The following is a 136,943-nucleotide window of genomic DNA, read 5'->3' on the forward strand; positions in this document are numbered from 1 at the left end:
ATGTCGAGACTCGAGAGGAGGTACATACAGGGTACACACCTTCGTCAATGATGCCGGCCGAGGAATCCCATACGGTGGCATTCGATGCTTGCAACTACCCCTACGCTTATTTGGAGTAACAGTCTGCTGACTCTGTATCTACGATCACTGATAAGGTCATCGGTACGTCCTCCATCATGACTCCCTTGTCAAGAGGTACCACACTTACATCTCTTGCCAGTGATGAATGACAAAGGAACAAGACGCAGCACGCCGTGCCAATACGTCGCTGCTGGTGCTTGCAGCGGCGGCTTGCTCCTCGCTCCGTTCCAAAATTATTAGTTTATTTTATTTTTTTTAGATGTATAATTTTTTTTATGAATCTAGACAGATACGTAATGTCCAGATACATAATAAAATCTATATATTAAAAAAGTCAAAACGATTAATAGTTTAAGATGGAGGGAGTACCGATTTGTCAATTCACCTCTGATCCTGTGATCCACCGTGGTTTATCCGAAGTACTAGGCCTTGGATTTGCAAGCGACCAGTGTGATCTCACACAGTAAGATGAATCATCACGCAGCTGGCTTGAAAGTTGAAAGACGACAACCAATGGTCCATGACCGCCTTTTCAGAGCAAGGTTTAGTGGCAGGGCTGCAAAAGCCGGACTCGGTCGGTCCATGCCCTAGGCACCCCTAGACTCGTTTAGCGCAACAGTGACCAGCCCGGGCGGATTAGGCGAAGCAAGAGCCGCAGGGGAGGGAGCGCAAGGCCGCCGTCGGGAACGCCACAACGCTCGCCCCCAGCCGCAGTCTAGCCAGGCAGGGGGCGTCCGTGATCATGATCGGCGGGCGCGGGGCGCCGGGAGGGAGGGGTGCGGGCGAGCAGGCAGCGGGTCGTGGAATACAACTGGCTCTGCGCCATGGATGGATGATGCCCCACCCCACTCCGCTCCCCGCTTGACCGGCCATTGGTTCGCCACCACCACCAGCAGCAGCAGAGGCGAGAAACCGAGCCGCGGTTCACATGCGCGAACGCATCTGCTACGACCGAGAAAAGTCGAAAACTGATGGGGGCCATATGGGCCCGGGTAACGGGTGACGTCGGCAGGCAGCAGGCTTCCCGTGTGGCGGCCTCGGGGTCCGAGCCGCGTGTTCCGGGGAGCCGGACCGGACCGGACCGTGCGTGGTGGTACTACGGCTGCTGTACCGCACTACTGCTCGCCTAGCGAGGACGACCATCGCCCCCGTCGGTGTACCCGCACGCGCCAATCTCCCCGTTTCCCGTGCCCAGTGCACCGCTGCTCGGGAGTGGACAATGAGGAAGTTCCAAAGTGGCAACGCATGTGGCGTGGGTTGAGCACGGCGGCCACGAGGCCACATCCAACTAGCGTCATGCCTCCATCCATACACGGGGGAGTGCAAGCGAGGTGGCTGGGTACCCTGCCCGTGCCGTGCGCGACCGACGCTCGCCAGAAACGGAACTTGTTCTCCCAACATCCCTTATCCGAGTCCGGGACATCCGTGATCGAGCACGAGGCCTAAAAGGACGAACAGTACTCGGGCCTGTACCTTTCCTTCTGCGTCGCAGAAAGCGGGTTCCCGCTGGATTATTACTACTTTCACTACGACTCTACCCCCATTCTCTATTTCTTTTACTGCCCTTTTTCAAACCCCAGACGAGATTCTCGAGCTGCAACGAGACAAACGAAGCCATGCCCACCCCAACGCCATGCCGCGCGGCCTTGCGAGGCAAGATTTTACAGCGGGGGTGCACGGGTGTGGGCGGGGCGGAGAGCTGGCTGCCGAGCCTCGCAGCGCGCCTGCACGCCCAGCCCACTGCTCGCTGCCTGTGTGCACGCAGCGAAATGATGGGGGCTCCGGCTCAGGCTGTCCGATACTCCGATGGGCCAAGTCCGTGCAGCGACGGGACGCCTTCCGTACGCCTCAAGCTTCTCAGGGTCAGCGCGCAGCAGCGGGCGCGGGGGCCACCGGCGTGTACCCTCACCCTGCGCTCGCCGCGCCCACACGCCGCACAGTGAAAGATGCGCGGCGCCGGGGCGGGCAGCCAGCCGGGACGCCTCCTGCTGCGATGCTTATCCTGGATTCCTGTCCTCGCCTTGGCCTTTTCCTCGCTCCCTTTCCCGTGCTCCGCACGCCGAGCAAATCATCAATGGAGCCCAGCGAGCGAAATGTTCACGGCAAGGCTCTCTGCTCGCTCTCGATTGGGTTCGGCGTCTGCTGCCGCACGATGGAACAGTGATGGGGGTTTTGGGGTGTTTGTACCGTCTGATGCGTCCAAACATCACGCAATCAAGCAAAAGACGCCACGAACAATGCCCATGGATGAACCCATCTTATCGCTGATCACCACTATATAGCTGCCTTTTTTTTCAACCTTTTTTGGGGGTTTCATTTCAAGTTCGAAGGCGAAGCACGGAATGTATCCACAAGAACAAGAACAATGACAGGACCAGACCACGAGAAACCACAAAGGCCGCCCACCGAGTCACCCAGCTCCACACCCTTCGGTCCTCACCATTTACACCAAGCGTTTCGTCCGGTCTCTGCCTCCGATCCTAGTGCAGTGTGACTAGTGTCTACTACACAAGGGTGGAGCACTGCGAGGTCTTGGGGTCCCACATGGCCGGGAGCAGGAAACGGCGCCCCGCGACGCCGACGGCGTTGTAGCTGGCGCCCGTCGCGGCGTCGACGGGGAGCTGGCCAGGGTACCCCGGGTAGGCGCCCGCGCCGAAGACGCCCGTGCACGCCGTCACGGCCTCCAGCGGCGCCTCGGCGGGGCCCTGGAAGAACCCGCCGCCGTACGGGTTCGTCACAGCGCCGGCCAGCAGCGTTGCGAGGTTGATCACCACGCCGTCCATCCCGACGTCCGCGTTCGGCGCCACCAGCGGCGGCGCCTGCGGGCCGTACGACGGCTGGTGGAACGGCCACGCGCACTCCCCTGGGCACTGGTCCGCCGAGTTCCCCACCCAAACGTACGCGAACCGGCCTCGACCGCGGGCGGCGGCGGCAGGCGGAGCGCCGGCGCCGTGGCCCGCCGCTGGCGCGGCGGCCGCGGCGGACGAGGTGGCGGACGCGTGGAGGCCGCAGCGGGAGAGGCAGAATCCGTCGACGAGGACGTCGGGCGCCGTGACCACGACGGCGACGGAGCCGCGGTGCGGGGAGAGGCGCGCGGCGAGGGCGGCCAGCGAGGCCTCCGAGAGCCGTCGGCCGAGGGAGAGCGACGGGTCGAGCACCTGGCGGCCGAGCGTGAGCCGCGCCGCGCCCGGGTGGTACCGCGCCGTGGTGGCCCACCACGCCGCCACGGAGGGCGCGGCCGCGGAGGCCGGGGCCGCGGGGGCCGCCGAGAGGGAGAGGAGGAAGTCGGCCACGACGGCGCGCTGCGCCGGGGTGAAGCGGCCGTACCAGAGCAGGTTCACGGAGTGGTTGCCGGTGAGCAGCTGGCCGTGGTGGTTGGTGAGCGTCACGGGCGCCTGGCTGACGAGGAACAGCTGCCTCGGCGTGGCCGCGCCGGCGCCGGCGGCCGCGGCAAGGAGGATGAGGAGGAGCGCGAGGCAGCGGTGGGGGAACTGGTGGGCCATTGCTGTCAGCGTGGGCGGGCGGGCTAGTGAGCTTCGATGAGGCGGTAGGGGCTGAGTGGCGCACGGGGCCAGTGGGCGAGGTTTTATAGGGGTTTTGCGGGCCGATGTGGCGGAGGGAAGGGGACGAGTGGGCATGGTCCACTGGGCCGGGCGCGACTTTTCAGGAGTTTTGTTTTTCATTTTCGCTTTATTTCAGAAGAAATCATGTTGGAAAGTGAGTGGGCTAGGGGTCCGGGAAAGTGGGCCCCGGCTAAGGGTGGTGGAGCCTGCGTCGTCAGAGGTAAGGCTGGGGAACTGTGGCGAGGGGTTCCTTCCGTGACAAGGGACGGCTCAGCTCATGATGGCCGAGCAAGCAGGAGGGGCGGCTTGCTCACTGGCGCGCCTACGAGGACGCACCAGAAGCCATCAATAATTGCGACACCGCTGACTGTGCACTTGTGCAGCTCATCGTGCTGCATGCTAATGGTCGATTTGGCATTCTTCTTTTTTTTACATGCCAACAGGTTCGCTGCACCATCTCGTCGATGCACCTCCAATTTGGCCGGAGCACCCCAATGATGCGCGAGGATGAAGGACCATACGCCACAACGTGTTGGTTCGAACAAGTGAACCAAAATGTGCTGTTCTCGCCAGCATTGTCTGCGACTGCACCCAGATTCGTGGCTTCAGAACTACAGATAAAAACCGATGTGGATTCGGACTCCTGTTCAAGTACCTGAAAACGTAGCAAAAGCCAGCAGAAAACACGAAATGCACCTTGCAGCACAAGCCGGAACGTTCGTTCGGACACATGCTTGTCAGAAAATGGTCAGCTTCTGCATCTTTGCTCCTGAGACGGGGTGAGCCGTGAGCGGAGGAACCGTCCTCGCAAGAACACGGCGGGCATGAATTGGCGACGCACGCTTGTCTCGCACAAGGATGGACAGTGTACATCACCGGAATTCATGAATGACCCGACGTCAGAAGCCTCCGCGGCCTCTTCAAATCGGTAGGGTCCGGAGCGTGGCCTGGCCTTCGCATTTTACTCCCAGCTCTGCATGCTGTTCCGTCCGTCCGTAAGACACAGTGCGTCAAAGTGGCGAGGGGACAATTGGCAATGAAAACAAAGCCCCGACAATCATTGCACGGTACCTGCTGTTGATGTCCGAGATGATGCTAATCCAGCCCGTTGCGAGGTGTGCTAATCGTGTTCGTGCTCCTACCTGCCGGGTCATGCGGTTCACGATGGAGCTGTGGAGGAGCACATCTCCCTGCCCTGAACGGCCGGTGTGAGTGGATGATGATGCCCGGCACATTCAGTTAACCTACTCGCTACATGGCTTGTTTCTTGTTTGGATTGGCGTAGAGTAGAACAGACCAAATGCCTTGACATTAAAAAGAAGATTTTAAATTCATCCAAAACAAATCTTCAGCACGGGTAGAACCAGAGCACACCAAAGCCGGTGGCAGCTTTGCAATTGCCGACATGGAAAGGCTGCAAGTGTGTTGGTGCACACTTTGGCAAAGATTACCGAGAGCTTCCCAAGGAAACCTCTGCGTCCGTCGAGGGCTCGAGGCCCCGTTTCCCTAGTTTCTCATGACGTGGGCGGTGCTCTCTCGTGCCCGCGGATCGCAGAGCAGCCGTTCCCTCACGGAGCCACGTGTCGTGTCCTCGCTTTAGAGCAGATCCAACCACTGACTACGTAGCCAGCTGACTCAGCTGTCTTCTGACGTGGAGGAAGGGAGCAGAAGAAAGAGAATGCTCACCAGCAACGATGGAGTCGCCAAGCTATTTCAGGCAGATCAAGAGGATGTGAGGGAGCAGTGGGTCCAGTGGCTCTTCTACCGATGAAAGAGTGTAGAATAATTTTTCTTCTTCTTCTCTTAGCTCCACCTCAGCCAGCTACGTCTCCGGTACTGTTGAGGGTGCCCTTACCCAAACAAGAGTGACACTCTGCAGCCGTGTTTGGAAAATTAGCACTAGTACTCCACCACACGAATTCGACCAAAGATCCGAGTTTTTGAAAGACTGCCATGTGTTTCAAAAGCTGGGAAGATGCTTGTCGCACACGCTGCAGTCGGCCTGCTGAAAGATGGCATCAAAGCCTCAAAGGCCGTGGCGTGTCGCTGTCATACTTTTGGTTTTTTTTTTCCATACACCGGTGAGCATGCAACTCGAAGGCGAGTTGTACCGTGACATACGAAGTCGACGGCCGTTATGCTTCCGATGTGCAGATGTGCCGACTAAAAATCGAGCACTGAAACTAGCGCGGCAAAACAAGGACGGACGGCAACACGAAACCGAATGATCACATAGGACCAGCAGCGGAGTCAGAGATTGGCTCGTGTTACCGGTGGACCAGTGGTCTAGACGTCTAGTGCCTGCCCATCCCGGCGACGGGCCAACGACGATGCTGCCATTTGATCGACGCCAGCCGAGCGAGATCGCGTGCTTGCTGGAGGCCGGAGGGAGAGTCCGGTGAGAAACTGACGGTGCGTTTGGTCGGAGAGTCAACTTAAATGGAATGGCTGCATTTCAATTTATGAGAATGGAGCCATTCTATATTTTACTTGGTTGGAGAGCGCGTTAGAGTAGAACCATTCCATTCCATGTTTGGTTGGAGAACCATCCCGTTCAATCTGGATCCGGCGGGGGGGGGGGGGTGCGGCGCGCCTGGGCATCCTCCAGCGCCTGGCGAGCTCCGGCGAGGGAGGGGGTCTGGATCCTTCCGGATCCTCCCTGCGTCCGGCGGGGGCCGGCGAGGCCTGCATCCTCCAGGGGGGGGGTGTGGGAGCGGCCGCCTGCGGCGGTGGCGAGGCAGGCGGGCGGCAGGGAACAGGAGCGCTCGCGTCTGGTCGATTTGAGCGAGCGGTCTCATTCCGTATCTTAGAGGAATACTCGCGTCTTTGAACTTTCGGAGCCACTTCGCTCTTACTCATTTGCATCCAAATAGGCGAAAAAAGGGAGCGGATGGGCTCCCCAACCAAACACACCCAGGGGGCAAGCATGAAGCACGCGGGGTGCGACAGCGTAGAGCCCAAGAGGCCACGGGCACCGCGGCGGAGGGCGCGCGCAGGCGCAGCCAGGGGACCCAACGGCAAGCTCCGCGTCTGCCAGAGGAGCACGCAGACGATTTGGATGCGTGGAGCGAGACACGAGGATGCTGCTGCCGGCCTGCTGCAACTGCAACCTCCGGGAAGCACACCACTGCATGTCCCGATCGAAAGGAATTTTGCTCGCGCCGGCTGGAGCAGGGGATGGGAATGAACATGTGTTTCACCTTTAAGAAATCCCCAGAAAAAAAATCGTTATCCAAAAGAAGAAATCCCGAAAAAAAATGTTAAAGGTCCCGGTCAAATGGAACATGCTAAATGCCCAAGTAGTCCACTGGGCACGCATGTGTAATCCCAACGGCAATCAACCTAGAAGCAACCACGCACACGCCGTGTCTTGAACATCCTTGCTGCTTTCCCTAAAAAAAACATCCTCGCTGCATATGGCGTCAGCGGTTTTTTCCTGTGTTCATCTGGTATGCGGTGCCCAGTGCACACCGGCAACAAAGCCAACTTTCGCAAAAAAACAAAAACAAAAAACAAAGCCAACTTCGCAGCGCTATATATGGTCAGATGGGCCTCACTATTGGCCCGAGATAAGGCCTGGCAGATTTCGGCCGGCCCAGGCACGGCATGGCCCGTCTAACTGTGCCCAAGGCAAAGGCAACCTCGGTGGCCCACCGCATACAAGGCCACCGCGGCTGCCGCTCCTCTCTGCCCCCCGCGGGGGGGTGACTTGAAGCGGACTATTCCTTACCATTGGGTGGAGCCTAGAAAACTGTTTCTGCGCATATTGCGAAGAGAATATATGCATGCATGTTGCCACTTTCCAATTAAATAGTAGATAAACAATGCTGAAGTAACCCACGTGCAAATCCTACGTAAAAAATTATAACTATTAAACTGAGCATCCATATTAAATTTGGATTGCACCATTATCTTTCCTATGATAAAATCTTCAAAATAAAATCACACTTTCCTATTTTTGCATCATATTTTTTAAAAATATTTTTTAATACTAAATAGTTAGTTTCGGCTACTGGAAATAAATATTTTAACAACACGAATCAATAAATATTTTTACGAAAAAAGTTAAACATAACGAACAACTAATAATGTACAACAAACAAAAATATTAAACATCACGATCATTTAATTGCGTAGGCTAAATAATGGAAATGAATATCGCGAGAAATGGGTCAACATCACCGAACAATTTAGTCTACAAAGAGAATAAATAATTTAGCATTGCGAACAAATTATTTACAAGTAGACAAATAATTTTACATGAAGAAAAAATAACTACGTTGCAGAAAAATATTCTTATATGTGTATATATATATGCATATATACACATGCTAAACAGATAGTATATAAAATAAATAAATTATTTCGCGCACCAACTAATAAATCTACAATACAAATAAATTACTACATGTTGACCATAACTCGTTCATAAATGTGAATAAATAATTTGATAGGTAAGTATAGATCTGTTAACATTCAAACTATTAAGTCTACATAGCAATTAAATTAGCCTAGTGAATAAATAATTGTACATTATGAACTAATAAACTCATATTGCGATAAATAAATTTTCACTATCAAGTATACGTTTGTTAAGAGCTGAATTAAAGAGATAAAGATGAATGCTACTAATAATTATGAAAAAAGAGGTACATAGCATATGGAAAAAAGTTTCTAATGCAGGGATTAACGAAAAGAAACGAACAAGGAACAAAATAAGAAAGAAAAAAAATAAAAAGTAAAAATAAGAAGGTGGACCTCCCATTGCCCTATACAGCACGTAGCAATCAGCTAGCAAGCAAAAGAAATCATCTTATTTACGAGCCAACGCGTCAGCGACAGGCAGCAGCATCGTGCATGCATGTATATAGGCCCAGTTACTTGATCGATGTCTGTCAATCCTTAAAAAATAAAATAAAAGAGAAATAATGAAAGAAAAATAAAAATATAAAATAAAAGAGAAAGACAATAATATTATCAAATAAGAAAAAATAAAAGAAGAGAAGAAAAAAGAAAGATAAAATACATGCCAACAATATTGTCCACACGAAGACTAAAAGTGCAAAACGAAAACAGAAAAGGGAAGAATAGAAAGAAAATTAAAATAAATGAGAAGAAAAAATATCCTACCTACTTGCATGTTGCAGTTTGCATGTTCCGAAGAAAAAAAACATGCAATGAGAATGAAAATAAATTCTGCATGTTCCATGCAAGCTGTGATAGTGCATGCACGTCATTCGGCGGGATACCAGTACAAAACCTCTCACACTGGATTCCGCATGCAAGAAAATAAATCTTGCATGGTGCATGCAAGTTGTGCATGGAAGCAGCGGGCAGACCAACTGCGGGGAGGGATTTAGGGCGAAACATACCAGCAGCGAGAAACAGAATGCGCTAACGGGCCACGCAGCGCTGTTGGGCCAAATACGTAAAAGAAAAAGCCAACGCCCCTCCCGCCTCTCGCTCGCTCTCTCCCCCCAAAACTCCACTCGCCTTCTCCCGATCTCAGCTACCCTCTAGCCCTCTTCATCTCTTGCCTCTCGCCCTCTCATGCCTAGCTGTCTCCTTTTCCGGCACTCGATCTGGCTGCTAGCCAGGCACACAAATTGAATTTGCTGCCTACAAACGGATACACATAAAAAAAATTTCGAAACGAGGCTCATCCACAATTCTATTTCAACGAAACGGAATTACATACTCACGTAGCACGGACACATAAACAATGTTGCAGTCTTGCAGATAGAGGGTCGTCTTCTGTTTCCGTAAGCTATGACGAGTGAGGACCCGAGATAGATCGAGCAAGAGAGAGGTTTAGAAGCCACACTAGCATTTACTTCTGCGGCGTACTAATATGTTTATGTACTTGTCCGTAGCGCGTTAGCTGGTTTTAAGTTCGAAGCGTTCCAAAATGTTTGAAAAAAATTATTTATATATATATATATATATGTGAATGTACTACACTACTAGAAAAATATCTTACAGTACCAGGTGATAAAGGCTAAAAGTCACGGTTTTCATCACCGGGTGAAAGAACCGGTGACTAAGACTCTCTTTAGTACTATATGAAGGTTCCATCCGGTAGCGAAGTATTTTTGGTCAAAAGAAATATATTAAACCGGTCATAAGTCACGTGATTTTTTTATGCGAAATACACGCGCGTGTGGTGGCCGGGATTCGAACCCACGACCTCTTGCCTCGCGTATACCTCGCTTATCATCTCACCTACACAACAGTTATGATTGAATGTGAGACATTTTCTTTGAAGTAACCCGTGGAGGATCCTTTGGTACCAGGTGGTAACACCATCCGGTAATAAAGGCTAGACATTGGTACTGGATGGTGTTACTATCCGGTTCTAATGTAGGTGGAAACTTTAGTACCCGGTAGTGTTACCACCCGGTACTAAACGTCCCTTGAACCTTTCTATCGACCTCAAAAGTACTGGCATGAAGATGACCCATACTAATACTAGAATTAGTACCAGGTCATCTTCATGCTGGTAATTAGTAATTAGTACCGGGCCATTTCACACCGGTACTTTTAGGATGGATATTTGGCGTGTTTTCCAGTAGCAAGAGGTTTAGACGCTACTCCCTCCATTCCAAATTGTAGGTTGTTTTGTCAAATATAGATACATAAATTTTGCTATGTATCTAGACGTAATTGTATATCTAGATGCATAGCAAAATCTATATATCTAGATTTGCCAAAACAACCTACAATTTGAACGGAGGGAGTACATTAGCATTTACTTCTGCAGCGTACTACAGTCCTATTTTGCAGCGTACTAGGTAATACTCCTTCTGTCCATTAAATTTGACCAAATTTATATAAAATAGTATTAATATTTATGTTAAAAAATAAACATCATTAGATTAACCATGTAATATATTTTTATACTAAATCTATTTGGAGATATAAATGCTCGTAGTTTCTTTATAAATTAGGTCAAATATAAAATTGTTTGACTTCTCGGGAAGCGAAAGATATATTGTTTAGATAGAGGGAGTAGTATGCAGTTTGTTTATGTACTTGTCTGCCGAAGAAGGAGCTTGCACTAAATATAATGTTATTTCTAGAATTAGGCAACAATGGGTTAGACGTCCACTAGTACAGAAATGATATTTGATCTTTAATATTAGTCCTGATTGCTGTTGGTCTCGGACTAATGAAGGCTTTAGTTCTAAGTCCAACGACTAGCTGAGTGGCCGGTGGAGGCAGGAACATTTAATCCCAGTTGGAACCATCAACCAGGAATAAAAGTCTATCTTTAGTCCCGTTTAGTAGCTCGAATCGGGACTAAAAGTCCAAACCTTTAGTCACAGTTGGTAATACCAACCTGACTAAAGTTGTTGGTGTTACCAACCGGGACTAAAGGATTCTCCACGTGTTAGTTTAAAATGATGGCGTCCTATGGAAAGTCATGTATGCTGTGTAGGTAGGGTGGAGATCTCAGGTTCCAATCATGTAACAATTATTTTTTTAAAAGAAAACTTGCACACCCTTTAGTCAAGATTGCTACAATCGGGATTAAAGTCTGCGACTTTTGGCTCCGAATTCGTGATCCCAGTTAGAAACCGGGACAAATAACGGTTCCCAGCAAGAAGCCTACTCGTACTAGCTCGTGGGGGCCCGGCCGGAATCCAAGGACCAACGCAATTGATGGTCTTGGTATCAGGGCATGTACGGTGTACCCACCAGAATACCAGATGCAGCGCATGCTCGAGTGGATCGACCACAATCCGCAACATATACGGCTCTTGATCGAAGACAGGAGAAGCCCGCCGTGTGCATGCATCACGCGTGTGCGTGATCGTCGTCTCCACCTTTTTTTTTGCGGGTATCGTCGTCTCTACCTTGTACGACGACGCCGCCGCTCTGCGACGCGGGCCGTACGTACTGTCCCCCTCCGTCTCCGTACCCGGCGGCGACCATGGATATGCATGCATGCATGCATGCGAGACAGCAACGCGGGTAGACGGCAGAGGATCGGAGCTTCAGCTTCCTGCGGCGTGTATCATGCGTACGTGCGTGCGCCCTCGCCGTCATAGGCCTCGGCCGTAGCGGCAAATTTGTTTGACGCGCGCGGCCAGCCTTTTGCTGACAAAAACAGTCCAACTCCGATGAGCCTCCCTGCTGCCACGATGTGCGGCTGTGCCCGCGCGGTTTGAATGCCTATAGAAAAAGTTGGATTTATATTTTCGAACTATTATAGAAATTCGATTTCAATCTTTAACTATAAAATTGGATAATAAAAATCATCCAACTATTGAAACGGTAAACCTTTTGGTGGTTTCAAAGATAATTTTTCATTTTGTAAAATTTAAAATATTTAAATTTAAACTAAAAAAATCATAAGTAATTTAATTTAACTAAAAAAATATGAGATGAGTATCAAAAGTTTTCCAAAAATACAACCTATCTATTGACACTCTACTTGCAAGTTATTTGGATTCAATTATTTCATATTCATAGTATTTGGTTGCATGTAATTATGCATATTATTTTCTAAATAAATAAGATTCAAGTAGAACAATAATAGATAAGTTACATATTTACAAAAAAAATTGGTATAGTTTCATATTTTACTGATTTAAAATGAATTAGTTTTGATTTTTAGATCTAATTAGTTTTTTATTTTTTTTAAAAAATATAAACCACCTTTGAAACAACCCAAAGGGCTAAACTTGTCCACTTTCGACAGTTGGATGACACTCTTTATCCGGTTTTATAGTTGAAGGCTGTGTTCGTACCAAAATTTGGTAATTTTATGGCCAATAGAGTATATGAAAATAAGTCGATAAGGAAACTTTATTAGCAAGGATTCTAGAAAACGGAAATAGAAATTGGAGTCCGTGCATCTTAATACTTCCTTTTAGTTTAATTTTCTTATTAGGAAAGTTTAGTCCAGGTTATAAATATGTACCCGGTCAATGTAAAAATCATCTCTCGATCAGTACAACTTTCGGCGCATCGCCACCCTCTTTTCCGGGGTTTCATCACCGGCAGAACTTCGCACCTGACGCGGGGCTGCATCGATTCGATCTCCGGCGAAGGGGTAAGTTATAAGTTCTGCCGGCCCTGACAATTGTATCGGCTATATTAATGTTGTTCAAGGCTGCATCTTTTCGATATCTTGGATTGCTCCAGTTCGGTTGGTATATTTGCCTACTAGTTATCGGTTCCTATTAAGTTTTGTAAAGCTGTATCGTTCGATCTCTAGATCTGATAGAATCACAATTATTTTGATCTTGCTTAGATCTATCGGCTTATATCTTTTAAATCTATTGTTTAGTTGCTGGTGAAAGATTGATTTATTTAATAAAAATATCAGATTAGTTCATATTAGCTGATAGTTCTTGTCTTGGTCTTATTTAAGCTTTTATCGTACTTTTATGCTGTCGTGACTAAATCCACTGGCTCGTAGCTTTTAATTTATCGCTCAGCTGTCAACGCTGTCTCAATTTGATCCGATTGATAGTGATGATATTTTAGTTGCTATTAGTTTGTTGGTTTTCTTTGTGATAAGTTAATTGTTCAGTAATTGCTTAATTATCATCGGCCAACTGGCCGATAGCTTATGCTTCATGATCATCCTTTGTGTTGATTCGGCTCATATAGCTAATGACCTGCACATGTATCAAGATGCTGGAATCGGCCTTATAGCCGATAACTTATTTATCATATTTTATTTTGCTGCACTACTACTGCTACCAGCATAAGGATCACATCAACCCGATCGACCGATCGCCTCATACTTCAAAAGGATTATTTTTACCTTAGCAGGATCAATCTGACTGGCACGCCATGAACCTCAAGATTCAAAAACTGCTCTAGAGATAAGTAGATCTTCCAGGTTAGAATGTTGCGCGCAAGGAATCATCACCGGCCGACCAACTTTTTTTTTGCATCAACACGTTGAAAGTCGGACTTTTAGGGCCGGTCTATTTACCTTGCAGCGAGCTTGTCAGAAAATGGCCAGCTTCTGCATCTTTTCTCCTGGAATGGGGATGAGCGGGGGAACCGTCCTCGCAGGAACACGGGCATGAATGGCGACGCACGCCTGTCTCGCAAAAGGATGGACATGTACATCACCGGAATTCATGAATGACCCGACGGCAGAAGTCTCCGCGGCATCTTCAAATCGGTAGGGTCCGGACTCCGGAGCGTGGCCGGGCCTTTTGTATTTTTCCTCCCAGCTCTGCATGCTTAAAGATGGCAACCAACAGGAAATATCCGCGTACCCATGGATTGCAAAACCGACAGGCATGGATACAGATCTAAATCTGTATCCGCGGGCACGGGCATGGGCATAACACCAAATCCAACAGATATTTACTAACGGGTACGAAAAGAATCCACGAACCCGCCAGACCTGCTTTAGAAACTGACATGTGGGCCCAAATGACCGGATATATAAGCAATCACTAGGGTTTCCTATCACATTTCTCCTTCCATCCCCAATCCACCTATCAGCCGCCACACCCCCCAGACCCGCGAGAGCCCCCGACCACTCGACGCCCGTCCGCTCCCAGCCTCCCTCCGCTTCCTTCCAGTCCGCCACCGCCGTGTAGTCACCGTTGCCCTCAACGGATCCGGCGCCCGGCAGTGGCCCTCCATTCCGCCACCCTCTTCCCTCCTCCCTCCCAGGATGGCAGGAGCCTTGGCGGCCACAAGTCAGGCAGCAGCAGGAGCGTGCGCCTGCGCCTGCTGCGGCGCTGCCTTGGTGCCCGGTTCTGCGCGACCGCGCGGGTTTGCCTCTCCACCTTCTCGCCGAGCGCGACGCCTCAGGGTCCTCCTCGCCACCCTTGAACCGACCGCCCTGCAAGAGCTGCTCGCCGTCACCCACGGGCACGCCCGCAGGCATGCAATATCTGCGTGTAGCGGGTTCAGGCATCGTTTTCTGCCCATGGTGGATAGCGGGCGTGGGTGCAGGTAGGGATTTTAGCTCGCGGATAGTATCTAGAGCAGGTATCCGGGTAACTAGGGCAGGTATTCCCGAGGATGTCATCCGTTGCCACCGTTACTATTTTTGTGGATGCTGTTCCATCCGTAGGACTCTGTATGCATCAAAATGGCGAGGTGACACAGGAAACAATAAAAACAAAGCCCCAACAATCATTGCACAGTACCTGCTGTTGATGTCCGGAATGATGCCAATCCTACCTGACGTGGCCATGCGGATCAGGAATGAAGCCGTGGAGGCCTGGAGGAGCACATACTCCCTGAACGACCGGTGGGAGTGGTTGATGATTTCCGGCGCATTCAGTTAAACCTATTCCATCCATGGCTGGTTTCTTTCTTTCTTTCTTTTTTGAGAACAAGCATGACTTGTTTCTTGTTTGGATTGGCGTAGATCAGAACCGACCAAATGTCTTGGCATTAACAAAGAAGATTTTAAATCCATCCAGAACAAATCTTCAGCACGGGTAGAACCAGAGCACACCAAAGCCGGTGGCAGCTTTGCAATTACCGGCATGGAAAGGCTGCATGCGTGTTGGTGCACGCTTTGGCAAAGATTACCGAGAGAGCTTCCCAAGGAAATCTCTGCGTCCTCGTTCCCCGGTTCGCATGCGTCCTCGTTCCCCGGTCCGCATGTCGTGGGCCGTGCTCTCTCGTGCCTATTTAGAAAAATTAGTACTCGTACTTAAATATGTAAGTTATATTTATCTTGAGTTACTGAATCGATTAAAAAATCTGATAAAATAAATTAGAATGATATTATACCTAATTAATTTAGAAGGAAAAATAAACTAAAATAATATACCATCGTAAACTAAAATGATATGCAAGTTATATATACCATCATAATTAATTATTTAGTTAATCTATAAAATATTATTGGACATCCACCTGCATCCACTGCACGGAATCGACCCAAGGTCTGAGTTTTTAAAAGACTGCCAAGTGTTTCAAAAGCTGCGAAGATGCTTGTCGCGCACGCTGCCGTCAGCATGCTGAAAGATGGCATCGCAGCCTCAAAGGCAGCGGCGTGTTCCTCCTCCGCTGTCAAACTTTTTGTTTTTTTATGCACTGGTGAGCGTGCAGTTCGAAGGCGAGTTGTACGGTGACATACGAAATATACGGCCGTTATTCTTCAACCAAGCATGTAAATTACTCTGTTCGGACTGAAACTAGCGCTGCAAAACAAGGACGGACAGCAACACGAAACGGAATGATCACACAGGACCAGCAGCGGAGTCAGAGATTGGCTCGTCTTACCGGTGGACCCGTGGTGGTCTAGTGCCTGCCCATCCCGGCGGCGAGTGGTTGCGGTTGCCGCCATTTGACGCCGATCGAGCGAGATCGCGTGCCTGCCGGAGGCCGGAGGGAGAGTCCGGTGAGAACCAAGGAGCAAGCGAGAAGCACCGGGGGGGGGGGGGGGGGGGTGGGGGCCGACGGCGTAGAGCCGCAAAGGCCACGGGCACCGCGGCGGAGGGCGCGCGCAGCCAGGGGACCCCGCGGGCGCGGCGCCGGCCGAAATCATTCGGTTTCTCGGCAAGCTCCGCGTCTGCGAGAGGAGCACGCGGACGATTTGGATGCGTGGAGCGAGACACGAGGATGCTCCGGGAGGCACACGGTTGCATCGCCAGGCAAAAATCCTCCCTGGTGATGGGCTGGCGCCAGACAAAGCACACGGTCCCGATCGAACGGAATTTTGCTCGCGCCGGCTGGTGCAGGGGATGGGAATGAACAAGTGTTTTGTTCGTGTTCATCTGGTACATGGTGCACAGTGCACACCGACAACAAGCCAATTTTGGCAGCGCTATATATATGGTCAGATGGGCCTCACTCATTGGGCCGGACAAGGCCTGGCAGATTTCGGCCGGCCCAAGAACGGCGGTTTTTTTTTTATAACAGCACGGCAGGGTTTAGTACCCCGTGTTGTGCTTGGGCCGCCACCTCGGCGCGTGAAGCGGCTGGGCGTAGCCTATCTAATTGTTGGCCCGACGCAGGCTCGGTGGCCCATCGTATACAAGGCCACTCCTCCATTCGAAACCTCTCTCTTGCACTTTCCAGATGACTGCATTCAAGCGTGACTCATTCTCATCGTGAATACGACTGCATTCAAGCGTGACTCATTCGGGTACCTTGCACTTTCCAGATGAGCTCACGCATCGGCGAACCAGCTTCAATCGGATCAGATCAGTGTGAGGACAAGGATGACGGAGACTGCAGGCTCTGGGCAGCGGCGCGGATTCGACCGGCGTGGCGGGCCCTGGCAGAGTTCGCACGGGTGACGGGGCAGCCGGCTTTGTTTTGGAGAATGGAGGCGAGGCTGCCATCGTCGTTCGGATGTGAGAGAGGGAGACGAGGTGGCACCTACGGGCTACGGCGCGGGAGAGGGAGGTGCGGCGAGGAAGGTCTGAGCAGGGAGACGAGAGAGGGTAAGCGGGAGGGAGAGATCGGCCTTGGAGAGCGGGATCGGAGCCCGTCGACGGCAGCCGCGATGAGAGAGATGGCGATGGGGAAGGGAGTGACGAGGAACAACGGGAAAGGGAGGAGCGAGCTGTTTGCGAAGGGTCGGGGAAATGCTAGAGCTGGACGACGCGCTGTATTGAGTACCGACCGTCCGATTTAAGCCAGCACGGTAACCAACGACCGAGATTTTCCCGTGACGTGGCCCAATAAAGTTACCCGGTTTGAATCCAGGATTCATGGGTAGAGATTTCTGCGGCGTTAGCAGGTTTTTGAGTTTCGAAGCGTTCCAAAACTTTTGAAAACAAATTATATATACGAATGCACTATGGATGTGCATCGATTTAGATTTTCTTTTTCAAAAACTACTAAGTATATATGCTTTTTGAATTTTGAATAATAGCAGGATTTTACGATTCCGCCGAAGAAGTGGCCGGCTTGCAGTACTGAACGTTATTTCTAGAACTACAGAACAGCCGACAGCGAGTTCAAGAGTCGTCCTAACTCCGAAGTCTTAGCACTGCAGTCCAGACAAGAAAGCCTAGCTCGTGGGGGCCGGGACACGAAGGACCAATGCGATGGAAAGTCTAGGCATGTACCCACTGATGCAGCGCATGCTCCAATGGATCGACCGCAATCCACAGCGTGTACAGCTCTTGATCGACGACAGGAGAAGCTCGCCGTGCATGCATCCTGCGTGTGCATCGCTGCCTCTACCTACGTACGACGACGACTCCGCGACGCGGGCCGTACGCCTTACGGCCCCCCTCCGCCGTTCCCGTACCCGGCGGCGACCATGGATGCGCATGCGAGACAGCAAGTCAGCAACGCGGGTAGACGGCAGAGGATCGGAGCGTCAGCTTCCTGCGGCGTGTATCATGCGTACGCGCGTGCGCCCTCGCCGTCCTCGATCGTCCTCGGCCGTAGCGGCAGGTTTGTTTGACGCGAGCGGCCGGCCTCTTGCTGAGTGCTGACGAAAAGAGTCCAACTCCGACAAGCGTCCCTGCTGCCATGCATGTGCGCCCCAGCACATATATATACCCCCACCCTGCTCGTCACAAACCACCCACCTAGCTCAACGGCCACAAAGAGCAGCATGGGTGCTCTAGCTCGCCGCCGCCACCTCCGCCACGCCGTCGGGGCGCTCCTCGCCGCCGCGTTCCTGCTCTCTGCCGCCGTCCCGGGCGCCAGGGCGCAGGAAGAAACAGGCCAGTACTGAGCTCGATCGATCGAACGCATGCGGTCATCTATGTCTTCTCCAATCAGTCGTGGCCCCACCACCATGCGTGCTTGTGCTTGTGCACCTGTCCATGTCCATTATGCATGCATAGTATCTGAAAAATCTGGTAGGTCGGTTGCAGAGGACGAGCGCGAGTTCAGCTACGTCCCGGGCGCGGCGAACGGCCCGGATCGCTGGGGCGAGATCAAGCCGTCGTGGGCCAACTGCAGCCACGGCCGGATGCAGTCCCCCATCGACCTCTCCCACGACCGCGCCACGCTGGTGCGCTCCCTCGGCTGCCTCGACTACTCCTACCGCCCCGCCGAGGCCACCATGGTCAACCGCGGCCACGACATCACGGTGCGCCGTCGTCGCCACCACTACTCCGGCGGGCAGCGCATGCACGATCAACTACGAACAATGCATGGCTAGCTCCAAGCAATATGACACTCTGTGTCACTCGCAGGTGAGGTTCAGCGGCGACGCCGGGAGGCTGGTGATCAACGGCACGGCGTACCGCCTGCGGCAGCTGCACTGGCACACGCCCAGCGAGCACACCGTCGACGGCCGCAGGTACGACATGGAGCTGCACCTGGTGCACGAGAGCGCCGAGAACAAGGCCGCCGTGATCGGCATGTTCTACGAGGTCGGCGCCGCCCCCGACCCATTCCTGAAGAAGCTGGAGCCCGCCATCAAGCGCGTCAGGGACACGCGGGACCGGGAGGAGCCCATCGGGTTGGTCGACCCCAGCGGGGCGCGCGCCACCGGCAGCGTGTACTACCGCTACATGGGCTCCCTCACCACGCCGCCCTGCACCGAGGGGGTCGTCTGGACCGTCTTCCACAAGGTACACGCTTTGCATGGATGGCTCTTGTGGTGTTCGCGTCCTCAAGCTTCCAAGTGCTCTATTTGTGCAGGTTCGCCCCGTGGACGGGTACCAGGTGGAGCTTCTCAGGGATGCGGTGGATGATGTAAGTCTCGATCTCGTTAACTTCGTCGTTCTTCTTTCCTCTAACTTCCACACGCCTGACCAAAAGATTCAGACTTGGCTAGAATCTGATAAAAGACGGTGATAAAAGACGGTGTAAGAGCATCTTCAGCACATTATTCATACCTCATGCCTAAAACACACACTCTCTCCCAATAATTACTTTTATATTTTTTGGGTAATCGTTGCTGCAGTAGACTACCAAAATCCAATCACTATTTAAATAGGGTAGAGGGAAAAATCCTCTTCATTTAGGTGATTAAAAAAAACTTTTAGGTAATAGGAATTGGATTGGTAATCTGCTGGAGCATCTCTAATAATTAAAATATTAATTTTTTAGTATTACGAAGAGAGATGAGTAATCTATTGAAGATGCTGTATGAAAGGACTCTGATTTTGGAGCTGGGGAGCTTGACTGACCAGGTGTCTTTTCTTGCGTGCGTTCTTATTACCTGCTGCAGGGCAATAGGAAGAACGCGAGGCCGCTTCAGGCCGTGAACAACAGAGACATCAGCATCTTCCGTCCGAATCCCTATGCACGGGGTAAACAGTACTACTAGATGGTGATGTATGAGCTGATCAACAGGGATACGTAGTGTGGTAGCTTATTATGCATGGCAGATGACGACACGTGTTGTGGTTCTCTCCTACTTATCTGCCTTAGTTATGTGACTAAATAAAACACTGGGTCATGTATGTTCTCATTGGTATTGAGCTTGCATGCATGCTCTGAAGAAATAATTTACGTGCCCACCATGTTGGCGTGGAGATTGATTTGATTAAGGGACGCAACTGGCTACCAAACGGTGTTTTGGTCGGAAACTTAATTAACAACCATTTTAGTTTCTCTCTTAAAAGGATTTTGTGCTCGTAGACTAAAAGGGAAGGGGATGAATTAGGCAAATTTAAATCCTTAAACTATGGTTCAAACTAAATTGTACAAAATATAATCTACAACATGCTATCTAGATACGCAAATACGGTTCATCTAGCATGTGTTTGGTTTCTGGGTCCAACTGGGTTGGATTGGGTTGGACCCGCATTTGGTTGTGAGTGTAGATGGGTTGGGTCTAACCCATATGGGAATATTCTCCTCAGATGCGGGTTGGAATGGTTCCTCCAAATCAAAGCGATCAATCCAACCCACTTCGACAGTCGCACCTCCGTCGCTTGGGCTAGCGTGAGAGCGAGCGGGGGGCCACCTCATTTGAAAATAAGTTTTGCAACCTGCCAAGATACTACACTAAGAAAGTAAAGACACACAAGTTGCAAGAGTAATGCGGAAACGTAAAGGAGGGATAAGAGAAAGCAAACTCTTAACGCAAGGATTCATCCCGTAGTATTGGTAGGCACTAAGCCACCCCCTAGTCCACGTTGTTGAAGCACTCACTAAGAGTATTGCTTTCCAGTCGCCAAGTCTATTCCGGAACTCCCCTTGACTTTCCACTAAGGTTCATGCCAAGTCCCCCGGTCACCTTGATACCGCCTTCACTATGGAGCTTCCCACGAAAGAGGGGTCTCCTCGTTCCCCGCACAAGCTGTCGTCGCCGCTCCACACCAAGCCGGAGGATCGAAGACTTGCCGACGAGCCACAAAGACTCCAATGGGCCGACACACCTGAAAGGTCCCTAGATGTCGCGTAGAGGGGGGGGGGTGAATAGCGTTCCTAAAAATTTCAATAAAAACAACAGCGGATAGTAGAAACCAGGCTTAGCATGTTCAAGTCGGCTCAGCCTCTTTGAACCGGTTCTGCTGGTTTGCAAACATAGATTTGAATACTAAGCGAATTTAACCAATGAAAGTTGGATCCAAGAGTTACCACAGCCTTGTAGAGGTATAAGCTTATAGATCCATGGACAACCTACACTCAAAACACTCATAACAAGTAGATCGGGCTAGGAACTCTAAAAGTCAACTAGAACAAGGATATGAACATGAAGAACACAAGAACAAGCAATCGAGAGTGGAGATGTGTCGATTTGTTTACCGAAGTTCGGCTACTTCCAATGAAGCACCTGCGTCTCCGTTGAGGAGCTCGTTGGGCTTGAGTCTTTTTCAACTCGATCCTTTAAGCTCGGTCTATTTCAACTGCTCCTAATTTCACTATCTTGATCTCTTCCCTTGTGGAGGCGAGATCGATGCCTTCACAAATTTCCTGCGGCTCACCACAATCTTGGGAGCTTGCCGGGCAACGCCTAGCCGTCTTGGAGGATTCACCTCCAAGAGTAACAAATGCTTCACGAATTGCTTGACCAAGTCCACAAGTGCTAAAGGATGGGAATAGCTCACTCTTGCTTTCAATCACCCAATCTTTCACCTTCTCAACCCAACTCCCAAAACTAGCAGTTGCAGTAGAAAGTAAGTTGAATCTCTCAAGATAGGTTAAGACAACTTGGGTCCTCGGGCAATTTCCAAAAACTCCCGAGCAGCCAAGTCGGCTGAGCTAGTATAACAAGGTTGAGCTGGGTGAACTAGGTTGAGCTGGGTTGGGTAGGCTGAGCCGGGTTTTAACTAAAACCCAAGGGCTCAACTAGGTTGAGCCGGGTTGGGCTAGTTGAGCTGGTTTTGAACTAAATCCCGAGCACACAACTCGGTTGAGCCTTTCAAACAAGTTGAGCCGAGTTGGCAGCATAATGCCAAATTAAAATGGTTATAACTTCTCACTTCGAAGTCCGATTTAGGTGATTTTGGACTATGAAAATCTTATTCAGAGGGCTATCCAACCCAACAAAAAACAAGCACCAAGACCCCCAAATGCATGTGTTATGCCATGTGTTTCTCTCAAGTTAGCACTTGGATTTTGTTAGTTTGAGCAGCGAGACTAGTCATACCATTCAATGTCGCATCCCTCTTGATAAAACGGCATATCTATACTCAAGATCAAAGATAAATTCTAATTCAACCACTTGAGCTTGAATAACTTGAACCTTGCCACTTTCCTTCAATTTTCACTTCATGTGGGTGCAATCTTTCTTGTCTCTTAAGCGCATCATCCTTCAATTAGTGACTTGTGATTCCTCAATAAATATGATTAACAAACAACTTCATATCCACAATCCACTTTGATTCATCATGACTCAACAATGATTTGATGCTTTCCAACATGACACTTCTCATGGTCTTGATCGGTTGCTTGGCATTTGACCAATACTTGCTACTTCACCCTAGCATCAGTTTCTTGGCACCAAGCCATTTGCTTGCCGTTCACCATTGCTTAGTTTCTCGTAACCATGATATTGCAAATCCTTCACCATCTTGCCATCTTGAGTACCTTGAGCAGAAGTTCCTTATGGATTAGGTCTTCCACGACCACGGGAGCGCAAAGGAACCTTAGCAATGACCTTTCTTTTGCCCGTGCGGTGAGCAATCGGTGAATCTTCAGTTGCCTCGGAATCAGATGATTGTGGTGACTCAATTTCTGGTGAAGCTGCCCTCTGTTTCCCTTTCTTTTTACGAGCCATCTGAAGCATATAAGATGGAAATTAGGATGGCATAGATAGGTAGGAACAGAAGCTTGAATTTGGCGGTTCAAGCACCTGTAGGAACTTCTGACAGGGCTCGAGCCGATCCAAAAATCCATGAATCGAGAGATTGAGCCCACCAAAAGTTACAAGATTCTAGGCCTGAGTTCTATGATGTATATGGAAGCCATCCTTTAAAGAAAATCATCTAACTCATTCTACATTGAGAGATCAGGCGACGTAATTTTTGAATTATTTACCTTGAAGATTTCCCACGCGAATCGGAAGAAAGATGGAGAGGATCGGATCTTCCGTGGAGCGGAGAATCCAAAGAATCCACGAGCAAAGAAATCCCACGGTTGAAACATGAAATCCCCACAAGAGTTTGAGAGAGGAGAGAAGGAGGTGTCGGTGCTTTTGAGAAAAAAGTTAGGGTTTGAGGGGCTGGCTAACGGGTATTTATAGGTTCAAGTATATTATTAGAAGTTCCGATGGGGGGCCGAAAGTTTCGACGAAAAAGAAATTTTGAACCCGAGGATCCTCGGTCGGAAGAATGGTGGAACATCCGATGGTCGTTGGAAGTTCCGGCATGGCGTCGGAAGTTTCGATGGTAGCTTATTTTCTCCAGAAGATAGATTTTGATATTGAATGAATTTTGAGATTTTGAAACATATGGCTTGTAGACATATGAGACAACTTGACACTTTGTGATCAGCCACAAACAACAATATATAATAATATATAAAAACCTTTGCGTCGGAAGTCAATTTTTGATACAAAGATCAAAATCCAAATATTTAAAAAATAACTCAACACACGTAAATTCATTTTTCCTATCTAGGTTGCAATAAAGTATGTGCAATAAGTCAAGCCAAATTACGAGAATCCAAAATATTTAGTTCACTCCTCAAAGCACAAAACCTTTGCTCATCTAGAGGCTTAGTGAAGATATCGGCAAGTTGCCATTCGATACTCACATGACGTAAAGCAATATCTCCCTCAGCCTCATGATCCTTTAAGAAATGATGTCTTATATCTACGCGCTCTATTCAGGAGTGTTGCATTGAATTGTTTGCTAGCTTGATAGCACTCTCAATTTCACACAAAAGCGGAATCTTGCTAAACATACAACCGAAGTCACTCAACGTTAGCTTCATCCATAAGAGTTGGGCACAACACGCACTCGTTGCAAGATATTCAGCTTTGGCGGTGGATAGAGCAAGGAATTTTGTTTCTTAGAGTTTCAAGAAACTAGGGACCTTCCAAGAAATTGGCAAGTCCCCGTGGTACTTTTTCTATCTATCTTACAACCGGCATAATCCGAATTGGAATAGCCAAGTAAATCGAAAGTGGCACCTTTGGGATACCACAAGCCAAGGTTGGGAGTGTGTGCCAAATATCTCAAAATTCTTTTAACAGCTATTAACGAACATTCCTTGGAATTGGCTTGAAATCTTACACACATGCATATAATATCGAGCCTAGTGCACAAAGGTAAAGAAGAGAGCCGATTAAGGAGAGATATACCTTTTGATCAACCGACTTCCCTTTTTCATTGAGATCAAGATAACCACTTAATGCCATGGGTGTCTTGATGGGCTTGGCATCGTCCATGTCAAACTTCTTAAGCATATCCTTCACATACTTGGTTTGACATATGAAAGTCCGTTCCTTCATTTGCTTGACTTGAAATCCAAGGAAGAACTTCAATTAACCCATCATGGACATCTCAAACCTCTTGGTCATGACCCTACTAAACTCCTCACAAAATTTCTTATCAGTAGAACCAAATATAATGTCATCGAGATATATTTGGCAAATAAAGATATCCTTATCAACTTTGTGAGTGAAGAGAGTAGAACAGCTTTGCCTATTATAAAGTCGATCTTGAGAAATAAATTCTTAAGTCATTCATACCATGCTCTAGGAGCTTGCTTAAGCCCATAAAGCGCCTTATGGAGCTTGTACATATGATTTGAAAATCTTGGATCTTCAAAGGCCGGCAGTTGTTCTACATACACCAACTCAGATAGGGGGCCATTCAAGAATGCACTTTTCACGTCCATTTGATAAAGCTTAAAATTATGGTGAGTAGCATACGCTAATTGAAAGGATCTCAAGATGCCTAGAGGGGGGGTGAATAGGCTTATCTGAAATTTAAAACACTTTACATACTGTCAGTAACACAGATGTCCGGATACTTCGGAAATGTGTCCGGATAATCCGGGTTTTGTGTCCGAAGTTTCCGGAAATATGATCCAGAGAGTCCGGGTATGAAATAATATTTGCACTAACAAGATATTAATGCTGCAATTTAGATCGAGTAAATTTAGGCAAGCTAGTGGTACCTTAGGAGTATTTCTAAACAGTTGTCTTGCTCTAGAGACTAATATAAATATAGATCGACCTTAAACCCTAGAAGACTAGTCTCACAAGCAAATATATAATAAAACTAGTAAAAAGCACAAGAAGTAGATAGAATTTGTTTCCCAAAGTTCACTCCCAAAGGAGCTACGTCTCCGTTGAGGAAGGATTCAAGAGACGATCCTCAAGAACCCCTAAATTCCTCTTCCAAGGGTGAGACCAACGCTCAAACTCGAGGATACTTACTATGAGTTCCGCCGCGAGGAATGAACATTACAACCTTCTTGTGGTGCTCACAACTTGCTTGAACACTCACAAGCGACGCCTAGCCGTCTAGGAGCTTGAAGCTCCAAGAGTAATAAACTTGAATCCATCGGCTAAGGGTTTTGTGCTTAAGAGATGGAATGGAAGCTTTCTAGCACGAATCTTTGCTCTTGCAACTATCTCACTTGATTCCCCTAAGAAAATCACTCAAGAATAGAAGAGGGGAAGTGAGAGAGCTCTCCTTTGCTTGCTGGCTTGTTCTGTTTTGAAATAGGCAAGAGAGAGGTAAATGAAAGGGTATGGGGGTATTTATACCTCCTCTCACAGAAACTAGCCGTTGGGAGAAGGATATCCGGATACTCCGGGTATATGTCCGGATACTCCGGGCATAGTGGTCTGGAGACTCTGGTCCCAGAGAAACTTCAGATGAGTAACAGTTACTCGGAGACTCCGAGCTACTGTCCGGATACTCCAGATCATAATGTCCGGATATTCCAGACATTGTACCGGACATTCCGGATAAACATGGATTTTCACAAGAAGACTATTTTTAGTGGTAGGTTTGATTCTAATGGCTTTTGTAGGTTCTATTTGAGCACAACTACCATGTCAATACATGTGGATCAAAGTCCCTCTTGATAGTACGGCGTTCCTATACTCAATTTCAAAATAAAATATAATTCTTCAAGTAAATTTGAAACACCGCTTTTCATTTCCTTTTTGAGGGGTCATGTTTTTGTAATACGCTTTGCTTCATCATTCTTAGCCCCTGCACACATGCTCGATAACATGATTAGATATACATGTGCTTTGTCATCTTTCACCAAAACCAACTAAGGGGTCTAGATATCTTTCACTAATAGAATACGAATTGACTCAAGCCTAGCTACGGGTGATAGGTTTCACCAAAATCCAAACCTTCAATTTGGGTGAAATTTTTTGCAACTAACCTTTCCTTGTTCCTTGTAGTGACACCATGCTCATCTTGATTATTTCTAAATACCCACTTACTGCCAATCACATTTTGCTTAAGTCATTCAACCAACTCCCATACATCATTTCTTGTGAATTTGTTCAACTCCTCTTGCATGGCAATTATTCAATTCAGATCATCAAGTTCTTCATCTATCTTGAGAGGTTTCCAAGAGGAAACAAACAAGTAATGTCCATAAAAAGTTACTAAACATGAACGAATAGTTATCCCTCTTTGAATACTTCCAAGGATATGGTTAACGGGATCATCCCATTGAACTCTTTGATGAACTCTTGGATGAGGCACTTGTGACTGAGGTTGAATAGGTCGCCATCATTATCATCAACTTGTGAAGCATCTTCTTGGGCATCCCCACCTTGTTCTCCCCTTGATTAATGCCATGAACTTGATCATCACCATGAACTTGACTTTGATCTTTAGTTTGTTGAGAACTTGGTGGTTCAACTCTTGTGGATGATGATGAATCATTATTTCTTTCTTCAACCGAGGTTTGAGCTTGAACTTCACGAGGCCTCACTTCTCCTAGGCCCATTCTCATAATTAATAGATTTGGGGGTTCCTCTTCATCTACAAGGTTTTTTGTCAACTTGCTCTATTTGAGAGCTGTTGGATTCATCAAAAGTTACGTGCACCGTGATCTCAACACTACAAGTAGTTTTGTTGAAGACACGATAGGTGTCGGAGGAATTCTCCAGCCGGGTGGCGGAAAGCACCCGCCTAATCCTAGTTAAGGATGGGTTTGGAGGAGACTTAGGAGCGCTCGATCGGTGGACAGATGAACACAGGAAGGACACGAAGATTTAGAGTGGTTCGGGCCGCCGGAGCGTAATACCCTACGTCCACTTTGGTGTTGTATTGGCTGTGTTTCTGATTGTTGAACCTTGGATGTTCGATGTGTTCTAACGAGTGCACTCTCCCTTTTATAGTCCAAGGGGAGTGCTTACACTGAGCGGGTCCCCGACATGTGGGTCCGGCTTACAGGAGCCTGTTCTACGAGAGATATAGAGGTCATCTCCTCGAGCTCCTCTCCGTAGTCCTCTCGATCGAGAAGTTAATGTGCGTATCTACAGCCAGGATATGGCCGTGTACAGCCTTGTCTTGTACAGTGTCCGGCGTCAGCGTTACCCAACAGTGAAGCCGTGCTGTTACTGTTGGGATGGGACCTTCGGTCAGAGGGCGAGACGGGGCTGTCCTGTGGCGCGCGCACTGTTACAGCGCACGCCTTGGCCCACCTATTACAGGCCATCATCACGCGCGCAGCGCCGTGACGGGACTGCACACAGTCCGCGTACTGTGCGCGGTGATACGACACGCCACCTTCAGAACGGGCGGGCTTACCGCGGTGTCAGCTTACCTGCCCCGTGTGTCAGTGGCAGGCCGCACCTTTTGACTTTGGCGCGCCCGACTCAGCTACCGCATTGAATGCGGGTAGGTGAGGAGGCGACCCGTAAGGGGCCTCCGGCCGCAGGCACGCGGCGGGGCCAGCCCCGCTCCTCCCGCTGGGCAGCACATGGCGGCACCGGACCCCTTCCCGGGGGAAAGGGGGGTCCGGGGCCCCCGTGGCTGGTCGGAGCGGGCCGGCCTGTGATGGTCTGGCCATCACACGTGGCGGCTCCGGACCTCCCAGGGGAGGCCGGGTCTGCAGGAGCTACCCGAGGGCTCTCCCGCCCGCCTGGGTGTGCAGAGGCCCCGGACCTTATGGAGCCCGGGGAGGGTCCGGAGACCGTGGTCCCAGCAGTCAGGCCCGGAGGCCGTATGCCACGTGACTCAGAGGTGAGGGGGTGTTCATGGATTATGAGAAGCCAAGGGCCTGGACACCCTAGCAGGAGGTACCCCTATCTGTGTGTACCGACAATAGGCGTGTTCATTAGTATCATAACCAAGTAGAAAGTCTTCATCAACCTTTTGTGCAAACTTTGAGCGTTTGATTTTGCTTGTTAAGTATGAAACACTTACTACCAAAAATTCTAAAGTAGTGCACCTGAGGTTTGTTACCGGCGATTATCTCGTAGGGTTTCTTGTCCAAGTATTTATGGAGGTAGAGACGGTTGATAGCATGACAAGCCGTATTGATTGCTTCGGCCCAACAGATATCTGGAGTCTTGTACTCATCAAGTATTATTCTTGCGGCTTCAATCAATATCCTATTCTTCCTCTCTATAATACCATATTGTTGAGGTGTGTATGGAATGGATAACTCATGCTTGATTCCTTCTTCATTAAAAAATTCTTCAACATTGGTGTTCCGAAATTCCAAACCATTATCACTTCTTATGTTCTTAATCTTCAACTCATATTTATCTTGAGCTCTTCTAATGAACTTCTTATTATTTTTTGAGTCTCACTTTTATCTTGCAAAAAGAATACCCAAGTAAATCGAGAAAAATCATCAACAATGACGCGACCATATTTGTTACCGCCAATGTTTTGCAATAGGTCCAAACAAACTCATGTGCAGAAGCTCCAATGATCTTGATGATGTCATCATATTCTTGGCGGGATGTGGAGCACCAACTTGCTTCCCAGCTTGGCATGCGCTACACAAACTATCTGTTAGTCCTATGATGTGCTCGCCTTTTTAAGTTTGGCCTAGCTTCTCATCCCAACATGGGCTAGTCGGCGATGCCAAAGCCAACCCATACCGTTAAACAAATCTTGAGCTCAACTTTCTCCGTAGAGAAATCAATAAGAAAAACTTTATCCTCCAAACGATCCGTAAAAGCAATAGAGGAATCCTCCGTTCTGAAGACGGTCACACCCTCATTAGTAAAGACACAATTGTAGCCTATTTCAAAAAGTTGCGAGACCGACAACAAATTATACCCTAGAGTTTCAACCAAATAAACATTTAAAATAGAGTTGTCATTTAAGATAGTAATTTTACCCAAATCAATCACATCTCCTTTGTTATTGTCTCCAAAGATAATAGTTTCTTTAGATATATCATGAAGCTCTAGGGATGTGAACAAATCATTCTCCCCGGTCATATGATTTGAGCATCCACTATCAAGCAACCATGCGGTGCCATTGGAAAAGTAGGCTTACAAAACAAGTTAAGCTTGAAATTTAGGTACCCAAAAAGATTTACCTTCTTAGTGTATGCTCCAACATATTTGACCACTATTTTACCATTATGGTCCATCATCATCATATAATATGTGGTGTAACTTGGTGACGGCTCATGCTTAGCCTTGATGGGAGCTTCATCTTTCTTCTTGGATTCAGAGTGAATGGTGGTCACACTATATGCAATGTTCATCAAATCTTTAAGGTTTGATCCTTGGTGAACATGACGTATTCCTTACCTTTGACCACCTTCCGGTCATTTAATTTGCCTCCCTTGTAATGTCCAAGTCCATTCTTTTTGTTTGGATATCTTCCATCCCTATAGTTTACCTTAGACTTGGATTTGGTATTACCTTCATATCCATTCTTTACTAACATGTTCAATCTCTCAAGTTGAGCATCCTTTGTTTCGACCAACTTTTCTAGCTTAGCCATATTAGTAACACAAGATTGCACATCAACTTTATAATATTTTGAGCACTCTTCACTTGTGGAGACATTGGAGTCAAGAGTCGCTTTAGAATTGATTTTGGTGCTTTCCCAAAGAGCATTATAGCTAACTTTAAGATCTTTGTACTTGGTCGTTAAGCACGAGAAGCTTCCTTAAAGTTCACTATGAGTGGCTTTTAGGGAAGTTAGAGATTCATTTATTAAAGTGGTCTCCTTTGACATCCTCTCTTTTGAATCATTAGTTAGAGATAAATCAATGACTAATTTTTCAATCTTCACCTTTTTTTAGGAAGTGCCTTCTCTAAGGCAAGGTTTCTCTCCTTCTCAAGGATAAGCAAGTCCTCATGCCTATCGAGACACTTCTTCTTTTTCTCCAATTTCTCCATAAGCTTTTTAATTTCTTTAAAAACTTTCTTTCCAAGTTCTTTGATCATAAACGTTTTATCTTGCTTTTTCTCATCATCAAAATTATTTTATGTACTATTAGATGTGGTGAAAGAATGAGAGGAAGAGGTGGATGATTCTTGTACTTTAGTCTCTTGCCATGAGACAAAAAAGAGTGTCATCTTCATCATCGAAGATGTTGTCGAAGAGTTTTCTTGAAGACTTGGCTATGCCTAGAGTTGACATACCTTCATAATCGGAGTATTCATAACTAGACTCTCACTCTTGATCAACATGAGCATAAATTTGATATTTCTTCTTATAATCCTTGCTGTTCTCCTTATACCTCTTCTCCTTCTTTTCTTCGTAGGATAAGGGATGGGACATGACCCACACCCTACACCACCAGTTGTAACTACTCGTATAAGAGTAAGATTAGTCGGAACATAAGAAAATTACACGATTATTACTAAGCTAATATCGGATTAGGATTTTCATATAACCCTATCCCCCAAACTATATAAGGACGGGCAGGGACACCTCCAAAATAATCATCTAGGGCAATATAAGTCACCACACAGGACGTAGGGTATTACACATACTGCGGTTCGAATCTATCTAAAGTTTTAGATCTCGGCGATAGCTTACCTCCAATGTACCGCCTCAAAGATATCCCTCGATAAACTTGAACCTTAAATAACGATACAAACCTCCGCGAAATTGGCCAAAGCTGCGTTGGTCGGACCTCAAAAAAGCTCTAGCGTTAGCGATAGCGTTTGGTTGGATTAAAGTTACCGCAAACGTAAAAGAAATGGAAAAACGGTGCTAACGCTTCCCGTGTAAGCCATTGCTTGATTTGTTTGATTGGTCTCGGTAATGGTAACAGATCAACAGTGCACGAAAGGAGATAGTAGAGAAAAGCAACTCGAAATCTGGGAAGTAGAGATGGGCAACACTTCCTGGCCTAGCACGCGGGGCCATTTTGAGAGAGTTGTGGTGCTTGGTTAACAATTAACGCTTGGAGGTGGGCGGTATCTGCTCTGCACTATCTGGTAACCGATCCCACCGTGATGCGATACCGGTACAGCTAAAACAAACACAAAGTAATAGTATTAGATATCGCTGTAAACGGACGACGACGTAAAACAGCCCAACCAAACGCCTTCAAATTACTTTTCAAATATCCAATATGATGAAAACTAAAATTTTCCGTGGAAACGAAATCCACTTTAAATTACTCTTTCCGTTATAAATTATTACTCAAGTGGTAATTTCGGACGGAAGGTAAGATAGCTTTTTCTCTCGGAAACAAAACCATGCTTCCTTTCCGGCTCGCCACGTAAACCCAGAGGCAGAGGGGCGGCGCGCGCCGTCCGCCGTGACGTCCTCCATGACGCCGGGCGGCGTGGACGGACTCCCCGTTCCCCCCTGCCGCAGCTTCCGTCGCCGCGCGGCGCGTCGTCTCACGGGGAGCTCCACAGCGACCTACCACCGGGCCCGACCGGGCCTACTTAAGCCTTCCCCCACCACCTGCCGCCGCCGCACCCATCAGGCAGCTTCGAACACGCGGCAGCGGGATCGACGGCTGCCAACTGTTGAAGTGCGCTCCGCGCTGCTAGAATGGCGTCCGGGTGGAGGGGCATCCTGGGCTTGGACTACGGCATCGTGCAGGCGCCGCTCGGCCCGGACATCTCGGGCCCCGAGCTCGCCGCCGCCGTCGCCAACGCTGGCGCCATCGGCCTCCTCCGCCTCCCCGACTGGGTACCCGCCGCCTCCTCTCCGTGCTCTTCATCTAGCTTTGTTATCTGTGTTGTCTCGGCAGACCAATTTCTTACTTTCGTGACTGCAGCCGGCGCCGGATCGCGTCAGAGAGCTGATTCGGAGGACGAGGAGCCTGACGTCGAGGCCATTCGGGGCGGCCATTGTGCTGGCGTTCCCGCACGAGGAGAACCTGAGGGTCGTGCTGGAGGAGAAGCTCGCCGTGCTGCAGGTGTACTGGGGGGAGTTCCCGAGAGAGCGGGTCGAAGAGGCGCACCGCGCCGGCGTCAAGGTCTTGCATCAGGTGCGCGGCATTGCTTGTAGCAGTACGGTTACAAGCGCCACTTTCCTTATTTAAATGCTGTTATGCAAGTGCTTGTTAGAATTCCATCCATGGGATACATCCACACTTAATATTCTGACATTGTAATTCCAATTTCCTTAACTCGTATACTTGTGGCGCTATTGTAGCCAATTTACTGTTTAGAAATTCTTAGGGTGATAGAGGAAATGCAAGATGGATACATGGATTGGTTGTGTAATAAATAGGATTTTGCTTATCTGCGGTTAGGCTGTCCCACGGCCCACGGCACACGGCAGAGCCTTGATTCATGGAATGGGGTTCGGAGTTAGCATTGGATTGTCTAATGAAAATGTTCAATGCACACTGTAGTCAGCAGCAAAAGTTTAATGCACCAAACTGCAAATAATGACATAGTAGACGAATCCACCTTAACATATTAGTTTGTCTTGCCTTCATGCTTGGTAAACGAGTTATCATGCCATCATCGCTAATTTGTATTGAAAGTTCCAATTTCTCAAATCATCAAGAACTACCTTATTTGAAATGCATACAAGATTTAAAATCATAAGTCTTCTAAGAGATGGGCATCAGTTAACCTTAGGAAATTTAAAAAAAATCAGATACTACGTTTTATTTAAGTTAGCTGATCAGACAGAAGTGAATGAAGCTTGGTGATGGTGACATGAGAACTCCAGTTCGTGTAATTTTTTGACACTGTTTTGATTGATTGCTTCATGAGCTTAGACTTTTGATCGATATGTGAACAGGTTGGCAGCCTTGAAGAGGCAGTGAAAGCTAAAGAAGCCGGTGTAGATGGAATCATTGTTCAGGGCCGTGAAGCAGGAGGTCATGTAATTGGTCAGGTAAACAAGTATTCCCTGCTGGTTCTAGTTTCAGCGTTGTCGCAATGCTGCTGGGAAATGTTTCAAGAAACACACATCCCGTCAACCTATGCAGTCATTTGTGCATATAGAATCTCCACCGTGCTACAGATTTCTTTCCTGAGCAATGCAGAGCAGCATTTTCTGCCACCATGCATATTTCAGTTAATGTGCTATATGCAAGGCTAGAATCAGCTTCGGGCCCTGTATGGTTTCATCTCTAGAAGCATAACATGCATTTATAGCTTGTGACCATTTAACTGTATTTTTCATGAATGATCTCTCAATAAGCTTCTATTTGGAAAATAAAAATAGGAAGGACTGTTTCCACTGTTGCCGAGAGTAGTAGATCTTGTTTCGGACTCTGGCATTCCAGTTATCGCTGCTGGGGGAATCGTAAATGGGCGTGGCTATGTTGCTGCATTGGCACTTGGTGCTCAAGGCGTTTGTTTAGGAACAAGGTATTCTCTCGGCCTGTTGTATCTTTTAGCTGCGGATATATGAAAACGAAGCCTTTTATTTGTACTTTCCATATTATTATGCTCACGTTACAACGGTACTTGAACATTCAGGTTCGTGGCTACTGCAGAAAGCTTTGCACATCCTATTTATAAGCAAAAGCTGATTGAGATGAGTCGCACAGACTATACAAATTTGTTCGGACGTGCTAGATGGCCTGATGCTCCACAGCGTGTCCTGGAAACACCCTTCTATGCTGGGTGGAAGAATAATCTGTCAGATCAGGAAACAGAGGAAAGCCAGCCCATCATAGGCCATTCTATCATCCATGGCATGGTATGTATTTGGATACTTGATTTTCCCTGAATTTGCTCACTCATTCTGAATTTTGTAAGTATCCATTTTTCATATATTTTCTTCTGCATTTGTTCTGCTCGGCTGTGCTATTTATTCCAATTATTTGCACACTTAAATAATCCCTCTGATTCAAAATATGTGTCGTTTGAAGAATCCTACTGGCCACATTTATTTTAACTTTGACCATCAATATATAAAGAATTACATAGACTGCGCATCATGAAAAGTGCATATTTAGTTATCTTTATTTGAATGTCATGTTTTCATAGAAATTGTTGGTCAAAACCCTGTAAATCATGTTGATGTCCCAAATGTCAAGTATTTTGAATCAGTGAGAGTAGTAAAAGAACTAACACTGAACACTAGAATCTGAGTACTCTATTGCAAATGAGAAACACGAGTTACGTAGTTGGAACTATGAAGTTTTTTTGACTGGTGCCTCTAGCTCGTCTTCCCCCTAGGATCATACAAAAAAGTATATGAAATTTGGTGCTCCAAAGGAAAAAAAAACACAGTGGAACACTTGGGGCGAAAAAGAGATTAGGTCCAATTCAAAGTGCAGAAGCCCAAAATAGAAGTGTAGAATTTCTCATTTGCATCCAATATAAAGAACCGGAACGCAACTATAGTTGAAATGGTTATCTACTTTGTGGAATCCAACTTAGTTTTTTTTTTCCTGAGGAACAAATCCTACTTTAATTTCAATTGATTAGTGCTAAATTCACCTCAGGACATGATGAAATGGCTATTACTTGTTTTGCTTTCAAATCAAAATGGTTATTATAGTGCTGTTTTCTGTGGACATGGTTTATGGAAGTAGTTGCAGACCTTTTCCATCCGGAATTCTAAATTCATAGTATCTCAGCTTGTATTATTTTCGTTCTTTCAACTAAACGTTGGCTCATAGTATTTAATCTATTTACCTTTCTTTGAACCATGAGTTTTCAAGTGGAAGACAAACACATATATTGTGAAATTCGTACATCTTGGATCTCTGTAGAGTAGTTCGCCCTACCACTTATTGCAGCTTCAATTGCACATTTTGTACCTTTTGGATCTGAAACTAGGAATGAAGAACTGACAAACAATTCCTGACTCCAGCGCAAAGATATTCGTCGGTTTGCCGGTACTGTTCCAAACGCCACAGCTACAGGTGATGTCGAGAGCATGGCCATGTATGCGGGTCAGGGTGTTGGGCTAATCACGGAGATCATACCAGCTGGTGAAGTTGTCAAAAGGCTGGTCGCTGAAGCAAAGGATGTCATCAGAGAAAAGCTTTATGATTTGGAGTAAGATCTTCCTGAACTGCAAGCTGTATCTACAAAGCATCAAGTATTTGCAAGTAGTCACCCACCAGAACAACTGGGATCACCATGTTTGCTTCTGTATGCTATTTGTAAATAATAACTGTTGAAAATAAATGAGACTACCAAAGGTATTCTGTCTGCCAAAATCTTTGTAACGAAATACTTCCTGAATTATTTTTGTATGTGCCTTCTCATAGACCTGAAGGGTCTCCTTGATTGTTCCTATGCTTTTAGAGTTCCAGTGCGTTGTTGCTATGTGACTTAAACAAAAACCTATATCGCTTTCCTGTATGATTTTGATCATTCGACAAAGCTAAGAAGCGTCTAGGATTGTAAGATTGCCGCGTTGGGCTTATGCACAAGAAGTTAAAAGAGTCATCGTCATCTTCATCGCTGCAGTGCAATTGTACTCCGCCAAGCAGTGATCCATGATGCCGAGCGGCGTGGACGGGCTCGGGCAGTCGGGCGGCCGCAGCTGCCGTCGCCGTTGGGCTACACCGCTACAGCGACCTGTCTCCGCCGTGCGGGCCCCCCATGAGGCCGCGACCCGACCGCGCTTCGCCTAACTTTAACCCCAGCCACTCGCCGCAGCCGCCGCATCCAATCATCTCGCAGCTTTCGAACGAACCGGCACGCAGCCTGGTTCTATCGGCCGTCAGAGTTCGGCAGCTGTGCGCTGTGAACTCGCAACTAGATGGGGTCCGGGTGGAGGGGCGTCCTTGGCTTCGACTACGGCATCGTGCAGGCGCCGCTCGGCCCTGACATCTCGGGCCCCGAGCTCGCCGCCGCCGTCGCCAATGCCGGCGCCATCGGCCTTATCCGCCTCCCCGACTTTGTACGCACCTCTTCCTCTCCTTATCTTTAATTTGTTACGTTTCCTGTGTTGTCCCGGCTGATCCCTGGCGACGTCGCTGACTGCAGCCGGCGCCGGATTACGTGAGAGAGCTGATACGGAAGACCAGGAGCCTGACGTCGAAGCCGTTCGGGGCGGCCATTGTGCTGCCGTTCCCGTACGATGAGAACCTGACGGTCGTGCTGGAGGAGAAGCTCGCCGTGCTGCAGGTGTACTGGGGCGAGTTCCCGAGGGAGCGGGTCGAAGAGGCGCACCGCGCAGGCGTCAAGGTCATGCATCAGGTGAGCGCCAACAAACGCCAGATCTCTTATTTACTTGCTGTTATGCAAGTGTTTGTTCCAATGGAGGCACGTAGCACGGGGTTAGCATTGGATTGCCCACTTAAAATGTTCAAAGCACACAGTAGCAAAAGTTAATACCTCAAACTGCAAATAGTGATACAGTAGACCTAATATCATAGGAAATCTTTGCAAATGAAGCTGGCCTGTCTTCATCTTTTGGAAAGGAGTCATCACGCATTCATGCTTTTGTGTCTAATTTGTAGTGAAATTTCCCATTTATCAAATCAACAACGGGCTGATTATATTTCAAATGTATACATGATTTCTTCTATGAAATGGAAGCAGTTAACCCTCGATCACATACGTGATACTCTTAAGTTTGACCGATGTGATTCTTATATAAATAAAACAAATGCTCCTGATCAACAACTTCAACGAAAATGTTTCAATCCACAGTAGCTACTGCCACGTGATTTGATGATCTGTGGTATACTGGTAACTGGCAAGGCCCTTACTGCTCTGCAAGGGTTAGTCGTTGAAATTTGACAAGCTTCTCCTGCTGTTTGCTCCCTTCTTCCCTTTTGAACTATCCAACATCATATATAAAAAGGAAGGAGGTAGTACTTTGTAATACTTTTCTTACAAGAAGTGTCTAATATTGAGCTACCAATTTGATGATCATACTAGGCTATGCCAAGTTTTGGCAACATTTTGTAAGGTAAATGTCATTGATAACCATCCAGTAATCTTTGGTTTTTGTTTGAGACTACAGAGGTGCATTTGGTGTTTGATGGTGGTGACATGAGAAGCCCAGTTCGTGTAATTCTTGACATTGTTTTGATGGATTGCTTCTTGAACTTAGACTTTCTTGTATATTAACAGGTCGGCAGTCTTGAGGAGGCAGCGAAAGCTAAAGAAGCCGGTGTAGATGGAATCATTATTCAGGGCCGTGAGGCAGGGGGTCATGTAATTGGTCAGGTAAATGTAAACCAGTATTCCCATCAGGTTTCTAGTTTCTACTTTGTTGAAATACTGTTGGGCAATCTTTCAGTAAGCACATGACCCATCAACATATGCAGCCATTTGCCCATTTGTGCATTTAGAATATCTACCAAACTATGAATTGCTTTCCTGCAGAATGCAGAGCAGCATTTTGCTACCTATGCGTATTTCAGTAAAAAGTAATATATACAGGCTTGATTCAGCTTAAGGCCCCCATTTGGTCTCATCTCTAGTAGCGTAACATGCACTCACAGTTGTGTCCTTTAAATGTCTTTTTACATGAATGTTCTCTCAATCAGCTTCTTTTTGGAAAAAAAACAGGAAGGACTATTCCCACTGTTGCCAAGAGTAGTGGATCTTGTTTCGGACTCTGGCATTCCAGTTATCGCTGCTGGGGGAATTGTAGACGGCCGTGGTTATGTTGCTGCATTGGCACTTGGTGCTCAAGGTGTATGCTTAGGAACAAGGTATTCTCTTGGTCACTCGTGCTTTCATATGGGGATATATCAAAGCTGGGCCTTTACTTTGTAATTTGCATAGTTTATGATCACATTACATCGTTCCTTGAACATTCAGGTTCCTGGCTACTGAGGAAAGCTTTGCACATCCTATTTATAAGGAAAATCTAATTGAGATGAGTCGGACAGACTACACAAATGTGTTCGGGCGTGCTAGATGGTCTTATGCTCCACACCGTATCCTGGAAACACCTTTCTATTCTGGGTGGAAGAATCTCCCAGATCAGGAAACAGAGGAAAATCAACCCATCATTGGGCAGTCTATCATCCATGGCGTGGTATCTATCTGAATATTTGATTTGTCTTCAATTGTTTTCACCCATTTTAGGTAGGACAAGTTGCATTTTCTTTTTCACTTGTTCTGCCATATGCCCAAATTGTTTCAAATTGTTGAGGCTTAAACAGTAACCAGAACTATAGCACACCGATAGTTAAGACGTTAGAACCCTATTAGTCTTGTTGGAAACAAAATACATGATCCATATAGTTGGGCCCATGAAGTTGTTTGTGTTAGAGTATATTTGGTATAGGAAATATCTCGTGGAGGTTTCTTGCCCTCCAACTCTTGTACCCCTATATATTTGCCCTCGAGGCTCACTGCAATACCACCCACGATTCATATGCAATCTATCCTTCCTACAGTTTGACAGTAGCTCTAGCTTGCCCTCTTGATAGAATCGTGGACAAAAGTGTGGAAATTCAGCACTTATAAGGAAAAAAAAGCATAGTACAAGTTTTACCCGTAGAAGAACTGCCGTCTTTTGCAAGACGCTACCAATAAGAATTTGGATTTGGAACTCTGGCAGCCATAAATGACCACAGTAGTTTGCAGAGTCGTACTTACTGAATATGATACATTGGTACACCCCCAAAACGTCCTCCTTTTAGTTCTTTGTCAAAAAAGGAGTTCTCTATGTTATATTTTTGTGGGATGAGCATCATTATGCCAAATATACCTTGGACATGGTGAAAATTTAATCTATTTGCTTTTCCTTTGAACCAAAATAGATTAATGGAAGCCGAAAGTTGATACTTTTGAAATTTGCATATGATGAATCTCTGTATACTAATTCCTTCACTGAAAACTTCCGCACACTTTTGTACTATATGTATCTCAAACAGAGAATGGCAACTAAACAGAAATTTTTGGTTGCAGCGCAATGATATTCATCGGTTTGCTGGTGCTGCTCCAAACGCGACGGCGACAGGTCATGTCAGTAGCATGGTCATGTATGCGGGTCAGGGTGTTGGGCTAATTACGGAGATCATACCAGCTGGTGAAGTTGTCCAAAGGATGGTTGCTGAAGCAAAGGCTATCATCAGAGAAAGACTTTCTGATTTGCCGTAAAAGGCTTTGAACAGGTTTTATCTAAAACACATGAAGTATTTGTAACTTGTAAGTAATCACCAATCAGAACAAATGAGATCACCAAGGTATCCTACTCTTCATTTTTATGACAATGTTATCACTGTACTGGCAAACTTATAGTGGTGGTGTTTGCTTCTATGTGCTGTTTGTAAATAATGACTAACATAAATATTTGCAGTAGTACAATGTACTCCCTCTCCCTCTGGTGCTCCATCTTTTAGAGTTCCAAAGGGTTCCTTTGGAACGTAGGATCTCGAGATGTAGGAATAGGAAAAACAAAGGATTAGAATTAGCTGGAATTGAGAACGCAGGAAATTTTCATTAGAGCATTTGGATGTGACCCAGGGAAACACGACTTTGCAGAGAGAGAGATAGACACAGTTTTCAAGAGGTTGGGCCTCAAGTCCTCAAGTTAAATTTCCTCTAGAAGTCCTAGTGATTGAGCCATTGCATATGAATTTTATTGGATTTTAGGATGGCCAATCCTTTGTTTTGAAGGGTCACATAGGGAAATTCTCTAGGATTCAAATTTTATGAAATTCCTGTATAAATCGTAGTTCCAAAGGGGACCTTAAGATATTCAAGACATTTTTTTGCTATTAGTTTCTATGTCTTTTGTGTTGGCATAACTTAGTTAAATTGGCATGCTATGAAAGCACTTCCATGATGAATCTAGTGATAATGTACTCAGTAGTTTCAAACATAATGATTGACGGTTTTGCAAAATTTGATCAATCACATCCTAAAGCTTGTTTTGTGTTGTTTGCTTTAGTCCCCATCCAGCCATCCAGGCCAAGCTGGCCAATCACCATGCAAGAGTCTAGCTCTAGATGGTGGACTACTACTTGTCTAGTATTCGTACAGACTTTGGATTGTCTCTGTCCAAACGCCATTGATGCATTGGTCGGCTCTTCCACCAGCCTAATAACTGGAGGCTTGCTCCAGTCTGGACCACTCTCGCTTGACTAGCCATACCCGGATACCCCTTGAGCTTCTGACCAGATCATGCAGGGGAGGTGAACAGAGGAAAAATACAAAGGGCACCAGCACAGTGCTGTTTCCGGGGCCACTCTCTGGTGGCTGATTTGGACACTGACATGGATTTGTCCAGGTAATTCAACCATATTTGATATCGTCTGATTGATGAACACTGTGAGGGCAAATGCTCAGTCAATCTATGGGCTGAAAGAATCTCGAACAGCATCATACGAGTACTTGCTTCGCGTCCTGTATCATTTGGGGTGCTGGAGGGGTATGCAATCATGGCATGGTGTCCACGCTTCTTTCTCAGTAGGAAGAAATGCAGCCTTTTATCCCTTGTGGTGAGAAGATCCAGTTCATGACTGCTCAGTCACAAATGATGTTGTCTAGCTCCAGCAAGAGTGTTCTGCCAGACTCAGACCTACATACATACTGATGCTTAGCCTTGAGTACAGTGCCTTCATGTGACCGTGCTAGTATCATCCTTGTTCAACATGTGCTAAACTGCTAATACAGAGGTATGTCCCAACAAAGAAAGGGGTATTCAGGACTCGGGACTCAGGAGTGCTGCAGAAATCCCCCAAGATTCGTCTGTAGGAGACTGTTTCTGGACAAGCCGAGGCTTGTGGTCAATGGATGCAGACTCAACTCATACATAAGTCGGGTACAGTAGATTCGGCATAGCTACTGCAACAGACTGCAATACTCTTCCTACTGTCAGCACCTGCCCCGTTGCCAATGCCTGGCTATATACTGTATTCGAACAGTGTAATAGAGCCTGATGTTTATTGGTGTCCTTGTTCAACAGCAGCCATCTTTTCATCCAAACCAGGGGAGGAGGCCAGAGCCCAAAGGCGCCTACATGCCTCTTGGTCTTTCACCTGTCTCTCTGCATACTGCGTTACATCACCTCTCTGCATTACACGCTGGAGAAACTTTCGTGGAACAAAAGGAGAACAGATCCTAGAACTAATCACCTAGCAAGATATGTAGACCAATGCTTTCTTTTGCGCAAAGTTCTTGGTGGGTGTTTGACCTTCTAGCAACCAAACATCTAGCAAACAACATGTGGATCTCTACAGTCCAATCGAATGCAAAATGCATCCATTCTAGCAGAACAGAGATGCTTCATGGCTTCTCACCAACAGTGGCCATGGTAGATGTTCCTGGACCCTCGACAGCTGATGAGTCAAGACCCGCATTGGGCTGCACTGACAAGCGTCTTTAGGATGATGACGTGAACTCGATCAATGGCATGTGTCAGGAGCGAGTGGAAATTGGATCTGGGTTCTCGTTCGCTGGCTGGCTGGCTCCGGTCTCCGGCGAATGGCGAGCCGGTCAAAAGGCGTCGAGGCCCCGGGCGCCGTGCCCCCCATGTGGCAGCCAGTTACTGGGACGGCGCCAACGCGGCGACTGGTGAACGGCAGTAAAACTGGAGCGCTACACCACAGGAACGGCACAGCTCCCTTGCTCTACTGTTACTGCGGCGACCGCCAGGCCCGCGGCTCCGTCCGTACCGCCGGCCGGCTGCTTCGGCTGCGGCAGCACTGGGTACTGCTGCTACTACTGTATTCCTGGCCCGTGGCCAGTGCCCAGTGGCCTCCTGGGTTGCCTGGCACGGTCAGAGATCTGATCCCACCTTCACCTCACTTTGCTTGATGCGTAGGGGGAAATGGTGTCAGGGGGGTTAGACCGGGAGATCTCGAAATCTAGAGCAACCAAAGGCGACGGGAGACGTCCTGGAAAATTGTGCCTACGTTGGCATGGTTTGGGTAGACTAGAGTGCCATCCGTCTTGCTCTTGCTCATGTTCCCTTTTTCTCCCCTCCCCTCCGGTTGGGCTTCCTTTGACCCTTACCTCATCAGCCATCACTCTCTCTGCCCACGGGCAATGGCAGCTCAGTAGCTAGCTCACTCACTGTGACACTGTTCAGCGTTCGCCTTCTCGAGCCAGGCCGCAGCTTCGAAAGCTCAAGTGGTTCTTGCTATAAGTAGGCGTCGCCATCCTCTCTTTTATTCCACACGCCGGAATCGCAGGCGTGAGTGAATGAGCGAGCGAGCACGAGCACGAACACACGCCCACGCCCACGCGCTCGCCGCTGCTCTAGACAGCCAGGTTCTTCGGCCATGAGGCCGGCATCATCAGCCGCGCGCGCCTTCCTCACGGGCGCCGTGTTCTTGCTCGCCCTTCTCGGCCTGATCCACCAAGCCGCCTGCCTCCGAAGCCTGCAGCCTCCCACTCCTCTGCAGGTACGTGCTGTGCTCGTGCCGTGCCGCGCGCGCGCACCGATCGATCTCACTTGTTGCCACAGTTTTCTCGCGTCTTTTCGTGGCTCGGCGTAACGTGGCGTTGTCGGTGGTGCAGGGCGGCGGCGGGGCGGCGGCTGCGGGGGAGGAGAAGGTGCGGCTGGGGTCGAGCCCGCCGAGCTGCCGCGGCAAGTGCTACGAGTGCAGCCCGTGCACGGCCGTGCAGGTGCCCACGCTGTCGACGGGGCCGTCCGGGCCGTCGTCCGCCGCCGCCGCGCGGCCGCGGACCCGCCGGGCGCGCGGCGCGGACGACGAGGTCGCCACGCTCTCCAACTACAAGCCCGTCGGGTGGAAGTGCCAGTGCCGCGACCGCCTGTACGAGCCCTGACCGACGACGACGACCCGCGCGCGCGGCTGCAATGGCCGGCCGGCCGCGGACGGTGCGTCAGGCCAGGATTCAAACAGAGATCGACCCCGTGATCGTGACACGGTAAAAAAAAATCATTGTATCCGACGAGGAATTTTGCACGTCCTCCGTCGATCGCCCGTGCGTCGGCGGCGCTCCCACCCACGCAGCGAGATTTTCCCAGGGTTCACTCTCCTTCCTCTTTCGCTTGTTCTCTCTTCGTTGTCTTTAGAATCTAGCGGTCGGGGGTTTCATCATGTACACATGTCGGGTAGTATGTGTGCCGGTGCGCGTGGTCCAGGGGATCATCAATAGCCCTGAGGAAGTGAATAGTAATGGCATTCATTGTGCCCGCAGCGCACTGCTCACACAAGTTAGCAGCTTTGTTTTCCCTAACGCTGCTTGATCTTCTAACGCTGTAGTATCACGTTTTTTTTAAGTACAAGAGAAACGATGAGTGCAAGAGAGTATCTCGTCAACCAACTTATTGCAAATGTCGGACGGTGCTTGGGAACAATCATGGCACGGGTGGTCAAGATTGCACAAGAGGCACATGCGAACAGCATACCGGCCGGGTCGGGTCCCCAATGATGGCATGGGCGCCTTCTAGTATTCACTGTTCAGGTAGCCATGCCAGCCAGCCGCCCACACTTGTCCTGAAAGCTTGCATCCGGCCAGTGGGTCTGTCTCTTTGACACGAGTGCTGCGTTATTAGTTGAGCATTTCACCGTTTGAGCAGTCACGGACTCGTGCCAGGCAGAGGCAGGGCGGTACGGCCGCTACGACAGGCAGCATCTGAACCGTGCGCCGTGTAGCACGTGTTGCACGGGTTGGGTATACCTCTAATCAGCTCGGTAGTTCGTCCCGTGTCACGGATGCTCGAACGGATGGTTCTACGGTGCACAGCCTGCACCGCGTAATTTTGCGGCCCAACTCAAAGCCTAGCAAGCTCCCGTCTCCTGGGCCCGGCCTCTGAGGCTCCATGCCCCACACCACAACCCATAAGACAAAAACGCACTTCATCTTGAGCCCAACAAAAGCCCACGACCCGCCATTTTCAAGCGCCGCATGGCCGCCCTCATCGAACGGCGCTGAAAAGTCGTCTTCCACTCCCGGATTCAGCGGACGCCGCCTGCTCTCACCCGAGAAGCAACTCCGTCTTCAGTGTGGACACCCAACCAACCTGAGTACCTGACGCACCGCTTCAGTTTCCTCGGCGAGGGGCACGCTCGGATCGGTCCCCCTCCGCCGCCGGCGCCGTCCGCCCGCCGCGCCCCGCTCGAATCCGCGCGCCCGCCGCCCGGCCTAGCAGCCAATGGCGACGGAGCTGCTCCCCGTGGTGGACCTCCGGACGCTCTCGCAGTCCGACCTGGACGCGCTAGCCGCCGCCTCCGCGCACGCCCTCGCCCCGCGGAGCTGCCCCGACGCCGACCCGCTCCCGCCCCTCACAATCGACCGCGCCGTCTTCAACGAGAGCGCGGGCTCCAGGAAGCAGACCTTCTCCCGCCTCCGCCTCGGCACCGCCGCCGCCTCCTCGTCGTCGTCCCCGTCCGCCCGCCCCGCCTCCGCCCAGCCGTCCACCGCGCGCAGCGACCTCGTCGCCTGCCACCTCCGCCGCCTCTTCGTCCCCGACGACCCCTCGCTTCCGACCCCTCCCGAGCCCCAAACCCTAGCCCTAACGGAGCCCTCCTCCCCTTCGCCGCCCCCCGACCCTGACCGGGAGACGACGAACGCGAAGGGGGTCTCCGTTGACCTGGTGAGGCTTGCGGGAATGGTGGACCCGTACGACGCGGAGCTGCGGAGGCGGACGGCAGGGATGGCTTCGGAGACCGAGCTGCAGGGGTTCATCGCTAGCGTGGCGGGGAAGTGGTTGAGCCAGAGGCAGCGTAGGAAGTATGTGGATGCATCGTTTTTTGGGGATCACCTCCCTCGCGGGTGGAGGCTGCAGCTCGGCCTCAAGCGGAAGGGGGGCACCTTCTGGGTGCACTGCTTCAGCTACGTGAGGTTTGCAACTTTGCCCTGCGATTCTTTCTCTACAATCTGGAATGGAACTATGCTAGAATTAGGTAAAAACCTTAACACTTGCCTTGATGTTTACTTTACTTATTCAGAGATGTAGTAGTGTACGGTGAGTTGTGCATAGACTTAGGGCCTGTTTGGAGGAGCTAAAGTTGAGTGCTAAACTTTAGCACATATTAGCACTTATACATATGCTAAAGTTTTTGAGTCTTGGCTAAAGTTTAGCCCATTCCATTAGCACTCCCGTTTGGATGGGCTAGTGCTAAAGTTTAGCACTTTCACCCATTAGCACTTGGATCCAAACGGGGCCTTAATGCTATCAGTTATTCCTGCTTAACCTTGGAAACTGTTGGGTATTGAAACTTCTGTTTGAGCAATTAGTTCACCTAACAGAGCCTGATATTTGTCATCCTGTCAGCTTCTTCATGAATGGGGATATGTTTTAGATGTTAATAATGTTATTAGAACACTGAACTGAGAAGCATGCTAGGTATAGTCCTGGGTTTTCTTTGGTGCAAAGATAGTCTTGGTGCTTGTCATGGCGGTGTATAGCAGCGTCCAACGCTGTTGTCTAACTAACGAAACAGTGTTTATGCCTTCTCGATGTTCTGATTCTGTGCTTTGCAGGGTTTTTTTTTTATGTACTCTTCAATGGTTGCGTAGTCTCTACTATGTGCACTACAGCAACCTACCTGACCATGGGTCCATGGTCTAGTTGATGCTTATCAGGATCATTGGATTTTTGTTAATTGATAGTTGTCTATGAAATTTTAAGGTTTTGAACATAATGGATTTTAATGGACTAATGTGACGCCATTAGTTTCTTTCACTGACATGCAGTCCAGACAACACCTGTTTAGTGAGAGGGCCTTGAAAAAAAAGGGTCGTGTGAGCATTCCAATCATCATAATGTTCCTAATATGTCCCATCATATGCACTCAGATTTACCACTCTATATTTTATGTTTACCATTTTTTTTGTAACAATGCTAGAGAGTATTTCTCCTCATTTGGATGTAAACCTATACATTTTCTACTTTCAAACCATTATCTTTGTTGCTATGATGTTTCGCACAATAGTCAATAACACTGTTCGTGTTTGTTGCTTGGAAAATCGGGTTGGGAACTGAGATGTTAAATATCTGCTTTGCAATATGTATTTTTTATGTTCTGCTTGATTGATGCATTTAAAAATGGCAAGCCGTTTCAATTTGGGTGTTTTGTATCTGCTTTGTTATATGATTTTTCACCTAGCTAAATGTGCATGCCATGCTCTCCAGCCCCAAGGGAAATCAATTTTCTACTTGCAAGGAAGTTTCTGCATACCTTATGTCACTTCTTGGGTATCCAGAGGTCAAATCAGTAACTAATCAGTATGAAAGCACAGGACAGATTTATTTATGTGCTAACAATGGTGCTGATAATGTAAGTTGGAAGCTTAAAACTTAATTTTGTGTACTTTAGTTCACCTTTAATTTATGGAGTATGTGACAGGTTTTAGGTTCTCAAGATCAAATTGGTTCAGGTGTGGACAAGCCAAATATACTTCCAGTTGCTTCTCTTAATTGCGAGAAATGCAATTTGACCTTTTGTGATCGAACTGCATATGAACAGCACTATTTTTCATGTCATGAAATGAGTGCTAAGAGACGCAGGACTGGTAAATTTGGTGAGCCAGTAGTAGGAAAGGATGGAAAATTCGAATGTCCTATTTGTCAAAAGACCTTCGAAGAGGAATCACGGTACTTCGGCCACGTCGGATCTCATGCAAGGTATCAAGGGCTGACTCCTGAAGCATTCTTTGATAAGGCTACTTCTGGAAGGGTAATGAATGGTTCCTTAGCAGAAGTTTCATTTACCCTTCAGGAGTTGACTGAATCACCTGGACAGAATAACAAGGTTTCTGATGGTGAAGCAGGCTTTCAGCACCACAATCATTCAAATGAACATGGTGACAATAACTCCACAGTTACTGAGCTATTTAGTAAAAATTGTTCAGACAATTTCATTGGGACAAATAAAGCTCAGAGTAGACCTGAAGAGATTCATCCCATTATAGATGTTCCAAGTGTATCTAGGTATCCAAGTGATACAGGTCATGCTGATGTAACAATTCCAAAAAGAGCTTCAAACACCAGTCATCAATCTGAGAGCAACACTAATGGCTTTGCTGGAGTAACTTTTTTTAATGGTCAGCTGGGAAGTTACCATGTTGCCAGACCTACTGCCTTTGGAACAGCCAATCATTATCAGGACCGGATTGTTGATCATGGCATGGCTGCTCCAAAGCATGCTAACAATCACACTGTGAAAGCAAGAGATGTCAACCTTAATTCATCTCTGGATACGATATCTTTCCCCATTGCTAGTGCAAATAATGAAACATCAGCTCCTCTTAACGAAGTTAATCGGTCATCTGTTACTGCAAAATATTTTTGTGGCAGTTTTAATAACAATGATGGTGCGTCTAGCACATCTTCCTGTTCTGGATCGACCAATAAAATATCTAGTTCTGTTGGCACAGTGAACAAAACCTCTGCTGTTGCCTCCAGATGCTTTGATCCAAGTTATGGACCTTATGGCCACGACCACGGTGCTGTTAAAGCTAACCATTTTGCCAACAAGAACAATACCACGGTGTATCAGGCGAATTTGGGCACAGAACCTGTCTATCCTGTGGCAACTAAGGCTGATTATTTGGCTTCACGTCCAGTGCAAACAAAAAACAGTGGTAAAGAACTTACGTCCAATACCAAGGAACAGATGGATAATGTGAAGAACAGAACAAGTAAAGAAGCAGGGTTTGGTAATGAAGCTCATAATAGAGGTACCTTTACCGGTGGTATCACTGACAGGGGTTCTGCCCAATTCAATAACAGCTTTACTCACATAAAACCCAATTCTTCTACCCGTTCTTCACTACCACAATCAAACACTCTGGCAGCCAGTAACTTTATCAAGGGAAGTGGAAGTGACGTCAACTGCATGAAGGGCTCTTTGGCTAACAGAGGTGATGCCAACTTCATGAAGGGTCCATTTGTCAATAGGCCCATCAATAACAATGAACCAAATGTACCTATGCTTGAGGTGAAGGGGAAGTCCAATAATGAGATGCAAAACCATTATAATGATTGTGTTCCTGGTTGTGACCCTCATGCTGCATCTAGAACTAGCCGGAATGTCAATGGTCTTATGTCTACGCAGGCCAATTTTGCTGGCATGTCCTCTACGGTTCAATCTGTTGGCGATGTTCCATTGACCAGCACAACCCAAGATCAGGTAAACTTGACTGGATATCTTGGTTTTCTTAACTCTTGTGCTCTTTAACAATACTTTGAATATATATATATAATTTTTAAGATCTAGTGGAGCCATGATGATATTATACCCTTTTTTATTTTTTTTAATTTCTTTTCTTATATATGGCTTTACAATGATGTTGCTGTTTGCTACGTGGATTGCCTTTTAATTAGTAGAAGCATTTTGATTATAAAGAAAAAGAAATATTGATAGATGCTGCGAATCTGATGGCATGTGTTTTGCAACTTGTCAACATAGCATGCCAATTATCTGGATAACATACTTTGTTCAACAGGCTTCTAGTTTATCATTGAAAATGCATCTACTCCTTTTATTGAATTTCTGCTTTTTCCTAGTGTCCTTCACTTTAGTCTAAATTCATTTGTTCTACATTAGTTGGTGGTATAGTTAATTACTAATTCACACCGTTTGGCTGTTATTTTTTCCAGCCAGCTGGGCTGATTCCGGCTGTGCTGATCGGCCCAGCCGTTCGGCTGCCTAAATTCAGCCACGCCTCCTCCTTTCCTCTCCCTCTCTCTCATTCCGTTCCCCACTCGCAGAAGCTAGGGTTTGCTCTCCCTCTCGCCCACTCTCCGCTGCCATCTCCGCTCCCGGCGTCGGCCTCCCTCCGTCCACCCTGCAGCCTGTAGCGGCTAGATCCAGCTGGCGGCGGGCTGCTCGTCCCCACCGCCTCCTCCATCGTGTACACCAAGGCTCGAGACATCCCGGGGTCCAGCCGGCCGGTAGGGATCCGGGGAGCCGGCCAGCACGCTGGCAGAGGACCGGGCTCCCGGCGGCCGCCGTCTCCGGCGCGGGGCCTCCCACCGGCCGTCTCCAAATCTCGTGCCTCCCTCAGATCTCCCGGCGGCCCTCCACCTGTCTGCCGCCCTCCGACACCGCCTTCTTCGACGGCCTCTAGCTGCAGGGGGGTGGGGGCGTCGCGGGTGCGGCTCCGTCGACAGGGCAACCTCGCTGTTCGCCGTCTCCAAATATTAATGTAGCTGCTACAGTGCTCGGCTGGAAGCAGCCAGCCGGGCTGGTGGACGGCTGCAGCTTCTTTGCTGGCAGCAGCAGCTTCAGCCCAGACCAGCCAAAAAAAAGCCAGCCGAACAGCGTGATTGTCTATTTGCAAAATATGAATATATATTAGTAAAAATTATTAATCTATGATCCTATTGTTTTGGTGAGTCATTATGACTTTGTGCCCCATATGTCTAACCAATGAAAAGTTTTGTTGATGGCTGATCTTGTTATTATAACTTGTTTATTAGGATTACCTTTCTAGTGTAGAACTTTACTTGCTCTGGTTCAATATTTTTATCGATCTTTTCTTCTTGACATCATTAGAGTGCATTGAGTGATTTATGTCTCATAAATATTAATGAGCTTCTTTAATACTGAGTAACCACGTGATAGTTTGCTAATTGCTTAAACAGTGTGATTTGCAACTTGGATTTGGTGCCCAGAAGCAGCGGATATTTTCTAGCCATGGAGAGTTTAGATCAGCTGCAACTGGATCACCTCAGCTTGGAAGCAATGCTAGGAATAATTCTCTACCCACTGGATCCCCACAGTTTGGGAGCATGGATGGACCTAATCCCCACAGTTCTGGAACCCCTCAGTTTGGGGGCTTTGCCAGGCCAAATTCTGTGCCCGCTGCGCCTTCTCAGTTAGGGAGCATTGCTCGACCTAATTATTTACATTCTGCTGAATCCTCTCAATTTGCAAGCATGGTTCAACCTAATTCTATAACTCCTGCACCTTCTCAGTTTGGGAGGGAGGGTCGACCTGATTCTGTACCTAATGCTCAGCCCTCTCAGTTCAGGAGCATGGCTGGACCTAATTCTGTACCTCCTGCTCAGTCCTCTCAGTTCGGGAGCATGGCCAGACTTAATTCTGTATCTCCTGAACCTTCTCAGTTTTTTGGGAGTGTGGCTCGGCCTAATTCTGCAGCTCCTGTTGAATCCTCTCAGTTTGGGAGCATATCCAGGCCAAATTCTGCACATCCTGCTGTATCGTCACAGTTTGGAAACATGCCCATTCAAAATTTTGTGAGCACATCGGAGCCAACTCTAGTGTTGGGGTATGCACCACAGATGGGAAGTGTCCCTCCACCTTCAGTCCAGTTAGGATGGGATTCATCCTTGCCAAGGATGGTTACTGGAGGCATGGTCACATGTGTATGCATATGGTGCAACAGCCAGTTCCATCATTTTGGCCCAGTTGATGGACAGCAGGCTGGTTCTTTTGGCTTCATTTGCCCCGCATGCAAAGATAGGATGTCTGGTCGTCACAATATGCCCAACAATGGTTCATGGCAACCTTGAGGTGCAGCGGCTGTTTGTTCATCTGTATTGCTGAATCAGAGGATGTCTGTTGAGGATTGAACATTATCTGCACAAGTTGCAGTGGCCTGTCGAGGATGGACTATCGAGGAATGATGCCTGTATCTACTGCATCGTAGATAATGCTGGGAGCTGTAATTCAGAGAGCAATGACTCGGTGAGTATGCAAGTTGTCTGATGGGTTCCAAGGGACCAATTGGGTTGTCAGCTTGTCGCCAACTAAAGCTTCAGTGTAAAGAGGTCAAGCTGCCATGTTTGTTCATTGACCTATCTCAGATTTAGCCCTGATTGAGCCCCTGAAATCTAGCTGCGATGGCAATGCTCTTTGTTATCGTACCAATCTTCAAATTGACTCCAGTCAGTAGTGTGTTGGCGGGTTTGTGAAGTATGTCCGAGCTCAGGTGGATTAGGCGTCTAGCATTTGTAGTTATATCCCCTGAATCCGGGGAGCTTTTGTCTATCCTTGCTTGCTGAAGTTCTATTTAGTAATCAAGGTGAACTAGATTTTAACTCCTCAACTTTTGAATTGTGGTGCCGCGAAGGTTAAAAGCTCCTTTTCACATGCTTCAACCTTAATGGGGCATCTAGCTTGTACATAGCTAGGCGTGCAAGTTGAAGGGAGCTTGGTCATTTAAACTGGTTTGCATAGAAGTTTGCTGAAAGTTTGAAACTGAATATTGGCACGAGAGAACTTGTACATGTAAGTTGTCAACGCTAGGGGCACCGCGCTCTCATGCAGTACGTACGCGCTTACATTGGCACTGTGGCAGCACCCACGGGCGGCTCGCCGACGGGAGCGGAGCTCCCCCGTGATAGACTACTCCGGCATGCTCGATAGTGAACGCAAGGTCGGCACGTCCAGGTACACGGACAGGTCGGGTGGCATGTTGATACGATCCGTGCATCCGATCGTGATCGAGTCTGAGTTCTTGATGGTGACCCCAGATTTTGCACAGCTACTCATCATGGCGTTGAGGATGCACGGAGGTTGGGGGCAACTAGAGGAAAGTGGGCAAGAGTCTGGCCGCATTCGTTCGCCATGACGATACAGAACGAATGCAATTTAGCAATGCCATGGTGAGTAAAAACTAGCTACATGTTTTGTTGCATCGAAATATCTCATAGCTTTAGCAATATCTACATGATTTCCAAGTGTTTAATGAAGCAAAATAAAGAAGCCACAAACCAAAACAACTACTAGTCAACTATTAAGTTCGTTCTATATCACTTTTTGATGTGTACGAGGAACATTTTATCCTTTTTCAATACAAAGATATGTTTTTATTATTGTATTTCACTCTGACAACAAAAGTTTCAACAATCGTTACTATCTAATTGACCAGTTGCTGATTGCATTAATCATCCTATGCATGCAACCAACAAACGTGGACAAGGTTTGAAGTATCACAAGACATATCTGAGTAATCATGGGTTCCTACATCCAACACCAACTGTTCAACAATTATTATTTAAAAAAACTGTTCAACAAGATGTCTGCTTCGATTCACCTGCTGCTCCACCAGGGAATGACACCTGAAAAAGTGAAATGTAAATGCAGACCTTCAATTTAGTGAAAAAACGCTGAGGATCTCAAAGACAAGAAACTGAAACAAAACAAACAATACTACAACTTAAAGCTTTACGTAAACTCCTGCATGACAATTAGTATAAAAAAGGCATTGAAAGCATATGGCTTGCATAACAGTCTTTTCTAAAATTAATAACACATTTTTTGGAACTTAACTTCTATCGACCTTTTCCACCTCATGGAGGTGTATTTCAGGTAAAAAAAATAATATGCAAAGAGTACTCCAGAATGTATGATATACAAGAGAGAATTTTGCATATATGTCTGGCTATAAAATTAACCCACACTAAAATATTACAAATATATTGTAGACAGAGGCGATACCAGATAGGAATCTAAAACAATGAAAATGAATCGTAGATATAGCAATAAACTTACCATGGCTAATCGTGCATGAAAAAAAATTGTCAATGTATTTCTTGAGGAAAACAAAACCTTTTACTATCCTGTAACAAGAGTTTTCTGGAGTAACAGCTTGAGGTCCTCAAGCCTGCAATGATATAACAGCTATAGTTCATCTTACATGGAAAGAATCTCAATGGACAAATAACATATTGACCACAACCTACCTCACGTTACTCAGGTCAGGATAGGTAGCAATTGCATCCGTGAAATCCTATGGAAAAGTTAGCAAATCAGGATGCCATTCTGTAGCGAACAAGAACTAGCACTAGAGATCAATCTTACTTGGCTAGCAGTTGACGCAGTATATGTTATTATACATGACATCCCTGCTCCTTTTGCCGCCTATTAAAAGATAAACATCTCTCATAATCAAAAGGATTAGTTTGATTAATAGAATATGTATTTGGAAGACTTACTTGTAATCCAATAACACTATCCTCCACCACAAGGCAGTTCTTGCTTTCTACGCCTAATTTCTGGGAACAACAAAGGAGGTCCTTAACATGACCAACTCCGGAAAAATCATAAGGAGAAATAGATAAGATCTGATAGTACAGTATTCACTACCTCTGCTGCTGTAATGTATATTGTTGGATCAGGCTTCTTTAGTTTAACATCATCGCCTGCAGTATGAAGCAATTGGGAATTGTGAAATTTATGGGATTCTTATATCACTCACATCCAGAACCTTAGCGACTGAAAGATCCAAATAACTGCAACTTTGTTTGACAAAGGAGTCATCTAATATTTTGCATTTGGGAAATATGATCCAAAATATCCTGAACAGTCTATTGTTTATACGACTTGGTAAACTGATGACAACTCACTATAGTTTTATATTATTTATAAAGGCATCACATTGTTCATTTTATAAGTGCTACAAATGCAATCCCTATATATTCTTCTTTACTTTTGTAAATATTGGTTGCTTGCCAGTGAACTTCAAAGACTAAAGTTACAAAAGACAAAATACTGAAAGAAAAACAACCAGAACTATACCAGCGAGGAAGCAATCTAGGCCGTTAAATCGCTCCTATAGATACAGGAGCAAAAGAGAGACATGAGCTCAGCCAAATACAATGGAAGCTTTAAAGTTATACATATGGAATCAACATAAGTCATTTAACTTACAAGTCCAATAAGGTTTTCAAGGCACATTATCACTGAACTTTTAGTTGCTGCAGAGCAAACGGCAAGCTTGATACCCTACACCATTGTATAAAAATCACCTCAGAGCATGAAAGCTAGTTCGCACACTTAAAGTATCGAATAGATATATTCATTGAGAACTCATTGAGGTAATGCGACAAAACATTAAATTTGTGAAGAAAACACTAGTATGGGAAAAATAGAAGACGTTGGTGTCGAAAGAAAAGAAAGATATTCCAAAAGGGTATATTACCGCACCCTTTACTTCATCCATGAGCCGCAAAACACCAGGTCTGGGCTCCACCTAAAATAGAGTGCTTCAAATCAACATCAGATAATAAGGAGACGACTTATTATGTGTATTAATTTTAATTGTGAGTAAAGTTCAGGAACTAATGAAGGTCTTGAACTTACAGTTCCAGAGTTTATTATTTCTTTGTATCTCTCTGTTTTCCAGACCTGCAAATTAAGTGGTTACAGCTCTAAAATTCTTCAGATCAGAAGGTAAAATAGTATAAGCTGCAATAGCCTTTTTTCATGAACGCACAAAAGACTTGCACATCTTTTCCATTAGAGACTATGCAAGGAAAGTTCACAAAGGAGGTGCATCAGGTTGCAGTTTTTGAATATATGATGTGCAGTAAGCCAGTAATAATCCTAATATGAGACTTATCATTTATGTTAAGGTGGTTGCATTAGTCAAATAGTCCGTGTAAATGGCTCTTGTTTTTTATCATATATACATTTCAGTCCATGTAACATGTTAATCTGCTATACGTGTGCTTCAATGTGTTTTTACTTGGTATCATAGATCATTAGCTTATCCAACATGCAGAACTAGGACAAACAATAATTAAATGATAGATTGATAAATGAATTATCTCTAGAGAACACACGACCTTTCAAGCTAACATTAAACTAATGAATGGCTCAAAGCATTTGCGATCCTTTCGTGCTACCCGAAAAAACGTACTACTCATTATGTTGTAAAACCAAGAATGAAAGGCAGACCTGAATTATGTCTACCAACTTCTCCTTATCAGAGTCAGTCGAAGGTGGTGTCTCAAAGATCTTTGAAGAAGGCCACCCATTTTCCCCAAAGTACCTGTCATGAATCATGATTCCAAGTCTTAACCAATTCAAAAACGACGTTCACACAAAGATCCACGTACTGAGACATCATCTGTACGAAAGTATTCCCTTCACGAGCTAACATGCAGCAATCAACTTATCCCAACATATATCAATATTCACATTGGCATGCGCGCACAATCTGATGAACAGCTGCATTCTACCCCCTGAACCTGTGCAGGAACGCCCAGGTGCACTCATCCGGACATGCCAAAGTGCGTCAGGTAACAAAAGTAATAACAAGATGATGACCAAGCTTGTACAAACGGAAAGCGTGATTTGGCATTTATCTAACACATAATAAGCAGGACATTTCCAGAATTCCAGTGCATTCGTTACGCAAAGCATCAAGCGAGCACATGGCGCAAGATCATCACAAGCAATTGGCTAGGGGCTCAAGCAATTCCGTAATGAAACAATCAAACTTCCGCACGTACCACCGCATCTTGGGCTTCCCGCCGCCGATGCGGTTCTGTAGCTCATCGTAGAAGGCCTCGTCCCAGTACAGCGGGTCGGCGGAGGCCGGCGGGCAGCGCACCCCGAAGTGCGCGAACGCGTCGTTGTAGGCCTGCCGGTGGAGGTTCTCCGACTCCAGTATGACGCCGTCGCAGTCGAAGATGAGCGCGTCGAGCGACGACGCGGGCGAGGCCGGTGAGGCCGCAGCGGAAACAGCGACGAACCGGGGCTCGCGGCGGAGGCGCGTGGTGGGTACGTGGGAGTGGGATCGGTGGCTGAAGAAGGGATGGCGGCGAGCGGTGGCCGCAGCGGCGGCGCCGGCGCCGGCGGTGGGGAGGAAGAGGGAGGTGGAACCCATCGTAGTCGGAGGCATCGGATGGATGGACTGGAGTAGGCGCGATTGGTTCAAGAACGGCCGCTTATCTAGCGCTTCTCTTTTCTGTGATTGTACCTCAGCACGTTTTTTATAGAGAGAAAGTTATATAGTGCTTCTCGTCTTCGTTTTTTCGTAGGTCCCGTTTGAACCGAAGAATTAAATTCTATTCTAATAAATATAAATTTATTAAGCTAATATAATTATATACGGAATATATTTACTATTATTATTATTATTAGCTATACGAGGGAGATACTTATACGTTATATTTCTGCAAGATCTAAAGAGCATTCTATAAGTTAGGAATAAAGACATAGTTTAATGGTGTATAGAATTAATTTCTATCTCATATTTTATGAATTTAGGATAGACTTATGTCTAAACTTTGGAATGTGGTTGGAAAATAGTGAGATATCAAATTCTAAACCAATAAGTAGATTTCAATTTCTCCAAAATAGAATGATCCAAACGGCTTCTTATTGAATTTGTGAGGAGGAAAATGGTGGGCATACAAATTTCCAAATTCATGAATGGTCTTCCTTCCACCAATAGTTGCATCTTTCTAACAAAGTACAAATAAAGAAATTTTAAATAAGCCTAGTTAAGAGTTTCGAGCAGCCGTAAATTGCAGTTAAGAGTTTCCAATACACATGGATAAAATTAGCACATTCAATTTTCAAAACTTGTTATACATACTATTTACGTCACTAAATACAAAATATTTTATTTTTGTTCTAACTCAAATTTCAAATCTTCCATCGCAAAATTGTGAGGCATTTTCCTAATCTACATGTATCCTTTATGATATCTAGCTAACTTTTGCATGAAATGGTTATTTATGTACATATTGCAGTATTGTTGGCTCTTCTGAAGTCCGTGAGTTGCGTCCAAATAAAGGTAAAATCACATTAGGGAAAGATGACACTGATGTTTTTTAGAAAAAAAACGACACTGATTAGTTGGTGGCATGCCTACGTTTACGTTACAACTTAGATTATCTCACCTTAGGTTTGCAAATCCCTATAACAAATCTTGTTCACGTAGTATACTACATCTATGTAAATCTTTTTCATCAACATGAGCAGATATGCAAACCGGTTATTAATGGACTCTGCATTTAACGTGCGTTACTGTGACAAGCTGATAGCTGCATGTGGCACTATGGCTGACTGGCCGCTGGCAGTCGGCACCGCAGTGTCAGGTCAGGCCGTCAGCGACGAGACACGAGCGCGCGCGCCCACCGGCTGGTACGGATGCTCGTGTTGCACGCGCCGCGCACCCCAGGTCTCCAGCCAAAAACCCCATCCACCCCCACCACCACGGCACCACGCCTTGCCGCCGCGCCGCCTCCCGTCCCAATCTGGCAATCTCCCTCCCGCACTCGACAGGACGCAACTCCAACCCATCCCCGCCGCGAGCAACAGCAATGCTCCGGCCGCTACACGCTACTGCCGCTGCCGCCGCCGCGAGCTAGGCCCTTCCAGAAGCTTCCGGGGGATGGACCCGGCCACGCCCCTCCTCGCGCTCTCCAAGGCCGTCTCCTCCCGCTCCAAGCCCTTCCTCCTCCGCCGCGGCGCCGCCGGCGGCCGCCTCCCCGCGGCCGCACCGCTCCGTCGCCGTTTCCCCGTTGCCGCCACCGCGTCCTCGTCCGCGCCGCGGGGCCTCGCCGTATCGGGCGACCTCCTCCTCCTCTCCCTCGCGCGGCTCGCGCTCCGCGGCCCGGGACCGCGCGCCGCAGCGGCGGCGGCGCCCCGGCGGTGGTTCGCGAGCGTCTCGGCCGCCTCGCCGCTCGCGTCGGGTGGTCCTCCGCGCGGTGGGGGCGGTGCGGGGAACGGTGATGGTGGGGGCGGTGGCGGTGGTGGCGACGGGTGGAAGCGCCCGCGAGCTTCCCAGGGGGCGGGTGTGACGGAGGAAGCGGCAGGGAAGGGAGCCGATGTCATCGTCCTTGACGTTGGGGTATGGCTACACCTACGACTATACACTATTCATCGTTGCTCTAAAAAAGTAATAAAAAACATATGTATGGAGTACTACTACTTGGTTGGTCCAACACCTTGTAATGAGCGCACACGGATTGGCACTGCGATTTGCTTGTAACTGTTTTTTTATATTTAAACTCCGGACTGACACACATTCTCATAGAATTAAAACAAACATCATGAATTGTTCATGCAATTTTCTTGTGTATTCAATTATAAATCAACAACTGAAGCACCGCTGGTAGAGCCCACTGAATAATCTCTTGTGTCGACAACCCATCTAACAGCATTGTGTCTGAGGCAATTGCAAGAATATCCAACCAAACTTTCCTTTTCCATTGTTTTTGTAAGGCGTTCGGCAAACCCAGCTGCTCATGTTTGTGCTAAGGAGGCCTCGTCATCTAGGAGTTATAATGTCTGGCTATCCCAATGCCCTGTTTTCTTAAGACAGGTTCTGTACTCAGATTGTAACTCTGATAATGAATGAAGAGGCTCTTGGTCACAAAAAAAACCAACTAAACATGTAACTACCCAGTTTCAAACTGTTTTTTACTAGGGAGGGAACCTGATAGAGTTCTTTTTGATTGATTGGCAAGTATACCATTTCTTAAACATGAATACCGCTCCATTATTGGTTTTCAACTCTTCAAGTAAAATTTTGCACCTAGGTAGTACTTCTGCATCTCAATTGGATCATAATAATAAATAATACCATGCTAATGTTTGTTATGAATTAATAGAAAAAATGATAAACTGTCATTTTGGTCCATATTGTCATTACACGCTTCTATTTCTGACCACCTTGTAATATGTAGTTATATCAGCCACTTGATTAGTTTTATTGCAGGGAATGTCATGTGGTGGATGTGCAGCAAGTGTTAAACGCATTCTGGAGAGTGAGGTTAGCTAAGTCAGATCTGCATGGATCAAATATAGAGCTTTTGTCAAGTGCTTATTAGCTCTCTAGTTTTGTTTACAAGTCTGTATGTGCTTGGACTTTTTTCAGCCCCAGGTGCGGTCAGCAACTGTTAACCTTGCCACAGAGATGGCAGTCGTCTGGGCAGTGCCGGAAGATCAGGATGTTCAGAATTGGAAGGAGCAGTTGGGTGAGAAGCTTGCCAGTCAGTTGACGACATGTGGTTATAAATCCAATCTTCGAGGTAAATGCTGCTATAATGGGTCAAGTACTGTCAATGCGCAAAATAATACTTTTTAATCTGGAGTGATGTATCAGTTTGAATAATGGGATAACGTTGTTGGAATAAGCTAATACAATACCTTTTCTCTTCACTAGAAAATGTTGACTTGGTCAAATGACCATAAGTTAAATCTCTCAAGAATTTTGATGCTCTTCTGGACATTGAATGAAAAGATAATGGTACTTTAAGATTCCTGTTGCTTGTCAGGCAATCCTGTCTTAAGATACATGAATGCAAATTCTTTGTTCACATTGTACAGTGTACACTTTAGCACAGATGACATGCTACATATCTCTACATCAGCTTTCCCCTTTAGGGCTTGTTCGGTTGAAGGGGATTGGAGAGGATTGGAGGGGATTGGGTGGGAGGGATTAAATCCCCTACAAGTCAAAATCCCCTTCAATCCCCTCCAATCCCCCTCAATCCTCTTGGAGAGGGGATTAACCAAACAAGCCCTTAGTTAAATATGAAACCTTCCCCAAATTTATTGCCAGTATATTTAGTCTCATGCAATGTCTATTTTACCTGCAGATTCTTCAAAGGTCAGTTCACAGGCAGTTTTTGAAAGAAAGATGCACGAAAAACTTGAACAACTGAAACAAAGTGGTAAACCTTTTTTTATGACAAAGTTACCATCAATTTGCAAGCTTGTCCCACTCCATGATGCTTGTTTTATTAAAAGAATAGTTTCAATTTCATAACTGACATGTGCTGATCTTTCTTCTAGGTAGAGAACTTGCTGTATCATGGGCATTATGTGCTGTTTGCCTTCTGGGACACATGTCCCACCTCTTTGGAGTTAATGTGCCATTGATGCACCTCATTCATTCCACTGGATTTCATTTGTCTCTGTCAATATTTACATTTGTCGGTCCTGGTCGAAGACTAATACTTGATGGCCTAAAGAGTCTATTCAAGGGGTCTCCGAATATGAATACACTGGTTGGTTTAGGTGCTTTGTCGTCCTTTGCCGTCAGCTCAATTGCAGCCTTCATCCCAAAGCTGGTAGGCCCTACTCTTTTTTTTTCCAGAAAGACTTCTATTATTGATCTGTTGCATGCCTCAAGATATCCAAATAAATCCAAGCAAAAGTGTTGGGAAGTTTGTGATCTTGTAACCTCATTCCTGCTTTGCAAACATTGTTGAGCAATTTCACAATGCAAGTTCCTTTAGTTACACTCCAGCTCTGTATAATTTGCTTCCTTAGTTTCCATCGCATATGGTCTTAATGTGCCAATAGTTTGTTTATATCATTTGATTTTTCCTGCAGGGGTGGAAGACATTTTTTGAGGAACCGGTTATGTTGATAGCTTTTGTTCTTCTAGGGAAGAATCTTGAGCAGAGGGCAAAGCTTAAAGCTACCAGTGATATGACTGGACTGCTTAATATTCTGCCCTCTAAAGCACGCCTAATGGTGGATAACGATGCTGAGAAATCATCATTGGTTGAAGTCCCATGTGATACTCTTGCTGTTGGGGACTATGTTGTAGTGCTGCCTGGGGTGAGTACAACGTACGTAGACATTGGTGATATTGGAATATGGTTTTTAGTATTTCTTCTCCTTAATACAAAGATACGCAACTCTCCTGCGTATTCGAGAAAAAAAAGTTACATATTCACATCGAGATTCGTCCTTACGGTGGAATTTATTATGAATGGTATGATTCTCGCACTGATCATGTCAATATGATCCTTTGCTTATTCATCATATAGGATCGCATCCCAGCTGATGGTGTTGTCAAATCTGGAAGGAGTACAGTTGATGAATCAAGTTTGACAGGTGAACCTATGCCTGTAACAAAGACAGCAGGGGTATGTATCTCTAAATTCCTTCTTTTCTTTGGTTATCTGGCTTGCTGAATTCAAGTGTTATCTCAGTATTAGCATCTTCATATTGTGCTAAATGATGATGATTCTACTCCTTTCTTAGACAGAAGTATCAGCAGGAAGTATAAACTTGAATGGTAAACTCACTGTTGAAGTTAGAAGACCTGGTGGTGAGACTGTCATGTCTGACATAATTCATTTAGTTGAAGAAGCCCAGACAAGGGCAGCCCCTGTTCAACGATTGGCTGACAAGGTATATACATATTTGCACATGTGAACTGATTTCTACTGTTGTGAAAACTAGTAGTTTAGACGTATGATGTTCAAAGCTCACTTTTATCCTGCTGACCAGATCAACCATCTCTGTGGGGTCACACTCGTACATTTACGTAAATGGTAAAGATAGTGTTAATATCATGCCTAACGTTAGTCCATGAGTTCTATAGACCATTTTATGGATTAAGTACTGGCAGAATATGTGTGATTGGTTGTTTTTTACCCTTAAGTATGATTAATATTTAAAATGGTTAGTTCTAAGCCTGAGCTTGTAAAGCAGTAGTCCCTTTTAAGATACTCAGTGCATTCCATTGCCTGTTAAGTTTCTGATCAGTAGAAATTTTGGTTCTTCCTATCTCATGTTGGTGATTGTGCTGTATTCTGGGCGTCACTGCTGGATTATGGCTGCTATTGGTGGTGTTTTTCTGTGGATGGGTTTAGTGATAGTCTTAGAGAGCCTATCCACATCACTATTGTGACCTGAATTAGTAATACTTTTACTCTATGATCTAATGTCAGTTTTTTGGTTACACGGCAGGTTGCAGGGAACTTTACATATGGAGTCATGGCACTTTCCGCTGCTACTTATATGTTCTGGAGTATTTTTGGTTCACAACTTGTACCTGCTGCTATCCAACATGGAGGCGCAATGTCTTTGGCATTGCAACTTTCGTGCAGTGTTCTGGTATAATACAACAAACATAGGTTTTAACACCCTTGCTTGGATATTTTACTTTAAATGAATGGAATTTCAAGTTGCTAAAACTAGATGGCTAGTGTATGAAAAAGTGCAAATTCTTCATTTGAAAATGATTACTTTCATAAAGGAGATGGTTTGTATGAAATGAAGGGATGGATTACGTGACTCCTTTTAGGATTCAAAACTCAAGTGTGTTTCTTCTAAAAAGATAAGGGTATGACTTGATGGAACATGCTTTGACATTCATGTGTGTTAAAGAAGACTTTAGTTGCATGTTGATGCTTTCAGGAGCCACACAATTTTATGCAAAATCCCAAGCAATTTTTTATGCTGAGTTTCGATATTTGTTTATGTTGGATTGCCGTGTGCCCTGTTCTTTCTATAGAGAAAGAAATGCCACTCCATGTTACTCATATTTTGGTGTCTATTTTGTAAATGGACTATACCTCTTAATATTGATCTTCATTTGCAGGTAATTGCTTGCCCTTGTGCTCTTGGGCTTGCCACACCCACTGCTGTACTGGTATGAAACAAAGGATATGGCACTTTTTTTTAATATGTATGACATCAATATTTATTCAGGTACCATTTTTCCAGGTTGGTACTTCATTAGGTGCAACAAGAGGACTTCTTTTACGTGGTGGGGATGTTTTGGAGAAGTTTTCTGATGTTGATGCCGTTGTGTTTGACAAGACTGGAACTTTAACAATTGGTAGACCTGTGGTAACTAAAGTAATAGCTTCCAGAGACAGGGGAGATGCAAATACAAAGTTGAGTGTCTCTTATGTACTCCCTTGGATTTATATTTTGTACTTAATTACACTAGGTCTATATTCTGATATACCTACTTTGGACTTTACATTTGATTGAATACCTTTCTGGAAAACTTGCCTGTGAATAGGATGCAGCATCATGCAATTTTCAATGTATTTCCATGGATAAGTTCTGTATTTTTCATGTATTATGCTGGGTAAAATTTGTGTTAATAGATAGAAAATGAAGATTATTTCTGAGATCTTCCTGTTGACAAACCACATTCATCATCAGGGATTTTGGGGACAACCAATGGACAGAATCTGAGATTCTGAGTTTTGCTGCTGGAGTAGAATCAAATACTAATCACCCGCTTGGAAAAGCCATCATGGAAGCTGCAGGGGCTGCCAACTGCATCAGTATGAAGGTAGTCATAGCAGAAATGCACAATTAATGTGAGCTTAGAATGACCTTAGTATGAACTAACTGGGTTTTGTACAAGTCATATAAAGCTGTTTCAGGATAAATGTTCTTTTCACTTGAGTTTTGACCATATCTGCTGAACTGCTATCTCATAGTCAACAATAAGTTGTTTCCCATGCTTGCTCCAGTTTTCTGCCATATTTTCTTGACACATTGTTATCTTTATTTCATGCTTCTATGATGGAATGGGTATTCCATGTTTCTATCTTACCATACTGTTTATTCACTTGTGTTAAACTTGATCTTTCTGATTGTTTGCCCTTTACTTGTGTATTTTGTCACAGGCAAATGATGGATCCTTCATGGAAGAACCAGGATCTGGTGCTGCGGCTACCATTGGTGAGAAACAGGTTGCTGTTGGAACATTGGATTGGATTAGAAGGTACAAATGAGCATCTTATTCTACAGCTATGCCCTATGCTAAATTCACTAACAATGTGGACACTTTTAACTGTCTTTTCTTCCCATTATACCTTATGTCAGCGATGTAAATTGTATGTTGCGTCAATGGAAGTTTGTTCCCTAGTTAAAGTTGCAATGTTTCAGGCATGGTGTTGTTCACAACCCCTTCTCAGAAGCAGAGCATTTTGGCCAGTCTGTTGCATATGTAGCAGTGGATGGTGCTCTAGCTGGTCTAATTTGTTTTGAGGATAAGCTCAGAGAAGATTCTCGTCAAGTTATCAAGACCCTATCCGAGCAAGGAATTAGTGTTTATATGTTATCTGGGGACAAGGAAAGTGCTGCTATGAACGTGGCTTCAGTTGTTGGTATCCAGGCAGACAAGGTAATATCAGTTAAATTTTGTTGATGTGTTTTGTTCTTGTGAATGATAATCTTTCCCAGATTACTGTAGTAGAGTGGCATAATGTTCTGCAGTATATGGCATTAAAGTAACCAGAAGAACATATTACACGATGGCATTAAAGTAACCAGAACTTATTATTTTGAAGTATCTGAAATATATGAATGCATTTGTCATCAAATTATCATGTCATGCACTCCCTCCTTTCGTTTTTCATAAGGCGTGCATGCATTCCAAGATACAAAACTTCTTAATTTTCAAACCAGGAATTAGCCTAAGAATTTGTAGATGTAGTACAATTGGGTTCATATTGAAGTATTTTCTTATTATGTCAATTTCACGGTCATGAATAATATAATTTGTGGGTTATTAATGGTCAAAGTGTACCCTTGAAGATGCACTGGGTCAAACCGCACCTTACATTTTGGGTAGGAACGAGTAGAACAAAGGATGTAACTTGCAAAACGACAAATATGTAAAACCACTTAAATGTTATTCTCTGTTCTCATTTCCATCCGCTTGAAAATGTTTTCCTCTTTGTGATGGTCACACATCCTGTTCTCATTGCCATCCGCTTGAAAATGTTTTCCTCTTTGTGATGGGCACACATCCCTACTTCATATGATTATAAAAGAAGAGTACAATTTAGAATAGTTCATGAGTTTACGAAAATGAAAATAGTTGGAAGCAGGTTCATAAATAGATACACAAGTTATCTGCCTGGAAATCTGGTTGGAACCAATTGCACCACAAAAGGCACCGTGTTAAAAAACTTTGTTGTCTCCTTCATTTGGATCGTTTTTGTTAGCATGATTTTCTAATTACTATTTCTATCGTTTGCTTGTCTGTGTAATGTGGAAAAATGTGTTAGGTTCTTGCTGAAGTTAAACCACACGAGAAAAAGAAGTTCATATCAGAACTTCAGAAAGCACACAGGTTAGTCGCCATGGTTGGTGACGGCATTAATGATGCTGCAGCACTAGCTTCAGCTGATGTTGGAATTGCAATGGGTGGAGGTGTTGGGGCAGCTAGTGATGTATCTTCAGTTGTACTTATGGGCAACAGGTTATCCCAGGTAATTCATTCACTACAGTTTGGAATTTTCCATAGCAAACCAAGTGACCAAAATAGTGCAATATTCTTTACATTCAATTCCCTTTGTGCCTGGTCCCCTACCAGTATCATTCGTATTTTTACCTCGAAACCCCATTCTGATTGTTTCCCACCTTAATGCAGCTCGTTGATGCTTTAGAATTGAGTAAAGAGACCTTGAAGACAGTGAAACAAAATCTTTGGTGGGCTTTCCTGTATAACATTGTATGTTTCTATAACTCTTTGACTCGACTCTTTGTATCATGGTGACAGATTATATATATTTTTTAGAAAACGACCATTTCTTCTTGTTTTCACCTTTTTTGCAATTTTTATTGAAATAAATCAAATATTATGAAGTAAAGAAAAGAGAACAAATTAGTTCCGCAGTAGTTATAGATTCTGCAATGCCTACCATATCTGTAGTGTGTTATAGGCTGTTAACTATACATCATCACCAACATGCTTGTGGACTTGAATTTTAAAATTTCTTTTCATGTGTATTATCAACTTAGATTAGAACTATAGGGCCTGCTCTGACCCCTGATTGCATGACCTCATTTAGTTAATTACTTTGCAGGTCGGACTACCCATTGCTGCTGGAGCATTGCTTCCAGTTACAGGGACGATCCTGACTCCATCAATAGCTGGAGCACTAATGGGTTTTAGTTCTGTCGGTGTGATGGCCAACTCATTGCTTTTGAGGGTGAGACTGAGTTCAAGGCAGAAGCCAACCATCCAGGCTGAGACCAGGCAAGAGCCACGCAAAACCATTTCTAATGCCCTATCAGATACTAATGTTGAGGCGGAGAAAAATTACTCCTCGAAATGGAGTACCTGACTGGGTGGTTCAAATATCAGAACATATGCTTCATTTGTTCATGTTGATTTGAACGCGCTTCATTAACACGGGCCACAGGAAGTACATAATGGTAGGGTGCCAGTGCCACAACTTGCTAAACGAGTATGCATAGAGGAAGGTTGAATAGTGTGTGTTCTAGCTTCTCTAACTCTCTTGGTCATTAATGGCAGTCGGCAGTTGAACAAAGCAAGCAGATGAGATCACCTCCCGCAGTTTGGTGGTACTTGCCCCACTGTACTACAACCTTTCATAGCCGAACGCAGGGGTGTTGTTTTAACGAGCCACCGGCGCTGTAATTTGTATTTGCATTTCTGTTCTGCCTTGCTTTTTGTATGCTTCTTTCGTTCATTTTTTCTCTCTCAGCCCTCTGATTCTTTTTTGTTCATTGAACTGTGGTTTGCGTGCTGTTTTTAGGAGTCCCTAGATCAAACTTATAATAGCTTTTACTGCGGATTTAAGTTTCTTGATAGCTAGTACTCGCTGCTAAAGCGCACTTTGAGTAAGAACAGCCAATGGATCCCAGCCACATTTCGTTACTGTATATGCATTTTGGTTGTAGTGAGCAGTTTGTACCGCACCGTACTGAGTGTAGGACGGAAAGAGGTCCTTTGGATCAAGGAAAACGTAGCTGTTAAACAAGTGGAAACAGGCAGCTCATTTTCTCGGCCAATGTTGATCCTCCATCTTAGGTTCCCATAATAATCCCACAATCAACTCTTCACAAGCTTCTAAATACCGCGAAACCAGTACAGCGGTGCCAAGAGAGAAGTTGTTTGCAATAACAGAACAGTAGTTTAATATCAAAACTCGCATTAGAGTGATTTCAGTGTGAGAGAGCTTGTTAGGTTCGCCAAACACTACCACAGCAAAGGTCAGGCGCGCCATGATCTCCTTGGCTGATGTTTGATAACCTTCCGCAGTTGTTGTTTGCCGCAGTGTACACTCTTGCTTTTGCAGCCGCAACTTGCCTAATATTAGTCATGGCAAGGCTAGGGGACTGGTTCCTATCTATCGTTGGCACGCCGTGCCATGGCAACGCCAAAGTTTAGGCGCTAAGCGCTCTAGAGGTTGGTTGCACGGTTGCTGTTTGCCACCTTTTATTAGACAAATGCCCCAAATCGTAGCAAAGTTTTGCTGCCAAACTTTGCTACTAGTATAGCTATGGTGAAGCTAGGCACCAACCAAACAACCCCAAAGCATCAAGCCCAACTAAACGTACTACAAAGGATAACAGGCTACTCAATTGATCTGGCACAACCATGGTTGACGTTACATGGAAAATACTTGGTATACAACTGTCTATTCAAAATAGTTTACTTTAACAAAAAGTAAACGAACTGCCATACTTGAGACTGTATATGAATACTTTCATGAGGTATATGTCTATTTAAAATAGTTTACATTAACAGAAAAAAAATACAAAAACAAACTGCCATATTAGAGGCCGTACTCGTCAATCATCTATCAAATATGTCTTCGGTAAAGACACTTCACCCCCTTTGACGAATAATATCTCCAAAAAATAACTAATTTTACATAGAAAATGTTAAATGTTACTATAGTTGGTTTCACTATGAATAAAGTATTATCATTTTTATATTGTAAATCTTTATTTTTTTTATCATCTGCAGTCAAAGTTTAAAAAGTTTGATTTGAAGAAAACCTAAAAATAGTTATATTCTAGGACGGAGGTAGTAGTAAATGGCCAACTGTGCTCTGCAATACTGCCATAAACCATTACAAGATACACACTATTTGAGAAAAAGAAAACACTTCCACATAGATAAGACATACTCTCAGTAAAACCTCTGACAACTGCAACCAGAGCATTTGGTACAACAGCTCTGAGTTCACAAATTTCATTACAGGGTAACTTAAGAGAATGAATATTAGTATAGAACTAGGCGAACATGGGCTAGCAAAGAGAAACTCAATACTAATAAAATATGAAAACATCATGATAAGTAAAGGCATATTAGTTTGGCCCACCACCAACCATATATCAACAAGACTAACACATACTCGACACCTCCATGCCTGTACAGAGAATATTAGCAGTGTGTGCTGTTGCCACTATGAGTACACCTGCACACCTCGACACATGTTCCAACTAGAACTGCTGGCAAGCATTTGCCAAAGGGGAAAAAAAAGGGGGAACTGAGATAAGAACTAACATTGTGCAGCAAAATTGTTCAGTCATGAGGTCCATCTGGAGTGTCATGATTTGACTCGAAATCTTTTGAGCAAAATTAAAGAGACTGCATCAAGATTACCACAGTCAGCAGCATCTGCATCAGTATCGATACAACATCAGCATCGCCGCATCATCAGCTGCACCATCACGAACATTGACACCAATGATAAAGACTAACAGCTAGAACATCATCCACCATAGTCGGTCCGGTGCAATATCATTCTACCAGTAAACAGCAACCCATCTCACGAACAGATAACTAGAAAATGCACAAATGTTTTAACAAGTTAATATGATGGTATCAAAAAGTCTAATGCATATAAAGTAGATGCAGTAGATGGGCATGAAAACACAATATCGTCAAATACAAACCAACAGCATAATTTTGGCAACTGGAAAACACAATTCTAGAAACCATATAGTACTAGCAACCTTGAATAGCAGTTGGGTGCTACTCCCATTGTGCTCAGTCAACGATCTGCAATCCCAGGGAGATGTTCTTAGGCATCACCAGATCAACAAGCTTTACTCCTGACAAGAGATTTTGCTTTCAAAAGTTAGATACTAAACAAATCCATGGGAGCAAAACCACATAACCAGCAGTTAGGCATCAATCTAACCTTGCTCTCACTGTTTGGGCTACGGGAGCCTGCATGCTTTGGTGATGGAGAAACACTGCGTGATGGAGGCAAATCTTTTCCATTGGTGTGCTTTTCAGGAGTGGGGCTCCTCCTTGGTGGTGAGCTTTTGCGAGGGCTAGCACTGCGCCTAGCAGGTGAAGCACTGTTGAAATAAATTAAATTAGAAGTTGCCAACATATAAAAAATCTAAATGATGGAATTACAGAAGGATATTGAAGCACCTATGGTATGAGTGGCTTCTACTCCTGCTCCTGCTCCTGCTTCTGCTCCTACTTTTGCTCCTGCTCCTGCGCTTATCATCATCTCTTGCTTTACGATGACTTATGTGGTCAGGACTTGAACTCGGACTTCGGCTTCTACTTCTGCTTCTGCTTCTGCTTCTGCTCTGGCGACGATAGTCCCTGTCTCTATCACGCCCATGCCTTTCTCTGCTCCTGCTGCGACTTCGCCTCCTATGATCTCTGTCTCTGTGCCTATTTAAAGTAATACATGCAGTATAAGTTGCCTAGCATACTGATCTAAAACACAAGGATGAAGGCGATTACGGATATCCTACATGGCTATATTAAGAAAGTATGTGTTTATGCCAAAAGTATGCTTCTCAGCAACAAAAGCAAAAGCAGTGTTCATGCTACCGCCTAGTTTTCTGGAAAGACGTGAATGACTACAATGGACCTGGAGGGAGGGAGGGAGAGCAACTGGGGCAAAAGGGGGGAAACATAAATCACAAATTTAATGTAGTTCTGAAGACGATGTAAAAGGAACTAAGGTCTTCTTCACCTTGGCCTTGGACTACGGCTTCTTGACCTGTCTCGTGGTTTCTCAACAACCTCTTTGACCCTTCCTTTACGGCTACATAACCAGAAAGCAAAGCAGGAGTGAACTATGATGAATCAATTCAAATAAGTAGATGATAAGATAAATGAATGTATACATTCTCTTGCAACATTGTTTCATGAGATAAATAAAAGGAGAGAAAGAAATCTACATTATGTAAGAGAGACTGGAAGATGAGATTAAATTCAAGTGTATTTGATTCGATTGTTTACAGTCAGCTCAACAAACTGATTTTGCAGGTTACCACGTGATTGCGTATGCAAATTAAAGATTGGCGAACTGGATGAACATAATGAGGTTTGTATTTGGTGGCATTTTGCAAAAAGGGAAACAAAGGTATATATCTCAAATCTAGATAAATCCAATGTCCAACTCTTCATACAGATTACTATACAACTGATTCTCGCAACCTATTTCCTTTATCAAAAAATATACAGAGAAGGACAAGAGTTTCCTCGATTTTGTGTTTGGAACCTCATGTTAGTAGTTTTAAACTAAGGGAAAAGGGTCAAACTCCAAAATGTCCATTCACATTATCAAGACTAAATGAATGAAGGCTGAACTAGTACGTTCATATGCTCATATCAGAAGATTAAACTAAAATATGTTTGGGTAATATAATGTAGATAATCAATAATACAACCATAAACATGAAAAATAAATCAGACACATCAACCTTCCCTGTTGCTAGCATGTAATTAATGTCACATCAAATCAAAAGCAACACCTAGCTACAAGCATGTCACAAGTAACAGGCTATCAAACTCACATTGGCTCAGCATTGGGGCCGTACTTGGCAAACTGCACCATGATGTTCCTCCCATCCACATTTCTCCCTGCCAAAAAAAAATCAAAGTTCAGCGAGAATTATTAAGAGAAGGACAAAAGCCCCACAAAGAGAAATAACAAAGAGAAGGCGCGGTGCACACCGTCAAGGCGATCTATAGCCTTCTGCGCCTCATCAGCGTACTTGTACCGAACGAACGCGAAACCCCTCGAGTCCCCGGTCCTGAGAACCACCAAAAAAATTCTGAGGAAACATCCATCGAACCACGACCCGACACGTTCAGGCCTTCAGTGTTAGGCGTGGTCCTCACCTCCGATCCCTCGGGATGAAGACGTCGACGACCTTGCCGTAGCGCTCGAAGAGCGGGAAGAGGTCGTCCGCCGTGGTGCCTGCGAAGCGGAGGAAGGGTTGGAGGAGGAGGAGGAGGAGGCGAAGGAAGCGATTAGCGAGAGGGGGCGCGCGCCAGCGCTCGAGGGGGCTAGGGTTAGGGCTCGCTCACGGAAGCTGATGTTGAGGACGAGGAGCGAGAAGGTGTCGCGGATGTCCGGCGGCCCCGACCTCCCGAAATGCGACATCGCGGCTCGTCCCCCTCCTCCGCCGCCGCCGACGCCGACGACTAGGGTTTAGCGCTCCGCCGCGGCGTGGTTGGGGAGGGGAGCAGGCGGAGTCGGGCGCGGGCGGTAGAGTGGAAGTGGGTGGGCTCAGCAACAGGGAGAGCTTATCGACTCGGCTCGCGCTTTCACTTCTTTTTTTTCCTTTCTTTTCCCCTCCCCCCGTGCCGCGTGGGCCGTTGGGTGGTCCGGGTGGGCTCACCACTTCGCCCGCACAGGCCCCGCGCGCCTCGGCCCGTTAAATTTTTGCCGCGCAAAGGGACAGGGTCGCAGGGATTAGGTGTGATGGGTCTCAGTTCGAGCATCTCTTTCCCTTCCAGCGCGACGTCAGCTTCCTAAAATTTCCCTAGCAACCGCGACCAACTCCACCTTCCGTCGCACGGGCAGCCTCGCTCCCGGCTCGGAAATATTAAGAGTTACACGTGGGGTTAAACCATCACATAAGATAAAATATTTTTTTATAATGTTGGAACAATTGTTCCAGATTTAAAAAAATTATTTCGCGTTTAAAAAATATTCTAAAAAAATTATCCAAGTGTGATCTTGTTTTAAAATTTTCGTTGAAAGTAACGTAGTGGTACGGTTGGATTTTGATTTGGATATACGATTTTAGAAAATATAACTATTTGACACCTTAGCTGCCAGTCACACGTGTAACTTCTAAGACCATTTTTAAAAACCTCTGTATCCTTGATGAGTTAGCTAAAAAAAATAGAAACACCACAAAAAACTGGATTCAACAGAGTCTATATTTTCCTCGGCTCGCTATCTTACTCGGTATTTCGTCCCCTTCGCTCGGCGGCAAAGAAGCCTAGCCCCTCCCGCTCGCCATCCCACCCTCCCGCGCTCCCGACCCCACCCTCCTGCGCTCCCCGACAGGGACGTCGTCGGCGGGGTCGAACAAGGCGGCGAGCCAAGCGGGAGATCTCGCACCGCCGCCGCTGGGACCTTGCGCCCTCCGCCACCGCCGCCAGGACCTCGCGCCCTCCGTGGCGTCTCCTCCCTCTATCGCGTCTCCTCCTCCGCCGGCCTCCCCCGCCGACGCCTCATCCCTCCGCCACGGAAGCACGCTTCCCTCCGACATGCGCGCGCCATGTGGCTGGCTGCCAGCGCGAGGGCCGCCGCGGGACACCACAGAATGGACAGGGTCTATGACGTGTGGGGTCCATCTATCAGTGAAAGCGGAGGAGAGTGATAGATGAAGAGTCTGTTGGTTACTCCATCCTTTAAGAAACTATCTAGACCTGTTAAAACTCTAAATTAGGATTTTAGCTATAAAATATTCCCCACATGCAGCCGCATGATCGGTGGACGACGAAGTCATGGCACCGTGTAAATTTTCTTCTGTAGTCAAGAGACCATGTACTAGTAGTAGCCGGCATGCAGTGTGAAAACTGTGAAGAGTCTCCAGTAAAGAGGCCGGCTCTGATCTCCTAGCGTCAGTGAGTGAATCGACCCGTACCTGCTCGCCAGGAAAAACGGAGAGAAGGATCGGTCACAAACATTGATTTAAATAAATTTATTTTTTGGTTCTTTTTTTCCAAAGCCTTTAACTTTTTTTGGCAGACAATGTGTTGTGAGGGGTATGAGAGTCTCACTGTTAGGAGGTTTGGTCGCCAACAAAAGCCTCCCTACTTTCGAACTGTTTGGTCAGTATCATGCTAAAAGATCAGCAAAAGGAGGTAACTCGTAGACGTGCATTTTGAACAATGTATATTTGCATCCGGAAAATGCATTGAGAGACTTGTGGTAACTTTTGTTTCATCATCAGTACAGCAAGCACTGTGGCGTATATTATTCTCATGAGCAACTCTCACATACACACTCCCTCTCTGGGCTAGTGGCAGCATATTCAGAGTATAATCTATTCTGATGTCTGAATGGGCAATGCTATCAGAATTCAGAGTATCAGATGGAGCACACTACTCCATACTGTCATACTGAAAGGCTTGCACGTATACGTATACGTATGAGTGTACCCAAAGCTTACAAAATTCAGAGGGAGGAGACGCGTGGATCAGCGTGGTGTAGAAGGTAATTTGTTATACAAGCAGATGTGTGGTATGATGCGTGGTGGATTCATAGGAAATCGGTGATGAAGGGGTCGTCGGGGAAGAACTCCGGCCAAGGGAGCGGGCTGCCCGCGCCACCACCGAAGCTGGACGACGCCGTGGCGCTGCACCCGTCGGCTGGGTGGTTGTTCGCGGCGTCGGAGAGGTCGGCCAGGGGCGGCAGCGAGGCGCCACCGTGGCAGGTGAACACGTCAACATCAGCGCCGCCGTAGCCGAGGCCTTGGTTGGCTTCGCTGCTGACGGGCGCCTCGGGGAACGTGCAGGAACGTAGTAGCTGGTCGCTGGCCGCGGACACCGGGGCGGTGCTGTCTTGCGTCCCCTGCGGCGAGCAGAGGGCGCAGAGAGCCGCCGCCTCGGCGTCGGGCGTGGAGCCCGCGGCGGCGGTGGAGGCGATGCCATCGATGGTGGTGGCCGCGGACTGGAGGAGGCACTGCAGGTACTGGAGCTTGGCGGCCTGGATAGCCACGTCGACGCCGGCGCCGGCGCCGGGCTGCAGCTGCGCGCTCCCCGGCGGGTCGGCGGCGAGCTGGTCGCGGAGCGCGGCGAGCGCGATGAGCTGCGGCAGCGCGGCGAAGAAGTCAGTCCGCGGGCGGTGCGTCATGGGGTCGAAGCCCATCTGGATGAGCCGCTTCTTGAGGTGCGTGTTCCAGAAGTTCTTGATCTCGTTGTCCGTCCGGCCCGGCAGGTGCGTCGCGATCGCCGACCACTTGTTGCCGAGGATGGAGTGGAGGTGCAGGATGGTCTGCTCCTCCTCCTGCGAGAACTTGCCCCGCTTGATGTCCGGCCGCAGGTAGTTGGTCCACCGCAGCCGGCAGCTCTTGCCGCATCTGTTCAGCCCTGCAAATCATCACAAGCACGCAGCCGTTAAGAAATCTTCCATCCATCACAAGAACCACATAGCTCTATGATCATCTGAATGCAGCTTCTGGTGTGTAATTCTAAGCTCTCTCTTGTACATGAAGAACACTTCAGAAGCTGCAGACTGTACCGGCGAGTCTTGGAAGGGTCCTCCAGCTGCCATGGCCGTTCTTCTGGATGTACTGCAGCAGCTTCTCGTCCTCCTCCGGCGTCCACGGGCCCTTCTTGAGGCCGCTTTCGTCGCAGCAAGGAGATCTCCCCATGGGAATCAACTGCCAACCTCAAGCACAAGCGCGTGCTCACCGGCCACGCTCAACGACACCCAACTGAATGATGCTGATGAGTAGCTCGGCGCCTTGATCAAGTAGTGGCCACCGGGCGGCCTGCTTATATACTGGCCGCCGGCGCCTGCGACCGTTGTCCCCTAGCTGTGTGGTCTGTGTCTCCGCTTGTTATGTGCAGCATGGGTTTGCGGTCGCCGTGCTGAGGTGTGTGTGGAGAAGAGAGATGGAGACTTGTCAGTCTACGCACGCAAAGAGGATGGTTTTCAGGTAGAGTGTAGCATGGTTCTTGTCGTGCTGAAAGAAATTGAGGGCTTTATAATATGGTAATAATGTCTACTTGCTCTTCATGCTGACTTGCTCCAAATTCAGAGAGTTACGAGCAAGTAGTACCGGCAGAAGGGTGCTAGTATAATTGCTGTCTCCATAAGGCACAAGCAAGAAGCTTCTATGCTCCCCTGATGCACAGAGCTAGCACACAGAATTCTTCACTTGTTCCAAGCAAAAAGGGTTCATTGGCGGCACCAACCTCTCTGCAGTCTGCAACAAAAAATGATTTCACTGAACGTAATACAGTAAGTTCTTCAGTATAAAAGGCTGTGATTATCAGGCTCCTAGAAAGTCATGTAGTACAACACTGTTCCAATGTACAGTGTAGCATACATGTGCATGCTTCTTTTATTTAAAAGCATGTACGCATACCACAAAATTCAGAAGCAAATACGCCTTGCGTGCATGGTAGATGCATGGTTGGTTTGGTGGTGTTCAGTACTTGGATACTAGATGACAACTTCGCATTCTACACACACGCAGCCACAATAATAGCGCACAGCATATAAAATGATTGGCTGAGTTCATGCAGCATTTGTCATGTAGCTGCTTGGCCTTGTCCTCCCAGGGATGCCTGGAGGGTTGGAGTCAAGGTGAAGGAACCAAAGGGCCTTTTCCTTGGGTTGTCTTCGTCTTGCTCGACGAGAGGAGGGCCTATACTCCAACAAGGTCAGCAGCTCCCATCAAATCCAAAGATCAACTGCCTGTTCATCGCTTTGTTGTGAAATGGTTACGGGCGTTGCGTCAGGGCAGATTGTTTCCATGCATACTTTGGTTGGAGGGCCATGCAAGCAGGAACATAAGATAGTTTCTTCGGATCACCTGTCCCACCCTCCCAACCCCTAAAGGCGGCCTCAGCTGACTTCCCATCTTTTGATCCTCTTCTTCGCATAAGTCTCTCTCCCGACACACTGTTGATTTTTTTTCCTCGAGCACGGCACATTGTCGATTTAGTGTGTATGATCCGTTTCAATGGATCTTTATTAATAAAGTTTGAGATTCAGATAGAGAGAATCCTCTCTGTGACATTGTCTATTCCTACATATTTTCTTCTCTTCCAGGAGTACTACTCCCACAATCATCCAAGATATTCCATGGCTTGTGTGGTTTTGACCGTAGTAGTTAAGTCCCATTTCGAACACAGGAATTCCATGTCTTTCTATGAAATGCCTGCATTGCAGACATGGTCTTAGTGGTCGCCTTAGTCCAAGTCTCGACCCGGCCAGCAGCCCCCAGCACGTATTGTCAGCCTAGTCCCAAGGTATATGCTTTTCGCTCACAAACTACAAGTGCCCAGTTGCTCAACTAACTAGGAGTGCTAATAAAATGTCAACGATTCAAAATGCACTCGAACAAGCAATGGGCCACGGAGACCTGATGGCTGATGAACAGCACAAATGAAAGTCAGACCTCTGAATTCTGCATGCCCATTGCTCAGACTATGCATCTTGTCCGTACAAAGAGGTCCCTGTATTTGTATATCTGTTGGCCGTATAAAAAAAATAGTACATCATGCGTATACATATAAAACAGTTGAGAGACAATTTTCAGAAAGACAGCATTCACAGAGTTCGTAGTAATAGATCTAAATAGTCATGTATCCAAGATTCTAAGGTTGCCATTTATAGTCGTCCGTAGACAAGACTTGAAGAATACACGGCACCTGTCAAGTGCTTGCACGGTAGATTATGTCATGCTGCTACCTAGTGTAGGGACCCGTATACACGGCATCGTCGTAGACCTCATGAACTTAAAAGGATTAAAGCATTGACATGGTTGCAGAAAACTAGTATAATTGTCAAGCGAACAGTTAACTAGTGGCCAACATGTTTCCAGGTACATCTTGCATATTCTAGTCCCATAACTTAGGATAGATGCATGGTTCACGTATTGTTGAAAGCCACTTACACGTGTTCAGGTTATATTGGGCATGTAAATCTTTGACCTAGTTAAGCATTTCTATCTACTCCATCATCACCTGCTAGGTAAGCTAATTGGCAGTAACATCAAGAACAGTGCCTTAACCGTACCATAGCAGCAAATTGTTTGGAGCTCGTGGAAGATTTGCAGATCTGGTGCTCATTATAAAAGGTTGTAGGTGCCGAGGTGCGTACTACTCCCTTGATGATCTTCTCATCTCAACAAAATGTGTGGGTCGAAGGCTTTCCTTTAGGCATAATCCATGACGCCGTATCGGTCCGCTTGGCTGCCTGCATACGGTCCAACATGTACGAAAGTTTCAGACACTTTCAGTAGCATATTCAGAGTAATGTGGTTGATAGTCTGATACTCTGAACTTGATACGTTGAACGCAAAAAACAAGAATTAGAATAATAAGGATGTGTTTGTTTTACATTTTAATTCGATGTTCTGGAATCTAGACTAGACTGATAATTTTTTTTAACGAACAACACTAAACGAGTGCGTTTCTATTGATATAGCAGAAAAATATAAGGTTACATTCCTGGAAGGCCATAACCAGGCAAAAAAAGAAAAAAGAAAAAAACAACACCGGCGGATTGAATTGGAGCATCAACACGTGCCGAACTCAAACACTACTCAACAACTCAAGCCAGTCGGATTGGGGCATCGACACAAGCCGCACAACTCTTCTCCAAAGGCAACTCTGTCCGATCGGAGAATACTCCACGCGACAACCGCAGCAGAAACCGGAGCTCGCGGCACCCACCAAAACATCCACACTCATGTAGTCGCCGAGAACCTTCAGGCGTGACCCTGCGTCAATAGCGAACTGAAAGATGCATAGCGCACCGCACCGGGAAAGACCACCGCTATGCAGAACCCTCCGCCGCCGTGCCGCTGCAACATCACCTTCCACCTGATGGAGTGCTACTACCAAAACTACCTCTAGAAGGCTGCCTCACAGTCGCCACCATGATAACACAACGCGCGGGGATCTCGCTACTCCCGCCTTGTACCTCACTCTCGTCGCCTCTTCGCCTCGAAGAATCACCACGCGCGGGATCTCGCCACACCCGCCACTTCCGGACTGAGAATTGAAAAGAGAAGAGAAGAAAAGGTTGGTTATTACTGCATCAAAGAACCTAGTGATGGTTCGATCGGTAGAGACTCGAGTGGAGAGGACGCGCGGCGAGGCTGAAACCAAAGGGTTCACAGACCATGTGTGATTCTTTTCCTTGCGACCTTTGTCTCATGCAGCGTTAGTAGTTTAGTACTTAGTGCAATGTCCCTAAGTAGACAAGAAGAATGAATTCCAAAATATCTAGCAAGGAAGGGATGGCCAACCTGCATGGTCGATAGTAGGACCCAGAGTTGTTTTGCAAAGTCGATTGGTTGGTTAAGAACTTATATGGTGCTTGGTGCCTATCTCTGTCCTCTGAAACATTTGATCCGAAAAGGCAAGAGCTATGAGATCATAAAAGAGAACAAATGGAAATTCTGAATGTTTACCTCGGCAAACTGAATGCTGAATAAGCATACCATGCTTTAATTATTTGCCATTCAATCTGAGACCACCGGTGCAATCTTATATGACTTTGTGTAAGTTTATGTGGCGGATTACTGGTTGGTTGCAGGAGATAGCAACGTCGGCTGCATTTCACAAAAAAAATAAAGAAGAAAGAAAAAAAGGGGAAAGAAAGGGATAGAGAGAAAAGGTAGTAATGTGGACTGTTCAAGTTCAGTACTTGAGTTATGAGATAAATTAAATTTCATCTTAGGTAGAAAGGTACTTGTCTTGCAGTGTAGTCTAAAGTCTAAACTGCATCTTTATTAGTTTATGAAAAGGCTAATTGAGCCAACTAAACCCACAGGAAGGACAGGACCAAGCTAGAAGCAGGATGGCATAATCAGACACTAAACAAGTCAATGCAAGTCTTTTTCTCCTCTGCTCCTCCTTTTTGCAAGGCTGTTTCTGTGTGCTGTCCTAAACTTGCATCATTTGGTGTCGGCAACAAGCTAAGGACATAGGAAAAACACATAAAACCACAGTGCTAGAGCCTATCAGACATTAACCAAATGCAATGCTAGTATGCTACCACTCACCACTGGCTTCTGATATTTCTATATATCTGATTGCCTGCCTGGTGAAGCTTCCTTGTTTGATGGGCTACCCATCAAAAGAAAACTTTAGCAAGCAGGTTATGTGTGACTACTTATTCAAGATTCTTATGTCACCAAAGTTTAATTTATAAGCATATATGGTGATAAAGAACTGTAGCAATAGAGCTCACCTCAACTGCCTGGTTCCTTGCAGGTTTGGGTTTCTGATCATGCTGCAACTGTTGGAAAGGACTGAGCCGTTTGTGCTTGTCTGCAAAAGAGAAGTTAACTGCTAGGAAATGAAGGCCGGCAGTGATAGAGAATCTATGCTTTACTCATTCCATGGGATTTTATACATTTATTAGTATACATATATAAACCTCAACGGCCTCCAAATCATGCAAGTTTTTCACTCAAAGCCAAAGCAATATAACAAGTGATAGTGATAGTGTGACACGGACACTGGAGTTTGGTTTAAAGCAAGACAAGAAAAATTATGCAAAAAAATAGAATTTGTCAAACATAACAAAGACAAATGGTTGAGTTTATCAAATTATGTAAGAAAATGTGAGAGAACAAATACTACAGTAGTAGTCTGCAGCTGTGCCTTTTTTGGCTGGTCTGCTTGCAAAGGCTGCAGGGACTAGCATTCTCCTCCCTAAGCATCTTTCCTTGTCATGTTGTTATGGGTCGATTAGGAGTTGGAGTGTTGGACAGTTCAGAAGAACGGGGTGGTTGACTTCAGGTACGGTGCTGCCCACATTGTTGGGTTGGGTCTTTCCGATCGCAATCTTTTGTGACATTGACACTGGACATGAAGAAATATTCTCGGGTTATGCAGATGATAAAACTATCATAGCATTCTCACCTACCACACACTGTACATTTGTAACTTTGTGCACACCCTTTTTTTTAACGAGAACTAACAGTGCTGCACATCCATGCCAAAATGACAGTGCTCTTAAGCATATACTAAAGCTCAATCAGTGTGTATCAACGTGAACAGCTTTCACTTATCAGAGGGAGAGAAAAAAGATACCTGTTCTTGCCCATTCAACATTTCAGCCAAAGGTCCAAAGCAATCACCGTGTCGGTGTCAACTCACACCTTGTCCGGTTGCTCCTGCCGCGTTGCAGCCTTCCGTTTGACACACGGTAACAGAGTGACTTGGCAGTTTGGTAATCCACCCGTTGGTTGGGTAACACTGGGAGCAGCGTCTCGTTCAGTCAGTCTTGCTGCAGGTCAAGTGGATCCCAGCGACCTGACCTCACCGGAACGCGGCTACGGAAAAGAAAGCACGGCACTTGGTGCCGTGTCGCCCTGACCTCGCGTTCCGGTCTCTACGTGCGCCGGGGGGACATGTGCCGTGCCTGCACGACTTCGCGGTGTTTTTTTTTTTTTGGTACAACTTCATCCTGCGTAGCTGCGTCAGCCACAGATGACACAACATGGCATGGCAGTTGTGTTCTGAATTGTCCGTGAAGCAAGTGATACCAGAAGTTCAGAAGAGCAGGGTTTTTTTACTTTTTTTCATTATTTTTTTTACGTTGAGAGACGCATTGTAGCAGGACTATGTTTTCTCGGATCTCCTACAGATGAACCAACCCACTCAAATTCGCAAACTTTTTTCACGACGTTGAATGGTCACCGGCGAGGTTTGGCACCGGGAATTCCATGGCCGCCGAGCTTAAAGGAGGTCAGGGAATGTCACTGGTTGCTGGCGGTGGGTGACCCACGGTCCACGGACGAGGAGGACGGTGGTAGGATGGCGGGTTAGCTCGGGAGTGGCCGGTAGCAGTGGGGACGTCGCCGGCGACAGGAACTGGGAGGAGCCGGAGAGCGAGGCCGGTGCGCCATGGCCATCGACGCGGTGAGGAAGATGAGCATCCATGCCTGACAGCCTTTACACCGCACCTAATCTAGTTTCGCATCTTCGGATCAACGGTCAGATTGCGTCGGTAAGGTACAGCGTACCAGTCCAGCACAGCAGAGCATAGCAGGACAGAGCGCAGAGCAGGGGCGGCAGCGCAGCTCCCGCTGATGAGCGCGGCTCGTGCTGCCGCGCGCATGTGGCCGGGGCACCGGGCGCCCCGGCAGCCGGACACATCAGCGCACGGGCGCACGGAAGGCCACATGCGCGACATGGCCGCCGTGGCGCCGCCCGCCCGCCTCCTGACTCGCAAGTACACCGCACAAAGCGCGGGCCAACGCCATCCCATCCCCGGCACAGCGCAGACGCTGCCGCCGGCTGCCGCGACGTCTCCCATCGGGCCATGGATTCTTCTTGTTTTTTACTCGCTTTATCCATTGACCTTTTCTCAGCAGCCGAAGGAGGCGAGAACGGGCGTACCCTCCCAATAATCATCAAGTCAAGAACGCAAAAGAAAAGAAAATTAGTGGCGGAGCGAGGCTAATTATGCGCCTGATTTGATTGGACCGGTGAATCCCAAGGCCCGGCAGGCCGGCGCCCGGCAGAGCCGCCAAGAAAATCCAGTTTGACGCCGGGAACCAGGAGGCATGTCCCGGTGTTCCCCACGCCTAACCTACCCGCACGGCGCCTCCGACCGCCGGCCTCCGCACGGAAAATTTTTACTGCTACTAGCCTGCTACGCTCGGCTCCGGTTCGGCTCCCCGCCCCGTCGCCTGCTCCCCGTCCTCCTCGCCATGACGCCATGTGATGCTCTGCACCTGTAAGCGACGCCGCGCCGGGCAGCGCGGGCCAGCACCTCCGCGCTGTGCGCCTGTCCGCATGCGCGCGACGGGCGCGCAGCCTTGCAGCCACCCTGCGGGGCGTGATTGCCTTGGCCTCCGTCGCGCGCTCCGCGGCCGGCCGGCAGGCGGCAGCGAGAGCCAGAGGCGCGCACGTGCCGGCGGACGGACGGATTGGACGCGCCGATGGACGCGACGCGACGCTCGGAGCAGGGCGGGCGCGGGCGCGCGGGCGGCCCTCTGCCTTTGCCTGTGCGCGCCGCTGTGCCTGAGCGTCAGGGCGCGGCGCCGTGCATCGATCGGGGTGACGGGGACGGGGACAGGGCGGGCAACACTTCCACTGTGCCGGCCACAGCTGGGCCTCAGGCCTCTGGCGATGCGCCTGCCGCCTGCCGCTGCACACAGGCACAGCTCACCGCGTCACTGTGGCACCGATCACCTCGAGCCTGACCGGCTGATCGACCGATGGATGGGCTGTTTTGTTTCTTCAGTGTCTCGCCGCCGTGTCGTGTCCAGGATGCATCAAACTATCAAAGCATGCATGCCATGAGACGCAAGTCAACTTTTTGATGGGCACTGGGATAGAACGAGTTCTGGGATAACCCCGGCACTGTCAATCGATCGTGTCATCGTTCTTGCTCTTCCGGGTAAGGATTCCGCGACAGAACTGCATGCCTGAATGACAGGCGAGCAGTTTCAGAGCTCAGGTTTCAATCGAAAGGATCGTTCCGTTCAGCTTCAGCACGGCTCGTGGATTTCAAATCTTCCACCGTCGGAAATGGAGCTACGCTGATCTTCCCCTCCACCAAAGGAGATCCTGCAACCGCATAAACAAACACCAATGGCAGCCGAATAATGCAGCACATGAAACAACTCAGCTAAGCTCAAACCATCATTGCGACCATCGCAGATGCCATGGCTGCTGCACACCAGCAACTTTCTACTCCCCCAAACACTCACTCCTCGGCAACGCCCATCCATTCCTCTCAGTTTCCACGAGCACAACAGCGCACGCGCCATGGATTTCGCCGTCGCCCTGTTGCGGCCGGGCGGCCGTGCCGCCGTGTCACGGCCGGCTGGCGGCCAGCGCCGGCCCGGCCTCCACCACGAGCCGAGGCCACATGGGCAGCGCACCGGGGAAGCCTCTGCCCCGCTGCGCCCGGGAACAGGCCGCCTCCGCCTGCTCTGGGCTTGGTGACAAGACAGAGAACAAAATGGTTGGGAAAGTTATGAGAGACAGTTGGAGGGATAGCCTGTCTTTCCCATTTAAGGACACTGCCGCCCTCTCCCGGACGCTCTCCCCTCCCTTCCCTCCTGACGCCTCCCAGCACAAGCGCACAGGGCCGCGCGCGCGCGCGCCCAGCAGAAATCTTGGCGTTTCTCGCGGCCCTACCACCGTGTCCGCCCGGTGCCCAGCGTCCTCCCTCCCCTCCCCCGCCTCATCAGCTCGTCTCCTGTGAAGCCAAAGATGATGGTGGCCGGGTGTCAGAGGCTTCAATGTTCCCTTCAGGCTGTGGGTGTCCAAGAAGCGCAGGCCGGGGCGAGAACAATGGCTTCTCCGGCCTTGCATTGATGGGGCGCCCAGAGCAAGCATAAATATAGCCTACCAGTATTCATTCCCTCTCGAGCTCGTCAGGCTCGGAGCTTCTCTCTCTTCCTCCGTTTCCCTTTGGCTAGCTCCACCAGCTCTGGTCTGCTCTAGCCAGCTTGTTTTTTCTCTCTCGATCTCGTCTTGTTTCTCTCCCGCCGTTGATCGGTCCTGATTCCGGCCTGCCATGGAGTCCTCCTCCCACATCACCGGGGACGACGGCGGCGAGGGCTGCAATAGCTGCGAGTCCGGCTGGACAATGTACCTCGCCTCCCCCATGCATGGCGACGACGCCGGCGGCAGCGGCAAAGGAAGCGGCAGCGAAGGGAGCAGCGTGGATGATGGCTACGGATACATCATCAGCGACAGGAGGAGCGGCAAGAAGGCTTACGAAGATTACGCCGACGCCGACGACGACGATTCCTTGGCGTCCGACGCTTCCACAGGACCCGCCAAAGAGAAGGCGCCTTCGTCCCTGCCGGAAGACGGCGAAAAAGAAGAAGATGATGGAGGCCGCGGGAAGAACGCCGGCAAGGAGGAAGAGGAAGAAGGCGACGTGAGAACCAAGTTCCCGACGACCTCCCGCAAGAAAGCCGGCAAGGTCGAAAAAGGCGGAGAAGGCAACTCGTCAAGGCGAGGCCACAGCAAGAGAGGCAGCTCTTCAAGGAGAAGCTTCTTCCTCTGGTAAACTAAACGATCGACCAGACTATATACGTATTAGCTTCACCGTACTAGGATGCTGTACGTCTCGTCGTGCGTCTTTTCGCCATTGCTGGTTGAGCTCAGAACCTTGTTAGAAGAAGCATCGAGCATGCATTCATGGAGATCGATCAAAGGGAAGGCTCCTTTTTGGTCCTTATTTTTGCCTTCCATGGGGTCCTCCTCCTCCTCGTTGACCACCCAGTAGTAGGTTAGCCGTTGCCGTGTAAAAAATCTACTGTAACCTCTGGTCATTGTTCCTCAGCGCCCTGCTTTTAATGTTTTGCTTGCAATCTCCTTCTGTGTTTCTAGATATTCATGAACAACTGCTCTAGCTCAGAGCCTACATGGCCAGATGGATTTAGGTTTCATCGAGTCATTATGGGCATAACAGTAAACAGAAACTAAAGTTTCCTGCTCCCCCAGTATCTAGAATGTCAGGAATGTGTGTGCATATTCTGTTGTCACAATACAATATTATTCAGAAAAAAAGAGGGCACATGCACACATGCTATCTTCCTACCAAAATCGCCATATGCAACAACATCGCAGCAAAGAATAATATCCACCAATCATCACAACCTAAGTTCAACCAAACATAAAGAAGCAGGAACATGTATCGATCGCAGGCAAACGTGCTGCTAGCTTTCCAAGCCATCAGCTTGCCAACTCACATTCCCCAAGCAGATGCTGAGAGCAGGTGGCCTTGGCTAGCCTGAGCTCAACTGATCATTTGTTGGGCATGGCATGGCATGGCTGCCCATCATGTGGTAAGTATCCTATATAACAATGAGGGGGCCGGGCAGGGGAATGAGTTATGTGGCCTAAACTCCAGAGCAGAGGAATATTTGTCTAACCACACCACTCATGCAGCATCAGGGCAGCAATTGCTGCACATGCTGTGGACAGGGTGGAAACAATGATTTGCCCATCACACAGGCCAAGCTAATTAATGGCCATAAACAAACCTACAATGATGTAAGCCGGTTTATGTCTCTAAAACAGCCCCCCTTATATATATTTTTCTTTTCTTGCCACACCAAATCAACAAAAAATATGTAGAAATATGCATGCCTCATGTTCTAGAAGAATATATGTAAAAAGGCCAGGCAACATGAGTACAGCTAATGCACCTCTTTTCTGCACCAATCTCCTTGTATGATGGTGGCAATGAGCTGCTAGACTTTATACAGAATTAAACAAGGTACGGTTGCGTCTCCTCTAATGTGTGGTGGCAGCAACATGCAGCAATTAAGCCCAGCGCCAATAATGCGCCATGAACGAACCTGATCATAGAAACGTATGATGCGGGTCTGCACAGCCCGATAAAGCATGGAAACAACAGAAGATGCACAAGGGCTCCAGCTATCACCTGCTATTCTCATGTATGATTCTTTTCAGTCCAGAGCTGCATGCAAGTGGCGAAAGGCGACTTCGGCACCGTTTCGATTCGATAACCGTCCTCCCTCGCTGGGAAATCACGCAGGCAAAGATACGCCTCTGAAGTCTGAACTCTGGCACCAATCTTCTTTCGAAGAAGTCTGAACTCTGAACAGCAAGGTGGCGTCCTCATCACTGGATGAGAAGCATTCAGCAACAAGAATTTCAGTGAGAGTTTGGTAGCCTCTCTTCAGGGACAGGATAAAAACGGGTGATGGTAGCCACACTGGACACTGCAAGCGATCAACTGAAAACCAAAATAAGCAATTTCAGAGATGGAAAAGGAAAACAGAGATCTATACATCCTGTGGTACCAACGACAGACCTGAAATGCTCATACAGAACTATATAATCTTCTGCTCTGCTGTCTGACCATACCGCCAATCTTTGGCTACATGGAAGGAAAGGAGTGCTTCTACAAAAGAAAATATTCAGAATCTTGATTTCAAGTTACTGGACAAGAACAGGGACCACCTGAACACAAACTCTGCAAGTTGTGCAGGGAGTCGTAAAACGAGGCAAAAAGTCATGACCCCTTTTACTTTATATAGTTCATCAGAACATCAAAATTCTTATTGTAGATATAAGCTCCTAATCCATCAGAACATCAAAGTGGACCACAGTTGATTCAGAACTCGAAGTTTTTTCTATAGTGGACATCATGATCAGCTAGACTATGGCAAAACCTTTGATCTTAAAAAAATGGAGTATAGTTGACTAAGAATTTCAGATGGAAGTGACTCTCTAGTCAATGCCCAGCTCTTGATCTTAACAAATTATAGCGTTGGGACGCACTAATCTCATATGCTAGGTCATTAGCCTGTAGCAACTAGGATTCAAACCACAAAAGTACATTTAGCTGCGATATACTCGGTGTAGAAAAAATAGTAAGCAAACGAATCACATGGTATGGGAGTAAGGTTATAACTCTTTCATAAGCTAGGTGGTTGGATAGTTGAAAACTAAACTACTCATAACTATAAGCTGAGCTGTTTGGATAAGCCAGAGGTTCTTTTAGCAACTGTGTGCTAGATCTAGCCAATCTGAACGGAGCCTAAATAAATTAAATTTTAGATGACGACCCGGTTTAACAGCTCTGGACAATAATAATTCATACTCCATCCAAACATAAAGAAGAAACATTCCAAGATATTCGCGTGATCTCTAAAATGCAATTTTAACTAGTACTATTTATTGTAGACATCGAAAATATTTTAGAACTTTGAGACAAAACAACTCATAATTTTCAAATACCCAAACATATAAATGAAATTTATTTACAACCAAAGTTTAAAATAGCTAACTTGCCAGCCCCAAAACATCACAAATATGTGATCGGAGAGAATAACATGTTTGTAACATAAAGCGACAGAAACTATTATTGATGTATTTTTTCCACATGCATCCTAAGTTTGAAATGGTAGATTTCTCTAACATTACGTGGCCGGAGGGAGTAAATCAGCCTGGTTGCAGAGAGACAACGCCACACTACGAGAGAAGGCACCAACAACGTAAGAGAAAAGGAGGGAGGGGAATAAATTTAGCAGGAAGAATGTGTTGGAATATTTCAGCTAGACCTATTTATTTAATAATGAATTGAGAATTAAAAGACCTATGAGTTAATGCTAAGGAGTTATGATATGTGAGTAATGATTTTTCTATTGGAGAGTAATAGCTGTTAAACGGTGTTAATTGCAGGGAATAATAGTGCGAATTGATGGCCATTAGCGCAGCCTGGGACAGACACACCTGATAGGAGACAACCCCTCTCATTCTAAATCACACATATAATTAAGATATTCCTGCTAAGGAGATCTCTCTCTTCTCCCTTTGTTCTTCCGTTGCTGCTGCAGACTCATTCTCAATGCAACTCTCTGCGTGCACAGAAACTTGCGTGAGCATGCCTCCGCAACCTTCTCATCTACGTGATCCTATTCGGGATAGACGGGCAATAAGATTTTTGGGGAGCGTACGAATACATGACTGCTCGCTGCATGAATACTTCGAGCTTCAACACATGTACGACTAGTTTATGCTCCAACCTGACTCGTACGACTACTTCCTGCTGCAACACGACTTTTTCGACTACTTCGGCTACAACACGACTGTACGACTACTTCCTGCTGCAACACGACTTTTTCGACTACTTCGGCTACAACACGACTGTACGACTACTTCGACTACTTCCTCTGCTACATCAAGAAGGCCGCTCGTGGTATTGCACTGCGTACATCTTTCTACAATAACTAAGTTCGACTACTGAGCAAGACCAACCGAGTAGTATGTCTACTCAAGCTGGTGATGGCGCATCCAATGCCCTCCGCAAAGGACCCGCCTTAGGGTACTATTTGAACCTTCTCTCGTTCATTTTTTATCTTATATTCTTATTTAATAGAAGATTAAACTTGAACACGTGCACATATAATATGGTCATAAGATCACTGAAATTTGTCATAATTAAAATGTTAATTCTCGAAATTAAAATATATCGTAAGACGTCTATATTTCTAACATAATGCAATGGTACTGGAGGTAACTTTCCGTATTTGTTTTCGGCACAAGGCTATATTTTCACAAAAGCTTTCAGAGATTTATAATCAAGCTAACCGTAATAAACAATAAGAATGTTCAAAAATATCAAGTCATATGGCAAGCTATTTCTGGATTCTATTGCGTCAACATGGTCATAATATAGTGTAAAACTAGTCCATAGGCAATATAATGTTCCATTCAGCTTTCTTATGATATTGTGAAAATAGTCCATATAAAGAAAATAGTAAAAGCTACCCACAGCACTATAAGCAGGCCATAAGATAAAAAATAGCATAGCTGTACAGTGACATGGTACACAAACATGAAACAAATATACCAGCTAGAAGCTAGCATTGCAATACAACAGGTTACCATTGGGGTTCATGGACTCTTCTGCCTACAAAACTAAACCAACATACTCTATTTATACACTCTTGCTATAACACTACTACCACAAATCTGAGGCCATCACGGGGGACGACAACAAAACACAAATGAGGAGGGGGTGAAGCGAGGCAACAGAGGAAAAGACTCGATGGAAGGAACGGCGGAGCGAGCACGGAGACGGTGCGGCTGCGGCGGGAGGAGGGATGACAAAGGTCGGAAGACTCGCGTGATTGCACGAAAGCAACGAGAAGTGAGGCACTGACGGGTTTTTTGCTTCTAGTGCGACCCGAATTACTTGTTATCGTTATTGTACGTTTCATAACATTTCCCACACCTATAGACTGGTTTGCCAAATACAATGCGTAATATGTCCTCTTCTTTTAGCCACATGTTACATATCGGATTCATGTTATTCATGGATATTTGGATCCAAATATTAATGCCTAAAAGTACTAATGCCAAAAATACTAAAATTTAGAACTAATGCATCCAAATGGAAGTACTAATAACGTGAGCTAAACTTTAGTCAAGACTTGAAAACTTTAGTAAAACTATAAATGCTAATAAATACTAAAATTTAGCACTCAATTTTAACCAAAGTTTAGCACTCAATTTTAACCAATCTAAACAAATCCTCGTGAGCACTCTCATTATATGATTTTTTCCTTGGCCTGCTAAAATTTTATTCAAATTTTGTGGCATCGAACTATTCCGTTTCTCTTGAAATCTATCAAGAGCGTGACCCCACATGTGTAAAGATCTATTTGAAGAAGTTAAAAGAGTTAAAGTTAATTGCTAAACTTTAGCACATATTAGCATTTATATATATTAAAGTTTTTTAGTTTTGATTAAAATTTAGTCTAGCTTATTAGCACTCCCGTACACTCGTGCTAAAGTTAAAATTTAGTACTTTTATTCGACTTGGATCTGCACACTGGTGCTAAAGTTAAAGTTTAATACTTTTATGCGTTAGAATTTGGATCAAACAGAGCCTAAGTTGACTCAGTTTTCTATATTTTTCTTATACCGCGGAACATGTCTTCTTTTGGCATGAACAATTTGATTTGCCGTGTTAATACTTTGAAAATTTCAGACCAGTCTCGAAAAGTTCAAACTGTAAATGCTGTCGGATCTAAAATGAAGCATTCCAGATCGAATTCCACGCGACGAGCTTTTGTCCCACGCAAGATTGACCCCGCCCGCTTTCATCGGTCATCGGTCAGCACCACCATTCCCTCTTCCCAATGCCGTCCTCCCCGTGGCCTCCTACTGCCGGAGCTCCGCCGCCGCGACCGGCGCAGGACACGGTCTCCACCGCGGCGCTGGAGCGCCGCCCCGTCGAGGTACTACTCCCCTGTCTCTCTCTCTCTCTCTCTCTGCCTCTCTCGCGCTCTCGAGCCCTAGCCTCCATTCAGCTCGCGCTGAGCTCACCTGACCTCCACCACCTAGGGTTCCCGATCTCCACCCGCGCAGGAGGAAGGGTCCGTCGCCGCCGCCGACTCGGCGCAGGAGGCCAGGGCTCGGCCTCCGTCTGAGGACTACTTCTCGTAAGGCCCTCTCATCTGCCCTCCTCTCTCGTGCTATGTTTGTGCAATTGTCGCCACGAGTTCAGCAGCTGTATCAGGTACTGCCCGACTGGTTTTGGGTTCGCGAATTAAGCGCATTGTCATATGCTGTCTTGCTAGAATGGTTTCCTGGAATTTTTTGGTGACAAACAATGTCCACGGCCACCGTGCTACAGCTACCTACACGGGCTTCTTCGTCTGCACACGTGTGCCCAATTGTGGATTCTTAAGTGATGTGCGAACTGACCAGAATAGTTCCTAACGTACATAAATGCTTTGAGATGATTTAGGTCTCGCTCGCGGTTTCTTATTGGCTTTCCCTTCTTGCGAGAAACTAGATTGCAGAGGTTGAGGACAAATGTGTCCCAGATCTTTCTGTGAGATGCAGCTGTACCATGAGTAAGAAAAATGATACTACATCCATATTATTTCCTAACCAAAAATCCTGCTGGCCTAGCAATTGTTTCTCCTACCTTGTATAAACTGGCCATGGGAAGCTTGGCTAGTTATTGCTAGTAGTTTGGAATCATTGACAATATAGTCTGTTCTTCAAGAGTGATATGGTAGGATTGCTCTGATTTTTCTGGTTTGACAGTTAACTTCTGATCTCACATTACAGTGAATGCATTTCACGAGTTCATATGCCTACACAAGTCGTCATAATAAGAATCGAGAATTATTGCATACGATGTATCATGGTATTACACAGCATAAATGTAAGGACACCTTAAGCCCTATTTACTGCCACCGTGTTGTTTATGTCAAAAGTCTTGTTAGTAAATCTGGAACTATGAAACAAGCTTTTAGCCCAAGGAAGGCAACTCGATTCATAATTTTCAACTTGGGTATTATTTTGGTCTTTGACGATGTTGCCATTTTTCTTCCTAACAAATCAACAATAGATCTTTACATCCATCAAAAGAAATAATAGTGATTGTAAATGATAATGTTTTCAGTAATTTGTTGGAATTTTGTACAACCCAACATGAAAGCTTACTCTAAATTTTCTTTTTATTACTCTTCATAGAGAGGTAAGGACCCAGGAGCATGGAGAGAAAATCAACAAATATCAGGGTATGCTTGCAGCACGTTTGAAGGCTAAATATTTTTCTAACAAGACTTCCGAAAAAGGTAACTGATAAGAACTGAATGACCTGGTAAATTTGATGAACATTTATTTTGCTTATTTTCTTTCGGACAATATAACCTCTTCCTGTTATGTTAGCCAGGGTTTGCTGCTGATATGTAATCTTTCAGAACGTGTTCATTGAATTAAGAAGTAAACTTTATGAATCAAAATGAAAGTCACAGTTGAGAATTTTATTTGTTATCACTAAATGTCAATAATTATGAGTGAAATATCTTCTAAAATTTACAATCCTATGTTTTCGATGCTAATCTGTATCATATAGAGAAGCCAGAGGAGCCAAGGGAGAGAGACACAGCTGGGGAAGGGCGTTTCAATTTTACGATGTATTGAATATGTATTGGTTGGTTTGGATTTTGGAAGTTTTGGGGCACATTTAATGGTGTTGATAGTGCACGTACCAACTATTGAATGTCAAAAAGCCATTCTCCTAATCTGAACCAATATTCTGGCCTAAAAATTCAAGTTGACACATTAATGACATGCAGATTGCAATCGAGTATTTTCTTAGAGGCCAAGCTTAACATCTCTAAAACTGCACAAGCTAATCCATTATAGCACAAGTCTCTGTATAATGTGTGCTTAACTGATCAGTAATCCAAAGCCTTACCGTTATATAAAAGTTGTTCTTTCATGACTGATTACTTTGTAAAAACAATTAGACAATTGTGATAGGCAAGTCCACTTTTTAATTATCTGACTGATTAATTGACTGCAAAGGTCTGTGCTGGCAAAGTGGCAATGGAGTTGCATGTGTAATTCTTATTCTCTTTGTTTTTTTTTCACCATGCTGTGAACAGGTTACATGTTTGAAGAAATCGTGATACAGTCTGAGACCATTCGGCTAAGCAGGTGCTGTTCTCTCAGTTTACTTAGTGGAATACTGATCTGAAGTTCCATTGCAACAACCATTTGCCTTTTGTTTTCAGGTGGCCGTTTACAAGGTTATTTGCAGATCCAGCAAAATTTTGCCAGGAAAAGAGCTATACTGAGAAGGACGTTTCTCCATCTTTGGCTAGTGCAGCCATGTCGAAATAATTAAGCACCTCATTTTTAGCTGAAGAAATATCTTTACCTGGCATGTAGCAAGTATCCATCATGACCACCAGATGGATAAGGGCTCAGTAGTTTAGATCACTAACTTCTACCTGTTATCCTTAAAATGAGCGACTTGGAGCTTGTGTATTTTCAACAGGCCCGGATTAACCTTATATTGATTTGAACCAAACCTGAATTTCGTTTTGTAGACATGTTTGCAGGTATACTGAAACCCATTACCTGTATCTATGGAAGTACACTAATATCGACATTATTCCTCCATTGGGATGTTTCAACTTTTTACCTGCTATAGGTGTCATATCCAGATCTTTGCATATTTTTCGATTCCTTTTCTGCTGAAATGATGTAATTTGTAGGGCACTAGCATCTTGTCGCCTAATATTCTGTTTGCAGTACCGACATCCTACCACCTCTGATGCCAATTATTGCAATGCATCTGCAACATCAATGGCAAGCTACAGCTTTCAATCTCCAAGTGCCCCCATGGACTGACTCCTAAAGTCATGATGAGTAGCAGACTAGCAGATGATGAATGAACACACTGGAACCGCAGTCATTCTTATCTTCATGCAACTGCACCTGCGCAGGTAAGCTGGCTCCTGGGAGGGACAGTTTGTTGAAGTGCTCTCCCCTCTTGTACTTTCCAGTTGTTTCTTCCTGCTATAAGGAAAGCTCCATGGCCACCACTGCGAGACATCGCATGGTGCATTGGTGCTTCTTCCACCCGGCGCCTGGTGTGAGCCAGTGCCCCAGGCCTTTTGTTCACTGTTGCTCGGGCCCTGTGATGTGAGCATCCCGCGCTGGTGGCTGCCTTTCACCCCGGTGTTCACACGTACCCTTGGACATGCCTGACCGGATGCCGCACTTGCACTCGCAACGCGTCCTCAGGGTCCAAGATCTGTTCTATTCTGCGTTCTTTCTTTCTCAGTGCTCGTGAACAGGGCCCGTTCCTATCTTCAGCCACACAGTTTTGCAGTTATTTTATATCTTTCCTCCATTCTGGTCAACTGGAATTTATGTGAATTCATGCTCTGTCAAAGAGTCCCTGGCCATAGCCCATATCTACATTTGACAGTGAAATCCCTGGTGTTCCCGCGCATGTTTCCAACTGAAAATTGTATGAATTCAAATGCCTCGCACGCGAAATTCTCGCGTCTACTTTTCACTTTTGAGCCTCAAATATCATTTTTGTATGAGAATAAAGTCATGTTTATTTATATTTTCTTACGAATATTCAATCCTTCCTTTTTTCCCCCTTTTTGATAAACGCAGTGCCCATTTTTATTCATTTGGTCACTAGAAATATAATCCTGGAAAGTGTGGATTTTTGTGTTGCGGCACATGTTACTGAACTTCCGCTCGAGGTTCTCTGGAATCATGTGCGATAAGCATCCCACTGAATGGGATGTGCTTGGTTCGGTTCGAGATCTTGATGCTACAATATTCATATTCCAAAACTGTTTGATACATATGCCGAAGCTTGTCTGATACTGATGCAGCATGATCAAGGCTGTGCTAAAATAGAAACGCAGAAGCTACTAGACAACTGACACTAAGAGAAGCATACAATCTATTAATTAGGAAATTTAGCACATAATTAATCAATTAGATATAAGTTGGAGCCGTGTCACCACTCATCAGTCGCGCAGGATTATGGCAACCTTCGAGTTACAAGGTCTCGTACGGAACGCAAGAATTTTTACCGGGAACAAAGTAAAATTTCAATTTTACCGCGGTCGCTCTCATGTCTCATCCTCTGGTCTTGCCACTGTTCCTACAGCTCCATTGGCTGCAGGTTTGCAACTCGCAGAATAGAGTGATATGATTATGTGAATATCTGATCCACGTTAACTTATCCATAGGTAAATACTAAAGCATCTCCTTATTAACAGCAAAAAAAATCTCCTAGAAATATTGAATTCATTGAAGGTGCATGCATGCATGCCTCCGTCTCGTTAAATTACCCTTGCTTAATCACACATGTTCTTATTGATATACTCCAATTATGTTATCCTCTCTGGTAAAAATTGGGTCGGATAATGTCGTCGATCATTCAGAGGTATCGGCGCTGGTGTTGTTGCATGGTTCCGATGAGCAGCTGCGATCGCTCGAGGCGGCGGCGGCGCCCTTCTCCGTGGCCGTGGCCGACTGCAGCAGCTGCTCGAGCTTCTTGGCCAGCTCGGCCTTCTCGTTCCTGAGCCGCGCGCTCTCGCGGCGAGCGTCGGCGCAGCCCCGAAGCGCGCGGTTGAGCTCGTCGAGGAGGCGGCGGTTGGCGCCGCGGAGGTGCGAGACCTGCGCCCACAGCTCGCTGAGCTGCCGCTGCTTCCGCATGCGCGACCGCCGCGCCGACTCCCGGTTCGACACCATCCGGCGACGCCGGCGCTCCTCCTCGGCCGCCACCGCCACCGTGTTCATCGGGTAGCCGCTGCCCGCCGCGCCGTCTGAGCCCGAGCCCGAGCTGGGCGAGCCATTGCGGCCGGCGAGGTGAGCCGCTTCCCGGAAGACGGTGTCGAGCTCAAAACTGGCCACGTCGCCGGCGAGTAGAGAAGCAGCGTCTTGGAAAGCCGAGGCCGGCTCGAAGGACGGCGGGAAGTAGGCCTGAGGCGGCAAGGCCATGTTCATGTGGTGGTGCGCGGCGAAGGAAGCGTTCGGTGGGGAGAGGAGGCGGAGGCTAGCCACCTCGCCATGGAAATGGTGGTACATCTTGCTCGTCTTGCTCTCGATCTTCTTCTTGGCTAATGCTTGTGAATGATAGAGGCTAGGTAGCTAGCTGTCAAGCTGTGGCTTGGTTAGATGAGTGAGCTTGGTTTGCTCTTGGTGCTCTGAAGAAGGCCTGGGTTGGTGAGGGCCTTTTATAGTGAGGCACACAGTAGCTTTGCTTGCCTAGAGAGAGAAATAATCTCTCTGTTCTATCCCATCTGAGAGAGAAGACTTTAGTTTTGATCCACCTTATTGAGCTAGTTTAGGCATTATATTTTATTATTTTCTTTTTTTTGTTTTGAGAATCTTGTTGAGAAGAGTTTGGTAGCTTGCAAATATGGGCATGGATAGTGAGCTTTTGAGGACGGGCATATCCAAGTGCTCCATGTGTTTTTGTAGATCCTTCTCCTATATAGCTCACTTCACATCTTGTCTTCCCAAGAGAATATTTGGATGGAATTTTTTTTATTTTTTATTTCTTGCATGACTTGACTTGAGTCAGGCTCATCTTGGATGGATTTAGGCCTGGATATATTCATGCCAAACCTCCTCCTGGCTTTTACGTATTCTCTAGAGGTACCTTCCTTTCGGTTACCACTTTTAAATTGTCGACTATAGATTACTGCATGCATGGCCTAATTTATGCAAAAGTTTTTCAGCTGGAGTGGTGCGAAGTTCACAAGAGACAGCCACTTGCTGGCTGCCTGGCTTGTTGACAGGCACTGTGACACTAAAATAGCATCATTAGTGGCGCAACTTGTGGGAAGAAACGGTGTCGGATTGTGCTTTTGCAAGCATAATGTTCAGCAACCTAGCCTTAATCGTCTTAGCGCCCAAGCCACTTCACAATACCGTCACACTTCATATGGAATGTGAAATTTCAATGGCAAACACCTAATTGGCATGCGAAATCGATAATTTTAAAATGCGCGCCTAATAAATTGCTTTTTCGATCACGATCTAGCTAATGACGAGTGTGGCAATTTTCCAATGATTTGGCGATAATATTCGGCAATTTAGTGGATGATCAAATAATAATGCCCACTCTTTTTTTGTCCTTTTTTTATATGAAGTGATTCGTAGTACTTTGTAGTATTTGTTATTACACGAACATATAGGGTGACAATTAAGCATTTAATGGTGACACCAAAAGCTAGTCGGACGTGGCGTTCTGTCCATGTAAAATCATTGCAGCCGGAGCCGTATGGGAAGGAATGAGCATTGTCCACAAGTTAAAGCTGCGAGTAACGTTGCATTATTTGTGGCTGAGGCTGCCAACCGGATTTGGATGGGGAGGTGACGCCATCCAAGTGGTCGCTTTTTGCAAAGGCTGAAAGGCAGAAGGGCAGGGGCCATGGAGCTTTTCGTTGATCGAGGTGCATGTCCATTGCAATGGCCCCACCCTCCTACAAGCATTGGTTAGGTCACGCAAGAAATGGATAATATCGATTAAAATATTTCTATACTCCAATTCAAAATACATATAACATCTAGGACACTGACGCAGTCTACGAAGTGACACTTTGACCAGTTATTTCATTCTATCAAAATATGACATTTGAAATATATGTAATTAAATATTACGGGAGCATTTTTCATGATTAATCCAGGAACATATATCTTACTTATTCAATCTAATTATTTTCGTATTGATGGTCTACATTAAAATACCGAACAGGTGGTAACGCGAAGGTATGGGGCATGGTCAATCCCTTCTGGTGAGTTTAGTCGGCAGATACCCTAAAACAGCGTATACTTTGAATTAGTATGTGGTGGTAAAGGGGTGGTCATATACTGAGTTCGTCGTTGGATTTACATTATGAAAAAGGTAGGGGCAAAAATCGTAGAAAAATATGTATCTTCTTTGGGGATGGAAAAATGCGACTACATTGTAATTCACGAATGTGGTATATATTAGTGGTACACAATCCACGGAAAACATAAGCACAGTAACCAAAAGTTAGTGACTTAATAAAACAAAAATAAATATCATCGACAGTGAGCAGTGCTTTGTGTGTGTGTTTGTTATGTGCAGTTTGCATTGTTAACTTTGGTTGGTTACTTGGTTTTCTATTTCGGTGGGAAAAAATATTTCAGGAGAAAAATTGACTGTGAGGAGAAAAAATTGCATATAATTATAATTCCACTTAACAAATGAAGTATAACACAAATATAAGCGTGCGCATAAAAAAAGTGAATTGACTTAAAAAGACAACGGAATGCACTTAGTGGGATTTTTGAAGGAAATGTGATAAATATTATGTACAGCGCTCTTGAGTGCTCAGATACTTGTAGTTTTAGTGAAAGTTAAAGTGTCTGTAACAAGATGCTTAATTCTCCTTGCCTAAGTCATTGGATACTACTACTTTATTCGAACAAATGAATTTACTGATTTGATCTGTCATGCTGCCACGAATTATTCCATCATGTCCTATGTCATATGTGAATTCAAATGAGGGGGTGCGGCTCTAGACAACTGCACCGGTTAATTTTGAATGTTGAGGCTAAGTCGGGGTGAATTATGTATTAAAATGTGCAAGTGATTTTATGTAGTTAAAAATGTGATTAATTAATGCTCCCATTGACAAACCCTGCTTAAGAACATACTGATTTGTCCAGTTTAATTCTATATATACTTTTACCTTGATTGACCCATGTTTGCTATCTCCAATGTTAATCTACGCAGTTTAATAAAGTGAATGTTGTTACAGGTGGAGAAAAGAGCTAGAATGACCTATTTACATGTGCCTTCACATTTCAACTGTCATGTAAGAGTAAAGGGCACACTAAACAAACAATACACGTAATCAACATGAAAGATGCGGTTTGAGCTTCACCTTGGTAGTTCTCTCCTTCGATTATCTTCTCCGAGGTAATATTCCCGGGAATCGAATTAGCTTGAAGCTTTGCATCATTGATCATGCAACAAAGTGCCTAACATAGGATTGATCGGATGGAATGCCACTTAGCAATGAGAGAATCAAGAACATATGCTCGAAAAGAGTAATAATATAAGTGAATTAAAGTCACGTATCTCGTGGTGGTCCTACTGTGTGCACATGTGAAAAGCGGGCATAAAGATGTTATGTTGGCACCCTACAATTCGTTCCTGTTAATATTTTTTTACCACTTTAAAAGAAGTTTACCCATTTATTGGCCAGAATAATTGTGTTATCAGAAGATTATCATTCAGACATGTCATACACAACATTCAGAATAGCTTAACAGTTGGGATCATTAATATATTTTTTTGATAAAATCATATGCATAATTTAGGTAATGCTACACAGATGTGAACACAAGAAGTGGTTATGCTTAAGATGAGGTACTATAGATATCAAAATTAGAATAGTACATAGACGGTCTGATTCAAAGCGTTTTTAAAAGAAAAGGAGAATCTCTTTAACAACATTTTTGTACACAAAATAGACATGTTGACAGTGCTTTGAGCAGAGTCTATCCAGAATTTCGTAGTACCTAGCACACAGAGTCACTTCAGTAAAATTGTTATGCTTCATGAGTTCTGAATCATCAAACATAGACATCTTCATTTATGGGCTTATGGAAAATCACAGCATATATAGCTAGGCCAGGCCAGCAACCAAACACTTCTCTAATTCTCCAGATGGTTCAGGATTCATATTTTTCTCTAGTTTCAGCATCTCCAGGTGCGAGAAGAATCCCATCCACAGAACAAAAGAAACAGAGAAAACATTTGTGGTGCCTACGCATCTCCCTCGAAAAAAAAGTCGCAGAAGACCAGGAGTGAAGGGAGTAAAAAGAAACCTCCCTATCGTTGGGACTCAACATGTTGGGGCAGTCTAGATTCCAAACCCACGCTGTCGCCAACGTCTGCAGCTGACAGCTCCATCGATTCAGTTACCATCACTAACCATCCATCGCAGTTTTCGTTTTCGAACATGATAAGCATTCTTAAAACGAAGTACGAGACAGGGCTGGTCCTGTGCCGTATCCGACAAAATGTAAAACAAAGTTCAGAGTTCAGACATCAACCTGATGCTTCTGCCAATGGCATCCTCCGGTAGCACCACTCTTCCTCGGACCAAACGCAGGATGCTTAGTCTCCTTAACCTGCAATTTTTTAGCGACCGTGCCTAAACACGTTTTTTCATTAAGAGGAGGTCCTTAAACTGCAATCAGGGACGAGTCTGTTGCTCGCAGTTCTCCTAATGACAGACACGTAGCAGGTAGCAACCGAACTGTTCAGGCTTTCGAGCTGAGGTCGTCCCAAAAACACTAGGATTATTCCGGACTTGTTATATCGGTCAGTGCTGTGGGATAGAGACGACGCAGCTTTTCCCGTCTGCTTTTCTTTTCGGCTACGAGCATCGCCGGGGCATGGACGCACACGCGTGATATTTTGAACGCAAAAGCTAGGGCACGGGTGAGTGGTTTCGAGTTTTGTCACGGCAAGTTTTTTATTTTCCCCCGGGCGCGCTGCGGCGTTGCCCGGCCGTGAGACACTCTAGCTAGGATCATGTGACGTCTCCACTAATTGCGCAGCGTTAAAGAGGACGGGTCGTGCGTGCGTGTACCATCAGGCGTGAATGACTGAGCCAAGGCATGTGGAGCGGAGTATATTCTGATTGCCTCGCTATGTTAGGACAGCTCTGAAAACCTTCTGAAAAAAAAGAAGGGTAATGCTAGGATTAGGGCGTCCGACATGTAGGAAAAATTGGAGGCTCCGATCCATGTTGCATAAGTACCCATATTGCAATTATTGTTTTATTTATGTTGCGCAATGGATGTTGCATGAAATATGATGTTAATGTTGCGCTGAGAATTTTTCATCCTCGAATCAGATATCAGAGTCATTTATATATGTTGCAAGCGTTGATTTCTGATGTTGCAACTGTTATTTATCAATATTGCGACGGACCGTTCGATGAAAAAATTCTGATTGGACGTGTGGATGCTAGCATTGCCAAAAAAAAAAGAATCCAAGTTGTCTTCACTTCAGTCATCTGATTTGTTTTGTCAGACCGCTCAAGCTGATTACTTTCTAACTATTCAGCTCACCTGCTAACAACCTGTATCACTGGCCGTGCAGCCCAAACTGCGAAACTTACAGTGGCGTTTCTCTGAATTTTGTCTAGGCATAAGATACTGACAAGTGGGCATGTATGCAGGTCAACTGCTCACGCAACTCGTCATGCATTCGCAGTGGATCATAGTAATCCAAGGCTTTTATCTCGCCGCTTTTGCAGGTGAGGCACCGATGATTCTGATTTGCCGAATCGTGGTGAGAACTGAGAAGACGCTCGAATCCAGTGGCACGCAGCACCATGGATCCAAAGATATTTCTTCGGTGGGGGTGCTTGCCGCCGTACGGTGGGTCCAGTCAGCTGGAGCTGCGGCACCACCCCAAAAGTCTCCGGCGATCGACGGTCACCGGCGCACCCCACCGGCCGGAGCTCGCGGATCGTGGCGGCGAGTCCAATCCGATGACAAGCCAGCCAGTCTGCCCATAATTGTGCACGAACGCACGCAGCGCAACGTCAGCGGATTAGACGGTGCTCTAATTTGACCACCCATATTTGTGTGTAAACGGCTTGGCCCAAAGATGGTGCGATCCGGCCCCCTCGGAACTGGCCAATCCCATGCCGCATATGGGCGATCCGTCGCCAGTGATCTGCCCTGTGGGCGTCCCTGATCGAACGGGAGCCCGACACGTCCGCCCGGTGGCCGGCGCAGCGCCTGGTGGCGGAGGGGCGAGGGGCACGGCGCGTTACGTGCGCGCGCGCGGCTCGGCGCCGGCGACCCGCCCGCGCCCAACCGGCGGGCGATACGTCGACGGGCGCGCCTGGATCGAATCGGCCGGCCGGCCGGCCGGACCCCACGGCGGGTCACGGCCTGTCCCTGCCGCCTCGGCCGGGTGGAGCGGGTCTCCTCCCGCTTTTGGCACGCACGCGGACCCCGGGAGATTCTCTTCCCCCCGCCATTATTCCCATTTCCCAGGGGGTTCAAGTCCAATCTGACTGGCTGCCGGTGGTGCGGCGGCACTGGCGATCGATCGGTACGCGCACGTCCGTCCCGAACCGAGCCTCGCCTCGCCTCGCCGCGGCCGAGGCGTCTAGCCATCAGGCAGGATTCAGGATTGGGGCCGGGGCAGGGGGCCACTACGTCCCCGGAGGTCAGAGCAGCAGGCGGCGCACGGAGTGGCCACTGACCACTGCGCCGCGAAAGCGACGCTGGCATGCCGGGCACTGCACCGCTGCGCCCAACCTAGTACTACGCCGCACGCACGAACCATCCAACTCCTTCAGGAAGGAATCATCCAAGCCGCCCGGTTGGGCAGGTTGACGGACACCGGACGGACGGAGAGGCCCCCACCGGTGGCGCGCCTCGAAAAGGCGGCGGGGATCCCCCACCCACCCCCGTCACCCAGCAGATGCGTATAACCCTTCTGCTTTCCCGGATACGTCCAACGTAATCGGCACCTCGCGTTGGTTGCTGGGTGGTGCACTGGCCTTTCCACGCACTCGCATCGCGCGCGCACGACGGAGCAAGCAAGAGGGAGAAGAAGGCGCAGCAAGGCGAAGCCTTTGGTTTTTCTCGGCGCAAAGCGAAGCCGTCGCCTTCGCGGGGGTACTAAATTATTGGCAGTTTAGGCGGCCCCCGATTGGGTGGCGGGCGCAGTAGTTGCCCGGCGCCGGGAGGGCTCGCCGCCGATTGGAGCGCCGTGGATAAGACCGGAGATGGATCATGGATCCGCTCTGATCCCCTCTTGCACGTTACCCTCCTGCTACTCGAATCTAACCTCGATCATGCGCCTCGCAAATGCAGAGTTTAGCTTGCGTGTAATGTGCTCGCAGCTAGCTGTTTTGGAGTCACGGCCTCACGGGGCTGTCAGGTCGGGCCACTGCTGAAGGTTTCACGGCAGGTTTGGCAGGTCCACTGGTGAGCTAGAAGTAAAACTAACGTTGGGGCTCGTCCTCTCCATTTTCGCCGAGGCCATGCTGCATCTAATCCGCAAAGCCATTGCTGTAGTAGACCGTCTCCCAATCATCATGCTTATTGGTGGACTTGACGTAGGCTCGGCCGGTGGGTGACCCGGCTGAATTAGGCAAGGACGGGCGCGTCGTGTTGCGCCCACCCACCAGCAGGCCACCGTGGTCCGTGGGTGACGCCGACCGACTTTGACACGCACGCAGACGCAGGCGCTTTATTTATATGTAACTTATATAGAATAAATAAAGTGTGTATATATTAAACCGGCACAACACAAGGTCGCAGCGCACTAACCCTAAGGCCGGAGCTGGGATAGGCACGTCGATCGTAGGAGCAACGTGGCCGGAGAATTGAACGGCGTTAGGGGAAGAAGGAAGATAGGGGGCGCTCTTGGTGGCCTGCACGGAGGCGAGTACGTTGGATTAAATTAAATGATTCGCGCACCGGCGTCAAATCATGCATGCCACAACCCCGGCTGGCGATCCGGCCCGGCCGGCCGGGTGCCGCCGTCGATGCTTTTGCGTGTTGCCGCGTGACGACCGCGAGCACGGCCGCCGCGGCCAGGTGCTCTTCCAGGAGGGGGCAGGTGTCGCGCCGGGAGAGGGCCGGGCGCCCAAGTCGTTGCCGCCGCCATTGTCTTCCATGGGTTTCTTTTCTGATCCGCTGCCTGGTCAGTGGTCACACTCCGTAAGAACCAGAGCCCATGTCGGTCCACCTCCGTCGAAACAAGCGCCCCCAGCCCATGCACTCCCAGACTCCCAGCCCGTCCCTCGCCTTCGATCGATCACACAAGGCGAGCTCCGCACCGGCATCCTCCTGCCACACCTGCGACGCCGGCGTCCATCTCGCGATAGACGACTGAGGGCTCACCACCACGCTCCGGCGACACCGCTATCCAACCTGCGATCGGCGCACGCAGGCTCCGGCCCCGGCTCGCGAATTGCATCAGGCTACATCAGGCCGCCATGACATCACCATGCTGGATGCCCTCGTTGCTGTGCTGGATGTGCCCGACGCTGTTCATCTTCGGGTTCAGGGCACGGGAGCGCTGTGTGCGAGCTTGATCGAGAAGTACAGCACGGAAACAACATGTAGGAACCCTGTGTTCAGACATGTTTGGCATGGGTTGCACCACCCACCGGTTTGATGGCAAGGTGCGGACTTCTATCCCTTCCCTTGGATCTAAAACCACCGAAGACTTGACCCTTCTTTGCTTCTCCCAGCTGTTTGCAATCTGCTGCTGCAAACATAACGGCTAAGGAAGCTTGGTCTCGAAAGAAGAAAACGGTATACGTTTGCAGACAACTTGCAAATGCAAGGTAACCTTGGAGATATGCTGCAAACATGAGACCTGTCAACATTTAGAACTGAAAGAACAATGTCCCATCCATTATTACACCATAAAATGGCTTCGCAGTATGACATGCCTTGCATAAGTTATGGTATGGTTTCGTGATGATGAGGTCTTCAAGGCACAGCCACTTCTCTGGCCAAATTAGACAAGAGAGCATGTTGTAGGACAAGAAAGAAGAATCACAATAGCACATACTGTCTCATAGTAGAGACATTTGGGTCCATACCATTTTCTTTCAGAAACTAAGAACAAATGTGCAATATATATTTTATTAGTTTGAGTACAATTTGATCGAACCTGTACCTTATGCCAAAGATGTAAGCTAAAGAAAACCAGAACTTTCAGTGACACCTAGGATGTAGGTTGCTAAAATTTAGTAAAAACCCTGGTCATGACTCATGAGTCTGGCCTGAATCTGGCTTGAACTGAGAATGCTGCAGCTTGGTCATACTGCATTAACTCTCAGAAATAAGGTCTGCATTCTAACGTTTCATTTGAAATATTGCAAGCTACGGATAGCGATTTGGCTGTCAACTTAAGAAATACTCCCTCCGTACATAAAATTTTTAGTTTCATTATGTCTAACTGTGACCAAGTATATGCTGAACTATTGGTTGCACATAACAACTTCTTCATGTGACCAAGTATGTACACCTCAACAGAACCTTCTTTCAAGGCAGCTGCACATTAACAGATTGGGCATGAAGGGGTGGTCCATCGGGTGCAGAACTACCTCGCCATCAGTGTGTTCAATAGTAAGTCCTCTGCTCCCAAACGACTTCAAGACATCAATAGATTACACATTAGAAACTCAGAATACTGTGTGCCATAGAGTAGGCAAAACACGCAGCACATAGATTGATGCGGAAGCAGTTCCTCTGCAGTAACTGCAGAGGGACTTGTCCCAATGTCGTGTGATTATAAGGATAACTAAAAGCCATGCAAAGCATCGGCGCCAATAAGAGCATCTCCAGCAGATTACTCATCCCTCTCCCCAATACTAAAAAAACTTTTATTTTGGTAATGGGAGGAGCTCCAGCAGATTACCAATTCCATCGCCAATTCTAAAATATTTTACCAATTCCATCGCCAATTCCAAAATATTTTTGGTGGTCGTCAAAACACAACTCCCTCTTGCTCAAATGTAGGGGATTCCTCCCTCCACCCCATCCATTGAGTAATTTGTTATACCAATAACTACTAAAATACAAAAAGTGTAATTGATGAGGGAGAGAGAAAATATATAGGGTATGAGAGATGAGTAGTCTGCTGGAGATGCTCTAATATAGAATGATTATAAGGATAATCATTCATGGTGTTGAGGAGTTGAGATTCAATCACCATATTTTACACCATGCCACCTTGAGTTGAGATCAATCACCATACTTCACACCATGCAACCTAGCAAATGGCAAGGTCAATTACAGTCAGATTACACCTACTTAATTGTCTCGGATTTTCTTTATTTACAAATAGGGCCACTATAATGTAGTCAGCATTCAAGAAATTGACTAGACCAATCCAAACTTCTAAACAGCAAATATTTCCATGATCTCTTAGCAAAATAAGAAACTGAAGCTCTTGTCAGAAATATTTCTGCCCATATGAATCAAGACAAGCTATCAAATTGTCCACGGATTTTCAAAGAAATGTTAACAACTGTCTACCAGATTCAAAGAAATATGAATCAGCAGTTGAGCTGAGAATCAATGTACAATAAATATGATGTAAACATACGATCTGATGTTGGAAAAATACAGATTACAGCTAGTTGCAACCAAAGACTTAACCCCAGAATATTCAGCAAGTAAATCATCCCATTGGAAATTTCCATCCATACAATCAAACTTGACAAGGTATGTCCCCGATGATACCATCAAAAAAGTACCTTCATCTGTACCACCTCCTTTCTGATTTCTTCCATCCACTGAACTGTCACCCTCCATCCCTCTGTGCTGTTTCTTTTCTTCTTTTCCACGAATACTCCCCACCAAACTTCCATCTTGTGACTCTGCTGGATTGGTCGACCTGCAGGCAATATCAGTCTCATTCTCTGCCCTTCCCTCCAGGATCGACCAATTCAAGATGCAAAAGAGCTCCACATCATCAGAATTGAGCTCTTGCTGCCAGGATCGAGTTCCCCCGCCCGAATCAATGTCATTCCATTAGCAGACTAGAACAAACCAAGCTTCTCGTCTCTGCCATCGAGTCTGTGAGCATTTAGCATGGACAACATCTGTGAAGATGAAGCACGATATATGTTCTGATTGTTCAGCGAAGAATGAAAAGGGACATCCTGCAGAACAAATAATTAACGCAACACATTTGTTTCTGAACAAATTTAATCTAGTGCATGGATGGAAAGTCAATCCAAAAGATAGTTGTTTCATGGAGCTTCTCGCCGAAGTCCCAGGCACCGGAGAGCACACATGAGACACCTCACACCTGTGGAATCCGACCACACAAACCCTTCATCATGCATCCGTGCAGCGCTGCAACCGTGCTGCAGGTGCAGGGAGGCCAACGTGGGTGAAGAGGAAGCAACGACGCTGGGGCAGTACCAATGGCCGCCTCATTCATGCCCCGCCATTGTGCCCGAGGAAGGGGAAGGCTGGAGGGGCATTTTCAGTACCTACTAAATGGCCTTAATAGGAAAAGAGCTGGTTGATGGTATAATGAAAGAAAATTGTGCTATGGTAAGATGAAAGGATGAACCTTTTTATGGTATTATTCAGTACCAAGCAAATGAAATTTCCTGATCAAGATATACAGCTACCCTCTCTCAACTTAGAAAAAAAAACAGCAGTAGTAACTAGTATATGTCAACCTCTCTGTCGTTTAGACAGCATCAAATCCCTCTCGATGCAAAACCATCTCTGCAGCTATCTATACTTTCTCTTTCATACAACTGAGTAACAACCTCGTAATCGGAGCGGCCGATTCGAAACCAAACCACACAACTCTATAAAACCATACCAGTAGAGCTTTGCCCTAACCATGCAGTTGATTTAGGCGGCCACGGTCCGCCCAGCTTTCCAGGTCTCGTACTCTGGGTCGTCGGTAGGCAGCTCGAAGCGGCAGAGCGGGCACGAATTGCGCACCTGGAGCCACGGCACGATGCACTCGTCGTGGTACCGGTGCGAGCACGGCAGCCTCTTCACGCGCTGCCCGGCCGCGACCCCGTCCTTGCAGACCGCGCACTCATCCCCCTCCCCTTCCTCGCCGGCCCCGACGACGGCGGAATGGAGCGACTCCACGGCCGATCTAGCCGCCGGCGGCTTGTTCTTCAGGAATAGCTCGTCCCCGCCGGCGACCAGCACCTCTTCCATCCCCCTGTGGGAGGTGTACACGAACCCCTCCTCGGCGTCGGCGACGGCCGGCGGGGGCACGTCGGCGAGCACCTCCCACTCGGGCTCCGGGGCCTCCCCGGCGGCGCCCGAAGGGGACGCGACCTCCTCCCACTCGAACTCCTCGGCGGGGGAGCCCACTACGAGCGGCAGATCCGGCTCGTCGGCGTCCTCGATCTCGAGGCAGTCCCAGCAGATCGAGGTGAGATCTCCGTCGTAGTCCGCCTCCGCGTCCACCTCGGTGAACCCGAGGTCCTCGCCCCCGGGCGCGAGGAGCGCGTCGCGGAAGAGGGCGACGTCCACGGAGCTGAACAGCCTGCGGACGCGGTCGACCGCCGCGGCCGCCGCCGAGGCGGAGGGCGCCGAGGGATCCGGGCGGAAGACGGGGACGAAGGCGTCGTCGGAGCAGTAGGACGCGGAGCGGGAGGAGGAGCCCTCTAGGGTTCGGCAGATCTCGCCGCCGGCGAGCCGGGGGTGGTGGATAGATGAGGAAGCCATGGATGCGAAGCGAGAGAGGGGACGGAAAAAAAAATCGCGCCCTAGGAAGGCGTTCCCGGCGCACCGGGGGGGCTATTGAATTGGTGCCTTGAAATTCTACGGTTCTCGTGGTAGATGGCAAGCGCGTGCTTCGCCCATGACATGACATGTGGGTCACGGTTTTATGGGACCCGGCTGGTAGTGGGTGGTGGGTCCGCGGATAATCCGTGGTTGGTATTGGTGCTGCCTCATGACAGGTGGGGCACACGTTACTGGACCTACCTGTCAGTGCTGGAGATGGTTACGTGTGTGCAGTTGTGCAAGAGGACAAGGAGCAGATGGCGCTGCCGTGGGAACGGAAAAGGATGGCTATGACCGTACGTTGTGCATAGTGTTACTGACATGTGGGGTCAGCTTGTTCCGGTCCACGCATGTCAGTGAGAGGAGGAGGGTTCGCTGCGGTGAGAGTGGGTGTTCGGGCCATTGCTGACGCCATCGGGTGACAGGTGGGGCCGCAGGGGTGTGTAGTGTGAAAGCCGAGCAAAGGTGCCGGTTGCTTGGGTTGTGGGAACAGCGACGCTGGGATGCCGTTGATCGAAGCAGCGTCACGGCAGATCCGCCGTTGCTATTGGGCTCTCCGGAGTTGACCGTTCGGACATTATTTTTGCACTCCATGCTAATACATTCAAGCTCTATTACCTACCCAGTTATACTTAACCTTAAAAAAATCTCATGTCACAACGGGATTGGTTAAGACGTGCTGGTGGTTTTGACAGTGCAGCCGTGGTGTACCTGTTCCTGACACGAACATTTCCATGTAATACAAAAACCAAGCTCGTGCGATCTTTGAATTCTTTGTCATTGTACTAGGCCCCCCACGCTGGGCTGGTCATACCTTGCACGAGGGCGTTAGGAAAAGAATGAACTCGCTGCTGACAGCTAACAGGCAAGTGTGTGGAAGTGGCCACAGGCTCCTCCGGATGCTGTTGGACTCCAGCTCTCATTGTGCTTTTCCACTAATCAAAATTTAGTTCCCCTTTTTTTTTTCCAAAGCATTTGTGATTGGCCAAAAGGCAGGTATTTTTGGTTGATGGGTCTCAGTAGATGAGCTGGTGAGACGGACACTTCACCAGCCCACCCTATATATGTGTGCCAGGAGGAATCTTCCGGTTTCTCGTAGAGGGAAGCATGTCAGTGATCTCACCATCTGCTATTGGCTTCAGTTTAGGACCAATTTAGATCTGGATGTTTAATCCCGTCACATCAGATGTTTGGTATTAAATATAGACTAATTATAAAATTAATTGCATAATTGAAGACTAATTCACGAAAAGAATCTACTAGACCTAATTAATTTATCATTAGCATATATTTATTTTAGCATAACATTATCAAATTAAAGACTAATTAGGCTTATTGGATCCGTCTGGTGAATTAGCCTCCATCTGTGCAATTAATTTTATAATTAATTTATATTTAATACTTCTAATTAGTATTAAAGATCCGATGTAATAGAGACTAAAATTTAATCGATGCGATCCAAACAAACCCTTATTCTGGTGGCACGAGTATGCCACAAGAGAGTTTAGCATGCACCGGAGGAACCGCAGAAGTTTGCGACTCACAAGTCACAACTCACGGATTGTCACGGATCTCGCATCATTTTTTTTTGTTTAACAAGAGACGCACGGAATTTGTCGTGTTCAAAATGGGCCCCCGAATAGGAACTCATTCAGTCTCGGGTTGTAGAGCCCACCCCACACCACCAGTAGGCTTTTTGGGCACATTGGTTAGCGAGGGCCCAGTTCAATTCTTCTCGATCGAGCTACAGTGGGCCCAGATTTTTCGTCTCTAGACGTCGTTGCTCCTCAGGGGGTCAGGCCCCCCATTTTTTTTACTGGGATGCCTGTCGCTCACGCAGACACACAGTCACACATACAGAACGCAATGCCCGTTTGGTCCGTACAAAGAACGGTCAGTTTCTGAAGAAGTTGCCATGACTGTTGCTACAAGATTCATATGGCAATCGCCCAGAGATGAGTTCCCGGCGTAGGAAGCTTCATGTCAAGTCTTTGTCTGAACTCTCCGTGGAGGAGTCCCTTTCGACACAAAAGAAAGGGAGCACCTTTGATGCATTCGCAAACTTCCATGGCTGGCTCTGGAAGGGAGTTCAAATTCTCACTAAAAAACTATTGTGTACATGGAAATGCTATGTACATAACGAATATTTCTGTTCCTGAATGCTACTAAAAATTGTCTGAGCTCACACACCGGGCACCTTACTTGAACTCATATGTGATGTGAAAATGAAACTGGACCATATAAAACTGAAATGAAACTATTTGCATTACCGCCGCTTTTTTGTTTAGTGTCCCCATATGACAAGTCATGAAGCGATCAGGGAGCAGAGCTGCTGATCCTTGGGAAGGCTAAAACTATGCAGTTACAGAACCTGATTAGCAATCTGCACTCTGCATGGTTCTTCGTGCTTTCCTCTCCTCGACGCGTCTCTGCAAACCGCTGCCTGCAAGTTATGACGGGCGTTCAGACAAGCTCCGGTTATCCTCGACCCTTGTTCTTGCTACTGAGAGCTGACTAATCATTTCGTCTCGGTAATGACCCTCTGCTCTTTGCGTCTCGGTAACCATTGCTTCTCGGAAATGGACAATCTGAACGGCTTCCGCAGACTTTTTTCTGTATCCAATCATGCTTAGCGTGCATGCTGACATGGTTTCAGGTTTCCATCTCCTTTCTGTTACCAACTGAACTCTCGAGAAACTGACGACGAAAGCTGGCAGCTTGACCTGTGCAGCGTCAGCCACAGATGTTTCATCCCCTTCAAGTTTTGAGCTGCCGGGAGGAGACTACTGCCAGCTAAATTCACACACATGACTGCCGTTCTGTTGCCATGTTATCAGCTCTGATCTGATGAGCATCAGTTACTGCTACCCAGTTGTTGTTGCACAAAGAAGCCCCTTTTGCTTGACAAAGAAACATCGGTTCCCTGTTTTTTCTTGACAAAGCTTAACTGTTTCTATCCGCCCTTGTTTGGCAAGCAGGTGAAAGTTTCTGATGAAATGTTTATTTGTTATCTACCACTCAATTCAGTCTGCCTAGATGAAACCCGACTGGCCAAGCAGCTTACATAGATCGACCATCTATGCTACTGACTGTTCTTTTTTGATAATGATGCTACTGACTATTTTGGGGGAGCTTCAAGTAGCACACGCTAGACACTTTTTACAGCGGGTGTTTTCCTCGCAACTCACATTCTCGCAAAGCTTGGTTCACTCACTCGGTTTCGTTGCCGTCCTCAAGGCTTCAAACTCCCTTTCCCTTTGCAAGACCGGCACGCAGTTCTTTTGTGTCGGATGCCACAGTGCGCAAAGGCAAAAGGGGAGCAACAGCGTAACCGAAAGGTGCCCCGATTAAAGAAGAGACGGCCATGATTTGTGCTAGCAGCAGCAGTAGCTTGCAAGTCACTTCTTGCCTTCTTGGCTCTCGCGGTGTGCGAGTACTACGTTGCAATTTTTTACTGCTGCCTCCGGAAGGAAGGTTTAGCAGTAACAGTAACAGCAGGCAAGTTACCGGGGTTGCTGAGACGACGGGGTAAAATATCGCAGTCGGCATCAAAGCGTTTGCTTTAGTAATCAAAAGATTAGATTCGGGGTTTCGCGGGCCTCGAGGCTAATGATAGATTTGTTTAAGTGTTTGAGGACTAGCGAGGTTAAGGGAGTCAGACAGATGGGTAAGGCCAACTGCTGTGTATTGCATTGGAATCTTTTCATGAAGGAATGGTAACATTTTCTTTAGAAATTCTAGCTGTAGAAAATGAGAAAAATCAGGAAAATCTCTCTCTTTTCAGAAGAAAATTGCCTTCGACCTCAAACATAAACTCATAAAAAATTCCATGTCGTTTGAATCGAAATATAGTTACAAGCGATCAGGCTAATGCTTGCCTAGTAGTACTACTATGTTAGCAGTCAACTAATGATGAGAGGGCGAGGGACACACACAATTTTTAATCACAAGCAGGCAGACTAAACAACGCCAGCGTTAGTCGGCACTGTCAGAGTGTCAGTCAGGAGGCCATGAGACTTGGTATTGTCAGATTAGATGGTAGGAGCAAGAAGTCACCGTGGAGTAGTTAGCTACACCACTGCTAATTTATTTTTTATTTCGAAGTTTACACTATTGCTATTGCTAATTTCAAGAAAACTTCGTTCCCGTGTATGAGAATGATGGATTCTATTTTGAAATGAACGTGCAGGACATATTTCTTTTTATGGTCCTACCTTGCTACCACATCAAAAACTAAAGAGAAATGCTTTTGGGGAGGACACTGCAATGCCAAACCGAGCTAAGCAAGCAAAAGCAAAGGCTAAAACAAGAGTAAAAGGCTCCCTTGGGCGGTCAATACTCAATACTGAAGAGTTCCTTAAGTTCAAGAACACCCATTTGATCTCTCGATACCTCCTCTCTCTCTCCCCCTCTAGTCCCCACCATGGATTCATTTGCATGGGCGGCGGTCTCTCAGACTCCGGGGCTAGCCGGCGGCGGCGCCGTCTCCGACGGGAGAGGAGGGGGTCTCTTGCCGCCGATGCCCGGGTTCCAGCTCCCACCACCGGCCGGTCTCGAGCGCTTCTCGGTGGACTCCGGCCTCGTCGAGCGGGCGGGGCGCTCGTCCTGTTTCGGCGCTGCAAATGGAACAGCAACCACTGCAAGCGCCTCAAACATCACCTTGGAGGGGGCGTCGCGTCACCGGAGCAAGGTCGCCGGCGGGAACAGCAGTGTCAGTGGCGTCCACGACGAGGCCGCCACCGGAGACTGCTCCTCCGGCGGACCGGAGCCGGACTCCAAGAACATGAAGAGATCAAACGAGGTAGGCGTTCACTGTTCCTTGCACTCGTCTCCGGAGGTTCCAATCTCTGTCTCCCAACTTTGTTGCCGTTGCATCGTAGGACGTTCTTGCGACGGATCAAGCGAAGGCGTCCAACGCGTCCACCGATTCCGCAAACGAGAGTTCGCGCAGCAAGGGCGTCAAAGGCGAAGAGAATGGCCTGGCCGCAGCGTCGGTGGTGGCCGGCAAGAGGAAACGGAATGGATCGAAGGCGCCTGACGAGGAAGGCGAAGAGTACATCCATGTCAGGGCCCGGAAGGGGCAGGCAACCAACAGGCACAGCCTCGCAGAGAGGGTACACACAAACTGCACTAGAATACTACTACCATAGCATATAAGTACAGTACTAGATTCTTCAGACTTCCTGAAACATTTGCAGAGTCATTGCCTGAACTGAATCAGCTTCAGAGCTTGAAAGCGTTCCTAAAAGATTAGTTTGGGAGTTGGTTCATCGAGCTCTTCTTTTGTGCAGTTGAGAAGGGAGAAGATCAGCGAGAGGATGAAGCTTCTGCAAGACCTTGTTCCTGGTTGCAGCAAAGTGAGCCTTCTGACCGCAAGAGCCGTTGCGCACACAGCATTTTTTCCCCCTGATATGTGAATTTCATAAGAATGACGCGTTTAGTTTTGTTTGGGATGGATTTCGTTTGATTTAGGTGACCGGGAAGGCGGTAATGCTGGATGAGATCATCAACTACGTCCAGTCCCTGCAAAGGCAGGTCGAGGTACGGTCCCTCTCTTCAATCTTCAGAAAGGAGAGAGCCTGAAAGCTTTTCATCTGATGAAAACACAACGCACTGATCAAATGATTTCCTGCATCTTGCAGTTCCTATCCATGAAGCTTGCGGCGGTCAATCCGCAGCTCGGCCTCAACATAGAAGGGATCCTGTCAAAAGATGTATGCAGTCGACTCACCTGAGAGTTCTTGATACCTTTCCAGTTTGAATTTGCAGGAAATGCGCAGCTTATTCATTTCAAATTGAAATGCAGCTTATTCGCTTCCCCGGTGCTCCTCCGTCTGCTCCCATCGGATTCTCATTGTCGCAGTCAGGCATGGTCCAGGAAGGCGTTCATGGAGTGGCCGGTTCGAATGGGTTCAGAACAGTCATGCAGGGGCAACTAAATGAGAGAGACTCGTTCAGAGAGCATGTTTCTCAGGTTTGCAAAGCAGAACACAGAATTTCTTTTCGTTCTCTTTAAAACTAGAACGCCTGTATTTCCACATACCCTAGTGTGTAATCTATAGGACTATCTGCGAGACAGGTTCAAGTAAGTACTCGTATCAGGGGGTGTTTAGATCGCAAATGTTTATAACATTTGGAACTTTTTGCTACTGTAGCGTTTTCGTTTGTATTTGACAAATTTTATCTAATCATGGTCTAACTAGGCTTAAAAGATTCGTCTCGTGATGTACAATTAAACTGTACATTTACTGCTCCATGCATGTGTTCCAAAATTGATGTGATGGAGAGAGAGTGTAAAAATTTGGAACTTTGAATGCATCTAAACGGGGCCTCAGTCCTACTCCTAGAGGTCTTTTCGGAGTAGAAATAGCTAGCAGCGACACATTTAAAACGGATTGGTTTCCAAGAATGCTAACGAAGTTTCTTTCAGTCTCTGGAGCAGATTCCTCGCGCCTTGGATGGATGGTTCCACAATGCAGGGCAAACAGCGTACAGGGCAGGCATCGATCCAGAACATCTGAGCATCGGCCCTGATCAGGACGCGTTTCATCTGTGATGTTCAGCTCCAGCTTCATGGATGTTCAAAGTTTCTTGTCATCAGCAGAGAGACAGGCACATAACTAGCATGTGCACGGTAGTAACTGCATAGTGCAGGAGCAGGACAAGCTTGAATGCTCCAGGAAAGTTCAGACGTTCCTACCATTGCTCCAGGATTGTTAATGGGGTGTCGTTTGTGTTCAGAGCTGAAAGTTCAGACACCGAAAGTAGGGTTCTGTAGGCTGTAGCTATGAATTTATGATGTTGGAAAGCCTGTCTAGGTGGAGTCTGGGGCCTGTAGTGACTATCCCTGAAGATTAAATACCTACGAAAATAGGCAGAATTGCTGCACAGTGCATTATTAGTTCCAAAGTATTGTTTGTATCATTATTAACAACGCAAGTTTACAAAACAGCAATGGCAACATATATTCAGATTGAGCACACGCATTTACTCGCTCAATTTCCTTATTTCTTTTTTTTTTTAACCAGAGAATGGCCAAGGAGTCCTCATCGTGATGCGAAAGCAGCTGACGATCAAGATATCATAGCAGGCAATGTGGCTTCCTCGTGCTAATCGTGCATATATTTTTTTTATCTAATTCATCGTTAGCACTGCATCTCATGGCTAAAGTCAAGAATACAGTAGCTCTGATCTTGACACGAATATCTGTCAGTAGAAGTATACAAAATGGAAAAGAAATGCAATGTGGGCAGCGCAGAAGCTTTTTCTTAAGAGGGACATCATAACTTTGTGACGCAATCGATCTTCATGCTTTATTGATAAGGCCACTACGCCATCCAATATTAAATGGCATTAGCGGGCAAGTCTACACCTACAAAAATTTTCATGGCGGTAACCCGTATAAAAGGATTTGTAACCAAATGATGTCCTAGCTCATAATTATTATTTTACCCCCTGTCACAACTAAATATCTAGCCTCAGCAAAGGATACCCAAGAGAGAACTCACTAATCCCTCCACGGGTCGCTCTCGGGTCTTACTTCTGAAGGCTCAATCACCTCCGTCTCGGTGCCTTCAGATGAGTCTGCCTCCGCACTGGCCTCACCAGTAGTAGTTGCTTCAGCCTCCTCTGTGTCAGACCTCCCCCACCGACCGCCGAGGGCAATCGCCATCATCTCGTAGATCTTGCCACCCAACTCTGCTGGACTCTCAGGCTGGACATCACCAGTAAACAAATATTCAAACATATCAGTAAATGATTTTTGAATGACCTTGGAATTAAGAAATGTATTTTCATTGCACTTACAGTATATCCACTGGAGATCAAAGCAGCCTCATACAACAGCTCGACAGCCCTCTTAGCTTCTGTGCTTTCAGGCTCATTTTTGCAAGCAGCCTAACAAAAAATTGTTTCTCATTCATATTAGTTACTGCTGTATTAAGTAGCATGAGCATATCAATTGTTATTGAATGGTGAGACACAGATAACTATTCGTACATTCAAATCCTTGATAATAGGGTGGTCGGGGTTAATTTCAAAAATCCTCCTCCCCCTCATAAATTCCAAGCTTGATGTGTCACCAAGTGTTTGCGCCTTCATGAGCCTATTAGTTTTGGAAAATGTACATCAGGAAACAGTTAAAAATTCTAATTATCTGCTTGCACAACTGAATAGTAATCCTACCTTTCCATGTTAGCGGACCAGCCAAACTTTCCGGATACAAGAACACACGGTGATGAACTTAAACGCTTTGATATTTGGACCTTGGCAACCTTGTCGCCGAGCTGTTGTTTTACCCAGTCACACAGGAGAGTGAACTCCTGCTTTGTTTCTTTATTTTCTTCCTCTTCATCACCTGTGGATACAAATTCAGATACAGATTGGTAAACATCATGCAAACATTCAAACAGTGAATAGCCAGTCTGAGCCAACTTGAGCATTTCCTCACCCAATTCCAGATCCTCTTTGCTGATATCCACAAATTTCTTCTCTTTGTAGGTCTGTAAGTTCTGAATGGCAACCTCATCTATTGGCTCAATAAGGTAGAGAACCTAAATAACAAAACAACCAGTATCCTGAGTCAGGGAAATGGGAGAAAGAAATGCTCTTACTCGTAATCACATATGCCTATTAATATACATACTTCAATGTCTTTCTGGACCAGCTTTTCCAAGAAAGGAGCAGTCTTTGCACTCTGTAGACTATCTGTGGCAATGTAGTATATTGCCTTTTGACTCTCAGGCATGTTCTCTACATATTTATCAAGGCTTATCGTATCACCCTCATTTTTAGAAGAGTGGAATCGCAGCAATGGAGCAAGGCGCTTGTGATTTCCTGTGTCCTCAATGCAACCAAGCTTGATAAACTTGCCAAAGCTTTCCCAGAACTTCTTGTAGTCCTACAGAAAAAACTAAAGAGCTTTAGCATCAAGTAAACAGAATAAGTGGTAGCAAAACAGAGGTTCAGTTGTACCTCCTTATCTTCTTTTTCGGCAATCTCTTCAATCATATCAAATGTCTTCCTGACAAGTCGCTTGCGCATAATCCTTACCTGAAAAAAAAAAAGATTCTCTCCAATTATTTGCACGGAAAAGAAATCTCTAGTAAAAGAATCTTCAGAATCTCTAATTTTAAAGTAAGAAACTGACAGGCATTTTGCCCATAACTTACAATTCGACTTTCTTGAAGAATCTCACGAGAAACATTGAGGGGAAGGTCATTTGAATCAACAACACCTTTGACAAAGCTCAAGTATCTTGGAAACTGCAAGATACATATCGAAATCAATAATTTATCCTGTCTTCCTTAATGAATACTAGAAAATAATTACCAAACCATTGCTAGTGTTGTGTTGCTAGATAACATACCAGCTCACCATCAAAATCATCAGAGATGAAGACTCGTTTGACATATAGCCGGATATTTTTGGTCTTGGGATTCATTATCTCCTCGTTACTAAGGGGCGCCATTCCTGGAATATACAGAACACTCCTGAATTCCACCTCACCCTGTTAGCAGAAGGTCAGGTTAGACACTATTCAATGTAAGTGAGCTTAAGTGTTTAAAAGAGTGACGTTGGATGAAATAACAAACCTCTGTTGTGAAGTGGGTGTGGGCAAGAGGATCCAAGAACTCATTGAATGTCTTCTTATAGAACTCATTGTATTCACTTTTCTCAATTTCCTTTGGATTTCTCATCTGCACATACGGAATAGAATTCAAAAATCTGTTTCCATTTCTTCACCATAGTACCTCATGTAGATTTGTCAATGTGGAGACTAGAGTGCCCGCAAGTACCAGAAAAATTTGTTCAAATTAATGAACAAGCCACACTGGTCAAGCAACAGTAACTATACACTTACCCAAATGGGTTTTGTTTCGTTAGCTAGCTCCCAGTCCCAGTATTTCTCAGTAATAGTCTTCTTCTTCTTTTGTTTCTCACCCTGTATATTCAAGCATGCTCAATTAGTTGCAAAAGGTGCAAGGTCGCTAGAAACATAAGAAAAACTACAAGCAGCCCCATTCAGGGGGAAAAAACTAACCTCTGTTGCCTCTTCACCTTCTTTTGGCTCTTCATCCTCTTCAACCTGTCAATCAAGAATATTGCATCAGTGCAATAAAATAAAAAAGGCAATATATGGTAGTAGCCCCTAAGCACTGTATAGTCAAGAGAAACAGCAATAAGCACTATCAAGACCCACCTCAACAGTTCTTGATTTCTCCTGCCACGTGTATATGGGGAATGACACAAACTGAGAGTAGTTCTTCACTAAGCCTTGAATCCTTGAAGGGTCAGCAAACTCGTATTTGTCATCAGGCTACAAAAGTAGCAAGAATGTAAGATTTCTTTACCAGAAAAGAAAAATAAAAATCTAGCTATATCATGACAATATCAGGAACATACCCTTAAAAAGAGAGTGATCTGAGTTCCACGTGTAAGCATCTTCTCAGGGTCAGTCTCTTCCTTGATGACATAAGAGCTACTATCCGCCACAGCTTCCCACACATACTGTTTATCTGATTTTGGGCTCTTAGTGGACACCACAACCTGCAATGTGGTTGAAAAAAATTGTTAAGTTTGGTAACAAATTGAGCTCAGATGCAAATTGCAAAAAGAACTAAAGTGTTATTCCATGTAAACTATTTACAAAAGACACCATTGAAGATATACTTCATACCTTCTCTGCTACAAGAAAAGCTGAGTAAAACCCAACACCAAACTGACCAATTAGACCGTTGTCGGACCCAAGGTCTTGGTTCTCCTGAGGGAAAAATTAATCCCGCATTAGCAATGAAACAATCACACAAAAAGCTTATTTCAAACATGTAGATGTATCAGAATGGAAAGGGAAGGAACGCGCTGCACCTTGAGGGCCTTCAAAAATTTTGAGGTCCCACTCTGAGCAATCGTACCAAGGCAGTCCTTTAGCTCATCTTTGGTCATCCCAACACCAGTATCACTGTAGTAATCTATAACCATAAGCAAACAGTGCTACTAGAGCATGTTTTGAGAACACAATCAAGCACATCCGTAAGAACAGCAACTTACGTGATAGTAATTGTTCCAGCATCAGGGTCCGGTTTAATCCTTATTTCCAGCTCACCACCATCAGCAAGTAAAGAAGAATCGGTCACACCAAGAAACCTCAACTTGTCCAATGCATCGCTGGCATTACTGTGTAGAATTCCAGATAAATTGCACCCATAAATCATGAGATCATGGCATCAAATGGATAATTGTAAAATTTAATTATTTCTAAGTCAGAAAGAGCTACAAACCTGACGAGCTCCCGGAGAAATACCTCCTTATGACTGTACAGGCTGTGGACGATCAAGTCCATTAAGCGGCTCACCTACACAACGCAGACAGAAACAAACATACATGTTTCAGTAGCCAGCGTTCACACAAATGAAAGCTAGACTCAATCTCAGCCATACAAATTTGGCAACATTTCTGCCAGAACTTCTGCCAGACAGCCTTATCACATTAATCTACCTAAAAAAACCTAGCCGTATCGACACCCTATGACAAATTTCATCTCAAACAACATGAATTAAGAATATGACCGGTGCCCATGTCTCACCTCCGCCTGGTACTCGAACTTCTCCTCGGCCGCCTCCTCCCCGGCGGGCTTCTCCGTGACGGCCGCATCGCACCTGACCCTGACCAATCTGCCCCTGCTCTTCTCGGCCTCCCATCTGACCCCTCTGGGGCACCTTGCCGCCCCGCTCCCCCGCGGCGCGACCGAGCTCGCGGCGGACGGCGCCCTCCTCGCCGCGCAGGGCCGCAGCGCCGCCACCGACGACGCACCCAGGGTCCCGCTCAGCGCCGGCGCCATGGGAGATAGAGAGCGCGTATGCCACGAGCTGCCGCGCCAACGTTCGGGGGGTGAGAGATGGGAGAGAGGGCGCGCCAACGTTCCGGGGGTGAGAGAGGGGAGGGACGGAGGGGGACTGGGAGAGGATAAGGGGGGTTAGGGTTTATGTAAGCGCTGCGGGGCGGGCGGGTTCAAGAGGACAGGAGGAAGGAGATGAGGCGCTGAGGAGGCTTCTAGAAAGCGCTCGAGCCCGAACTACGCATCACCACGGCCGATGATGAAATGAACGGTGGATCGTGCCGTGGCCCGCGGGGTTGAACTGCTGAGAGGTGTTTGCAGCGTGGGACCCATCTGTCTGTGTAGGTCGGGTAGCGGTCTGGGCTTCTACGAGCCGCAGTCAGCTTATCTCTGAGCCCAACAGGCCGTTTTCTTCGGAACGTGAGGATATTGGGCTTTCCTGGGCCATTAACCGCAGTGCCCCGTGAGATCAACCAATCGTGCTTGTTTGACCACGTCATTAGACAAGTTTGACCTGTTTGGATTGTACCCATATAACCGTAGCAAGACTATTTTTCTATCAAGTTGGATCCACACGTTAGTGACTTAGAAAATTGTGACAAAAGTACCCTAAACTAGACAAAGTGTGACAAACAATTTGATAAACTAACCCTAGTCAAATTTAACAAGAAATCGTGACAAACATCGGTAATATTAGTACATCAACCAACCAAAAAGACCCTTACTTCCGTGACCAATGGAAGTGGTTTCTTTTTTTTTTAAAAAAAAGAAACAATGCGTACGTTAAGACTGATTTAACGGAACCAAAGGCGTCCACTATATTTCATTAAACTTGTTCAAAGCCATCTTTCTTGCTGATAACTGAACAGTCATCTGTACAGATCACAGCGCTGTGTTTACAAGTTTAAGCCAACGTATAGGGGCAAAGAATCAGAAGACAACTTCAAAAGGTCGTGCTATATTTCTCTTTACTGTTCGTGAACATCTTATGATTTCCATCACATGGAGCACACAAACCAGTATCTAAGAAGCTGGGGGGAATACCGACAGCAACCAGAAATCCACTCAATGACCACGGCAAGGCTCAGTGCTATGGGAAGGCTCTTTGAAGCAATCCACATTGCACAGACCCATCGATCTAATCTTCTCTCCAATCCTGCCAAAGAATAATGAGAATGTCAGTTCGAAAGAATTTTGTCATCTTTTCACTATAATTTAAATTTATAAGGGAACATCCTAGGCAATGCTAATGAACCGTGTTTTCGATGGGGGGGGGGGAGAAATGTAGGATTTTTATGTACACTGAAGCTTCTTGTTTCTGTGTTCTTTTCCCTGTTTTTTCGTTTCTTTCTTAGGTCTGGATCCCAGACCTCCATCATATTTTGCCCACTACTATAAATGAAAAGGCACAGCGCCTGCTGTATTTGCTCAAAAATAGGCAGTGCTAAGTTAAGTCAGAAAGTGATGTTATATACTTCATCTAATCCCGAAATGCAATTGTAATGTGCAAGACAAGAAGCAGAGAGAACCAACCTATCAAAGCTTTTCCTTGGCTTTTCTGTTTGCTCAAGTTCATCAATCCTGTCAAAGCAGTCGACACTTCTCCTAGATTTTTCTTTCCTGTCCGTACTGGATCTCGCCTTCTCTCTGTGGCCCGTGCTTCGCCTGCGTTTATCCACATGTTCCGTGCCCAGCATAGGCTGTTCATGAATTGCGGTCTTCCTTGACGGTTCCAACCTTCGCGAGATCATGGAAGGAACCTCGGAAATAGCTATATCATCAGATGGTGTTTTGTTCTCAGCTGGCGATTTTCCACTCTCAGCTGCAGCTTCTTTTTCAGCTGGCAGTTTTTTTATGGCCGACAGGAACCTCTTCAAATGTCTTGTGTACACCGGGAATGTCTCCAAGTTACCATGGTCACCTCCCTCGATCCACAGAGGTTCATATTTCTGCTGGCACAGCTCCCAGAGCCGCTTTCCGTGGGACCAGTCAACAACATCATCCTTTGTGCCCTGAAAACCAAGGAAAAAATGCTCCAGCTGAATGATCTGAAGCTATTAGAAGAATCGTAACACGTGGATGTATACAAATAACTTACATGGATTACCAAAACCGGGCATTTCACATGGGGAATTTTGTCAATATTCTGCAAAGGAAATAAGTGTTACCATATACAGAGTAAGAATTATTTATCTTAGATACTTCAGTCGGTGAAGCAAACCTTGTAAATGTCAAACCAGTATGTTTTCTTCACAGAATACAAGACACGCAAACCAGAAAGTATCGGACTGTGCAGAACAACAGCTCTTATGTGATCCAAACGAACAGCTAAATGGAGGGTTGGTCCACTGCCAACAGACTGACCATACAGAACAATGTCTTCTTCCCTAGTCCCGTAAACGTCCACAAGGCATTTGTATGCAGCTTCTATGTCCGCAAAAGTATTAGCTTCACTTGGCTGAAGATGGATTTTCGAGAAACGTTTTGTTAGTATTCTGTTATTCCTAAAAAGAAGCAGCTAATAAAAAAGTGAACTGCTCAGACAACTAATCCCCTGAATCAAACTGCCTCGAGCAGGAATCAGTTTCATGGCCTCTTTCATGAAAAGAAAGGCCAACAATAATATTGTGAGTTGGCCCTCTACTAAAGGTGACATGGTCAGATCAGACCATTAGTTTCAAAATAAGGATAAAGATATTACCTTGCCTGATGACTGCCCATAACCAGAGTAATCATACCTGCGAAGAATGATGAAGTTGTTTTAAGACAGGCCACTTCAATCACCGAGAAAAGCATGATTGATCGCAGAACTTGCTAAGGCATCAAGGACTTAGACTTGCAGCGTTCGGTAGTTATTTAAATGGATTAGCAGGAATGAAGAAAGAAGCTAGCATGATCAACATCTTCACATCAATGAAAATGACCATCCCATAAACCTATTAATACAGTAATAGTAATACAGCAATAGAAAATATGAAGGTCTGTTCTACATCTACATACAAGCAATAGTCTACTCTAAGCTGTGGCCACTCGAAATGACATCTAGAATAAATTTTGCGGTCATACTCCAACAAAATAATATAAATAGTTGATACAGGATGCACTTGAGCTCTCTTTGATTTTGTTTTACAGAAGGAGCGAGTTAAAATGGTTATTAACTTATGGAGGGCAGGCAGCTTCTTGAGCTTGCCTCTCCGTTCAATTACAATTAAATAAACTGAAGTTTTGTGCATTTCGAGTCAATTATCCAGTGCAATTTCCTGATTTCAGCTCATGCAGGATGGGAAACCACAATATAGTGTCTGATGAACTTTTGGTGATACTGTGATATGCCATGCCCTTTCAAAGTCACCTTGAAATTTTATCTTTAACCATCTTAAAAGGGGAAAAAAAAGATGTTTCAACAATATTTCTTTTTTTAATCAATCTAGCCTTGTTCCGTCAACTGATCCTACCCATCACTCTCTTTGTCTCACTTTTCTGGACAAACAAAACCCTGGACCATGTCATTGTTTCCTCCTCTTCTTCACACTTCTGCAGGCTGCATCCATCCCACCCTACTTGTGTGAAAATCCCTCTTGTCATCTTAATTGTACTTAATAGGTAAGTGTGGACGTGTACCCAGTTATTACCAGGGTTACTATACCTTAGGAGAGAATTGAAAGGTGTGTGGCTTTCTTTTGGAGTATTTCTAGTTTGCATGTTACTGTCATGTTAAACAATAAAACTCCTCCTAGAGTCCTAGTGCAAGGTTCAACCATGAAGGTATGTTGTCGTCAAATAATAGAGCTGAAAAATTGTGTGAGCATTTTTCTAATAACATAAATACCAAAAAAAAACTATGTGAACCTACTTTCACCTAACAGTATGTAGTGGAATGAACATTCTTCCGAGTTCTGCGTTGCAAGGTCCATCCATCCAATTAACTGCTCATTTGTTTGGGTATTGTTGCTACAGACCTGGTCCCGACTTAATTTGATCCTTGGATAGAGCAAAAGATTTAAAGCTGGGGAATATGCAGGGCATACAGAGGCGGTTGTTTTACTGTGAACTTGAGTATGTCATTGTGTAGCCAAATAGTTAACTCAATAGCAAATAAATTATTAAACATGATCTAGGATACTTAAGTTAATATACTACATGAGCAGGAAACGTGTACGAAGCGAATCCCAGGAAAGATCAAATTACTGTTGACGTGAGTGACAGTGGTCCATATAAACAAGTTGACAATCCAGCTTCAGACAGACAGACAGACAGACAGATCTTGTAGGCTAACCAAGCAATACAAGCAACGATATCAAGTAAACAGTAGTGCGCTATTTTCTAAACTGTTGACCAATGATTAGTTTTCTGTCAGCAGTACACAGTGGAAAACAAACACAGAACCATATTGAAACCTTTGAACATGCCACTTTCAAGAAAAAAATGGATAGCTAGACCAGAAAAGCGTCATTAACAGCTTAGCTTTAAGTGGAGAAAAAAGAAAAAAAAGAATCAAATGCTGTCCAGGTTCAAGTTTGACTAATTCATTGTAAAGTGGAAAAAGGAAATTAGGAAATTACACACACTGCAACAGCAACAGCAGCAGCAACAAAATTTACACAGTTCTGCCAAGTATCGATGGCAAATTGAATCTTAGCCAAGTAACGCGCTCACGCTCTCCCCATGACCCCATATATCAGACGAGAATCTGAATTCCCTAAAAGAATCAGGAGTATCAATTGCGCATTATACATCTTTAACAAGAAATCAAACCCCAATACCCCATTTAGAAATACAAAGCTAATGAAAACCATCACAATAGCAGCACTTCACCCCCACTCAATAACCGTACCAAGGAACGTATGATCACTATATCCATCATTTTCACTTCACCAATCAAACATAAAACCGTTAACAACACAGAAAACGGCAGGAACAAACAAAAGAAAAACATTTTTTTATCTAATCAATCAAGGATTCAAGGCACGCCCACTCTAAAGGATCAAACCATGATCAGATCAGATTGTGGCCTTCTAGAAAGAACATGTTCTGATCAGTTTCTCATAAGATCAATTATTCCCCCAAAAATCGTTTATTTTCATCCAGTAACTAAAGCAGTTACTTTGCTCGCCCAACTGAGTCAAAAGTACCCGAGAAATCAGTCAATCACACGAGCACCTCAGGCACTTACCCCATGAGGTTGACGTGGAGGCGTGCGCTGAGCTCGACGAAGATCCTGTGCATATTCCCGAGGTCGGCGGCGTTGCCGTGCGAGAAGAGCACGGTGAGGCTGGCCCCGGGGTGACGCACGTACATCGCGATGATCTCCGAGCCCCGCCGCGTCCGCACCCGCCTTGCCTCCACGCCCACACTCCACCGCACGCCCGTCATCACCACCCTCCTCGTCGCCACCTTACGCGCATCCTCCGCCGCCGCCGTGGAATTCGTCCCCTGAGCGGCACCCGGCGGCGGCGGCGGCTCCTCCTCGTCGACCACGCCGTAAGACGGCGGGTTAGGAGGGAAGAACGCCATCTTGGAGGCCACCGAGGAAGTCACCCCGCCCATTTGCAACCTCAGTCCTCCGGCCGCAGCGGCATCAGGGTCTTCTCCGGCCGGGGAGGTGGAGGCGGGGCGGGGAGGGGCTTCAACTTCAAGGTCAGATTCTTTTAGAGGCCTAATTGGAAAGTTTCCAGCGAAGGGCTGCTCCACGAAAGGGGCTATTTGGATTTGCAAAGTTCTTCAGGGATCTGAGAAGAAGTAGTCAATTTCTCCGGGGTTTATCGGAGGGGCGGGGGTTAAAGATTGGCGCGGAATTAGGGGGCGGAGTTGGCGAGTTGCCTTGCCGGGAGAACTAAAGGATGGGCTGCCACCGTGTCACGTGAGCTCAGGCAGGAGCGCACGTGAGGTCCACTTTTCAATTTATTTTTCTTTTTTTAGCACGGCTTTGAGCATTTCCTTTCTTTGATCCGAGCTTAATGACCAAAGATTTGGGTTGTTACTATGCCAATATGTTTATTGCTAAGTATGGAACACAAGATCAAACCATTAGAATGTAAGATTTGTTCCGTCCATATCTCTGTATCTAAATTTGAATTATGTCAATAATGTTAGTAGCTACTCTTTCCGTTCCAAATTATAGGTCGTTTCGGCAAATCTATAAGCAATATAGACTATTTGCAAATTTAGATACATTGACTTTTTTATCTATCTAGATTTACCAAAAATAACCTACAATTCAGAACGAAGATCTGCTAAAACGAACTGCAATTTGGAATGAAGTGATTATGCCTTGTCCATGGAATGTATAGCCTGAACGAACAGTGGGTCTTGATGATACATATGTATGGCACGTTCTCAAAAAAAAGACATAAATGGATGATGAAGTAACGAAGCGGGGTCTTCAGTGACCGTCCAACCTCGCCACATACAAATACCATATTATGGAGGAACAAATTATTGGATCCACAAAACGGTTGTTAATTTGTTCTGAGGAACAGAAATATTACGTGCTTATACTGTTGCTTCTTTATTTTCTGAACAAGAAATACCTCCTGTCTTTTTTATGTTACAGATGTTAATTAGTGTGTGTGTATATATATATATATATATATATATATATATATATATATATATATATATATATATATATATCCACAATCATGTGTCCATGGTCCATGCAAATTGCCCTTTTCATGATTTCTATCCGGGTCTTGCTGCTGGGGATCGGATCCAGTGCAAGCTGTGCCGACGGCATGAACTTGGAGTTGGTTGGCATGGGCAGCAGGGCAGGGCACCATGAGTGTGATCTGCCACTGGGTCCCTTCACCCAGCTCATCCTCTCGTGTCCAGGCCATACTGTGCCATATCATCATGCATGCATGCCAATATGCCATACTGCCATCACGACATGAGCATCAATTCCTAAATGATTTCATCAAAAGATGTAAGATTAAACCACTTAAAATCACTCATTCACCATGAAATTCTCTTCATTTTTCTCTCTCACGGGAATGTTAACTCCTTTTACAGCAACACCATGACATCTTGCTGTGGTGGCACGCAACAACCTATGTGGACTTTCTAGTGTACATGTCGAGATAAAAAAAAAAACAAATCCACCGAGATGGCCCATGTCAGTGGATGGAATTATTAGGGCTTGCAAAGGCTGTCTCGAATCGAACGGGACACACCCAGCAAATCGTGAATGATATTTAAACAAACTAGCATCGACATCTTTAGCCTTTTTCTTAGGAGAAAACAAAAAAAATGCTACGAGACTTTCTAGCTCTGCTTTGGATGCAACTAAGCTCCTGCCGCACTGCACATACGCTGAACGCAAAACCCGCAGTTTGTAGCATGAAAGGCAGCTTACTTCTCACCAGCCACACTTTCTCTTAGCCTTTTTGACTTTGCAGTGTTCATCGACGGCTTGACAAGGCACAGCGGTTCCTGCAATCTGTCTCTGTTTCCTTTTCTTTTTCGACTCTTCGATTCCAGCAGTGATGGTGAGTTCTTCCGATGCTTCCAGTTGGGCGATGAAAAGACGCGGGGGGGGGGGGGGGGGGGTGAAAAGACGAGTGCATCAAACGCGCATGCTCGCCGTCGTTCGTTCTCCTTTGGTTCGTCTGTCAGAACTCGAAGCTCGTGTGCTCGCCGGGAAGAGTGCAGAGCCGCATGGTTGGGGTAGACATGCCTGCTGGTTGGGAGGTCAATCATGAACTGATCCGCGCTTCGCTTCTTTTCCTGTTAGGCGGGCAAACTCTGGTGGCGCTGGTGGCGCTGGCTGTGCCCTGCTGTTCGGTCTAGCCATGATGAGACCTGTCTGAAGAAGTCGACCCGCAAAATGGACAGTGACAGTGTCACACCAATATGCACTGGCATTGTCATCCATAAATTCGGGAATCTTGGCATGCTGATGCCACCACGAAATTGGGGCAGGGGACTGTGGGGGCAGCTTCAGGGTACAGAGTACAGAGACCACAGCGGGGTTGAACCGACAACTGAATACTCTATAACCAGCATTAGTTAACACTGTCATCATAAAAGCCATCATGAAACCGCAAAGCTATGCGTTCAATAAAAAGATTTGTTTCCCGGACAGTGGCCCATACATTGTCTGAACCGTATTTGGGCGACTGTGAACTGACCTAAGCGTTGTTAATTCAGTTGTCATTTGGCTACGAGATCATTGGCAACAGCCGACATATCATTAAAACAAGCGTTGTGTGATAACGGTACGAGTTAATGGTGAAAACAAGAGCCTTGAATGGTGAGCAATGCAAATGCATGGCTTTTTTTTTTGTGAAAAAGGCAAATGCATGGGTCACTGCAAGCCTGCAGAATCTTCTGAACATTTCTAGAAAAAGCCGATAATAGAGTACAATGTACATCTTTTCTTTTTTTTTAAAAAAAAGAGTACAATGTACAAATACTGCGCATTACAGGGCCTCCTCTCCTAGGCCTTAAGGCATTTGCAGTTCTTCTCTAACTCAGCGTCGATTACGCACCAAAAAATAAGCAGTCGTGGCTGAACAGGATACAGCGCGGGGGGGGGGGGGGGTGGAGGCAGGGGGCGTCGCTGCCTTCCCCATCTTCTTTTCTAAGGAGTTCGGGCCCACTGGCAGCACGGCGGCGCGCTTCTGCAACGGGTCTGCTTGCGCGCACGCGACGCCTAGCACCAGCGGTGGGGGAGGGGGGGGGGGGGCGAGCGAGCGCATCGCAGAAGGCCCACTTGCGGCCCATAAGCCTTCGCCCCGCCGCCGCCGCTCTCCTCCTTCGTCTCCAGCGGCGGCCGTGCCAGATCCGCCACTGCCGACCGCGGCCGCGCTAATCCGTCATCTTCCCACGCCCCCGTCGAGGTTCTAGTCCACCAGTTGTCTTCCCAACCGCCGGCGGCCGGCAGCTCCTGCCGCCTCATTGTGCCACCCCCTAATCCTGCCACTACCGCTGGGCGTCCCTGCCTTCCCCATCTTCTTTTCTAAGGAGTTCGGGCCCACCTGGCAGCACGGCGGCGTGCTTCTGCGATCGATCTGCTCGCACGCACGTTCGCGATGCCTAGCATTAGCGGCATGAGGGGCAGTTTTTAAGCATTGTCAGCATGAGCTGCCAGCCATATTTTTTTTCTTTAGTGGAAGGTAGGGATTCTGCGATGCGTTAAGCTGCAGTTTCTGAAAATTTGAGCGCGTCAGATCTCAGAAAGGTTACGACGAGCCCGTCGTCAGCAATCGCCTAACGGCTTAACCGGCCCGTCGCCGGCGGCCCAGATATCCTGCAAGTGCAAGATGTGGGCTGCGATGGGCCGCGTCCTCGTGGGCGAAGAAACTGGCGACAGGGTGGATTGGCCGCGGCGGGGTTGAATAGGTGGGATAGGCCGAGACGGCTCCGGTTGGGCCCATATGAATTGCCACGTCCGCCGGCAGGAGTGGCGATGGCGACGGAGAAAAGGGGTGGGTCTGCGGCCGACGGCCAAGCAACCGACCTCGTGGTTCAAGTTCTTGCCGGACGCATCCTGTTCACTTCCTAAAACCGACCACCAAGCCCCGATGGCCGAGGAAGCATCCAACGAGGATTGTTTTTTTCGAACAGATTACTGATGTCGGCAGAGGGGAACCACCTGCGCGCCCCTCGTATGTCTTCTTCTAGCTTCAGCAATTGCAGCTCATCTCCCATCAACAGACCGTTTCTTCCCCGCACCTCACCATTGCTGCGACTGCGAGCATCGAGGGCCAGAGAGTACTCTTTTGATCTACAGCTGCTCCTCGACGCAAATTCATGGTGTTCTCTAAGATAAAAAATCACTAGCTAATACTTGTTGCGTTGCTTGCCAATGCTATATTGATACATGAACAGCAATGGAAGTTCAAAGATTCTATGGACACGCCGGACCCTAGACGACGTTAGCGAGCATTTCCACCAGCTCCTCCAGGTCCCTGCTCGAGCTCCCGCCCTCCGCCACCGCGGCGGCCGCCATCTTGCCGAGCTCGGCCGCGCGCTCCCTCACGGGGTCACCCTCCTTCCCGACCGCCGCGGCGATCGCGCCCGCCATCCGCCCGGCGTCGGGCACGGCGTCGGCGCCCTCCGCCACGAGCACGGCCACGCCGGCCTCCGCGAGGAGCCGCGCGTCCGTAAACTGGTCGGCGCCCATCGGCCACGTGAGCATCGCCACGCCGGCCGCCGCGGCCTCCAGCACTGAGTTCCAGCCGCAGTGCGTCAGGAACCACCCCACCGCGCGGTGGCGCAGGATCTCCACCTGCGGCGCCCACCCGCGGACCACCATGCCGCGCGACGCCGTCGCTGCGTCGAACCCGTCCGGGACCGCGGTGCCCGGGCGCGCAGCCCACACGAACGCCGTGGAGCTCCGCGCCAGTGCGTCCGCCACGGAGGCCGCCTGCGGCGGCGACAGCGCGTGCTGCGTCCCGAAGCTGACGTACACGACGGAGCCGTCGGGGAAGGCATCCAGCCACGCGGCCAAGCTCGCCGGCGCCACCGCGTGCTTCCCGCCGCGGTCGCTGGAGGTGGCCACGGCATCGGACAATGGGCCCACGGCGAACACCCGCTTCGACGCCAGGTCCGGGAGCGGGCGCTCCACGTAGGGCGCCTCGAGCGCCGCGAACGAGTTGGTGACGAAGCACGCGCTGTCCAGGTTCCACAGGAAGAACTGGCGGATCGCCTCGGACACCTCGTCGCCGGCCACGTACTGCCGGAACAGCCCCGACAGCTGGCGCCACGGGAAGCTAGGCGAGCCGGGGATCTCCGGGAACGTGACGGCCTCCTCGGCGTCGTCGGGGCGGCGCCTGCGCGGCAGGTGGCGCCAGAGGGAGTGCGACATGGCGAGGTGCAGCGCGCAGGAAGGCGAGAACGTGACGTGCGGCACCCCGAGCTCCGCGGCGAGCGGCTGCGTCCACCCCGTGAAGAAGTCGGAGACGACGGCCGTGACGCGGCGGCCCCGCTGCTGGGCGTTGCACCAGTCGAGGAGCGGCGCGCCGAGCGCCGCCAGGCAGACCGTGAACGGCCGGAAGAGGTGGCGCGGGAGGTCCTTGGTGTTCTCTCCGCTCCCCGGCGGGAGCAGGCGCGGCGCGGACGGGAACGGCAGCGTGGCGACACCCACGGACGGGCACGCGGCGACCAGCGGCGCGAGGAGCGGGGCGTTGCCGGGCGTGACGGCGACGGTGACCGCGAGCCCGCGCGCGGCGAGCAGCGCCGCGAGGTCGAGGAGCGGGAGCAGGTGGCCCTGCGCCGGGTACGGCACCAGGAGCACGTGCGGCTCGACGCCGCCGCCGCGGCCACTGCTCGCGCGTTCCCCCTGGGGTGGCGCGGCCATGGCCAGTCGGCAGTGGACCCGAGTCGTTCGGATTGGTTCCCGTGGCGAGAACTGAAGGGCGGTACAGGTTAAGTAGACCAGGGCTAGGCCAGCGTCTTCAGTTGCAGTGCTTCATCTAGATCATGACATCGACACGGACGTGTCATTAGAAACCGAACGGAGACACGGTGCGATGGTGACGACGACTACAAGTGCTGAAGTAGAACAGCAGGTTTGGCGATTTTCAAATGACCCGATTCGTCCGTTCATCCGATTCGTCCCCGACCTGTATGGCTGTATCTGGACTGGCTTTTCCATTCCCTGTCTTTTGAGTTTTGACTGTCTGCTCGTCGAACGGATCGGAAGCAAGGTGCGAGAAATGCAGGCGATGGATCATTCAGGGCACCAACCCTGGTTCTGAAAATGGGCGCATGCGTCCTGAACATTTCGTCGGAAATATTCATTGACGATGCGAGCCCGATGCCGGAACGTGGGTTGGTGACGGAGACCCTGCACGCCTCGTCGTTGGCCGGCCACGTCGTGCCCGCCAACGCCGCACGCGCGACCTTCTGGAACGGAGGAGGGACAGCGACCGCCGCCGTTCACCTCGCCGGGTCGGGCGCGCTCCGGCAAGTGGAGACATACCGAGGGGTAGCCTGGTAGGCAACGACTGACCCCCGGGTCGGTCGTTCTCGCCCGGAGCTCTTTTAGGGTCGATCCATGGAATTTTTCCCATGGTGAGCAAATGGCGTGGAAAGCTGAGGAAGCAGTGGGAAAATTGGGGCCTGGATGACGATGCTGGCACCCTTGGTGCACGGCTGCATTTGATGGCACCTCAGCATTTTTTCTAGAGAAAAGGGATACACCCCTTATCCAAGGGCCAGTTTGGTTGGTTATGTGAGATTAAACTTTAATCTTATCACATCGGATATTTGAACACCAATTAAAAATATTAAATATAGTCTAACTATAAAATTAATTGTATAAATGGAGATTAATTCGCGAGACGAATCTATTAAGCCTAATTAGTCCATGATTTGACCATGTTGTGCTACAGTAAATATATGCTGATGATTGATTAATTAGACTTAATAGATTTATCTCGTGAATTAGTCTCCATTTATACAACTAGTTAGGTTATGTTTAATTTTTCTATTTGGCATCAAACATCTCATGTGATCCAGACTAAAAATTAATCCCTACTCAACACACCCTAACTTCCCATCACAGAAGAAAATGATTCAGGCGTCAGCATCTCCGTAGGGGGCACGTTTTTCATCTGGGAGTAAAGTATGTCACCTATGAATGCTTCCTTTTCGCTAGGTACTGTAAGGTCGTTAGCTGCAAGCCTGCAACTGCCAACTGCAACGGTAGCTAGGCTTTAACACGCAGATGCATCGTGCCCTCCTAGCCTGGGTACATGTTCTACTAGGAATTCCGGAATTTGCCAACGACCTCCATGGCGCTGTGCCGCCGGACCGAGCTCTCTGCGCGCTGGCGGCCTGCGGGGCATCCGCCGGCTCGCCGTTGCCGGAAGATCCCCCCCCCCCGCCCCCCCCCCCCCAACACCCCCCTCTGAACAGATGGCTCACTCTCACTGTGGCTGTTCGGCGTCAGGGATCCGGACAACACAACACGGCACGCCCGGCGCTCTCGGTCGGTCCGTCTTAGGCTGTCTCCAACAGTATACTTTAAACTGACTGTTCTGTACCCTATATATAGATAGAGAAGATTCCGTTCTCTATTGCTTCAGCAGCGTTCTCTAAATGGTCCTCTAAAATAGAGAACGCTACAGATTTCCTCTATATATAAAGATTCTCTCTTCTCTTCTCTATTTTTTATTTACGTTTTAAACACTGAATTAAATAAAAATAAAATATGTCCATAGCATTTGAGGTATGATAAATACGTACGTACAAAAATTTGGAATAAAATACGTTTCTAATATAGGGTTTAATGTATAGAGAACGAGATTTAGAGAATGTTGTTGGAGAGAAATAAGATATAGAGGAGAGAATCTTGTAGAGAATTCTGTAAAATGAAGGATATAGAGAAGGATATAGAGAACGACGGTTGGAGATAGCCTTAGGAGGCCCGCATGGCCTTAGCGTACGAGGCCGCGCGGTGCGCGTGGGCTGGGGCGAAGGTTCCTCTGCTCTCCTAGTCCAGCGGGCGGATGGTCGAGGGAGGGAGACCGCACGAATTCAGGGAGGGAGCGGTGGAAGGCGATGGAGTACGCATGGAGCAAGCACAAGTTCCTGCACGCAGATCGAGCTGTCCATGGAGACGAGAGCAAAGGAGGGTGGAGTTCATGGTGGGGGTTAGCCGTCCCGCCATCCCAGTCCCGGCGAGCAGCCCGTCTCGTCATCCCGGTCCTGGTGAGCTCGAAATTTCCGAATCGGCGATGCGCGGCCCACCTCCGGGCTCTGATTGTGCAGTACTAGTTTGATCATGGACATGCATGGCTGAGTGGTTGAGCAGAGCATCTCTCTCCGCATGAATTTGAATTTCGTTTGAATTTCCCTTCTGCCGAAATAAGCGCCGACAGGCAGCTGCTCTACCATCCAGGCATTATCACCCACCATACGAGAATACTCCACCCCTTCATGATGCATCTCTCCATGTTTTTAGATCCAACCGGGGATTAATGGAGCCGGCGTCGTCGTCGTCATCATCTCTCTCTCTCTCTCTCTCACAGCTGTCTCAGCTGTCCATTGCCATCGTCTATGATGCGGGCCGCCACAGACCCACGCAATCCAAAGCGGGGCTGCGATTGCCCCGGCGGCGATGGCTAGGCGCACGTGTGCTTATCGTGCTGTACCCGGTATAGGGCCATGAAACGAACCGGATTCCCAAATCGAGGAATCCAACTCCCTGTATCATTGTGATAGTCTCTGGATCTAAGTGCTATCACGTACAGAACTCATTCCAAACATAATATCATAGTCAAACTCAGACTAAGCTCAAATATGGGTTTAATTATTACGTAAATCCATAGGATTTGTAGTACGAAATTTATTACAAACCTCTCGGCTAGTGCGGTTCAGACAGAAATCGTAAAGCGGTAACTAGTCTTCGGGCCGTCCTTCATCTTCTGGACTCTTCTCCACAGGCGACTCAAGTGTAGCACGAGCTTCAGTTGTACCAACCGTCATCATTGGGGTCGAACTCCGGATCGGATCCTGCATCGTACCAGGCTACCCCTAAGGAATAGGATAGGTTCACGTCACCATCCGAATGTAAGCTTTATTCTGGTCTATACTACGGATATAACAAAGTTCAAGAGGTAAAACTGCGGTTTCCTGTGCATGCTATATATAAATATAAGTATACACATCTTCTCCCATTCTCGACTCGGGCCCTTCCGGTATTCCGGACACCCGGTCAACGCACACCTTCCAAACCACCAAGTCGATCCGAGAACTCCCTCTACTCGCATCTCAACTGCCCCCTGGCAGGAAGTTATACTAGAGGGAGGTAGAAGTCATGAGTAACACTAACTAAAAAGAGCAACAGAGGAGTAGGTATGCCCACGACTGAGGACGCGGCTATACGTACAGTTTACACCCTGCAGGGATTGTACACCCGGACCCACTCGAATCGACACTAGCCGGAGATCAGCCGACTAATAGACGAAACATCGGTCTACTGAAACGGAACTAGAAGCCACGGTACCATCCGACTTACCCAGGTCTTGGGCGCATCCTCCCACAAGAGGTCGCTCGGGATTGTGAAGCCTCCCATGCGTCTCGGAGAACGTGAGGTTAGCACCTCCTACCCCTGCACTGATACTCGATCCTCCTACCGGCTTGGTACTGCGCTAGCTAGCCCTGGACCGGTCCCACCCTCATAATGGGTAAGTGGTGTGCACGCTTAACAGATTCCCACAAGTTATAGTTACTCTCACACGGTCCTTAACTGCCGAAGCGGGCATCTTCGTCAAAAGCGTCTCCACCATGGTGGTCCGCGACTGCACCCTTAACGGGTGCCTCCAACACCTCAACCTCGTAACCAAAAGCTGTACCCACCATAGGTACTCCGTAGGGTATGTCAAGATACACACCCCAAGCCCTCGATCCATGATCGAGTTAGGTTTGCCCACTCCTGCCTAAAGCCCTAAACACCAACTCCTGAATAGTATAACTTCACACACGCCAAGACTATCCATCCATTCCCACACATACACGTTCAAGGATTGACAAGGCATTTCATATAAATAACAAGTGTGATAGGATTTGCAAGGAGTATGGGTACATAAAATAGGCCATGCAGGTTCATCTTGATAAAATTACACACATAGCGATAGCATATATAACAAGCAATGCCTAATAGGTATTCAGATCGTAGATGGGCGTGAACCTGGCGTCTCTTCGAACTCCTCCTGGGCTTCCGGGTAGTCCTGGCCGTCGGTCAACTCCTCGTGGTTGGGTCCTATTCGTAAATACGAGTAAGAGTAGGGACCAAAGTGCAAAAATGCATAAAACTCTTCAAATAAGATCCAAATCACCGCAAAACCTACTCCAACAGGTGGTTTATGATTTTAGAGGAATTATGGAACTGGTTTCATAATTTTCGAAGGTCCGGTCGATTTATTATGAATTTTATAAGGATAAACCTATTTCTGAAATTAATAAAAGAATTTTGGAAAAGAAAAATTAGTCAGCAGCGACACGTGGCAACACCAGAGCGTGCCACGTGGCATGCTGACACCAGCATGACGTCAGCAGCGGGGTCCGTGCCTGCTGACGTCAGCGTTGACCGGTCAACGATCAATGGTCAAGGGGGTCCACGGGTCAATGGGTCCCACCGGTCAGCCTCACCTCGAGGCTGACAGGTGGGGTCCTCAGTCCGGCTGGGAAAAGAAAAAGAAGAAAACGACTCGGTTTGGTTCTGGGCCCAAAGGAGCTGGGTCGGCTCGTTCGGCCCAACAGGCTCGGCTTGGCTTCGTGGGCTAGCTCGGTCTGCGGCTCAGCAGGCCAGCTCGGGCTTACGGCTCGGCTACGTGCGGTGGGCCGGCTCGGCCTAACAGGCCGGCCCGTGGCCTACTCTCCCCCCTCTCTCTCGCACTGGCGTCTCGGCCCCAGGGGGCAACGCCCTGTGCTTCCCCCTACAGGTGGGGTCCGCCCATCGGTCTCCCACCGGATCTGGTGAGGCTGCCAGTTCCGGTGCGGCTCGGGCCAATATGGCCCCGTGTGCGTGTGTGCTAGGGCGTGTGCATGTGTGAACGCGTGGAGGGTGTTCGGGGAAGCGCCTCAAAGGCTTGGCCGCGATGCGAACACGACGTCGCGGGATCGCCGCGCACGGCGAGGCCGTGGCGGGGCACGGCATGGCACGGCGTGGGGCACAGTTCGGCTGGGTCGTGGCCGGGTTGCGCGGCACGGGTGCGCACGCACGCGCGCGGGTCCTGGCTTTGCAGGGCCGTGGCGTGGCTGTGCCATGTGCGGGGCACCGGCATCCCGGGCCCGTGGCACGACGCGGTTGCGGAGAGGCGATGGCGGCTGCGGGGAAGACGGCGGCGCGACGGGTCCCTGCACGAAAAGGTGGCACGGCGGCCGGAGGGGAAAAGGGGGTCCTACGACCGGGCTACGGAGGGCTCATCGGCGACACCGGCAGCAGGGGGAAAGAAAAGGAATGGCGGCGGTGAAACTCATCGGCGGGGCTGAAGGGGATGGTGCTCGGTGCGGCGGAGAGGTGGTGCCGTGGCGAGGCGGTGCAGGGCCGGGCAGCGCGGGATCGTCGGTGTAGTCGATCGGGGCGCCGGCTCGGTGATGACGCTCCGGCGGCGGCGGCGTCCTCCTCCTCGTGCTCTTCTCCTGCTCCTCCTCCTCTCCTTCGTCTCTCTCTCTCTGGTGCAGCGATGGCGGAAAGGAAAAGGGCACGGGTGGCTAGGGTTTCGGGCATCGGCCTCAGGGGGTTCTTATGGGGCGGCCCTAGGGCTTGTGGCGCGGGCCCGGACGCTGAGGGCGGCAATGCCCATCATGCGTGCCACGGCCACACGGCGCGCATCCGGCTGCTGCGGTGCGGGGTTAGGGTTTGCGGCGCGAGCGGCCGGGGCGCGGGGGGGGGGGAGGGGGCGCGTGGGCGGTTACGCCGGTTGTCGCGGAGCGGGGCGGCGCGCGGGTTGGCGGGTGATGCAGGCGAGCGGGGCCGCGGCGGAAGGGAAAGGGGAAAAGGGAGGGGCGGGGCGGTTACGGCCCGTTGTCGCGACGCGGGGGCGAGCGGCGACGCGGGCGGAACGAGCTGGGAGAGGAAGCGAGCGGAGGAAGAAGTGAAAGCTGATGGGCGGGTCCTGCTCGCCAGCCGCCCCGGGGGAAGGTGAAGGGAAACGGCCGTCTTGCGACGGTGGACTAGGCCGCGGCTTGTGGGGGAAGAAAGGGAAAAGAGGAGGGAGGCTGGATTGGGCCGCGTGCTCGCAGGCCAGTGGGCTGTGCACGTGTCGGGTTTTGGCCCACGGGGGTTTTAAGGGAGTAGTGTTTGGATTTGAATTTGAATGGCCTATTCAAATTCAAATCCCACCCATTTGAATCAGTAAATTTGAAATCCAAGTAAGTAAGATGCCAACAACAAATTCAAACCAAGATAATTCGCAAAAAGTTTTTGAAATTCATGATTTTTGCTATCTAAACCCTTTAGGCGCAAACATGGAATGTTACAGGCCACATGCTCCTGCTCCTCGACCTCGCGGCGCTGCTTGCTGCACGGGGGCTCGCGGTCACCGTCCAATGGGGATTTAATGAGCGTAGCGGCACATGCCCCCCTCATCTGCTGTCGGGTTTGCCACCGCCGCCGGCCACCACCTACCGGTTGTCCCACCTAGCCCGGCCGGGGAAGCTATCGTGCCCCCTCGCCCATGCCGCCGGACGAACCGCTGCTGCTACTGCCACCTTCTCCTCCAAGACCAGTGGGCCTGGCACCGCTCAGAAACCCAAAATCCCTAAGGTCCGACTACCGCCTGGCCGGTGAACCCCCCCCCCCACCAACCACCCCTGGACGGCAGCGGTTAGGGGCGACATGTGCCGCAGAGCCGGCGGCGGATGAGGGGGGCATGTACCGCTATTCTCATATGAATGTTTACGGGTCACCGTTGCTGTCACGGCGGGCAACGCCATGTTCTTGGAGCCGCTGCTCACGGCGTGCTCGTTCGTGGGCGCAGTCACGCTGCCTTTTCTGTCCTCACCCCTCCGCCCGCACTCGGGGGTGCGGCGGCGCCGAGAACATCAGGGACCCCCTACGCCACCTCTTCCAGCCATTCATGGTCTCCCTCGCCGCCCTCCATGCGCCGCTCCTCGCCTAGTGCAGGGCCCAGAGCCGCCGCGTCACGGCCGTTGTCTCCGGACTGTTCACCGGGTGGACGCGGCTGCTCGCAGCGGACCTCGGCGTGCGGCACATCATGTTCTCATCTTCCAACGCGCTCTACCT

General features: G+C 47.3%; 17 protein-coding genes and 1 pseudogene across 23 annotated transcripts; 9 read left to right on the forward strand and 9 right to left on the reverse strand.

The window, feature by feature from the left end:
• Positions 1-2,368: 2,368 nt before the first annotated feature.
• Positions 2,369-3,621, reverse strand: LOC112897396 (protein EXORDIUM-like 2). The gene has a single exon (XM_025965686.1). The coding sequence runs from the start codon at positions 3,582-3,584 to the stop codon at positions 2,586-2,588; it is 999 nt and encodes a 332-aa protein (XP_025821471.1). The 5' UTR covers positions 3,585-3,621; the 3' UTR covers positions 2,369-2,585.
• Positions 3,622-18,142: 14,521 nt separating this feature from the next.
• On the forward strand, positions 18,143-20,053 carry LOC112897694 (alpha carbonic anhydrase 7-like). Its single transcript, XM_025966056.1, has 5 exons — positions 18,143-18,271; positions 18,425-18,642; positions 18,749-19,129; positions 19,200-19,253; positions 19,732-20,053. The coding sequence occupies exons 1-5, from the start codon at positions 18,160-18,162 to the stop codon at positions 19,828-19,830; spliced, it is 864 nt and encodes a 287-aa protein (XP_025821841.1). The 5' UTR covers positions 18,143-18,159; the 3' UTR covers positions 19,831-20,053.
• Positions 20,054-31,626: 11,573 nt separating this feature from the next.
• Positions 31,627-35,513, forward strand: LOC112897082 (nitronate monooxygenase-like). The gene is made up of 6 exons (XM_025965278.1): positions 31,627-32,014; positions 32,103-32,315; positions 33,083-33,178; positions 33,512-33,657; positions 33,769-33,991; positions 35,114-35,513. The coding sequence occupies exons 1-6, from the start codon at positions 31,874-31,876 to the stop codon at positions 35,303-35,305; spliced, it is 1,011 nt and encodes a 336-aa protein (XP_025821063.1). The 5' UTR covers positions 31,627-31,873; the 3' UTR covers positions 35,306-35,513.
• Positions 35,514-35,784: 271 nt separating this feature from the next.
• Positions 35,785-39,528, forward strand: LOC112897083 (nitronate monooxygenase-like). 2 transcript variants are annotated; one of them, XM_025965280.1, is made up of 6 exons: positions 35,785-36,154; positions 36,241-36,453; positions 37,336-37,431; positions 37,777-37,922; positions 38,032-38,301; positions 39,130-39,266. In XM_025965280.1, exons 1-5 carry the CDS (start codon positions 36,014-36,016, stop codon positions 38,261-38,263), a joined length of 828 nt encoding a protein of 275 aa, XP_025821065.1. In that variant the 5' UTR covers positions 35,785-36,013; the 3' UTR covers positions 38,264-38,301; positions 39,130-39,266. The 2 variants fall into 2 exon arrangements, with proteins under 2 accessions (XP_025821065.1, XP_025821064.1); XM_025965279.1 differs by having other exon boundaries at positions 35,788-36,154; positions 38,032-38,251; positions 39,130-39,528.
• Positions 39,529-42,006: 2,478 nt separating this feature from the next.
• On the forward strand, positions 42,007-43,417 carry LOC112897753 (EPIDERMAL PATTERNING FACTOR-like protein 1). Its single transcript, XM_025966144.1, has 2 exons — positions 42,007-42,572; positions 42,688-43,417. The coding sequence occupies exons 1-2, from the start codon at positions 42,450-42,452 to the stop codon at positions 42,955-42,957; spliced, it is 393 nt and encodes a 130-aa protein (XP_025821929.1). The 5' UTR covers positions 42,007-42,449; the 3' UTR covers positions 42,958-43,417.
• Positions 43,418-44,008: 591 nt separating this feature from the next.
• LOC112896307 lies at positions 44,009-51,274 on the forward strand. 3 transcript variants are annotated; one of them, XM_025964238.1, is made up of 4 exons: positions 44,009-44,979; positions 46,274-46,418; positions 46,488-48,272; positions 48,743-49,709. In XM_025964238.1, the coding sequence occupies exons 1-4, from the start codon at positions 44,291-44,293 to the stop codon at positions 48,941-48,943; spliced, it is 2,820 nt and encodes a 939-aa protein (XP_025820023.1). In that variant the 5' UTR covers positions 44,009-44,290; the 3' UTR covers positions 48,944-49,709. The 3 variants fall into 3 exon arrangements, with proteins under 3 accessions (XP_025820023.1, XP_025820025.1, XP_025820022.1); XM_025964240.1 differs by having other exon boundaries at positions 44,011-44,979; positions 48,854-49,709; XM_025964237.1 differs by lacking the exon at positions 48,743-49,709 and adding an exon at positions 49,730-51,274 and having other exon boundaries at positions 44,046-44,979.
• Positions 51,275-51,844: 570 nt separating this feature from the next.
• On the reverse strand, positions 51,845-55,820 carry LOC112896309 (haloacid dehalogenase-like hydrolase domain-containing protein At4g39970). 2 transcript variants are annotated; one of them, XR_003229417.1, is made up of 12 exons: positions 55,349-55,820; positions 54,792-54,885; positions 54,195-54,239; positions 54,034-54,084; positions 53,763-53,837; positions 53,631-53,664; positions 53,199-53,254; positions 53,048-53,107; positions 52,914-52,973; positions 52,796-52,842; positions 52,605-52,716; positions 51,845-52,171 (listed from the first exon to the last, which is right to left on the reverse strand). XR_003229417.1 is itself a non-coding variant. In XM_025964243.1 (12 exons), exons 1-11 carry the CDS (start codon positions 55,738-55,740, stop codon positions 52,668-52,670), a joined length of 963 nt encoding a protein of 320 aa, XP_025820028.1. In that variant the 5' UTR covers positions 55,741-55,820; the 3' UTR covers positions 51,845-52,171; positions 52,662-52,667. The 2 variants fall into 2 exon arrangements, 1 of the variants encoding a protein (XP_025820028.1); XM_025964243.1 differs by having other exon boundaries at positions 52,662-52,716.
• A 1,270-nt stretch (positions 55,821-57,090) lies between these two features.
• On the forward strand, positions 57,091-66,174 carry LOC112896308 (copper-transporting ATPase PAA1, chloroplastic). Of its 3 annotated transcripts, XR_003229416.1 has the most exons (18): positions 57,091-57,699; positions 58,570-58,623; positions 58,729-58,882; positions 59,453-59,527; positions 59,649-59,926; positions 60,192-60,422; positions 60,635-60,733; positions 60,852-61,001; positions 61,563-61,709; positions 62,197-62,247; positions 62,322-62,494; positions 62,772-62,904; positions 63,245-63,342; positions 63,507-63,744; positions 64,634-64,837; positions 64,999-65,079; positions 65,435-65,786; positions 65,887-66,174. XR_003229416.1 is itself a non-coding variant. In XM_025964241.1 (17 exons), the coding sequence occupies exons 1-17, from the start codon at positions 57,241-57,243 to the stop codon at positions 65,693-65,695; spliced, it is 2,886 nt and encodes a 961-aa protein (XP_025820026.1). In that variant the 5' UTR covers positions 57,091-57,240; the 3' UTR covers positions 65,696-66,101. The 3 variants fall into 3 exon arrangements, 2 of the variants coding, with proteins under 2 accessions (XP_025820026.1, XP_025820027.1); XM_025964241.1 differs by having other exon boundaries at positions 65,435-66,101; XM_025964242.1 differs by having other exon boundaries at positions 57,569-57,699; positions 58,559-58,623; positions 65,435-66,174.
• Positions 66,175-68,170: 1,996 nt separating this feature from the next.
• Positions 68,171-70,884, reverse strand: LOC112896311 (annotated as a pseudogene).
• A 1,657-nt stretch (positions 70,885-72,541) lies between these two features.
• LOC112896310 (transcription factor MYB93-like) lies at positions 72,542-74,134 on the reverse strand. The gene is made up of 2 exons (XM_025964244.1): positions 73,847-74,134; positions 72,542-73,695 (listed from the first exon to the last, which is right to left on the reverse strand). Exons 1-2 carry the CDS (start codon positions 73,977-73,979, stop codon positions 72,866-72,868), a joined length of 963 nt encoding a protein of 320 aa, XP_025820029.1. The 5' UTR covers positions 73,980-74,134; the 3' UTR covers positions 72,542-72,865.
• Positions 74,135-82,378: 8,244 nt separating this feature from the next.
• LOC112897741 lies at positions 82,379-83,643 on the forward strand. Its single transcript, XM_025966135.1, has one exon. It carries the CDS (start codon positions 82,835-82,837, stop codon positions 83,333-83,335), a length of 501 nt encoding a protein of 166 aa, XP_025821920.1. The 5' UTR covers positions 82,379-82,834; the 3' UTR covers positions 83,336-83,643.
• Positions 83,644-88,894: 5,251 nt separating this feature from the next.
• LOC112897223 lies at positions 88,895-91,729 on the forward strand. The gene is made up of 5 exons (XM_025965471.1): positions 88,895-89,048; positions 89,155-89,252; positions 90,298-90,401; positions 91,218-91,269; positions 91,347-91,729. Exons 1-5 carry the CDS (start codon positions 88,950-88,952, stop codon positions 91,453-91,455), a joined length of 462 nt encoding a protein of 153 aa, XP_025821256.1. The 5' UTR covers positions 88,895-88,949; the 3' UTR covers positions 91,456-91,729.
• Positions 91,730-93,301: 1,572 nt separating this feature from the next.
• On the reverse strand, positions 93,302-94,287 carry LOC112897473 (bZIP transcription factor 2-like). Its single transcript, XM_025965774.1, has one exon. It carries the CDS (start codon positions 94,177-94,179, stop codon positions 93,526-93,528), a length of 654 nt encoding a protein of 217 aa, XP_025821559.1. The 5' UTR covers positions 94,180-94,287; the 3' UTR covers positions 93,302-93,525.
• A 10,912-nt stretch (positions 94,288-105,199) lies between these two features.
• LOC112897892 (E3 ubiquitin ligase BIG BROTHER-related-like) lies at positions 105,200-106,444 on the reverse strand. The gene has a single exon (XM_025966287.1). The coding sequence runs from the start codon at positions 106,345-106,347 to the stop codon at positions 105,511-105,513; it is 837 nt and encodes a 278-aa protein (XP_025822072.1). The 5' UTR covers positions 106,348-106,444; the 3' UTR covers positions 105,200-105,510.
• Positions 106,445-110,774: 4,330 nt separating this feature from the next.
• Positions 110,775-113,406, forward strand: LOC112897497 (transcription factor bHLH49-like). Its single transcript, XM_025965802.1, has 7 exons — positions 110,775-111,208; positions 111,288-111,521; positions 111,699-111,764; positions 111,880-111,948; positions 112,050-112,121; positions 112,214-112,381; positions 112,838-113,406. Exons 1-7 carry the CDS (start codon positions 110,831-110,833, stop codon positions 112,961-112,963), a joined length of 1,113 nt encoding a protein of 370 aa, XP_025821587.1. The 5' UTR covers positions 110,775-110,830; the 3' UTR covers positions 112,964-113,406.
• A 288-nt stretch (positions 113,407-113,694) lies between these two features.
• On the reverse strand, positions 113,695-118,397 carry LOC112896831 (heat shock protein 90-5, chloroplastic-like). The gene is made up of 19 exons (XM_025964959.1): positions 117,992-118,397; positions 117,687-117,760; positions 117,457-117,582; positions 117,274-117,367; positions 117,086-117,169; positions 116,812-116,955; positions 116,609-116,725; positions 116,450-116,494; positions 116,270-116,350; positions 116,001-116,105; positions 115,775-115,915; positions 115,578-115,670; positions 115,381-115,458; positions 115,052-115,306; positions 114,857-114,959; positions 114,592-114,763; positions 114,406-114,511; positions 114,214-114,303; positions 113,695-114,121 (listed from the first exon to the last, which is right to left on the reverse strand). The coding sequence occupies exons 1-19, from the start codon at positions 118,244-118,246 to the stop codon at positions 113,915-113,917; spliced, it is 2,370 nt and encodes a 789-aa protein (XP_025820744.1). The 5' UTR covers positions 118,247-118,397; the 3' UTR covers positions 113,695-113,914.
• Positions 118,398-119,176: 779 nt separating this feature from the next.
• Positions 119,177-124,029, reverse strand: LOC112896834 (alpha/beta hydrolase domain-containing protein 17B-like). Its single transcript, XM_025964960.1, has 6 exons — positions 123,417-124,029; positions 120,945-120,981; positions 120,465-120,701; positions 120,342-120,389; positions 119,777-120,255; positions 119,177-119,399 (listed from the first exon to the last, which is right to left on the reverse strand). The coding sequence occupies exons 1-6, from the start codon at positions 123,788-123,790 to the stop codon at positions 119,309-119,311; spliced, it is 1,266 nt and encodes a 421-aa protein (XP_025820745.1). The 5' UTR covers positions 123,791-124,029; the 3' UTR covers positions 119,177-119,308.
• Positions 124,030-127,830: 3,801 nt separating this feature from the next.
• On the reverse strand, positions 127,831-129,575 carry LOC112897752 (UDP-glycosyltransferase 89B2-like). The gene has a single exon (XM_025966143.1). The coding sequence runs from the start codon at positions 129,543-129,545 to the stop codon at positions 128,112-128,114; it is 1,434 nt and encodes a 477-aa protein (XP_025821928.1). The 5' UTR covers positions 129,546-129,575; the 3' UTR covers positions 127,831-128,111.
• Between the last annotated feature and the right edge of the window lie 7,368 nt (positions 129,576-136,943).

Source organism: Panicum hallii, chromosome 6, assembly GCF_002211085.1.
Source record: "Panicum hallii strain FIL2 chromosome 6, PHallii_v3.1, whole genome shotgun sequence".
Classification (NCBI taxonomy): domain Eukaryota; kingdom Viridiplantae; phylum Streptophyta; class Magnoliopsida; order Poales; family Poaceae; genus Panicum; species Panicum hallii.

Excerpts from the sequence above, each read along its gene's own strand:
- LOC112897473 (XM_025965774.1), bottom strand. The coding sequence starts at position 94,179 with ATGTACCACCATTTCCATGGCGAGGTGGCTAGCCTCCGCCTCCTCTCC.
- LOC112897497 (XM_025965802.1), top strand. The coding sequence starts at position 110,831 with ATGGATTCATTTGCATGGGCGGCGGTCTCTCAGACTCCGGGGCTAGCC. Across the intron at positions 111,522-111,698 it reads GGCACAGCCTCGCAGAGAGG|TTGAGAAGGGAGAAGATCAG; the intron begins GTACACACAAAC and ends TCTTTTGTGCAG. Across the intron at positions 111,949-112,049 it reads CCCTGCAAAGGCAGGTCGAG|TTCCTATCCATGAAGCTTGC; the intron begins GTACGGTCCCTC and ends TGCATCTTGCAG.
- LOC112897752 (XM_025966143.1), bottom strand. The coding sequence starts at position 129,545 with ATGGCCGCGCCACCCCAGGGGGAACGCGCGAGCAGTGGCCGCGGCGGC.
- LOC112896307 (XM_025964237.1), top strand. The coding sequence starts at position 44,291 with ATGGCGACGGAGCTGCTCCCCGTGGTGGACCTCCGGACGCTCTCGCAG. Across the intron at positions 44,980-46,273 it reads CACTGCTTCAGCTACGTGAG|CCCCAAGGGAAATCAATTTT; the intron begins GTTTGCAACTTT and ends CATGCTCTCCAG. Across the intron at positions 46,419-46,487 it reads CTAACAATGGTGCTGATAAT|GTTTTAGGTTCTCAAGATCA; the intron begins GTAAGTTGGAAG and ends AGTATGTGACAG.
- LOC112896834 (XM_025964960.1), bottom strand. The coding sequence starts at position 123,790 with ATGGGCGGGGTGACTTCCTCGGTGGCCTCCAAGATGGCGTTCTTCCCT. Across the intron at positions 120,256-120,341 it reads GCCCGGTTTTGGTAATCCAT|GGCACAAAGGATGATGTTGT; the intron begins GTAAGTTATTTG and ends CTTGGTTTTCAG. Across the intron at positions 119,400-119,776 it reads CCAAGGAAAAGCTTTGATAG|GATTGGAGAGAAGATTAGAT; the intron begins GTTGGTTCTCTC and ends ATTCTTTGGCAG.
- LOC112896308 (XM_025964241.1), top strand. The coding sequence starts at position 57,241 with ATGGACCCGGCCACGCCCCTCCTCGCGCTCTCCAAGGCCGTCTCCTCC. Across the intron at positions 61,710-62,196 it reads AACTTTCGTGCAGTGTTCTG|GTAATTGCTTGCCCTTGTGC; the intron begins GTATAATACAAC and ends CTTCATTTGCAG. Across the intron at positions 62,495-62,771 it reads AGGGGAGATGCAAATACAAA|GGATTTTGGGGACAACCAAT; the intron begins GTTGAGTGTCTC and ends ATTCATCATCAG.
- LOC112897223 (XM_025965471.1), top strand. The coding sequence starts at position 88,950 with ATGCCGTCCTCCCCGTGGCCTCCTACTGCCGGAGCTCCGCCGCCGCGA. Across the intron at positions 89,049-89,154 it reads TGGAGCGCCGCCCCGTCGAG|GGTTCCCGATCTCCACCCGC; the intron begins GTACTACTCCCC and ends TCCACCACCTAG. Across the intron at positions 89,253-90,297 it reads CCGTCTGAGGACTACTTCTC|AGAGGTAAGGACCCAGGAGC; the intron begins GTAAGGCCCTCT and ends TACTCTTCATAG.
- LOC112896309 (XM_025964243.1), bottom strand. The coding sequence starts at position 55,740 with ATGCCTCCGACTACGATGGGTTCCACCTCCCTCTTCCTCCCCACCGCC. Across the intron at positions 53,838-54,033 it reads TGGATGAAGTAAAGGGTGCG|GGTATCAAGCTTGCCGTTTG; the intron begins GTAATATACCCT and ends ACAATGGTGTAG. Across the intron at positions 52,717-52,795 it reads CCTGACCTGAGTAACGTGAG|GCTTGAGGACCTCAAGCTGT; the intron begins GTAGGTTGTGGT and ends ATATCATTGCAG.
- LOC112897694 (XM_025966056.1), top strand. The coding sequence starts at position 18,160 with ATGGGTGCTCTAGCTCGCCGCCGCCACCTCCGCCACGCCGTCGGGGCG. Across the intron at positions 18,272-18,424 it reads CAGGGCGCAGGAAGAAACAG|AGGACGAGCGCGAGTTCAGC; the intron begins GCCAGTACTGAG and ends GGTCGGTTGCAG. Across the intron at positions 18,643-18,748 it reads ACCGCGGCCACGACATCACG|GTGAGGTTCAGCGGCGACGC; the intron begins GTGCGCCGTCGT and ends TGTCACTCGCAG.
- LOC112897892 (XM_025966287.1), bottom strand. The coding sequence starts at position 106,347 with ATGGCTTCCTCATCTATCCACCACCCCCGGCTCGCCGGCGGCGAGATC.
- LOC112896831 (XM_025964959.1), bottom strand. The coding sequence starts at position 118,246 with ATGGCGCCGGCGCTGAGCGGGACCCTGGGTGCGTCGTCGGTGGCGGCG. Across the intron at positions 116,956-117,085 it reads CTTTTCTTGTAGCAGAGAAG|GTTGTGGTGTCCACTAAGAG; the intron begins GTATGAAGTATA and ends ACCACATTGCAG. Across the intron at positions 114,122-114,213 it reads TGATCTCCAGTGGATATACT|CCTGAGAGTCCAGCAGAGTT; the intron begins GTAAGTGCAATG and ends GGTGATGTCCAG.
- LOC112897396 (XM_025965686.1), bottom strand. The coding sequence starts at position 3,584 with ATGGCCCACCAGTTCCCCCACCGCTGCCTCGCGCTCCTCCTCATCCTC.
- LOC112897753 (XM_025966144.1), top strand. The coding sequence starts at position 42,450 with ATGAGGCCGGCATCATCAGCCGCGCGCGCCTTCCTCACGGGCGCCGTG. Across the intron at positions 42,573-42,687 it reads AGCCTCCCACTCCTCTGCAG|GGCGGCGGCGGGGCGGCGGC; the intron begins GTACGTGCTGTG and ends TCGGTGGTGCAG.
- LOC112897083 (XM_025965279.1), top strand. The coding sequence starts at position 36,014 with ATGGGGTCCGGGTGGAGGGGCGTCCTTGGCTTCGACTACGGCATCGTG. Across the intron at positions 36,454-37,335 it reads GCGTCAAGGTCATGCATCAG|GTCGGCAGTCTTGAGGAGGC; the intron begins GTGAGCGCCAAC and ends GTATATTAACAG. Across the intron at positions 37,432-37,776 it reads GGGGTCATGTAATTGGTCAG|GAAGGACTATTCCCACTGTT; the intron begins GTAAATGTAAAC and ends GAAAAAAAACAG.
- LOC112897741 (XM_025966135.1), top strand. The coding sequence starts at position 82,835 with ATGGAGTCCTCCTCCCACATCACCGGGGACGACGGCGGCGAGGGCTGC.
- LOC112897082 (XM_025965278.1), top strand. The coding sequence starts at position 31,874 with ATGGCGTCCGGGTGGAGGGGCATCCTGGGCTTGGACTACGGCATCGTG. Across the intron at positions 32,316-33,082 it reads GCGTCAAGGTCTTGCATCAG|GTTGGCAGCCTTGAAGAGGC; the intron begins GTGCGCGGCATT and ends ATATGTGAACAG. Across the intron at positions 33,658-33,768 it reads GGCGTTTGTTTAGGAACAAG|GTTCGTGGCTACTGCAGAAA; the intron begins GTATTCTCTCGG and ends TTGAACATTCAG.
- LOC112896310 (XM_025964244.1), bottom strand. The coding sequence starts at position 73,979 with ATGGGGAGATCTCCTTGCTGCGACGAAAGCGGCCTCAAGAAGGGCCCG. Across the intron at positions 73,696-73,846 it reads GACCCTTCCAAGACTCGCCG|GGCTGAACAGATGCGGCAAG; the intron begins GTACAGTCTGCA and ends GATGATTTGCAG.